This window comes from Lathyrus oleraceus, chromosome 5 (assembly GCF_024323335.1).
Source record: "Lathyrus oleraceus cultivar Zhongwan6 chromosome 5, CAAS_Psat_ZW6_1.0, whole genome shotgun sequence".
NCBI classification, from domain to species: domain Eukaryota; kingdom Viridiplantae; phylum Streptophyta; class Magnoliopsida; order Fabales; family Fabaceae; genus Lathyrus; species Lathyrus oleraceus.
In genome coordinates, this window is record NC_066583.1 from 547,887,636 (window position 1) to 548,031,814 (window position 144,179).

At 35.0% G+C, this 144,179-nt stretch overlaps 1 protein-coding gene across 1 annotated transcript; it reads right to left on the reverse strand.

The window, feature by feature from the left end:
- Window positions 1-29,835: 29,835 nt before the first annotated feature.
- LOC127086277 (E3 ubiquitin-protein ligase BIG BROTHER) lies at window positions 29,836-107,195 on the reverse strand. The gene is made up of 7 exons (XM_051027006.1): window positions 107,080-107,195; window positions 106,479-106,818; window positions 106,084-106,167; window positions 30,755-30,838; window positions 30,494-30,577; window positions 30,226-30,396; window positions 29,836-30,118 (listed from the first exon to the last, which is right to left on the reverse strand). The coding sequence occupies exons 2-7, from the start codon at window positions 106,800-106,802 to the stop codon at window positions 29,984-29,986; spliced, it is 882 nt and encodes a 293-aa protein (XP_050882963.1). The 5' UTR covers window positions 106,803-106,818; window positions 107,080-107,195; the 3' UTR covers window positions 29,836-29,983.
- Window positions 107,196-144,179: the final 36,984 nt, after the last annotated feature.

Genomic DNA, 144,179 nt, shown 5'->3' on the forward strand with positions numbered 1-144,179 from the left:
CACCATAAGAGGTGTTGATCTTCCTAGTAGATCGCTTTGGTGTCCCCACCAATCGTCGCATATTTGCTTCCAGTCAAAGTTTTCTCCTGGTTCTTGAGCAGCTTTTGATTTCTTCCCCATTAGGGTTGTCTCCCATTTTTATGGTGTTGACCTAAAATTCCCTATAGTTGGATGTTTTATCCTCAGCAGATCTCCTTCCCCAGCCAGGGTTGAGCCTTTGGGTTATTGATCTCTCTGTTCTCCAACAGTTTGTCTCCATGATTTGTGGATTAACCAAGGGTTGTACCGGTGGTTCATTTTCTTTGCGACACATTTGTATCCTTCGTGATCGTTTTGTCAGCATAATCATCATATATACATACGCATATACATTCATATAAACTCATGATTTACATATCCTGCATCTTTGTATTTGATTTGTTTGATATTTTCATTCTCTGTTATGGCGGTACTTTATCCCCATACCAAATCTGGTGTCTGTCCTCTTTCAATTGTAGAGTGTCAGCCCTAAAGCGAAAAGACTTTAACCTTTCCCTATTTCCCCAGTGAGCTTGTTCCTCGTGGATGATTGTTATTTTAGTTTCCTCTCCAGCAAATTTTCTGGATGGAATTACTCCCCTTAAGTTATGTCCTCATTGGGTTGAGTCTTGATTGACCGTTTTCTTTCTAGCTCTTACCTAGATAGATTCTTTGGTCCCCTAAGAGTCTATTACCCAGTAACTGGTAATATTCTTCTTAGTTTGTGGTTTGTTACTTCTTGCCCAATACCCGAAAAAAGTACCCTTTTTCTCCTCAGCGGTATCCCTAGTGGATCTATTCCTAGAAAAGCATATCCTTGATATGTTCATCCTAATCGGTGACGGATATCTTTTCTTCCCCCGTAAAGTCTATCCTTGATATGTTCACTTTAATCAGTGATGAATATTCTCTTCTTTGTTATTCTACCCAGTAAAAAGGTAGTTGTAATCCCTATTTTGGTTCCTCAGAGAGTTAATCCTTGATATGTTCATCTTAATCGATGACGAGTTTTCTTCTCCTTGTTGATATTCTATCCAGTAACTGATAGATGTAATCCCCATTTTGCCCCCTTTTCAGAGTCTATCCTTGATATGTTCACTTTAACCGGTGACGAATTTTCTCTTTGATTGGTCTTCTACCCAGTAACCGGTAGTTGTAAATCCTACTTTGTCCCCTCAGAGAGTTTATCCTTGATATGTTCATCCTAACCGATGACGGATTCTCTCTCCGACGGTTTTCTATCCAGTTTTCCATATATGTAATTCCCTTTTTGTTCAGTTGGTATATCCTTGATATGTTCATCCTAACCAATGACGGGTATCCTCCTTAACATCCCCAGGACAGTCTATCCTTGATATGTTCATCTTAACCGATGACGGATTTTCTTCCCTATTGAGTTTATCCTTGATATGTTCATCCTAACCGATGACGGATACTCTCACTCCTTGGTCTTCTGCCCAGTAACTGGTAGTTGTAAATCATATTTTTTTGCAGTTTTCCCCAACAAGGCTATTCTTACCCAGTAACCGGTAATGAATATTCCCTCCTGGCTTTTCCTCAACGAGTCATCCTTGATATGTTCATCCTAACCGATGACCGGTGGTCTCTCTGTCAGATCTTTATTATCTCCTTACCGAGTAATAGGTAGTAGGTAATAGATTTTCGCTCCTCCTGTGTGGAAATGTAATGTTTCCCCAATCGAGTCGAGTGCGCATTTCCTTAGTGAAATCGTTGTTCCCCTGCATGAGTCGAATATTTCAGTCTTATCCTGACTTATTTGTATCCCCCTGTAGATGTTGTTTTTCCCCGGCTGAGTCTTTACATTTTGTATGGAGTTCCTCGAGTCCCCCAGTAGTTTTAAGTCATAGCCTGGCCTACGCATAACTCCTTTTTATCCCCCAGAGTCTCTGTCTCCCCAATGAGTTTTCCTTACAGAATGCATTATACTCTTGCGGACTTTCTGTCTCTCTGATTTCTTTTCCTTTGTGGAAATATTTCCCCACAGAGCATTAACTTTTGCATTCATATCATTTGCATCATGAGGTCTCTTAGGGACCAAAATTTGTTTCTATATGTTATTATTTAAGCCCATCCTACTGAGTTGAGCCGAAGATTTTAACCTTCACCTCCTCAGTTAGAATGTCCTTAAATAGGGGCAGCTGTAAGACCCCAATTCTGACCCTAAGATCCCTCATGCATTTCATCATAAGCATTAGCATTGGGATCATACCTTGGCATCCTCCTTACCCCTCTTTCATTGGGTTTGTTTTGGGAGAGATCACCAAGCATTTTGTAATTATAACATACTTGTATATTATCATTTCACTAACCAAAATACCAAAAATATGTCTTTGTAGTTGTCTAACTCTTTTGTAGGTAGGGCATGACCTCCTTGATTCATTGATCACATCTAGGGTTTGAGACCCTCATGAACAAAGAGCACAATCAAGAATTGATTCAAAAATGGTTATGAGCATCATATATGAGTTCCAATGTTCTCTACATGTTATATTGATCAAGTTTGCTTCAAGAGTTTGAAGGTGATTTGCCTTGGAAACCCTAGTTTGACTGGGTATCTTGAGTAACTTCTCCAAAAAGCTATCTCACCAATTGATCAAATTTCTCAAGGGGCACTTCAAAATTCATCATCTTATGCATATATGATCTACCATGAGCCTAGAAAGTCAAGAAAATTGGAAATTAGCAAGTCGGTTGATGGTGGTTGGCCAGATGAATTCATCTGACCAAAACTAGGTCTCCCTAGACCCTATATCCTGCAATTTTCATCATATGAAAATTATTCCAAGAGAAACCTTACTCTAAATGACATTACAAACAACTTTCATGTTGATACCTAGAGCTAGTTTTTCTTGGAAAATCATTTTCTATGTTGAAACATTATAGGTCATTTTGTCTAAACCCTAATTTGAACGTCAACTTCACAAGGCCATATCTTGCTCAATTTTTATGATATGAGAGATTTCCAAGTTGCACAATCAAATTAAGTGTTTCGAATTCAAATTTTATGTTTTGAGTGGAAGCTAATTCAACTTCTTTGAACATGTTGTATGAGGCTACATTATAGGTCACTTTTGACTTATACCATTGATCAAGTGATTTTTCCAAACTTCAAAAATGCATAACTCTATCATTTCAAATCGAAATGACATGAAATTGGTGACCATTTTGCAGGTCTTTGAGATAGCTACAACTTTGGTGAAGACACGTTTCTCATTTTAGGCTCCTATAAAAAGTTAAGCAATATGGAATATTGAGACATATGGCTTGACACTTAGAAAATTTTTGATATGTCAAATTTTTCCAAACTTCTACCTCAAATATCTCCAAGTTCCAAGCTCCAAATGAAAAAGTGTTCAACATCAAGCTTGTTCCTCTTGATCTCACCTTTCCAAAGAGCTAAAATTCATGCATTTTGGATGAGAAATGCATAGGTTGCACATGGGTTAAACAGGCTGATATCATTTGACATGGATCAATCTTCAAGTGACAATGCACATGTACCTTGCAATCCAATCCATCTCCAAAGCATCTGATCATTCATTTGGACTTTCAAACCATCATTCCATGGGCCTATGCATGCCTATGCAACATGGCATCATCATTTTACCAAATTTGGAAAGTGGAAAGAGTGTGCAAATATCATTTGATTTCTCTATAAATTGAGGCCCTTATGCTCAGAATTGATGGACACCTTGCGCCAACTTTGAATCCCCATTGAAAACCCTTCATTCTAAGAGGATAACCCTGATAAATTCATTTGAATTTGAGCTTGAATCTCCACTGTTTTGGAATTCAAATCTCCAGGAATCCATTGCTTCTAAGCCTTTCCATTCCTCTCCTGCAAGCAATTGAAGTGAAGCCAAGCACGATTCAGATCAAGATCTAGCAAGCTCAGACCTCCATTGAAGGTAATTTGCAGAAATTTTAAACTCTTCGATTCTCCTTGATTCTTGCTCAATTCCATTGATTCTTGAGTTGTCTGAAGTCCTACCAATGTAGGCAAGAAGATTGAGTTGCTTTAAGGCCAAATCGAAGTAACTCAAATCATGAACCTCATTTTTCAATTCCACATATCTCTCAATATAGTTGGAATTGGATGAATTGGAGGTGATATTCGTGCTCAGTGATGTTTTCTTTTTAAAATCATGTCCCTGTTTTGCATTTTGGTGACGGTTCATGTTGACAAGTCCGGTGAAGCTCACCGGAGAAGACAACCGGAGCTCTGACTCCGGTGATGAGGTGTCTTGAGTCTGAACCGTGTGATCCATGTTCTATGTTTTAATCTTAGTCGTGCCTTGTGATTACTCATGCTACAACGTTGTTGACTCAGGAACACATGGAATACGCGTTTTGGATCATCAGATCTGTCACCTCAATTAATGAGGGAGATCTGATGGTCCACGTATTTTTGGATTTTCTGAATTTCCATTTAATTCCATTTTCTTCAATAATTCATATTAAATTTAATATTGATCCAAAAAATATGGGACTTTCACCAAAAAAATTGAAATATTTTTCTCTTTCATATTCTGAATTAAAATTATTTTTTGGATCATTATTAATATTTTTCATGAATTAATTGATTTTTTATTTTTTTTATTTGTTTAAAAATATTTTTAAGTGTCCAAAAATTATGAAATTTTTTCTCCAAGGTCCTTTGACCTTGTTTGACCTATGATAAATCTCATGGCCATTTATTTGGTATTTTGATGAGATTTTAGAATTTGGACAAAACATATTTGAATTTAATGCACTATTTTATTATTCTTAATTGAATAAATGTCATTTTAATTGTGTTGACCATTTGTATTGACTTAATTGAGTTTCTTATTTGTTGTTGGGCCTTGGTCAAGGTTGATTTGACTTTGTCTAGTTAATATTATTGGATTTAGGGGATTGGTGGAAGGTACATTACATCTCCCATAATGAATGAATAATATTAATTTGGTAAAAGTCCTCCTTTGACCAATTTGTGATCTCATTCATCCCTTTCCCTCTTCATCTAATTCCCCTTCTTCATTTATTCACTTTCAATTGGCCAATGACATCTCAAAGTCCTAATGCTAGTTAATTGAAAGATTAACATGAGTATGGATGAGATTAGGCCACACTCTTTTGCATATTTTTTGTGTGTGGTATGTTTAATGAGCATAGTTCATAATACTATGTTCCAACATGCATTAACACCAAAAGTCTTTTGCCCGACCTCAAATAGTTGTGACTTCTACATAAGTCCAATTACAATTGCTTAACATAGCGCTAAATTTGTGATATAAAAGGCATAAGCATTCTAGTTAGTGAGATTGTAAGTCTCCCCTCTTCCACGGTATTGTGTGGAAACTTGGCCTTCTTTCCTTCCTTTGGAAGATGTTTTGGTTCAAGGATCCATGTCTTGAAATCAAAAAGCAAAACAAAACTAACTACTAACTCACTAACCATTAACTTTTAATTTCAAGTCTTTACTTTTAATGCAATTTACTTTTAGCACTTGATATCATTTGCCATTATACATATCATTCTAATTGTTTATGTTAATGTAATTTTCCCTTTGTCCATTTGTACCATATTGTGTGATACATTTTGTCTTTGTGTTACTTTGTTTGCTTGTTTGGTCTTTGACCATTAATGTACATAATAATAACAAAAACCCTAAAAAAACTTTTGAGTGGACTGTTGGTTTGATTTTGATTTAATGTACTTAGAATCTAGGAAACCTCCCTATGCTAAAGGACTTGGCCAATGCCAATTTGTTGAAGAACCAAGTGCTTGCAATTTGAATTCATCTGATACATCATTCAAGATCTCTCCAGTTCATCTGCAACATTGATCATTGTTAAGCTGTTATGTTAAACCTATAACTTGTTGAATTCATCTGCTACATGGGCTATTTTGAAGAAGATCATGAAGTGGATAAGCTTGGATGAGGTCATCTTTATTTGATGCCTTTGCTCTTCAAGATTGATATAATTGTGCATTTGTGTGTTGCTTCATTCTAAAAAGTCCAAGGGAATTCTGGGTTTCTATCGACATACTTGTCTATTGGATTGCTCCCATTTGGTCAGATCTTTTCATCTTTTAAATCTTTGAGCATAGGGTAGTCTCTTCATCTTCTCCCCATTTCTTTAATTTCAAAACCTCTCCCTCCATTTTCAAAAACTTCTTTGTGTGAACTATTTTTGTTCTAAACTTTGACCACTTTCACAAAAAGATAGAAACTTTGGCCATATACCATTGCATTTTTTAAAACTTCTTTTATCAAATCAAACTTGTAAATGAACTTAACTATACTTGACTTAAACTTTCAAAAAGCCAAAAATAACTAACTCATTCAAACCATTTTCAGACCTTTGTGCCTTCCAAACTTAATTTTTTTTGTTAAAATCAACCAACTCATTTTGAAATTTATAGCACGAACTACAAGGTTTTGATCCCTCATTTATATGTTGGTACGTAGGCACAAGACCGAAGGTCTTGTCAAACACAAAAATATAATTAATGAATTCTTTTCTTATCCCCCCATTCTATTTGTTTGTAAACATCACTTTGCATAAAATACATATGCACACAAAAAGGGCTCCCTAGGAGTACCTAGGATACTTTGGGTCCTAACACCTTCCTTATGTGTAACCAACCCCCTTACCTGTGATCTCTGATTTTTTATTAGTTTTTATTTGAAAACTTCTTACTATTTGGGTTTTGTTTGTACTTTTCCCCTTTTCCCTTGGAAATAATAAAAGCGTGGTGGTGACTCTTGTTAATTCATCTCTAGCTTGTCAATAGCTTGATGGTCATGAATTTCCCGCTACATCTACATGTTATATTGATCAAGTTTCCTTCAAGAGTTTGAAGGTGATTTCCCTTAGAAACCCTAGTTTGACTAGGTATCTTGAGTAACTTCTCCAAAAAGCTATCTCACCAATTGATCAAATTTCTCAAGGGGCACTTCAAAATTCATCATCTTATGCATATATGATCTACCATGAGCCTAGAAAGTCAAGAGAATTGGAAGTTAGCAAGTTGGTTGATGGTGGTTGGCCAGATGAATTCATCTAATCAAAACTGTGTCTCCCTAGAGCCTATCTCCTACAAGTTTCACTATATGAAAATGATTCCAAGATCAAACTTACTCTAAATAACATTCCAAACAACTTTCATGTTGATACCTAGAGCTAGTTTTGCTTGGAAAATAATTTTCTATGTTGAAACATTATAGGTCATTTTGTCTAAACCCTAATTTGAAAGTCAACTTCCCAAGGCCATAACTTGCTCAATTTTTATGAGATGAAAGATTTCCAAGTTGCACAATCAAATTCAATGTGTCTACTTAAACTTTCATGTTTAGAGTGGGAGCTGATTCAACCTTTTTGAGCATGTGATATGAGGTCACATTATAGGTCACTTTTGACCTATACCATTGATCAAGTGATTTTTCCAAACTTCAAAAATGCACAACTCTATCATTTCAAATCCAAATGACACAAAATTGGTGACCATTTTGAAGGTCTTTGAGAAATCTACATCTTTGATGAAGACACTCTTCTCATTTGATGCTCATATAAAAAGTTAAGCAAGGTGGAATATTGAGACATATGACTTGACACTTAGAAACATTTTGATATGTCAAACATTTCCAAACTTCCACCTCAAATTTCTTCATGATACAAACTCCAAATGGAAAAGTGTTGAACATGAAAGTTATTCCTCTTGATATCACCTTTCCAAAGAGCTCAAATTCATTCATTTCGGACAAGGAATGCACAGGCTGCGCATGGCATGAACATGGTGTCATCACTTGGCAAGGATCAAACTTCAAATCAAAATGTACACTTGCCTTGCAATCCAAGCTGAATTCAGACTATCTCACACTCATTTGTGGACTTATGGCAATGATTTTATAGGCCTATACGCGCCCATGCACCCATGCATCATCATGGACCAAATTTGGAAAGTGAATTCAAGTGTGCAAAAAGCAATGTATTCACCTATAAATAGAGCCTCATCTACTTAGCATTTCACACACATTCGCACCAGCTTTGATCCTCTAACTCTAACCCTCATATTGCAAAGGATAAACCTGAGAAATTCACTTGAATTTGAGTTTGAATTTCCACTGTTTTAAAATTCAAATCTCCAGGAATCCACATCCTTTTGAGCATTCAATCCTTCTTCTGCAAGCATTTGGAGTGAGATCAAGCACGAGCAAGAGCAAGATCAGTTGAATCCAGACCTCCATTGAAGGTATTTTCTAGAAATTTTGATCTCTTCGATTCTCTCTAATTCTTTCTCAATTCTATTGATTCTTTGGTTGTCTGAAGTCCTACCAATGTAGGCAAGAAGATTGGGTTTCTTAGAGGCCAAATCGAAGCAACTCAGTTCATGTACCTCAAATTTCAACTCCATGTATTTCTCAATATACTTGGAGTTAGAGTGAATTGAGGCCAGATTCGAACTCAGTGCCATTTTTACTTTGAGATCATGTCCTTGGTTTTAATTTTGGTGATGGTTGAAGGTGGACCAGTCCGGTGAGGTCCACCGGAGAAAAAGATCAGAGTTACAGCTCCGACGATGTGTTGGCATCTCTCACAACCATATGATCCATCTAATTTGTTTTAATCCTGAGCGTTCTTTCTTATTGCCAAGGTTATGGCGTGCTGACTAGAGTCCATCGTGGATAGCGCATTTGTGACCACTTGATCTGCCACCTCAATTAATGAGGGAGATCAAGTGGTCCACATTTTTTATGATATTTTAATTTTCATTTTAATTGCATCATTTTTAATAATTCATATTAAATTCAATATTGATCCAAAAAATATGGGACTTTCACCAAAAAAAATCAAATATTTTTCTCTTTCATATTCTAAATTGAAATTATTTTTTGGATCATTATTAATATTTTTCATGAATTAATTGATTTTGCATTTGTTTTTAATTGTTTAAAAATATTTTTAAATGTCCAAAAATTATGAAACTTTTTCTACAAGGTCCTTTGACCTTGTTTGACCTATGATAAATCTCATGGCCATTTATTTGGTGTTTTGATGAGATTTTAGGAATTGGACAAACCATATTTAATTTAAATGCACTATTTTAGTATTTTAATTTGAATAAATGCCAAATAAATTTGTTGACCAATTATGATGACTTGTTTATGTTTGACTCTTGTTGTTGGGCCTTGGTCAAGGTTGATTTGACTTTCTCAAATTAATATCATTGGATTTAGGGGATTGATGGAATGTACATTCCATCTCCCAAAATGAATGGATGATATTAATTTGGTAAAAGTCCTCCTTTGACCAATTTGTGTTTTGATCCATTCCCCTCCCACTTCATCTTATTCCCTTTCTTAATTCATTCATTCCATTTGGCCTATGATATCTCATAATCCTAAGGCTAGTTGATTGAAAAATTGACATGAGTATGGATGAGATTAGGCCACACCTTTTGCATATTCTTTTTGTGTGTGGTATGTTTCATGAGCATAGTCCATTATACTATGTCTCTAACATGCATTAACACCAAATTTTTATTGCCCGGCCTCAAATAGTTGTGACTTCTACATAAGTCCAATTACGATTGCTTAACATAGCGCTAAATTTGTGACATAAAAGGGATAAGCATTCTAGTTAGTGAGATTGTAAGTTTCCCCTCTTTCATGGTATTGTATGGAAACTTGGCCTTTTTTCCTTCCTTTGGAAGATGTCTTGGTTCAAGGATCCATGCTTGTGATAAGTGGGTTGAGTGTTCTCCAAAGAATGACTTCAACTAAAAAGCAAAAGCAAAACAATACTAACTTCTAACCAATTAACTACTAACTTTTAATTTCAAGTCCTTTACTTTAATGCCATTTAATTTTTGTTTCTATTCACTTGCCATTGTTCATATCATTCTAATTGTTTATGTTAATGCAATTTTCACTTTTTCCATTTGGACCATATTGTGTGATATATTTTGTTTGTGTATACTTTGCTTGTTTGTGTGGTCTTTGACCATTAATGTACATAATAACAACAAAAACCCTAAAATACTTTTGTATGGATTGTTGGCTTGATCTTGGACAAATGGACTTAGAATCTAGGAAACATTCCTATGCTAAAGGACTTGGCCAATGCCAACTTGTTGAGAAACCAAGTGCTTGCAATCTGAAACTTCATCTGATACATCATTCAAGATCCTTTTGAGTTCATCTGCAACATGATCATGGTGAAGCTGTTATTTTGAACCTGTGACTTGTGGAATTCATTTGTTACATGGGCTACTTTCAAGAAGATCATGGAATAGATAAGCTTGGACGTGGCCATCTTTATTTGATGCCTTGCTCTTCAAGATAATATAATTGTGCATTTGTGTGTTGCTTGATTCTAAAATCCAAGGGAATTTTGGGTTTCTATTGACATTCTTGTCTATTGGATTGCTACCCATTTGGTTAGATATTTTCAACTCTAAACTTTTAATTTTGTACATAGGATAGTCTCTTCATTTTCTCCCTATTTCTTTAATTTCAAAATCTCTCCCTCCATATTTGAAAATCTTCTTTGTGTAAACTACTTTTGTTCTAAACTTTGACCACTTTGCAAAAAGAGATAGAAACTTTGGCCTTATGCCATTGCATTTTCAAACTTCTTTTCTTAAATCAAGCTTGTAATAAATTTAACTATACTTGACCTAAACTTTCAAAAAGCCAAAAAGAACTAACTCATTCAAACCATTTTTAGGCCTTCGTGCCTTTCAAACTTAAATTTTGTTAAAAGCAATGCATCCACTTTGAAATTTGTATCACGTAGTACGAGGTTTTGATCCCTTATTTTTATGTTGGCACGTAGGCACGAGACCGAAGGTCTTGTCAAACACAAAAATATATTTAATGAATTCTTTTCTCATCTCCCCATTCTATTTGTTTGTAAACATCACTTTATACCAAGTACATATTCACACAAAAAGGGCTCCCTAGGAGTACCTAGGACACTTTGGGTGCTAACACCTTCCCTCTGTGTAACCAACCTCCTTACTTGTAATCTCTGACTTTTTATTAGTTTTGATTTGAAAACTTCTTACTTTTGGGTTTTGTTCGTACTTTTTCCCTTTTCCCTTGGAAACAATAAAAGCGCGGTGGTGACTCTTGTTACTTGATCTCTAGCTTATCAATTGCTTGATGATCATGAATTTACCGCTACAGAAATTATGTGGTGACTCTGCTAGGGAGTAGTCTCTAGTGGGTTTAGCCTACTTTTTGTGTGTATATATTTGTATATATGTGATGTTTGTATATATGTATGTGTGATACAATCTGCTTATTGTGCTTGGTGATCTCTGAGTGGTGAGATAAGTTCTAACCCGAACTTGAGTGAAATTAAGATAGGAGGATGGTATAGTCATGTTCGACTTGTGTGGAGTAGTCCTTAACAAGTTGGCTTGAGATCCATCTTCTCAGTGGAGACTCCTTTGGATTTGGAAATGTCACACAAGTATTTGTGCTTAGGCATTACTATTTCTAATTGGGTCCGAGAAGCTGAGGACCTTAGAACATTTAACCCATCTTGGCCTATTTAGGACGTAGTACGGAAACTGTTCAAGTGTAGACTTGATAACAGTTGTTACGCGATACTACACTCAGATGAGTTTCTCTTGAGAATATTATGGGTCGATGAGTCAATCATCTTAACCTGTAATACTCGGTAGATGGAATTAAGACTCTGGGAACTTTTTATAACATGATCTACATATTTTTATCCTTAGTTCACTCCTTTGGGATGGTTCTTACCCAGACTCCATGCTCGTGACTTATAACAAACCCTTGATTCTTGGTTGATCCAATCAAGTCTTGTCAATATGAATGGAACTTGGGTATTGATAAGATGTAAACCATAATCCACCAAAATGGATGATTGATCTTGACAAAGATTTGATTCATCCCTTGACCTTTGTTTGCCTTGTGTGTGATCCCTTATTTGTGATTGTTGCATTCATGCATTCATGCGCATCATAACATTCATCACACGAAAATTTCAAGGAACTAAGGTATCAGTTGCAAATATTTTCAAACCATGGATTATGGATGAAGGAACACTAATAAGTACAGTTTCAGATGTCCCGACTTGAAAGAGTTAAGGAAGCTAGCATATTTTGTATTAGATCCCTTGGACTTCAAACAACGTCATGGGAAGCTTCTATCCATCTTGTCTGCTGATGCGGGTGAAGGACTCTTGAGTGTGCTAGTGCAGTTTTATGATCCTCTTTACCATTGTTTCACTTTCCCAGATTTTCAGCTTGTGCCTACCTTGGAGGAGTATTCTCATCTTTTGGGGATACCTATTTCTAGTAGAGTTCATTTTAGTGGATTGGAGGAGATTCCCCGATCTAGTATTATTGATGAAGCTCTTCATTTGAAGAAGTCTGAGATAGAGGCTCATTGGGTGAAGAAAGGAGGGTTATTTGGGTTGCCATCTATTTTCCTCATCAAGGAAGCTACTACTTTTTCTCAAGCTGGTAGTGTGGACGCTTTTGAAGCTATCTTTTTGTTGCTCATTTATGGATTAGCTTTGTTCCCTAACATTGACGGTTTTGTTGATGTTAACACCATTATACTTTTCTTGATTGGGAATCCTGCGCCTACTTTGATGGGTGATATGTATTTCTCTTTGCATCTAAGGAATTCTAAGGGAGGTGGAATGATTGTCTATTGCATTCCTCTTATATACAAGTGGTTTATTTCGCACTTGTCGTAGACCCCTGCTTTTGTGGAGAACAAACAATGTCTAAGGTGGTCTCAGAGACTTATGTCTCTCACTAATGATGATATAGTTTGGTATGACCCATCTTTAAGCAGTTTGGAGATTATCGATAGTTGTGGTGAATTCTCTAATGTGCCTCTCATTGGTACACATGGAGGAATTAACTACAACCCTGCTTTGGCTCATCGTCAACTTGGGTTCCCCTTGAGAGACAAACCTAATAACATGCTGTTAGAAGGTCTTTTCTATCAAGAGGGTAAAGATTCCCAACATTTGAAGCAGAAGATTGTGCATGCTTGGAATAATGTGCATAGGAAAGGAAGACCCGAGCTTGGTCTGCGCAATTGTGTAACTTTGGAAGCTTATACTCTTTGGGTGAATAAGAGAGCTATGGAGTTGAAGATGCCTTATCCTTGCGAAAGACCTATGTCTATGGTTGTGGTTGAGCCATTAACTCTCCCTAACCAAGATGTAGAGGAGTTGGAAGATGCGCTCGCCAAGATGAAGCAAGAGAAGGATATGTGGGAAGAGCGTTTTTGTGCTTTGAGCAAGAAGCATGAAGAGTTGCAGTTGGATTCTAAGGACAAAGATGCACTTATTGAGCTACTTGAAGACCGAGTGACGAAGAGATAGAGAGAGACAAAGGTTTCATCTTCTAGCATGCCACAGCCTTCCGTTGCTTGGAAGAATATTGTTGATCAGCTTGTCCTCGAGAAGACTCAGATGAAGGCTTCTTTTCAGACCGAGATCCGTCGCATTCGAAGGAAGTACGCGCCTTCAGCCAGATCTTCTGACATTGTTTTTAGGGATCCTTAGGATGACTAGTCTCCTTTTCTCTTGTATCTTTTTATTTTGGTTTCTGAAATTATACTCAGTGTAATCGTTCTAATTTATATAAATAAAAATAGATTTTTTGTCATATCAAATTGTTGCAATTGCCATTTAAATATTATATATTTGCAAATGATATAGTAAGTTCCTTGAAAATAAAAATAATCAAGCATTGAATTTCATGCATCATTTGCATAAACAGGTTTTCGTCAGATGTCTGATTGGTGTTTCTTCTGTGCTTTAGCCAAGCTGACTCACCGGTCCAATACCTGAGCCAATCATTTGAAAATCATGGAACATTTGGAGCAAGAGAATAGAGAGCTGAAGGACGAGATCGCCCGTCTCACTGCCATGATGGAGTTAGTTCTTGCTACTCAGAATCAAGCTTCTCCAATACCTACAACTCCTCCCACGAGGACTGTTACTTCAGAGGTGACTACCTCTACCATGCCTGCTGCTACCGCTCATTTCGCGCCGAATATGCCTGCCGGATTCCCGTGGGGAATGCCGCCCAACTTTGTGCCCGAAAGCTTTGCGCCTACATTTGCTTCCATGCCGGCATCTAGCCCGGTCAGGTCCGTGCCACCTCCCGTTGTTCACACTTTGCCTCGCGTAGAGGATACCATCTATCATTCCGAGCCGTCTGAGGGTCCGGATGATTTTGAGAAGATGGACGAGATGAAAGATCGGTTTATTGAGTTGCGCAGGGAATTGAAGACGCTGAGAGGTAAAGATTTGTTTGGAAAGAGTGTTGCTGAGTTGTGGTTAGTGCCCAATGTCAAGATCCCAGTGAAGTTCAAAGTGTCTGACTTTGAAATGTCATCTTGTGATGTATGCCCGCAAGATGTCTACTCAGACCGACAATGATCAATTGCTTATTTACTACTTCCAAGATAGTCTGATTGGTGCTGCACTCCGTTGGTACATGGGGTTGGATAGTGCAAGCATTCGCACTTTCAACGACTTGGGAGAGGCTTTTGTGAAGCAATACAAGTATAATGTGGACATGGCGCCGGATAGATACCAGTTAAGGTCTATGTCTCAGAAGGACAAAGAGACATTTAAAGAATACGCGCAAATATGGAGGGAGTTGGCTGCCCATATCACTCCTCCTTTGGAGGAGAAAGAAATGACAAAGATCTTCTTGAAAACTCTAAGTTCATTTTATTATGAACGCATGATCGCTAGTGCCCCCAGTGATTTTACCGAAATGGTAAACATGGGGATGAGACTTGAGGAAGGAGTCCATGAGAGACGGTTTTCAAGAGATGAGGCGTCAAGAAGCAAGAGATATGGTAGAAACTTTGGTAAGAAGAAGGATAGTGAGACCAACGCAGTAATCAGTGGGAGGCAGAGGAGGCCTCAAATCAGAAGGAATTCACCACCCCGTCAACATCATCATCATCAAGTGTCATCAGTAATTCCGGTATTTTCTAATCAACAAGCAACACCAATACAACAATAACAACAACATCAACGTCAACATCAACAACCGCAACAAAGAACGAACACCTACAACAACAACAATACCAACACCAATCATCATCAGTAGAAATTTGAGAGGAAGAAGATCTCTTTTGACCCAATTCCTATGTCATATGCAAAGTTGTATCCCTCGCTAGTTCTCAAGAACTTAATTCAACCGAGGAATCCACCGCAGATCCCAGAACCACTTCCCTGGTGGTATAAACCTGAGCTTCGTTGTGCTTTTCATCAAGGAGCACCCGGACACGATATTGAAAACTGCTATCCATTGAAGTATGAGGTTCAAAAGCCTATGAAGAGTGGTATAGTGTCCTTTGAGGACCGCGCGCCAAATGTGAAAGCGAACCCTTTGCCCGCTCATGGGAACTCTTCAGTGAATATGGTGGACGGTTGTCCTGGAGAATTCAAGGTTTATGACGTCCGGTTTATTCGAAGATCCTTTGTGTAGATGCATAAGGATATCTGTATGGTGAGTGACTGTGAACATGACCATGATGGTTGTGTTGTTTGTAGTGTGAAGCCAAGAAGGTGTGTTTTAGTGAAAAGGAACATCCAACGTCTGATGGATGAAGGCATGATTCAAATTGTTCAATCTCGTCATATAGATGACGACGTCAATGTCATAGTGCCCGTTTTCAAACAACGAGAGCGGTTGATAATTCAATATGACAGCAACAACAATAATAATGTCAATCAAAGATCAGTATCGTCGTTGGTAATACGGTTAGCGGGCCCAGTCCTGTATTCATCTGATAAAGCTATACTGTAGTAGTACAATGCCACAATGATAAAGAATGGTCAAGAGGTCCTATTACCTACGACTAGTTCAGTAGTGAGCATTATCGATGTTACGAAGGTGACCCCCAGTGGTCGAGTGTTTGGGTCGGTGTTCCCAGAAAACAAGAAATGATTGTTGGTAAGAAGGTGGAGGTGCCTAATGTAGATCTGGTTGGTTGTTCAAACGATAAGTATGGTGAATCCAGCAAATTGAAAGCCAATGATGATAATGAGGTACTCCGATTGATAAAGAGGAGCGAGTTTAATGTGGTTGAGCAGCTGCTCCAAACCCCCTCAAAAATCTCAGTGTTGTCTCTGGTGATGAATTCCGTAGCGCATAGAGAAGCACTACATAGAGTTCTTGAACAAGCATACGTAGAGCATGATGTTACTGTGGATCAGTTTGATCACATCGTGGCTAACATCACTTCATGCAATAATCTGAGCTTGTGCGATGAGGAACTCCCTGAGGAGGGAAGAAATCATAACCTGGCTTTGAATATTTCAATGAACTGTAAGGAAGATGCTTTGTCAAACGTGCTTGTTGACATCGGGTCGTCGCTGAATGTGCTTCCGAAGTCAACTTTGTCAAAGCTATCTTACCAAGGAGCGCCTATGAGGTATAGCGGTGTAATCGTCAAATCCTTTGATGGTTCGTGCAAGACAGTAATTGGTGAAGTGGACCTTCCAGTCAAGATAGGTCCGAGTGATTTTCATATTACTTTTCAACTAATGGATATCCACCCGGCCTATAGCTGTTTATTGGGAAGGCCATGGATTCATGAGGCAGGAGCTGTTACCTCCACTCTGCATCAGAAATTGAAATTTGTCAAGAATGGCAAGCTTGTGATTGTTGGAGGAGAGAAGGCACTGTTGGTGAGCCACCTGTCATCTTTCTCTTATGTTGAAGTTGAGGATGAGGTTGGAACTCCGTTCTAAGCCTTATCTATTGCTGCTGAAAAGAGAGTTGGGCCACCTATTTTCTCGTTGAAAGATGCTTAGAAGATTGTTTAAGAACGTATTGTTGATCAGTGGGGGCATATGGTAGAGGTCTCCGACAACAAGGGCAAAACCAATTTGGGGTTCCAGAAAGGCTCATCAATTGCAAGATCTGAAGATATAAAACTCAGCTTCCGTAGCAGAGGGTTCATTCATGGCAATGAACAACACTTAGTTGTTGTGCTAGAGGATAGTGAAGAGGAAGACTGCACCAACTTTGTTACGCATGGAAAGATATGCAACAATTGGACTGCTGTTGATATTCCTGTTATTTTGCATCGATCTAAGTAATTGGTTTTATATTTCAAAATCCTTCTCCTATGCCTAAGGGAGAAGTGAACATTGTTTGGGCATTTTAAATTGATCATTAATACAATTAGTTCTATTCATCCACATCTTTGATGTTTGTTTTACTTTTTGCTTTATTCTGAAAATGGTAATCACAAAAAACATAAATAAACAATATAATTATCCATCTGCATAATATTTGGTCACAAATTCACTCCTCTAAAATCAAAATATCAAATTATTATGCAAGTTGGTTCCTAACCCCATTGAATACAATGATCCTTCTCCTTCTCCAAATTTTGAATTCCCTGTGTTTGAGGCCGAGGAGGAAAGTGATGTAGAAGTGAGTGATGAATTGACTTGTCTTCTTGAGTAAGATGAAAAGATTATTCAGCCGTTTGAAGAGCAGATTGAGGTAGTCAACTTGGGTTCCAAAGATGATGTGAAGGAAGTCAAGATTGGGTCTCGACTGTGTCCAAATGCTAAGAAAGAGTTGATTGATCTTCTTCGAGAGTATTCAGATGTTTTTGCTTGGTCTTATCAAGACATGCCTGGTTTGGATTCTGATATTGTGGAGCATAGGTTGTCGTTGAAGCCAGAACGCCCGCCAGTTAAGCAGAAGTTGAGAAGAACGCATCCTGATATGGCTGTGAAGATCAAAGAGGAAGTGCAGAAGTAGATTGATGTCGGTTTCCTTGTGACCGCTGAGTATCCACAATGGGTGGCCAATATTGTGCATGTGCCGAAAAAAGATGGAAAAGTCCGCATGTGTGTTGACTATCGAGATTTGAATAAAGCCAGTCTGAAAGATGATTTCCCTCTGCCACACATGGATATGTTGGTAGATAATACTGCTAAATTCAAAGTCTTTTCGTTTATGGATGGATTTTCAAGATATAATCAGATCAAGATGGCACCCGAAGATATGGAGAAGACCACATTCATTACACCCTAGGGAACATTCTGTTATAGAGTGATGCCTTTCGGTCTAAAGAATGTTGGTGCGACTTACCAGAGAGCAATAACTACTCTTTTTCATGATATGATGCATAAAGAGATTGAAGTATATGTCGATGACATGATTGCTAAATCAATTGATGAAGAGGAACATGTTGAGCATTTGTTGAAGTTATTCCAGCGTTTGAGGAAGTATAAACTCCGCTTGAATCCCAATAAGTGTACTTTTGGTGTTCGTTTTGGTATGTTGTTGGGCTTTATTGTCAGCGAGAAGGGTATTGAAGTTGATCCTGCCAAGGTCAAAGCAATACAAGAGATGCATGCGCCCAAAACTAAGAAGCAAGTCAGAGGCTTTCTCGGCCGCTTGAATTATATTTCCAAATTCATTTCCCACCTGACTGCCACATGTGCACCTATATTCAAGCTTCTTCGAAAAGATCAGTCTTGTGTTTGGACCGAAGATTGCCAGAAAGCTTTTGACAATATCAAAGAATATTTGCTTGAACCTCTGATTTTGTCTCCCCCTGTTGAAGGAAGACGATTGATCATGTATTTAACTATGCTCGAAGATAGTATGGGTTGTGTTCTTGGTCAACAAGATGAGACTGGAAAGAAAGAATTTGCAATTTACTACCTCAGTAAGAAGTTCACCGACTGTGAGACTCGGTATTCTATGCTTGAGAAGACTTGTTGCGCATTGGCTTGGGCTGCTAAGCGTTTTTGCCAGTATACGTTGAATCATACCACTTGGTTGATATCCAAAATGGATCCAATCAAGTATATATTTGATAAGCCTACTTTAATTGGGAGGATTCCCGTTGGCAGATGTTGTTGTCAGAGTATGATATCGAATACCGATCTCAGAAAGCGATCAAAGGTAGTATCTTGGGTGACCATTTGGCTCACCAACCAATTGAAGATTATCAGTCAGTGCAGTATGATTTTCCTGATGAAGAGATTTTATACTTGAAAATGAAAGATTATGATGAACCATTGCTTGAAGAAGGGCCAGAACCTGGTTCCCGTTGGGGCATGGTATTTGATGGAGTTGTTAATCAATATGGAAATGGCATTGGGGCAGTGATTATTACTCCTCAAGGCACACATCTACCATTTACATCTAGATTGACTTTCAAGTATACAAACAACATGGCAAAATATGAAGCTTGCATTATGGGACTTGAAGAGGCCATGAATCTCAGAATCAAGTATTTGGATGTCTTCGGTGATTCGGCTTTGGTTGTGAATCAGATTAAAGGAGAATGGGAGACAAATCAACCCGGTTTAGTACCATATAGAGATTATGCGAGGAGGATTTCAAATTTCTTTACAAAGGTTGAATTTCATCATATCCCTCGATATGAGAACCGGATGGAATATGCTCTTGCAACGTTGGCGCCAATGATTATAGTAAAATATTAGAATGAAGTTCCCAATTTATCTATGATGCGTCTTGATAGGCCAGCTCATGTGTTTGTTGTTGAAGAGATTAAAGACGAGAAGACGTGGTATTATGACATCAAATGTTTCCTCTAAAGTCAGGTTTACCCGCCTGAGGCATCTTTGAAAGATAAGAAGACTTTGAGAAGATTAGCCGGCAATTTCTACTTGAATGGTGATATACTGTACAAGAGAAACTTCGACATGGTTTTGCTCAGATGCGTGGATAGACACGAAGCAGGCTTGTTGATGACTGAAGTGCATGAAGGTTCCTTTGGTACTCATTCCAATGGACATGCAATGACGAAGAAGATGTTGCGAGCAGGTTACTATTGGCTGACAATGGAATCTGACAGTTTCAAATTTGTGAAGAAGTGCCACAAGTGTCAAAATTATGTTGATAAGATTCATGTTCCTCCGACACTATTGAATGTTATCTCTTCCCAATGGCCCTTCTCCATGTGGGGAATTGATATGATTGGGATGATTGAGCCCAAAGCTTCAAATGGACATCGTTTCATTTTAGTGGCAATTGACTACTTCACAAAATGGGTTAAAGCGGCATCGTATGCAAATGTGACTAAGCAAGTTGTTGTAAGGTTTATCAAGAATCAGATCATATGCCGTTATGGTGTGCCAAGTAAGATCATTACTTATATTGGATCGAACTTGAATAACAATATGGTGGAAGCTCTTTGCAAAGACTTCAAGATTGCACATCATAATTCTCTCCCTACAAACCCAAAATGAATGAGGCTGTTGAAGCTGAGAATAAGAACATCAAGAAGATTATCCAGAAGATGGTTGTCACATATAAGGATTGGCATGAGATGCTCCCTTTTTCTTTGCATGGGTATCGTACATCCATCTGCACTTCAACAGGGGCAACCCCCTTCTCTCTTGTTTATGGTATGGAAGCAGTACTCCCCGTAGAGGTTGAGATTCCTTCATTGCATGTGCTCATGGAAGCCAAGTTGACTGAAGCTGAATGGTGTCAGACCAGGTTTGATCAGTTGAATTTAATTGAAGAGAAGAGGTTAACTGCCATGTGTCATGGTCAGTTATATCAGCAGAGAATGAAGAAAGCTTTTGATAAGAAGGTCAGACCTCGAGTGTTCAGAGAAGGTGACCTTGTGCTCAAGAAGAATTTGACGTTCAAGCCAGATTCCAGAGGAAAATGGACTCCTAATTATGAAGGTCCATATGTTGTTTAGAGAGCCTTTTCAGGCGGCGCATTGATTCTTACAACTATGGATGGTGAAGAGTTCACTCGTCCTGTGAATGCAGATGCAGTCAAGAAATACTTCGCCTAAAGAATAAAAGAATAGCTCGCTAAGTTGAAAACCTGAAAGGGCGGCTTAGGCAAAAATGAGCGTCTCGGTGGATTGAAAACCCGAAAGGGCGATCCAGGAAAAAATTAGACACATAAAACAGAAAGAATTTCCCGATAAGTTGAGTACCCCACCTTGGAGAAACTTATGAAAAAATTAGGGATTATGGCAAGTAACTGTATTCTGCTGATCTTCAGTGATTTTGAAGACTTGTTTAAGCACAAGGGTTGACATCAGTTTGTCCCCAGCAGCGGTCAAGAGCATAGTGGATATCGAGAGTTGGTAGAAGGATTAAGGATCATTTGTATTCAACGTAACCTTTTTCCATTGTAAATTACCTTTTTCAACTTTGTAACATCCATGAAGTCTTGTCATTTACAGACTACCATTCCATTAAATAAAGTTGAGCTTTTATCCAAATCGTTTCTACTCTTATTTACTTCAGCCAATAGTTTTAAATTTTATTATGATCATTTTGAAATTTAATTTTTAAAGCCAAAATCAAGTTTTTTTTAAATATATAAAAGCAAGAATTTTTCTAAAGAAAGTAAAAGGAATATCAACAACATTTCAACGGATAGCAATTCCTTAAGTGCGAGACATCAGAGGTTCCCCAAGCAGTTAATCCTTCGGGTATCCCTAGAAGTTTGTGTTGATTCAGTTCCTCGGTAGAGTGTTTGATCCTCAGTGGAATTCCTTTCCTCGTCCCCAGCTGATTTGGTTGATTCAGATACCCTACAGCGTGTTGTTTTCCCCGACAGAGTTTCTGCCTTCCCCAGCGAAGTTTGTATTTCCTCAGCAGAGTTGATCTTCAGAGATGGTTGATCTTCCCCCAGTAGATCGCTTTGGTTTCCCCACCAATCGCCATTCAACTTGCTCCTAGTCAGAGTTTCCTCCTGGTTTCTGAGCAGCTTTTTGTGATTTTTTCTCTGTAGGGTTGTCTCCCATTTTTATGGTGTTGACCTAAAATTCCCCACAGATTGGATATTTCGTCCTCAGCAGATCTCCTCCTTCCCCAGCTAGGGTTGAGCCTTTGGAGTGTTGATCTCTCTGTTCTCCAACAGTTGTCTCCATATTTTATGGATTGACTGAGGATTGTATCGGTGGTTCAAATTCTTTGTGACACCTTTGTATCCTTTGTGATCATTTTGTCAGCATAATCATCATATATACATATACATGTACATTCATATAATTTCATAATTTGCATATCCTGCATCTCTCATATTTGATTTGTTTGAGATTCTTATTCTCTGTTATGGCGGTATTTTATCCCCATACCTAATCTGGTGTTTGTCCTCCTTCAATTGTAGAGTGTCAGCCCCTTAAGCAGAAATACTTTAACCTTTCTCCGTTTCCCCACTGAGTTTGTTTCCTCGTGGATGGTTGTTATTTTAGTTTCCTCTCCAGTGGATTTTTTGGATGGAATTACTCCCCTTGAGTTATGTCCTCATTGGGTTGAGTCTTGATTGACCATTTTCTTTCTAGCTCTTACCTAGATAGATACTTTGATCCCCTAAGAGTCTATTACCTAGTAACTGGTAATATTCTTCTTAGTTTGCAGTTTGTTACTTCTTACCCAATACCCGACAAAAGTACCCTTATTTTTCTCCTCAGTAGAGTCCCTAGTGAATCTATTCCTCAGGAAGTATATCCTTGATATGTTCATCCTAACTGGTGACGGATATCTTTCTTTCCCCTGCCTGAGTCTATCCTTGATATGTTCATTTTCACCAGTGACGGATATTCTCATTCTTTTGGTATTCTACCCAGTAAAAAGGTAGTAGTAATCCCTATTTTGTTCCCCAGAGAGTTAATCCTTGATATGTTCATCTTAACCGATGACGGGTTTTCTTCTCCTTGTGGTTTTCTACCTAGTAACCGGTAGTTGTAAATCCTACTTTGTCCCCTCGCAGAGTCTATCCTTGATATGTTCATCCTAACCGGTGACGAATTTTCTCTCTGACGGTTTTCTATCCAGCTTTCGATAGATGTAATTCCTACCCTTTTTGTTCAGTTGGTATATCCTTAATATGTTCATCCTAACCGATGACGGGTATCCTCCTTGGCATTTCCAGGCAAGTCTATCCTTGATATGTTCATCTTAACCGATGACGGGTTTTCTTCCCTGTTGAGTTTATCCTTGATATGTTCATCATAACCGATGACGGATACTCTCACCCTTGGTCTTCTCCCCAGTAAATGGTAGTTGTAAATCCTATCTTTTCTGCAGTTTCCCCAGCAAGGTTATTCTTACCTAGTAACCGGTAATGAATTTCCTCTCTTGGAATCCTCAGCGAGTCATCCTTGATATGTTCATCTTAACCGATGACGAATGTTCTCTCTGTCAGATCTTTATTATCTCCTTACCCAGTAACAGGTAGTAGATAATAGATTCCTGCTCCTCTTGTGTTGAAGTTTATCTTCCCCAGTTGAGTTGAGTGCGCATTTCCTTAGTGAAATCATTTTTCCCCTGCATGATTCGGGTACCTCAGTTTTATCCTGACTTACTCATGTCCCTTGCAGATGTTGTTTGTTCCCTGGCTGAGTCTTTCCATTTTATATGGAATTCCTCGAGTCCCCCAACAGTTTTAAGTCGTAGCCTGGCCTACGCATAACCCCCTTTACCCCCCCCCCCCCAGAGTCTCTGTCTCCCTAGTGAGTTTTCCTTACGGAATATATTGTGCTCCTACGGATATTCGGTCTCTCTGATTTATTTTTCCTTTGTGGCAATATTTCCCCACAGATCATTAAGTTTTGCATTCATGTCATATGCATCATGAGGTCTTTAGGGACCAAAATTTATTTCTCTATGTTGTTATTTAAGCTCATTCTACTGAGTCGAGCCGAAGATTTTAACCTTCACCTCCTCAGTTAGAATGTCCTTAAATAGGGGTAGCTGTAAGACCCCAATTTTGACCCTAAGATCCCTCATGTAATTTCATCAAAAGCATTAGCATTGGGATCATACCTTGGCATCCTCCTTACCCCTCTTTCATTAGGTTTGTTCTGGGAGAGATCACCAAGCACTTTGTGATTGTATCATACTTGTATTTTATCATTTCACTAACCAAAATATCAAAAATATGTCTTTGCATTTGCCTAAGTCTTTTGTAGGAAGGGCATGATCTCCATCGATCTATCAAGTTCACATCTAGGGTTTGAGACCCTCATGAACAAAGAGCACAACCAAGAATTGATCCAAGAATGGTTATGAGCATTTGTAAGACCCTAATTTTAACCCTAAGATCCGTCATGGCATCATATCATTGCTCGTTGCATTTGCCTCAAGGACCATAGCATCTTGGTTCCTTTACCATAGGGTGGGACTTGTGTGAGTTGGTTTGAGACCACCAAGCATGCTTGAATTGTATATTATTTCTTTTCTTATTTTGTTTACTAACCAAAATCACAAAAATATGTCACTAACTTATTTTATTTTGAAGCTCAAGCAGTCATGTGATCCATTACTCCTAGGAGGCTCCTATGCTCAATGAAGTGGCTAGATGAGGATGAAAGCAAGCATGAAAATGGTTCCCAAAGCTCTAAATCATCATATATGTCTCCCAAGTATCTCAATTTGCCGATTTTATCAAGATAAACCAAGGGGCTTGAGGCTTGTTTCCCAAGGAAACCCTAATTTAGTTGTGCATTGATTGTGCCTTGTTCATGAAGCAACCTCAACCTATGATCAAATTCAATAAAGGGAAGTTCTTTCATTCATCATTTTATGCATATATGAGCCTATGTGGGTATCCTCAATCATTCATTCATCAAGATTTGAAGTTTGGACTTGAGAAGTTGATCAGTCAAGTCATCTGACTAAATTGAAATCCACTGAGACCTAACTTTTGATGTGTTTGTCAAATGATGATGACCCGAAAATAAAAAAATGTTCTTAAGAAAAATATGAACAACTTTCATTTTCATCAAAAATCCATTTGAAACTTGGAAGGTCATCATTCATTTCAAAACATTATAGGTCATTTTGACTAAAACCCTAATTTTGGGTCAAATTCCGAAGGCTATAACTTCTTCATTTTTTATGATTTTGAGGTGAGACCAAGTGAATTGGAAATTTTAAGATGTCTACTTCAATTGTTATGTTGGACAAAATTTCATAATCATAAAATAAACACATGTGATAATACAAAACATTATAGGTCACTTTTGACCAAAGCCATTGAATCTTGAAAAAGTCCAACTTCAAGTGCCCATAATTTTCTCATCAAAAATCCAAATGATGCAAAATTTAAGTCCAAATTTATTGTCTTGAAAAGGTCTATAACTTTGAGGTCGGAGGTTTTTCCATTTGAGGCTTGCATCAATGAAACAGAAGGGCTTGAAGTTGGTCCTTTTTGGCAAAATTTTCAAATACATGTTTTGTACCTTGAACTTCATGGACATTTTTCACAATTTTCCAAACTCCAAATGGATTTTTGTTCAACATAGCTCTTGTTCCTTATTTCAAGACCTTTCTAACCATTACTCACATGCCCATGTTTGGATTTTCCAATTGGGACTTTCGAAGAGATGAACAATTGTGACCATTTATGCATTTCATGTTAAATCTTCATACACAAGCCTTTGCCTTGCAAACTGCACGTCCAATTCAACTTGGTTGATGTTCAGCATTCATTTGCAATTAATTTTGGGCCTCACATGCGCTTGTACATGCCCATGCATGGAGGACCCAATTTCATGCACACGGTTTAAATGACACTCTTCTTGCAGCTCCATCTATAAATAGAATGCATTGCCTCACTCAAATATCAACCTGAAGGCGCCTGAATCCCTGCTGAAATCATTTCCCACCCTCTCACCAAAGGAATTCAGAAATTCCACTTCTCTTTTCAAGCTTGAATTTCAACTTCCCTGGTTGATCTTCAGCTTCTAATTCCTAAGCCTTGCTTCATTGTCACTTCAAGATCAAGCTGCAATCAAGAATTGGATTGGATTGTGCTCATAAAAGCTGCACTTCAAAGGTTTATACCTCAACTGTTTTGCTTCGAATCTCACTGAATATTATGTGTTGCTTGTGTTGGTTGGCATTTCTGAAGTCCTCAAGTGAGAGGCAAGCCAATGGTGGCTTTAATTTTCAACCTCATATTTCTTCTTCCATAAGGATCTTGAGTGAAAACTAAGGTTACAGGGGTGATGTACATCACCCCAGGTTTAATTTGGTGTATGGATCGCGTGTTTTAGTTGAGGTTGCAAAACCTGCAACTGGTGGCTAGACTGTGCCTTCTCACCAGAGAACACGGTGGTTTCCGCCACCGTCCCCACGCATTTGAATCTTGGCCTTTGGATCCAGTCATTATGATCTAATCTCAGCCCTTGCCTTGCTTAACTTTATTTAATTATGTGTGTTACGCGTTTGACTTGAATCCATGATGAGCGTGCGCTTAAGAGCCTTAGGATCATCCACGTCAATTAATGAAGGATGATCCTACGCTTCTGGTTTTTTCCTGTTTTTAATTTCTGTTTTATTTTTCTTTTATTACAATTATTTTCAAAAATTCATAACTTCTTTATTTAGAATCACAAAAATATGAGACCAATTGCAAAAAAAAACTCTTAAATTCTAGTTTCATAAAATGATTTTTAATTATTTTTGTGAATCCATTTAATATATTTTGTGAATTATTTCTTTTCTGATTGTTTTTAATTCATTTAAAATACCATTTGATATTCAAAAATGCCAAAAATATTTTCTTAACATCTTTGGATGATGATGAATCTATGAAAAATATTCTCATCAATTTCTTAATTGATTTGAGGCTTATTTGAGATTTTAGTCCAATTATATTATTTTTCTTCATTTTTAATTGTTTAAAAATAATTTCTGTTTTCAAAAAATGTTGAGAAAATTTGTCAAACCTTGTTTGACCATGTTAGACTTATGATGATCCAATTGGACTTATCCAAATTGATTTGAATTGGATTGAAGTCTGACCTTTATTTGTTCATTTTATTTTATACATTATTTTAATTCCAAAAAATACAAAAATATGTTTGACCTTTCTTGACTTCTAAGTTTCATTTCACTTCTGTTTACCATTGATTGATGTTGATTCCATTCATGTTTGATCAATGTGTTTTGGTTATGTTTTTTGAATTTTCATTTTGTACATTCCATTTCCATCTTCATCTTCATCTTTTTCTTTTGACAATGAGTTAATGATTTGTGTTTAGCCTTGACATATGAGAGGCTTAACCTTCTTTGATCCAAATCAAATTCAACTTGATCAAAGATCAAGTGAATTGCTTTGTGTCCAAGATAGATTGCTTCTTGGTCAAGCAAAGAACCTGAAATCCATACAAGGTCATTCTTCTTTTCTTTTGGCATGGCAAGTTGTAGGAGCTTGGCTTACTAGTCATGATGTCTAACTTGTGTTTATTTGCCTATAGTTTTATTGACCGGCCTCAGATAGGTGTGACTACTACATTAGTCAACTTACGGTTGCTTAGCATATCGTTAAATTGCCTTATGGCACACTAACACTAACTACTAATTACTAACTTTTAATTCAAGCATTTAATTCTTGCAATTTACTTTAATGCAATTTAATTTCTTGCTCATTTATTCATATTGTCTTTTCCCTTTGCTCATTTGAGCTCATGTTTATGTTTATACCATTTGCCTTTTGCTCACTTGAGCACATTATTGTGTAAATATATTATTGCCTTGTGTTTGTTTTGTTTTTGTTTGAGTGAATCCAATGCAAAAAGGAGAAAGGACTTAGAATTAGGACCTTACCTATGCTTAATGGAGTTTCAAGAGCAACTAGGCCTCATGCCTTTAGAATGCTAAAATTGTTGAAGAGCAACTAGGCCTCATGCCTTTAGAATGCTAAAATTGTTGAAGATGACTTGAAAGGACCCCTAATCTAAACTCTCTCTTTGTCCATTTCTATTATTGCATTGTGGAACTTTTTTGATTGTTTGTTCTTGTGATAGGGATTCCAAACTTGAGCTAGTTAGAAGGACCATTGTCATAAGCATCAAAGTTAAGAGAAAGACAATCCAAATTGGAGGATCCTAGGAGCTTGATTGAATATTTGCTTGATTGCTTGAGTTAATTGCTTGTTGCTTGCTAAGTCCAAAGGAAAGGAGCTCTTGGATCATCTTTATGATTTCAAGAAAGGAACTCCAAGGGTTTTATTTCTCTTCTCTCATCTTTGCATGTTTAGCACTAGCCCTTCTCTTCTTCTTTTCACTCTAACCCAAGCCAAACTCATTTTGTGCAAACATTGACATTGTTTGCAAAACTAGAAACTTAGGCATTATGCCTTTGATTTTTCAAACTCTTTTCATAATACTTATTTTGAATTGAATCTTAAGTCCACTTTGACTTTATTTTGTGAATATTTATAATTTGTAAATACAACTCACTCAAATTGTTGTTGTGGTTCCAATGGCCACCTTTGTCAAAGCTTTTCATAAACATTAGCTATTAGGTTTGAGTTATCATAGTGGTTGATGTAAACCTCACCTGATCCTTAGTGATTGGACTATAAGTCTTCCATACTTATTATAGGGTGGATCCCTCACTAGTATGTTGAAGCTCTCCTCACATGGTGGATTGTGGTTTAGGTTGAGTTTTCTCCCTTTGATAACAAAAGACCTTAAGGCTTTTGAACCAATCAATTCACCAACTTATTTTGAGATTTTTACCCCGAACTACGAGGTTTTGATCCTACCTTTGTGATGGTACGTAGGCAATGGGTTTATCCATTCAAACAACAAAATTGTAAATAATTTGTATATTCTTTTCTCATCTCCCCAATCTTGTTTGCACAAATATTTTCACAAATACCAACATACCATACAACTTTGCAACAAGGGCTCCCTTAGAGTACTAAGGATGTTTTGGATGCTTAAAACCTTCCCATTGCATAACCAACCCCCTTACCCAGATCTCTGACATTTTTATTAGTTTTTGATTCGATAAAACTTCTCGGTTTTTGTTCGCTTTCTAACCTTTCCTTTGGATAAAAAGAAGTGCGGTGGCGACTGGAATTGTATGATTTACTTTTGATTTAGTCAATAAATCTAAAGGTAACGAATATCCCGCTACAGAAAAATGGCGACTCTGTTGGGGACTTATCTTTTCCTAGTGGGCTTTGCCTACCTTTTGCCTTTGTTGTATTGTATGTTTATATTTATTTGTGACATATTTTTGTGCAAATTTGGGATGACTGTATTGATGTTTATATTTATTTGTGACATATTTTTGTGCAAATTTGGGATGACTGTATTGATGTTTTTTTTCGAAAAAAATCACCTTTCTCATTTTAGAAAAATATAAGTATTTTTATTTTTTTCAAAAAAATCATTTTTTTTTTAAAATGAACTTTTTTTCAAAAAAATCAAATATTGTAATATTTTCAAAAAATAATTATTTTTTTATTTTCAGATTATTTTTAAATGATTTTTTTTCACTTTTGAAAAAAATCAACCTTTTTTATTTAGAAAAAAAATGATTTTCAAAAAAGATTTATTTTTTTAAAAATATATATTTTTAAAAAATAAAATATTTTATTTCAAACAAATTATATTTTGAGTCCCTCACTTAGGCCCTTAAAAACAAAAATATGGCGAGGCTTAGAAATAAAGGGGCAAAAATTATTGATATAGTAGAGAGTCTAAAAAAATGGGGTCAAATAGGAGACCTAATTATTGAAGCTTTTTCACTTAGGGTTTTTTGACACCTTTACTTAAATGAAGCATTCTCTAAGGTCTCATTTAACATTATAAATTATAGCACTCAAACACAATGAAGTATTCTCTAAGGTCTCATTTAACATTATAAATTATAGCACTCAAACACAAAGATACATTCAATATCAAGTAAACTAAGTTCAAACCATATAGAACACAAGAACAAGTATAAGAGTTTTAATTCAACTCATACATATAACAACAAGTACTAATATAATTAATCCAACATGATAAAATAAATGCAAGTCGATAGATTCAAAGTTCTAGTACCCAACATACATAATACCATAGCAAAATATGAATAAAGTCAAAAGTCAAATTATCCAGAAAGTGCATTGAGAGATATTAAGGGATATCAATGCATGAAGAATTTATAGATTCTTATGCATCATCCAAAGCTTCTAATTTGCAGATTGGACAACTATTCTTTAAAAGCAACCATTGTGTTATACAATCTGCATGATATTCATGCTTGCATTTGATAACACCAATCTTCTCCTGATCCTTAAACTCCTCCTATCCAATTAATAGATATACTTGGTTAGTAAAAGAAAATAAAGAATTTTCCTAAAAAATTAATGAAAATACTGAGTGGAATAGAATTTCTTGTTAAAATATAATACCTGGCATATTAGGCAAGAGTTATTTTCCCCATCTTCTTCAGGTGGTAATTCCTCCAAATTAATAGCAACAGGACTTGGTGAAAGAAGTTTTGTCTTTAGCTGTATGGCAATTGTTTCTTTTGATAAACCAGTGGATACACTTCCAATCCTCTCACCCAATTGAAGAAGTTCCTTTAAGCAATGATTCTTAATGTAAATATTTTTCAATTTTTGTATATCCTATGAACTGAGAGGAAAATAAAATTTGAGTATCTATTTATGTATTTACCTCATAAGACATGTCATCAATATTCAACCGCATATCTTGATGTTCATCATTTTGATTTCCCACTTCATTAAATAAAGAAAAATCCTATAGTAATGAAGTTAAGTTAATAAGGAAGCCAAAAAGTTATTGAGACAAAAAAAACTAGATTATAAAATAAATTGATTTTATTTTATTTATTCTTTTCAAAATAAACAAAATCAACGTATTTTTATATAGAAGTTTTGAGAAAAACAAAAATAATCACAAAAATATTGCACTTACCTCATTAGACATTTCATCAATAAGTGAGAGAAATTGTCGATGTTGGTCGATTAGATTTTCCATTTCATCCATCAAAGCATTCTCCTTTAGAAATGAAGTTCAATTAAAAAGGATGCCAAAAATTCTTGACAAAAAATAACACTATAAAAAGAGTATAATGAACATACAAATAGTATAAATTAGTTGTATACTACATTCCATAAAAAAACTATAAATATCTCATATCATACAACTATTTTTAAAATATCTCAATGATTTTTCGAAATATATGTTGTTCATTCGTTGACAATGTAAAATTACTTTACATTGTCGGTGAATTGTCCATTTTCTCTTATGAAAATGTATAATGGACATGCACTGACAATTTAAAATAGTTTTACACTCCAATCCAATAGAAAACTATCATTATGTCATGTCATACAATCATTTTAAAAGTATGTCTATGATTTGGTGGAATATATGTTACTCGTTTGTTGATCGTGTACAATTATTTTACATTTTCGATGGAACATCTATCTACTCTTAAGAAAAAGTATAATAGACATGCATTGACCGTGTAACATAGTTCTAAGAAAACTATCATTATGTCATGTCATACAATCATTTTTAAAATAGACTTATTTGCAATTTTAATCCCTCTATTTTGTCATTTTTTGAATTTTTGTCCCCCATTATAAAAACTACAATTTTGGTCTATTTTTTAAGTTTTGTATTGGATTTTGGTCCCTTTTGGGGGAGTAAAAAACCCAACACAAAAACTTAAAAAAAAAGACTAAAAACCTGATTTCTAAAATGGGGGAATCAAAACCAACAAAAAAACAAAATAGGGGGACCAAAGTTGCAATTTGTTAGTGCACAAGATGAAGAAGATGAAGATGAAAGAAGAGAGAGAATTTAAATAACAAACTCTCACTACTCTTCAAAACGGTTACAACAAATGGTTACACACATACTCTATTGACAACTACACTTGTTTATATATACAAGCAATAATGTCACGTAGACGAAAATGCTAACTTACACTAGCTAGGCTATGCTTAACAAAAATAATAAAAATATTGAATATGAATTACTTCTAACACCATCCCTTACTTCATATTCATCTAATCAAAACTAAAAACACCAATTCCATCTCTCAAGTGGAGAAATTGATCAATCTTGATCGCTTTCGTCCGAACATCTGCCAGTTGCTTATAGGTGCTACAATGCATTTCTGGCACTCCATTCTGAACCTGATTTTTTAGAAAGTGAAACATAGTCTCAATATGCTTGCTTTTCCCATGCAACATTGGGTTCTTGGCAAGATTGATTGCAAACTTGTTATCAATCATCAGCTTTAGAGGCTTATTTACCTTGATCTTCAGATCCTAAAGTAAATTTAGAAGTCAAACACGTTGACATGCAACCACAACTCCTACAATGTATTTAGCTTCACAGGTTGACAAAGCAAAAATTGGTTTCTTCTTGGAACACCAAGAAATAGGTCCTCTCAGATACTTAAACAAATATCCAAAAGTAATTATATTGTCAACTTTATCCTCACACCAATCAGAGTATGAGTAACACATCATCTATGAATTAGCCTTTTCACCAGAAGGGAACAAAACTCCATACTTCAGAATCCCCTTAATATACCTCAGAATCTTGACAGTAGCTTGGTAATGAGACCATTTCGGTTTACTCATGAACCTACTAACCATTCCAACTACACAAAAAATATCAGGTATGGTATTAAACAAATACCTCATAGAGCCAACTAACTTCTTGAAAGTTGTAAAATATACATGAACACCCTCAGGATCAGAATCTAATTTGTGATTTGTTTCTAAAGGTATGACTGCAACCTTATAATTCAGCAGCTCAAATCTCTTCAGAAGCTTAAGTTCATACTTCAGCTGATACAAAATTATACCTTTCTCAAAGTACACAATCTCCATCCCTAAAAAATGTCATATTTCCTAGATCTGTCATCTCAAACTCATTCATCAACACCTTATTGAACTTTATTATCTCATCAAAACAACTTCCTGTCAACAATATGTCATCAACATAGAGACACACCAGAATCATATTTCCTTCAGAAGTATGTTGAACATAAACACCATACTCTATCTCACACTTTCTAAATTATTGAAGCTTGAAGAATGAATCATTTTTCAAATTTCAGGCTCCAAGAGCTTGTTTCAGTCCATACAAGGCTTTATGTAACATGTACATAATCCCTTCCTGATTCTTTTCCATAAATCCATGAGGTTGTGACACGTATACCTATTCTTGAAATATACCGTTCAAAAAGGCATATTTCACATTGAGATGCATGAGAGGTCAATTTCTGTTAGTAGCTATCACAATCAACAGTCTGATTGTTTCATGTCTCACTACAGGTGAAAACACTTCAAAGTAATTTAACCCAGATTTTTGTTAAATCCTCTTGTTACTAAACTTGCTTTGCGTTTGACAGTTAATTTGTTTGCATCCAGTTTCACCTTGAAAAACTATCTGACCCTGATGGCTTTCTTGTCCTTTGGAAGCTCAGTCAACTCCTAAGTCTAATTTCTTTTTAAAGTCTTAAATTATTCTTTCATGGCCTTCAAGCATACCTTCTTCTTGAGCGATTCTTCAACACTAACTGGTTGAGAGTCTACTAAAATGGCAAACTGAATGACCTCTCCATCAAAGTCCATTTCAGTATCTTGCAGCATGTCAAACTCTACAAATCTTCTTGGAACGTTTTTGATTCTCTATGGCCTATGAACTTGTTCAGAATCTTCTTTAGATGTTGGAACCCCAGAAATACCACCTTCAGAGTCTGGAATATTCCCAGAGTCTGGATCTCTACCAGAGTCTAAATCACCATCAAAATCTAGATCAGAATTAGATCCGCCTTCAAAATCAGACTCGCCTTTAGAGTCATAATCAAAATAATCTTTTGATTCTAACTCATTTTTAAAAACTTCAGATTCTGAAGTATCTTCATAAGTTAACTCATGTTTTAAGACCTCACCATAGTTGAATTAATATTTCTTCCAACCCTACACTTCTGACTCTTTCACAATGATATCTCTGTTGAATCAACCTTGTTAGTGACATGACAATAAAGCTTATAAGCACCTGTACTATGGTAACCTACAAGCAACATAACTCTGCTTGTGTCATCCAACTTCCTTCTCTTAGCATTTGGAACATGTTTATAACAAACATAACCAAACACCTTTAGATGTCTCACACTTTGTTTATCTTCAGTCAACTTCTCTAAATGAATAATTTCCTTCAGCTTTTTGGTTGGTCACCTACTGAGCACATATGCTGCAGTGGCAACAGCTTCTCCCCACAAGGTGTGAGGTAGCTTCTTCTCCTTCAGCATGCTCCATGTCATATCAAGCAAAGTTTAGTTTCTTCTTTCAGCAAGACCATTATGTTGAGAAGTGTATGGACAAGTCACCTCATGCTTAATTCCATTCTCCTCATATAACTTTCTGAATTCTGTAGAGTTATACTCACCTCCACCATCAGTTCTGAGAACTTTCAGCTTCTGACCACTCTGATTCGCAACCTTGATTCTGAATTTCTTAAATTCAATAAACACCTCGTGTTTGAACTTTATAAGGCATACCCACGCCATCCTTATGAATTCATCAACAAATGACACAAAGTATTTATTCCCTCCAAGTGAAGGTACTAGAAATGGTCCACACACATCATAATGCACCACTCTTTGAGCATGCTTTGCTCTTGGAGGCATTTTAGATGAAAATGACAGTCTTGGTTGCTTCCCTCTCATACACACATTGCATGACTCTCTCGCTTCTTAATTGCAGGAACTCCATGTACTAACTTCTTTTAGTTCAGATGCCTTAAGCTTCTGAAGTTCAAATGACTAAATCTTTTCTGCCACAACTCACTTTCCTTCACAAAACTTGTTGCATAAGGCATTCAGAGTCTACAGTTTTATCATTCACTTTGAATGTTCTACTTCTTCCCTGTTCTAACTTCATAATCAAATTCCAATTACAGTCATACAACTTCAAAATATTGTCCTTCATGGTAACTAAAAATCCTTTCTCAATTAATTGACCTACACTCATCAGATAACTTTTCATGCCAGGAACATTCCACACATTCTGAATCAATGCAGGTTTACCAATATTCAGAACTACTCTGACATTTCTCATTCCTTCAGCATTCAGATACTTATCATCATTACATATGATCTTGGTCCTCTTACCTGAGTCAAACTCAACCATCCATTTCTTATTTCTAATAAGGTGATTTGAACAACCAGTGTCCATGTACCACCAGTCTTCCAAAGACGCGCTATCATACTCAGAAGCCATCAATAGCACATGTTTATCATCAAAATCTCCTCCAGTTATGTTTGCTTCTTCTAACTTCCTTTCCGTATTTGACCAACAATCAACAGCGAAGTGGCCAAACTTCTTACAACAGTAGCACTGAACTTTCCTCTTTTCATACTTCTCCTTCCCCTTCTGAGCACTCTTCTGCCTTTTAGAAGTTGAGGTATCTGACTTCTGAACACCATCAGATTTCTTCTTGACTTCTGACCAAGATTGCTTTTGATATTTCTTACCAAAAGATACTTTTAAGGCATGCTGTTCTACCTCCATTTTAGAGTTTCTCTCAGTCAGACGCAACTCTTGTGCCTCTAGACTACTTTGCAGCTCTTCAATTCTCATGGTGATAAGATCCTTAGAATGTTCAATTGCTACAACAATGTAATCAAACTGAGGAGTAAGAGATCTAAGTACCTTCTCAATGATCTTTTCTTCAGAGAGAGTGTCTCCATACGACTTCATCTCATTTGTGATCAAAATCACTCTAGATATGTAGTTAGGTACCTTATTATTATTCTTAATGATGATATTCTCATACTGCTTACATGGAGACTGAAGCTTCACCTTCTTCACTGATGCATCACCATCATTGCATTGTACCAGTGTGTCCCACGCAGCCTTCGCCACCGTCGAATTAGCGATTTTCTCAAACATGTCGCATCCATACAGTGATGGATGTAAAACAATGCCTTCTGATCCTTCTTTCTCAGATCACGCTGAACATTCCTCCGTGCATCCGCTGCATTTGCCGGAAGTGCAATCAAAATGTAACTGTCGTTGACGAGATCAAGAACATCTTGAGTGTCAAACTACACACGCATTTAAATCATCCACCGATTCCAGTTCTTTCCATTGAACACTAGAAGCTTAATACTCAAATTATTATTTCCATTCATCTTCAACCTTGTGCAATTCACTCAGATCTCACCAAACACCGGTGTTTCCCAATTTCGCAAAATCAAGAAATATGATTATGTTACGATTCCAATAAAAAATTCAACATGAACTAAAGAAACAAAATCAATCACACAACGACTCACCGTTCACTCGTGTTTCCCTGTGTTTCCATGTGGATCTGAACCGGAGCTCTAGATACCAATTGTTGGTGCACAAGATGAAGAAGATGAAGATGGAAGAAGAGAGACAAAAGAGAGAATTAAAATAATAAACTTCCACCACTCTTCCAAACGGTTACAATAAATGGTTACACACACACACTTGTTTATATACACAAGCAATAATGCCACGTAGACGAAAATGGTAACCTACACTAGTTAGGTTGCGCTTAAAAAACTAATACTACTACTGAATATGGATTACTTCTAACACAATTAAGCCTTTAAAATAACTCTATTATTTGGCGGAATATACGTTGATAATTAGTTGACAGTGTAAAATTATTTTAAATTGTCGATGCATCATCCAGTTTTTTTATGAGAGTATATATAGTGAACACACATGATTTTACACTATCATTCAATAAAAAAACTATCAGTATGCCATATCATATAATCATTTAAAAAATATCTCTATGATTTAGCAAAATAAATATTATTAATTGATTGACAGGGTAAAATTACTTTACATTATCAATATGCCATGTCATACAATCATTTTAAAAATATTTCTACAATTTGACGGAAGATAATATTTTTATTATTTATAGTGTAAAATTAACGTATGTTCATATAAACATTTTAAGATGAAAAAAAAAATCAAAAACTTGTACTTACCTCAAAAGTCATGCCATTGATATTCATGCGAGTAATTCTATCTTGGTCCTCTAAATTTTCCCTTTCTTCGGTCAAAGCAACCTCCTATACAAATGAACTTTAATTAATTAGGAATAAAAAAATACTTGAAAAAAAAATAAAACTATGAAAATTCATTTATTTTATTATTGTTTTAAAAATTTACAAAATTAATATAAACTCATAAAATAAAACTTTTGATAAAAAAACATAGTCATTAAATTTTGCGTCTCTAATTGACCATTAGATTAAATTTAATTTAAAAGGTATAAATTGGAATAAAGCTTTAAAATATATATATATATATATATATATATATATATATATATATATATATATATATATATATATATATATATATATATATATATATATATATATATATATATATATATATATATATATATATATATATATATATATATATATATATATATATATATATATATATATATATAACAATGAATTTTCTTGTTTTTTAATAATGAGAAAATGTTACATTAATTTGAACATTAAAAAAAGGGACTAACAGTTTGATGGCTAAGAGATGTCTCTGGCATGACTCCTTCCGAATGAAGAATTTGAGAACTTGTTTCTGGAGTGATCATAGCACTGTGTGGAGGATTTGATGAAACACAATGGATATCAAGTCTACGGAGTTGTCGACGGGCGGGAAGAGGAACCTGAACGCCATTGTTGTTGCCTTGAGGTTGCGTTGGGAAGCTTGATGTGTCTCTCTCAGTGATCTCATCAGTGTGTTCTTCGTTAGGGGGAGAATCAGAAGAACTTCCCAAAGGATTAGAAGGTTGGTGATTTCCTCTGATCCTTTTGCGTGAGCCATTTTCATCATCCATCAACTTAGGGTTTCTCCTGAAATTAATCAAATTAACTCAAACTTGAAAACTGCAACATGTTTTAGATATGTTTCAAGATTTCTCAATAAATGATCATAAAAAGTTCCTAGCTTTCTCAATGTTTGATTGTGTGAATTTAGACAGATTTTGATCATGATCTTTTGAACAAACATGCATTCAATCTTCACTTTTTTCACAATCATTTTAATATTAAGTAAAGTATTGAGAAAATCAATAGAAAGGGAGAAAGGTATATACAAAACAATATGATACTTACAATGTTGGTTGTGGCACAGCAATTGATGAATGAAAAGGATGAAAAGTTGAAATGAAATATAGGTGAAAATATCTCAAATCATCTAGATAATGTTTGAGGCAGCTAATAGGAGAAAATGAGATGAGTTCTTTTTGTTTTTAAAATAAATATATGCTTTCCATTTCTCAACAATTGATAGAAAATTGGTGTCAAATATTTATTTATTATTTATTTTGAATTTTTTTAAAATACGATTATAATATGAAAATTTATTCTTTATCATAACATTAAAAAAAGAAAAAAAAAGTTATACTTAAATAGCATTTAATGATAAAAACCACCGGCACGCTATTGTCATATTTTATTAGAAGAGTGAAGTCATATTTTGGTCTCTCACAAAAAATTATAGAAATTAAACTAATTTCAAAGAATTTTTTTCTTTTAATTTCTTAGAAAATTTAATTGGGTCATATTAATAGAAAATAGGTGTGAAATATTTATTATTTATTTTGAATTTTTTTAAGAATATGATTATATATAAAAATTTATTATTTATCATAGCAATAAAAAAATAAAAAAAAATGTTATTTTAAAATAGCATTTAATGATAAAAACACGCTATTGTCATATTTTAGAAAAAGAGTGAAGACGTATTTTGATCTCTCGCAAAAAAAATTGTAGAACCTAAATTAGTCCCCGAGAAAAAAAGTTCTATTTACTTCTTTATGAAATTTAATTGGGTTATATTAATAGAAAATTGGTGTAAAATATTTATTATTTATTTTGAAATTTTTTAACAATATGATTATAATATAACAACTTAATGTTTACATGACATTAAAAAACGAAAAAATTGTTATTCTTAAACAAGATTTATGGATAAAACCACCGACAAGCTATTGTCATATTTTATATAAAGAGTGAACTCAAAATACTTAAGCCACATCATATGTCTTTATCACTAAGGTAATGTACATTAGTGATAGATAATTCTCATAATATTAAATAATTATAAATTTAAATTAAAAAATACAAAATTTGAACCCACAGGGTCTTGAATATGAATTCTTTTAAGTTAAGTGGTAGTGACTTTATCATTAGACCAATCAATTTCTATGGTTAATATTTATAATAATGAATACATAACTTAATAATTCAGAATAAACATTTACTTATTTACTTATTTCAAATAACACACAAATACATATTTATTTATTTCAATTAAACAATAATCAATTAATTTAATAATAATATAATTAATTATTAAAATATTTAATTAATTCAAATTAAATTATTCATTAATTTTTTAAAGTATTAAATTAATTCAAATTAAATAATAATAAATTAATTTATAATAATTAAATTAAATATTAATTTATTTATTTCAATTTGATTGATTATATTTAGGATTTACATTTTATTAATTTTATTTTAAATTTGTCTATTATTTGAAATAAGTTAATATTTATCTATGTGTTATTTGAACTAAGTAAAGAAGTAAATGTTTATTCTGAATTATTAAGTTATGTATTCGTCATTAGAAGTAAATTATACAAATTAATTGTTTTATTGGTAAAGTGATTACCTATTAATCTGATGAGATCTATGTTAAGTCTAAATTGTTTAGAATCTCATATTGATAATGGATAAATTAAAATTATATTATTTGAGTGTTATATGCCGTAAATTTTGACTTGAATTACAAAATAAAACGAACATACTACTATTTAATTAATTCAAAATTCGTAAAAGAAATTACAACTAATGAAATAGTCAAGTGTGCATGTTTTGCATTTCAAGTCATAATTTAAGGCATGTAATACTTAAAGTAATGCAATTTTAATTATTCGTTATCAATATGAAATTTCAAGAATTATATTTTAGACAATTTTGATTTTGTATGTTATAATTGGTATTAGAGTGTGATTTCGATCCAAAAACACGTGGGTTGTGTGAAATCTAAACCATATTTTTTTTATTCAATATCTTACTACTTCAATCTTATCTCTTGGATGTCATATATTTTTTATATTTAAATATTTATATATATTATAAGTTAATATCTAGAATTTTCAAATGTTATATTTCTTCCGTTTCTTTTTAATTGTCATTTTCTTTAAAAAAAATTGTTCCTTTTTAATTGTTACTTGCAAAGTTTAAGGTAATATTAATTGTACTTTTGTCTAAATTACCCCTAAATAATTATTATAGGGAAAAAAAATTAAAATGAATATAATAAATAATTAAGGGTATTATAGATCAAATAAGAAATATTGTTTGAAAAGTAACAATAATGATTAACTATCTTGATATATATAAAAAGTAAAAAAAATAACACTTAAAAAAGAACGGAGGGAGTAGTTATTATAATATGTTATAATATATAATATTTTAAATTTATGTAATATAATCAATAATTTATATTTAATATGTTTAGAATTTTTAAACATCACAAAAATATTTTTAGCTTTGAAAATCTACAAAGACTTATGTATTATAATTAATATTTTTATTTTTATTTTTGTAACATAAGAGATTGGTCTATTGGTGAAGACTTGAAACTTAAAATTGTATTATTCTTTAAGTCTCGGATTTGAATCTTACTTAGATTTTAAACTGACTTATTACTAATAGACAAGACAGTGGATAGATCTCTTTAGATTAATCGATCGAAAGATCATATATCAAGTTTTTAAAAGAAAAAAAAAATACTTGTTTTTTTAATTTAAGGTGTGTTGTTTTAGAGTATATTCCTCGAATTTTAATTAATGTCATCTTATTTTAAAAAAAAATATTTAATATTTTAATAATTAATAAAATTGACAAAATATTATATGAATCTAAACGTTTTTTTAAATGTATGAATATTTAATTCTTCCTTAAAAGACTTTTGACTAACTTTTGAATTAATTTTATTTTAGATTATTTTTTATGTGTAATTTTTATTTATTTTTTCCCGCAAATTGTTATGAACTTATAATTTTTATTTTGAAAAGGGGAACATTGACTATTGCCATTGTGTAGTTTTGTATTTCATATTTTATAGTTATTATACTCAATTATTAAATGTTTTTAAATTCATTTTGATTTTGAGCTGAAATTATGTTTTATAAATGATAAGATGTGAGAGACAATGTTGTAATATTGTATATCACAAGATTAATGATAAACAATAAAATAATAACAATAAAATATGACACGCGAAATTGTTAATTCAATTTAATACAAGGTCGCTTATATTTGACAGTATTAACACAATAAATGAAATTCTCTCTTAATAGTCAAAAATACAAATATTAATCGACCAACACCCCTACATACTATACAAGAGCTATATACTATTTATTGTGATTTAACCATGTTGATCACTCCGCATCTTCAACTTTGACATCTTTGTCAAGTATTATTCTTACTACATTGACATTTATATGACTTTTTATATTTTAAATAGTTGGATTCATCACTTATATGTTAAATGTTTAGATTTATTTATATATATTTTTAAGTACGTTTTTGTATTTAATAATGAACACATTAGGTGCTCCATCTTTCATTTTTACTTTGTTTTAGTGTGTAGAATTAAAAAATATAACGATTACTGTCAGCAAGACCAGCTCTCATGGGCCTTAGGGCTAAAAGAAGCTGATTAAGGTTGTGACTTGAGGACTGACACTAAATTGAATAAGATTCTAGAGCAAGGTGTAGCGGTAAACTCGTGACTATCGAACTATTGGTTAGCTCAACGTCAATAAAACCAGAGTCTCCACCGGGCTTTTATTGTTTCCAAAGGAAAAGGGAAAAATACGAACAAAATTCAAAGATAAGAAGTTTTCAAATCAATACTAATAAAATGTCAGAGATTACAAGTAAGGGGGTTTGTTACACAGAGGGAAAGTATTAGCATCCAAAGTGTCATAGGTATTCCTAAGGAGCCCTTTTATGAGTAAGTGTTTTAGTTGAAAAGATGTTTGATAAAAAAATAGAATGAGAGGATGAGAAAATAATTCAATTATTTACATTTTTTATGTTTGACAATACCTTCGGTTTAATACCTACGTAGAAACATAAAAATTAGGGATTAAAACCTCGTAGTTCATGATAAAAATTTCAAAGAAATTGGTGGATTGATTTTAACAAAAGCTTAAATATCTTTTGTTATCAAAGGGAGAATACTCAACCAAACATCCATCGATAATGAGTGATTTACAATATTTAAGAGGGAGGGCTCCAAACTTGGATTCAATCAACAAGTATGCCACTAATCTCTAATAAATGGAAAAACTTATAATCAAAATATTATGGAAATGGGAGAATTATATCTTAACCAAAGATAACTCAAATCTAAATGCTCTCTTTTGAAAAGTCTTAAAAGAAAAGGCATAAAATGGCCAAAGGATTAGGTGAGGTTGTTAGTTCTTTTTGTCTTTTGAAATTTAAGTCAATATGGTTAAGTTTATTTACAAGTTTGATTTAAGAAAATATTTTGAAAATTCAATGGCATAAGGCCAAGGGTTCTACTCATTAAAATAAGTCTAAGTTGAAAACAACAATCAAAGAAGGTTTTGAAAATGAGGGAGAGATTTTGAAATTAAAGAAGTGGGGGGAGATGAAGGGACTATCCTAAACAAGATTTAAAAGTTTAGAGTTGAAAAGATCTAACCAATAGGAAGCAATCCATAAGATAAGAATGTCATATAGAAATCCATTTCCTTTGGACTTTTAAGCAAGCAATAATCATAATCATCCAAGCAATTAATATGACAACCAAATGGCATCAAATAAAGATAGCCAAAACATCCAAGCAAGCACTCTAAAAGCAAGCAGTCTTCAATGTCTTCAAATGTATCAGATGAATATTCCTTGACATAAACTCATAGAAACAAGCATCAGGTATAAACAATAAAATTAAAATAACAACTTGAGCATAGATACAAAGTAACAGATAAACCAATGGAGTTCTCATGGCTTGTATCAGATGAATGGCATTGGCCAAGTCTCCAAAGCATAGGGGTGTTGCCTATTCTAATTCCAAAAGTTCAGATTAAGTCTCAGATAGAGATCCAACAGTCCACCAATGTATTTTTAGGGTTTTTGTTGATATTAAGTATTTTAAGGTCCTAAGACCATAAACAAAATAAAATCACAAGCATAATATAATACAAGCACAAAGTATGGCGGTGAGCAAAGTGAAAATGACTTAAACATAAACAAGTTACATGAAATATAAATGACAATGAATGATAAAGTGCATAAATTTAAATTGCTTTAAATTGCATTAAAATAAAGGCAATACAAAAGATATTAGTCGATGTTAGTGGAAGTAGAAAATTATTTTAAGTTATTATTTGGAGAACACTCAACCATCCACTCACAAACATGAAGATATGAACCAAGACATCATTCATGAGAGGTGCTCCAACTTGGATAAATCAACAAGTATGCCACTAGCTCTCACAAATGGAAAAAAGTTTAAATCTTCACACAATACCATGAGGAATGGGAGACTTACAGTCTCACTTACAAAAATACTATGCCTTTGGGACAAATTTAGCTCTATGTTAAGTAATCGTAATTGGACTTATGTAGAAGTCACAACTATCTGAGGTCGGGCAATAAAAATATTGGCGTTAATGCATGCTAGATACAAGGTATAATGACCAAGCTCCTAAAGCATACGACACATAAAAATAATAAAATGGGATGAACATATCTCAATCATGCTCATGTTGATTCATCTGACACAAGATCATTGATGAATCAACTAGCATTTGAATATTCGAGAAGTCATTGGTCAATGAAGGATTGGGAAAGAAGGAGATGAAGATGAGAAAATGAAGTGAAAAGAAATCCCAAATTGATCAAGGGATGAACTTCATTTGATCAATACCATTCATTCATTTTGGGGGATGAAGTTCAAACTTCATCAACCCCTTAAATCCAATGGTTTTGATCAAATTGAAGTCCAATTCAACCAATATCAAGGTCAAACAGAAGATGAGTTAACATAAAGTCAATCAAATAGCTCCACATAATTTTATGCAATTAAACAATTTAATTTTAATTTTTAAATGAACAAAAATGCATTTTTAAAGATGAAAAACCTCAAATCCCTTCAAATCACCAAATAAATGACCAAGGAATTTATCATAAGTCAAACAAGGTCAAAGAACCTTTAACTAATTTTTTTGGGAATTTTTGAAAGTCAGAAGTATTTAAAATTAATTAAAAACAAATCAAAAATCATTTAATTCACTAAAACTATCAAATCCAATCGAAAAAATGATTTTAATTCAGAAAATGGAAGAGGAAATTATTCGAATTTTTTTGGTGAAAGTCCCATATTTTTTGGAGTGATGAAGCTCGATCTCGATCCCAATCCTCTTGGCGTTGCTTCTTCTTGCTTGTAGGAGATAATTCAAATGAAAATGGTTGTGAATCCTTGGAGTTTTAGCTCAAAAATAGAAGGTGAACTAATACTCGATTTCAATGAAATCTTCAAGATTGTTCTATCAATGGAGGTTAGGGGATTTTCATATCAAAGCTTGGGCAAGGGTCCTCCAATTCTGAGGCAATGGGCATGTACTTATAGGCTTATGAATTCCTTTTCACACCATTTGAAAATTTGGCCAAAAATAGTAACTCGTGCGCATGGGTCTTTCACACCATTTAGGCCCAAATGATGATTGCATTAAGTCCAAATTTGTGCACAATTGATGTTGAGATCATTACATGTAGCCATGCAAAAGAATTTGAAATTTTAGTTCAAAAATTGCCAAATTGGGCCATGCAAAGTAACCATGCGCAACCCCTTCAATTCTTCTTTAAATGGAATGATCTTGGACTATTTGGAAATCTAGTATGAAAAGGAACAACTTTAATGTTGTAACTTTTTCAATTTGAAGCTTGTATCATGATGAATTTTGGTGTTGAAGTTGGAGGAATCAAACATACATGAAAATTTTCTAAGTTAAAAGTCAAATGACCCCTTTTTCTACCTTGAATAACTTTTTCTATGAGCTTCAAATGACTTTGGTTCCTCCTTCAAAGTTGTATATATTTCAATTGTCTTCAATTTGATAACAAATTTGACACCATTTAGATCTTGCATGATGGAGTTATGGACTTTAGAAGTTGAGAAAAAATGCATGTTCAATGGTAATGGCCCAAAATGACCTACAATGTTTCCTCATGGCACATGCCCTTGCAAGTGGAATTTTACCTTTCTAAAAGAAGAAACATTGTATAAGACATCTAGAAATTGATCATGAAAGTTGTATCATCTTCATATCATAAAAATTGAGAAAGTTATGATTTTTGGAAGTTGACCTTCTATCTAGGGCACAAACAAAATGACTTATAATCTTTCCCCATAAAACATGACTTTCCAAGCAAACTTAGCTCTTGATGGCAACATGAAAGTTATTCGGAATGTTACAAAGAGTAACTTTTATCTTGGAATAATTTTATATGACAAATATTGTAGGAGATAGGGTCTAGGGAACCCTAGATTTGACTAGTTGACTTTTCTGATCAACCTCCTTGAACCAACTTGAAAACCTGAAGTTCTTTTGCTCTTTGGGGCTCATGGAGGATCATATATGCTTACATTGATGTTAAATGAAGTATCCCATAATATTTTTTGACTAATTGTTGAAGAAACTTGTTGAGGAAGGCACACAAGATACCCTGATAAATTAAGGCTTCCTTGACAAACAAGCTTCAATCTCTTGATGAATTCTTGATCAAAATAACAAATGTGGAAATGGGGATCCATATATGATGCTTAGAACTCAATTAGACCTTTTATTGCTTGATACCTTACACTGAGGGTCTCAAACCCTAGTTGTGAGCTTAATGAGGCATAAGTGGATTCACACACTATCTACAAAAGAAACAAAACTATACTAGACATGTTTTTGGTGTTTTGGTTAGTAAACAAGAGAAATAAAGTATGATACAATCACATGTGCTTGGTAATCTCTCCTAATGCAAACCCAACGAATGATAGGTGAAGAGGATACCAAGATGTGATCCCAATGCTAATGCCAAGTTGATGAGATGACATGAGGGATCTTAGGGGCAAAATTAGGGTCTTACACGGGGAAATAGGGATAAGCTATCACGTTAATAGATAATGAGGATCAAAAGCTGTCAGAGACTACAAAAGCTACTACAACGCTACCAATGGGGCATGTTGTTTCCCATGTGTGTTGTCATATCCTAATAGACGTACTAGAAAAAGGAATATGATTTATGTGGATCTATGTGCTTGCATGTATGCAACTAATAAATTCTCTTAAGTTTTAATGATGATAACTCAAATGGTTGTTGAAGTTGGCGGTAATGACTTTCAAATCCCCTAATGATTCTATTCTACTTGAAAACATGTCAAATCTCATTCACTACGAGACTCAAGATTCCAATGAAATACTTGTATTATCGCGATGTATCGAGAAAAGGGTCTTGGAAGCCTCAAAGTTGTAAAAGAGTGGATGTGGGAAAGCTTGCCCGGTCGTGTCTGTCTAAGTGACCATAGTTTTGTAAAAGTAGGGACGCAACTCTTAAGGCTTACTTGAGAAAATCAATAGAAAGAGAGAAAGGTATATACAAAACAATATGATACTTACAATGTTGGTTGTGGCACAACAATTGATTTATTGTTGATTGTGATAGAGTAAAAAGAATGAAAAGTTGAAATGAAATATATAGATGAAATATATTTCAAACCATGTCTTAAATCATCTAGATAATGTTTGAGGCAGCTAGTAGGAGAAAATGAGATGACTTCTTTTTATTTTTAAAATAAATATATGCTTTCCAATTCTCAACAAATGATAGAAAATAGGTGTCAAATATTTATTTATTATTTATTTTGAAATTTTTAAAAATATAATTATAATATAAAAATTTATTCTTTATCATAGCATTAAAAAAAGAAAAAAATGTTATACTTAAATAGCATTTAATGATAAAAACCACCAACAACTATTGTCATATTTTATTAGAAAAGTGAAGATATGTTTTGGTCTCTCATAAAAAATTATAGAAATTAAATTAATCTCTGAGATTTTTTTTTTATTAAACCTCTTATAAAATTTAATCGGGTCATATTAGTAGAAAATAGTTGTGAAATTTTTATTATTTATTTTGTTACTTTTTAAGAATATGATTATAATATAAAAATTGATTATTTTTCATAGCAATAAAAAAATAAAAATAAAAATTATTTTTAAATAGCATTTAATGATAAAAACCACTGACATGCTATTGTCATATTTTATAAAAAGAGTGAAGACGTATTTTGATCCCTCGCAAAAATTGTAGAATCTAAATTGGTCCCCGAGAAAAAAAAATCTATTTACTCCTTTACAAAATCCAACCGGGTTATATTAGTAGAAAATAGGTGTGAAATATTTATTATTTATTTTGAAAAGTTGTAAGAATATGATTATAATATAAAAGTTTATTCTTTACCATAGCATTAAAAAATGAGAAAAAAAAATTGTTATTCTTAAATAACATTTAATGATAAAAGCCACCAACACGTTATTGTCATATTTTACAAAAAAAGTAAACTCAAAACCCTTAAGCCACATCATACGTCTTTACCACTAAGGCAATGTACATTAGTGATAGATAATTTCCATGATTTCGAGTAATATCAAATAATTCTGAATTAAAATTAAAACATATAAATTTTGAATCCATGGGGTCTTGAATATAAGTTCCTTCAAGTTAAATGGTAGTCATTTTAACATTAGATAAATCAATTTCTATTGATAATATTTATAATGACGAGTACATAACTTAATGATTCATAATGATGAGTACATAACTTAATGATTCCGAATAATGGGTCCAAAGCTACGCTTTTGGGTTAACCATTGATTCTTTTCTTTCGTTCTTAAAACACTTAAATCAACTTGGACAAATAAGGGCCGTTGGGATCAAGCATTCTGATGTAACTTTTTGAATAATTGATTCTTATCAAACGTTCATTGTCCATCAAACAATTTTCTCAATTAATTTTGAATGAAAAAGGACTGTTGAAATCTAGCATTCCGGTGAAATCTCGAATGCTTGATCCCGAGGCTTATGTCTTGTTCTCATCAAACATTCATCATTCACCTTTAAAATACATCCAACACATCAAACTTTTTTCTCGTCGTCGTGTGATTGATCTTAAAAACCTTTTTATAAACGAAAGATATTTTCTCTTAAGATGATGCAAAATAATGCTTTATCCACAATCATTGAGTTGAGATAAGTGGCGTTTTCCCGTGAATGTTGATTTATAAATCCATTCTATGTGATGGAAAAGCCCGCTCATCATTTGTTTTGAGTAAAACAATGTTTTTCGGTGATTAATACAAGATAGCTTTCGCTAAAATCAACCAAAGCATAAATATTTTCTACCCATAACTACATATGCCTTGAGTTCTCTATTGCGTTCGGAGATACGTAGGAGCGAGACCAGCAATCTCGTTAGGCACATTAATAAAAAAACTTTTTGAGAACCCTTTATTTTTCTCTTTTACCTTTTAATAATTCAAAAAAAACAAATAACATAAACTAACATTCAAATCGCAAGTTAAACTAAAAGGTTCCCGTTGAGTACAACAAACGTGAGGGGTGCTAATACATTCTCCTTACGTAATCGACTTCCGAACCCAAAATATGGTTGCGACGACCATGTTCTTTTCCAAAAGGTTTTATAGATATTTTTCTATTCCTTCATTGAAATAAATAAGTTCGGTGGCGAATCTGTTCGAACATTTTTGTCCACGAGTGTGTGATGCGATTCGCAAAGGATCGTATTTTTCAAGGTACGACACAAAGCTAGTTCCAATTTAGGGGTTCGAAAAGGGGGTAGTGTGGGAATTTTGGAAATGTGTGGGTATGAAACTTGGTGTATAAAAGGAATATTGTAAGCTGATGTGTTTGTAAAATTTGGTGGGGTAGTGAGGCAGGGTGGGTAAGGGGGTGGTGGTTTAGTAGCAGTGTTTCTCATAGCTACAGGAATAATAGGTTATGTAGGGGTCTGAGTAAAAGTTGTGGAATGTCTAATGGGTTTTTTGGCAGGGGTAGAAACATGAGAAATATGGATTGTAATCATAGGGATAGATGAAGGATTTTGAGTTATACATGAGGAACTAGATGCGGTGTGTACAGTTGCATAAGGTTTTTGTTCCTTTTGTTCAATTAATTTGGTGATAATGGACATCATGGACTCATATATGTGTCTGCAACATGCTTTTCATTGTCCATCCTTATGTGGATCTCTCTCACATGTTGTTGCATATTTGCAGTTGCTTTGTCAAACCTTTCATACATTTGTTGTTGGTTCTTCTTCATAGCATTATCAAGGTGTATGTGGGTTGTTTGAACAATTTCCTCTATAATTTCTCGAGAGGAAGGGTTAGAAGGTTTGAGGGGCCATGAGTGCAAGAGATGAAAGTGGCAATGATAGACTTTTCTAAGCTAAGATTATATCTAAGTTGCAAAAAAAGAAATAACATAAGAATAACTTTCAGATCTTTCATAAAAGCTCAAACTTCTAAGAACTTACAAATAAATAACTAGGGTTATAACTACTAGTTGGGTCATGGGCCAATAATAAAGAGATACCACAAATATAAACTATTGTATAATACTAGTTAAACCCTATTTTTAATAATAAATTTTTTTAAGCCATACTGATTTCTTTCTTTCTCTAGTGGGCCTTTTAATTTCCTTATCACATGTGGTCAGTGTAGCTAACATAGGACCATACCACCGCCATAAGTTTAATGGATGAATGATTTTCCTCCCCCCTCCGCCCCCCCCCCCCCCCCCCCCCCACACACACACACACACACACACAAAAGCTCCAAGTTTGCAGTGAGAGCTTGAATGATATCAATAAGATGTATCAGCCCTTATCCTTTGGTTGAAAAGCTAATAAATGGTTGAGAGTGTCTTGCCAAAGCTCAATTAAACATATGGGATTTAAAATCAATAATCAATTATTGTGTAGAGAAAATAAATGTTGCTTATGATCTGTTGAGTAAAGTGACACTCCCTTGAAAAGAAGAAAACATGATTTATTAAATTGGTTGTTGCAATTAGACTATAATATTTTTTGAATTCCTTAGACAAATCTACTTGTAGAACCCTAGGGTGGATTTGGATACAAGTTTCACAAATCGTGAGAATAATGTGATTGATGCCCATATTAAATGAGGTGTTCTCTAAGGTCGCAGTGATCGTGAGAATATTGTTGTCGTTCATCTTAGTCAATGCCTCGTCCTCTATCCACTTATGAAATAATCTACCATATAATCAAATACTTTAGTTAACCTGATAACATGAGAAAATATCCAAAAATATCCATCCCCACCAGGTTGCCAAGAGCCAAGGAGAGATGAGTGCTCTTAAGTCCATAAGTCGATCAAGTAGTACTACATTATACATTTTTGAATTTTTCACCTCATCCTATGCTTTATGGCATCCTATTATATTCCATGAATATAACATTCTAAATTATATATTACAATAAATACTTAAATTAGATGGATAATTTAGCTGGGTGAAATTCACCTCACAAAAAAATGAGTGTTGCTGAGTGTCAATCACCTCGAAATCCATTTATCCAAAAAAAATTAAAAAAATATAATTTAGTAAATACATCACCTCGTAACTCATTTGGAGGGAAACAATTTTTACAAAAATATTTGATGTCTGGTAATCACCTTGCAATGTTGTTTTCAAAATTCAAAATTTGAAAGTTATCACCATTCATTTCAATGCAGCTTTTAGCAGAGCAGTGTCAGAATGGTTGCGAAGTGAAAAACACTCAGCAACGTCACATGGGTTGCAAAGTGAAAAACACTCAGCAACAACATGAGTTGCGACGTGTTATGCATGCAAAAATGTTTAGAGTGGTCGCGAAATGAAAAATACTCAGCAACATCACATGCATAAATGTCAAAGCGCATGCAATGGTCATAAATGAGACAACTAATTTTTTATGCTTTCATTTCTCAACTTCCTCTCAAACAAACATCACGCTTCATCTCATCCTCTCACAATACACAATATTGTTCCTCTCATCCTTCTTCTTCTTCATCAATCTCACAATATTTTTCATCTAACATTTTATAGAAGCTCACAAACACAAAGATATATTGAATACCAAGTAAACTAAGTTCAAACGGCATAGAACACATGAACAAGTATAAGAGTTTTAGTTCAAATCATGCATATAAAACTAATATATAATTAATCCAACATGATAAAATAGACACAAGTTGATAGATTCAAAGTTCTAGTACCCAAAATACATAGTACCATAGCAAAGTATGAATAAAGTCAAAAATCCAATTATCCAAAAAGTGATTTGAGAGATATTAAGGGATATGGGTGCAAGAAGAAATTAAGGATTCTTATGCATCATTCAAAGCTTTTATTTTGCAGATTGAGAAACTATTCTTTAAAAGCAGCCACTGTGTTATGCAATCTGCATGATATTCATGCTTGCATTTGATAACACCAATCTATTTTTCATTTTTTTTCACGAGTGTGTGATGCACTTCGCGAAGGATCATATTTTTTGAAGTACGACACAAAGCTAGTTCCAATTTAGGGGTTCGAAAAGGGGGTAGTGTGGAAATTTGGGAAATATGGGGTATGGAACTTGGTATACAAAAGGAATATTGTAAGCTGGTATGTTTGTAAAAGTTGTTAGGGTAGTGAGGTAGGCTGGGTAAGGTGATGGTTGTTGAGAAGCAGTGTTTATCATATCTACAGAAATAGTACATTGTGTAGGGGTCTGAGTAAAAGGTGTGGAGTGTATAATGGGAGTGTTGGCAGGGGTAACAACATGGGAAATAGAGGTTATAATCATATGGATAGATGAAGGATTTTGAGTTATACCTGAGAAACTAGTTGCTGTGTGAACAGTTGATGAGGGTGAATAAAGGGGGGGGGGCATGAGTTTAAGAGATGAAAGCACCAATAATAAACTTTCCTAAGCTAAGGTTAGATCTAAGTTTCATAAAAAGAAATAATTTTTAGATCTTTCATACAAACTCAAACTTCCAAAAACTTACAAATAAATAGCTAGAGTTATAACTACTAGTTGGACTATGGACCAATAATAAAGAGACAACACAAATATAAACTAGTGTATAATACTAATTGAACTCCCTTTTTAATAATAAAAATCTTTAAGCCACATTGATTTCTTCCTTTTTTTTAGTGGGCCTTTTAATCTCCTTAACATAGGACCATATCGCCGCGATAAGTTTAATGGATGAATGATTCTCCTATGTGGTAAACCTTTTCCCCCCACAAAAGCTCCAAGTTTTCAGTGAGAGCTTGAATGGTATCAAGAAGATGTATCTAGCCTTACCCTTTGGGTGAAAAGCTAATAAATGATTGAGAGTGTTTTACCAAAGCTTAATTAGACATGTGGGATTTAAATATCAATAATCAATTATTGTCTAGCGGAAAAAAATGTTGCTTATGATTTTTTGAGTAAAGTGACACTCCCTTGAAAATGAGAAAAACATGATTTGTTGAATTGGTCGTTGCAGTTAGACTATAGTGTTTTGTGATTTCCTTAGAACAAATCAACTTCTAGAACCCTAGGGTAGATTTGAATACAACTTCAACAAATCGTGAATATAATGTGATTGATGGTCGTCTTAAGTAAGGTGTTCTTTAAGCTCTCGTTTAACATTATAAATTATAACACTCAAACACAAAGATGCATTCAATACCATGTAAACAAAGTTCAAACTGCATAGAACACAAGAACAACTACAAATAATTTTAATTCAACTCATGCATATAAAAACAAGTACTAATATAACTAATCCAACGTAATAAAATAGACGCAAGTTGATAGATACGAAGTTCTAGTACCCAAAATACATAATACCATAGCAAAATATGAATAAAGTCAAAAAATCCAATTATCCAGAAAGTGCATTGAGAGATATTAAGGGATATGCATGCATGGAGAAATTATAATTTCTTATGTATCATTCGGGCAACTATTCTTTAAAAGCAGTCACTGTGTGTATGCAATCTGCATGATATTCATGCTTGCATTTGATAACACCAATCTTCTCCTGATCCATAAACTCCTCATATCCAATTAATAAATATACTTGGTTAGTAAAAGAAATTAAACAATTGTCCTAAAAAATTAATAAAAATATTGAGTGGAATATAATTTCTTATTAAAATATAATACCTGACATATTAGGCAAGAGTTATTTTCTCCATCTTCTTCAGGTGGTAATTCCTCCAAATTAATAGCAATGGGGCTTGGTGAAAAAAGTTTTGTCTTCAATTGTATGGCAATTGTTTCTTTTGATAAACCAATGGATACACTTCCAATCCTTTCACCCAATTGAAGAAGTTCCTTTAAGAAATGATTCTTAATGTAAATATTTTTCAATTTTTGTATACCCTATAAACTGATAGGAAAATAAAATTTGAATATCTATTTATGTATTTACCTCATAAGACATGTCATCAATATTCAAGTGCATATCTTGATGTTCATCATCTTGATTTTCCACTTCATTAAATAAAGAAAAATCCTATTGTAATGAAGTTAAATTTATAACGAAGCCAAAAAGTTATTGAGACATAAAAAACTAGATTATAAAATATATTGATTTTATTTTATTTATTCTTTTAAAAATAGAAATAAATGCATATTTATACAAAAGTTTTGAGAAAAACAAAAAAAATCACAAAAATATTGCACTTACCTCATTAGACATTTCATCAATAAGTGAGAGAAATTCTCGATGTTGGTCAATTAGATTTTCCATTTCATTAATCAAAGCATCCTCCTTTACAAGTGAAGTTCAATTAAAAAGGATGCCAAAAATTATTGACAAAAAAAACACTATGAAAAGAGTATAATGAACAAACAGATAATATAAAGTAGTTGTATACTGTCATTCAATAAAAAACTATAAATATCTCATATCATACAACTATTTTTAAAATATCTCGACGATTTGCCGAAATATATGTTGTTCACTAGTTGACAATGTAAAATTATTTTACATTGTCAGTTAATTGTGCATTTTCTCTTATGAAAATGTATAATGGTCATGCACTGACAATTTAAAATAGTTTTACACTCCAATCCAATAGAAAACTATCATTATGTCATATCATACAATCATTTTAAAAGTATCTCTATGATTTGGTGGAATATAGGTTGCTCATTGGTTGACCGTGTAAAATTACTTTACACTTTCAATGGAATGTCCATCTACTCTTACGAAAAAGTATAATAGACATGCATTGACCATGTAAAATAGTTCTAATAAAACTATAAGAATGTCATGTCATACAATCATCTTTAAAATAGGCTTAATTGCAATTTTGATCCCTTTATTTTGTCATTTTATGAATTTTGGTCTCCCATTATAAAAATTACAATTTTGGTCCATTTTTTAAGTTTTGTACCGGAATTTGGCCCCTTATGGGGAAGTAAAATCCAACACAAAAACTTAAAAAAAAAAAGACATTTTTAGCCCGAAAAAAAAATCAAAATCGAGCTTGCAAACATCAATTTTATTAATCTACGATTAACGTAGTTTAACCTGACATGCTCGTTTTACTTTTTCGGCTACTTTTTCGATCGCATTTTGATCAACTTAGCCTTTTTACGGGTCATTTTTTATTTCAAAATTTGATCGAAACATATATGTTTTCGAAAATTTTATTTCGCATTGATCATTTTAGTGCATTCGATTTAATTTTTCCAATATTTTTGCGCCGAATTTTTATTTATTTTGAGCCTTTTTATTTTATTGTTTTGTCAATTTATTTAAAATAATTAAATAGGATTATTTATATTTTCATTTCGATTTTATTTCAATTATTTAGATTAGTTGTTTTTTATTTTAATTATTTGAGTTGAACTCATTTTCACTCTAAAATAAAAGACAATGACATTTTGGGACTTTCATTATATTCAAAACCCTAAAGACTACTATATATATATATATATATATATATATATATATATATATATATATATATATATATATATATATATATATATATATATATATATATATAAACTTATGTGTGGTCATGTGGAGGGGACCAATAGCGCCTTGCCACTCCCATGGTCTCTCTCTCTCCATCCATTCACTACTTTCTCTCAATAAACATCCAAAAAAGCTAGGGAAAAAAATAGAAAAAGCTTCAGGAAAGGAATAGATTTTCTTTTCAACATTATTCTTCTTCATACAGTAGCAACACACTACACCATATCATCTTCCCAACCCTCACATTTCCATACATTCATAAACTCCATCTTTCTTAACACTTCATTTCCTCCTAACACCATAAGACTCTTCCATTCTTCACTCAAACAAAACAACCAACACCAATTTTCATAGCTCCTAAAGCTCACTTTAAACACATACCACTCACCACCATCTTCTATTCTACAACAAAAACCATATCTACCAAGCAACCACATACTTCATGTAAACTCAAAACAATATACGTATCTTCATTTTTAACTTCACAACACAACAAAATCACTCAATAAATCACACTACAATTTCATAAACCAACACAACCTCTATCATTCATTCACACAATACTCTCTATCAAAAAAAGAAGATTGAAATGAAAAAGAGGCCAACTTTTTCATTCTTGAACTCCATGGAACACTTACTTCAAATACTCACCATGAACCACATAACTTCAAAAACACATTAACACTCCACATTTCATCCTCCAAAAAACTCACAACTTGTATATCTCTCTTCTTGCGTATATCCCTTCAAACAATGCCCACACTAAATCCATCGTTTCCACTTCTTTTTTTCAATGCATAAGTAACCTGCTATCCATTCTTAACACACTCAAACCCGTCCAGAAAAACGTTACCTCATAACCTCACTAAACCTCCCGAAACCAATTGTAATATAAAACAATGAAATAAATTAAATGGTTAGAAAAAAGTATTAGAAAATAGTAAATAACGATATTCATACTAAAAATAATTACCATCATTAAAGACATGCAACCAATTGTGAGAAGAAAGCAATGCTTCAACATTTCTAGACAATAGATTTCTATACTTGTTAAGCACTCTAGAACCAATACTAAAGGAAGATTCGGATGCAACGTTGGTAATAAGAATGATTAACAAGTCTCGAGCCATTACTGAAAATTCAGGAAATTTATGTCTAGTGTTCTTCCACCGTTGTAGTACATCCAAATGTTCCGTGTAATCAAGATCTAAAGTCGCCTCTTCCAAATACATATCAAGTTGACTTTGATCATTTCTTAGTTGTACTATATTGTTGTCTACTCAATCTAATTTCCTAAAATTATGACAATTGAATAATAACATAAAGTTAAATGAAACAAATTATTAAATCGTGATTTCATATTATTTGTAAGAAACGAATAGTAAATCATGAATAAAACACTTACATCAAATAGGCTTGGGTCAGTTGACATATTTGAAGAGGTAGTAGGAGGAATACTTGAAGCATTTGAAGAAGAAATAGAATATTCCGCAAACAACTTGTACAATTTCAGCTTTATGCTTTCCAACTTCAATTCCTAATTTAGTGTATCAATTACTTTATAACAATATCCCAATGAGTCCAACTTTATTCTTGGATCTAAGACAACCCCAAATGCAAGAACAACACTATATTCATCCCAATACTTCTCAGATTTCAAAATCATGCTTTAAGCCTTTTTTTATAATTTCATCTACATCTTTTTGGTTGTCTATCAAAAGACGTTGAATTTTCCAAATTTGTAAGAAGTACAAATTGGAAGTGGGATATCTTGTTCCGGATATCAAAGTGGTAATTTCATAAAATGGCAACAAGAACCTACTCATTTTTTCAAGTCTCACACACTCTTATTTTGAAGGATTACTTGTATAATTTGCATCATAACAATGAAGATGTTCAAATGCACGTTGATATTTAAGAGCACTTTTAAGCATTAAATATGTTAAATTCCATCTTGTAGGCACATCTGTAACCAACCCACTTGATATATCAATGCATTACTTATATATATATATATATATATATATATATATATATATATATATATATATATATATATATATATATATATATATATATATATATATATATATATATATATATATATATATATATATATATATATATATATATATATATATATATATATATATATATATATATATATATATATATATATATATATTTGACTCTCTTGTTTTTATAAAATAAAGTTTTAGAATCAATTTTGTAATATACTATTAAAGCTGAAATTGTCTATTACTGTATGTAATTTGTGGAATAGGCAATGTATGTAATAAAGAATAATAGATTTTAATAGACAATGTATGTAATAGATGTAAGACCCCAATTTTGACCCTAAGATCCCTTTTGCAATTTCATCATAAGCACTAACATTGGGATCACACCTTGGCATCCTCCTTACCCCTCTTTCATTGGGTTTGGGAGAGATCACCAAGCACTTTATGATTATATCATACTTGTATTTTATTATTTCACTAACCAAAATACCAAAAATATGTCTTTGCATTGGTCTAACTCTTTTGTAGAAAGGGCATGATTCCATTGATTCATCAAGTTCACATCTAGGGTTTGAGACCCACATGAACAAAGAGCACAACCAAGAATTGATCCAATAATGATTATGAACATCATATATGAGTCCCAATGATTTCTATATGTCATATTGATCAAGTTTTCTTCAAGAGTTTGAGGGTGATTTGCCTTGGAAACCCTAGTTTGACTAGGTATCTTGAGTAACTTCTCCAACAAGCTATCTCACCAATTGATCAAATTTCTCAAGGGACACTTCAAAATTCATCATCTTATGCATATATGATCTACCATGAGCCAAGAAAGTCAAGATAATTGGAAGTTAGCAAGTTGGTTGATGGTGGTTGGCCAGATGGATTCATCTACTCAAAACTGGGTCTCCCTAAACCCCATCTCCTACAATTTTCATCATATTAAAATTATTCCAAGAGAAAACTTACTCTAAATGGAATTTCAAACAACTTTCATGTTGAGACCTAGAGCTATTTTTTCTTGTAAAATCATTTTCTATGTTGAAACATTATAGGTCATTTTGTCTAAACCCTAATTTGAAAGTCAACTTCCCAAGGACATAACTTGCTAAATTTTTATGAGATTAAATATTTCCAAGTTTCACAATCAAATTCAATGTGTCTACTTTAACTTTTATGTTTGGAGTCGGAGCTAATTCAACTTTTTTGAGCATGTGATATGAGGTTACATTATAGGTCACTTTTGACCTATACCATTGATCAAGTGATTTTTCCAAACTTCAAAAATGCATAACTCTATCATTTCAAATACAAATGACATGAAATTGGTGAAGACACTTTGTCATTCGAAGCTCATAAAAAAAGTTGAGCAAGGTGGAATATTGAGACATATGGCTTGACACTTAGAAATATTTTGATATGTCAAAATTTTCCAAAATTCCACCTCAAATTTCTCCAAATTCCAAGCTCCAAATGAAAAGGTGTTGAACATGAAAGTTTTTCCTCTTGATCTCACCTTTCCAAAGAGCTCAAATTCATTCATTTTGGAAGGGGATTGTATAGGCTACGCATGGCATGAACATGATGACATCACTTGGCAAGAATCAAACTTCAAACATCCATACACAATTGCTTAGCACTCCAACATGACTTCAGCATTGCTTACACTCAATTATGGATCAGATAGGGTGATTTCATGGGCCTGCACACGCCCATGCACTCATGCACCACACATTGCTAATTTTGGAAGTTCATTTCAAGTGTGCAAATATCAACTGAATTGGCTATAAATAGAGCCTCAATTGCTTATAATTTCACACACATTCGCACCGGCTTTGATCCCCCATCTCAAACCCTCACTTTGCAAAGGATAAACCTGAGAAATTCATTTGAATTTGAGGTTGAATTTCCACTGTTTTGAAATTCAAATCTCCAGGAATCCACAACCTTGTAAGCTTCTAATCCTTCTTCTGCAAGCAAGTGGAGTAAGATCAAGCATAAGCAAGATCAAGATCAGTTGAATCCAGACCTCCATTGAAGGTATTTTCCAAAAACTTTGATCTCTTTGATTCTCTCAAATTCTTGCTCAATTCTATTGATTCTTTGGTTGTCTGAAGTCCTACCAATGTAGGTAAGAAATTTGAGTTGCTTTGAGGCCAAATTGAATTAGTTCACGTACCTCAAATTTCAACTCCATGTATCTCTCAATATAATTGGAGTTAGAGTGAATTGAGGCCAGATTCGAGCTCAGTGCCATTTTTACTTTGAAATCATGTCCTTGTTTTTAATTTTGGTGATGGTTGATGGTGGACCAGTCCGGTGAGGTCCACCGGAGAAGAAGACCGGAGCTACAACTTCGGCCATGCGTTGGCATGTCTGACAACCACATGATCCTCTTGATTTGTTTTAATCTGGAGCATGCATTTGAATTACCAATGTTGCAATGTGCTGACTAATGACCATGGTAGAACGCACATTTCTGGCCACTTGATATGCCACCTCAATTAATGAGGGAGATCAAGTGGTCCACGTTTTTTCTGATATTTTAATTTTCATTTTAATTGCATTATTTTCAATTATTCATATTAAATTCAATATTGATCCAAAAAATATAGGACTTTCACCAAAAAAATTCAAATATTTTTCTCTTTCATATTCTGAATTAAAATTATTTTTTGGATCATTATTAATATTTTTCATGAATTAATCGATTTTGCATTTGTTTTTTAATTGTTTAAAAATGTTTTTAAATGTCCAAAAATTATGAATTTTTTTCTCCAAGGTCCTTTGACCTTGTTTGACCTATGATACATCTCATGGCCATTTCTTTGGTGTTTTGATGAAATTTTAGGAATTTGACAAACCATATTTAATTTAAATGCACTATTTTAGTATTTTTAAATTGAATAAATGCCAAATAAATTTGTTGACCAATTGTGATGACTTTGTTTATGTTTGACTCTTGTTGTTGGGCCTTGGTCAAGGTTGATTTGACTTTGTCAAGTTAATATCATTGGATTTAGGGGATTGATGGAATGTACATTCCATCTCCTAAAATGAATGGATGATATTAATTTGGTAAAAGTCCTCCTTTGATAAATTTGTGTTTCGATCCATTCCCCTCCCTCTTCATATCATTCCTCTTCTTCATTCATTCATTCTATTTGGCCTATGACATCTCAAAGTCCTAATGCTAGTTGGTTGAAAAATTGACATGAGTATGGATGAGATTAGGCCACACCTTTTGCATATTCTTTTTGCGTGTGGTATGTTTCATGAGCATAGTCCATTATACTATATCTCTAACATGCATTAACACCAAAATTCAATTGCCCGTCCTTAAATAGTTGTGACTTCTACACAAGTCCAATTACGATTGCTTAACATAGCGCTAAATTTGTGACATAAAAGGCATAAGCATTCTAGTTAGTGAGATTGTAAGTCTCCCCTCTTTCATGGTATTGTATGGAAACTTGGCCTTCTTTCCTTCCTTTGGAAGATATTTTGGCTCAAGGATTCATGCTTGTGATAAGTGGGTTGAGTGTTCTCCAAAGAATGTCTCGAAATGAAAAGCAAAAGTAAAACAATACTAACTTCTAACCAATTAACTACTAACATTTAATTTCAAGCTTTTACTTTAATGCAATTTACTTTTAGCACTCTATTTCATTTGCCATTGTTCATATCATTCTAATTGTTTATGTTAATGCAATTTTCACTTTGTCCATTTGGACCATATTGTGTGATATATTTTGTTTGTGTATACTTTGCTTGTTTGTGTGGTCTTTGACCATTAATGTACATAATAACAACAAAAACCCTAAAAAACTTTTGAGTGGACTGTTGGCTTGATCTTGGACAAATGGACTTAGAATCTCGACAACCTTCCTATGCTAAAGGACTTGCCCAATGCCAACTTGTTGAGAAACCAAGTGCTTGCAATTTGAACTTCATCTGATACATCATTCAAGACATCTCTAAGTTCATCTGCAACATGATCATTGTGAAGCTGTTATTTTGAACCTGTGACTTGTGGAATTCATCTGTTACATGGGCTATTTTGAAGAAGATCATGGATTGGATAAGCTTGGATGTTGCCATCTTTATTTGATGCCTTGCTCTTCAAGATAATTTAATTGTGCGTTTGTGTATTGCTTGATTCTAAAAGTCCAAGGGAATTCTGGGTTTCTGTTGACATTCTTGTCTATTGGATTGCTACCCACTTGGTCAGATCTTTTCAACTCTAAACTCTTAATTTTGTGCATAGGATAGTCTCTTCATCTTCTCCCCATTTCTTTAATTTCAAAATCTCTCCCTCCATTTTTTAAAATCTTCTTTGATTGAACTTATTTTGCTCTAAAACTTTGACCACTTTGCAAAAAGATAGAAACTTTGGCCTTATGCCATTGCATTTTCAAACTTCTTTTCTTAAATCAAACTTGTAAATAAACTTAACTATACTTGACTTAAAATTTCAAAAAAGCCAAAAAGAACTAACTCATTCAAACCATTTCAGGCCTTTGTGCCTTTCAAACTTAAATTTTGTTAAAATCAATGCATCCATTTTGAAATTTGTATCACGAACTACGAGGTTTTGATCCCTCATTTTTATGTTGGTACGTATGCACAAGACCGAAGGTCTTGTCAAACACAAAAATATAATTAATGAATTCTTCTCTCATCCCCCATTCTATTTGTTTGTAAACATCACTTCATACAAAATATGTATGCACACAAAAAGGGCTCCTTAGGAGTACCTAGGACACTTTGGGTGCTAACACCTTCCCTCTGTGTAACCACCCCCTTACGTGTGATCTCTGACTTTTTATTAGTTTTGATTTGAAAACTTCTTACTTTTGGGTTTTGTTCGTACTTTTTCCCTTTTCCCTTGGAAACAATAAAAGCGCGGTGGCGACTCTTGTTATTTGATCTCTAGCTTGTCAATAGCTTGATGATCATGAATTTCCCGCTACAGAAATTATGTGGAGACTCTGCTAGGGAGTAGCCTCCAGTGGGTTTAGCCTACTTTTTGTGTGAATATATTTGTATATGTGATGTTTGTATATATGTATGTGTGATATAATCTGTTTGTTATGCTTGGTGATCTCTGAGTGGTGAGATAAGTTCTAACCCGAACTTGAGTACAATTAAGATAGGAGGATGGTATAGTCATGTTCGACTTGTGCGGAGTAGTCCTTAACAAGTTGGCTTGAGATCCATCTGCTCAGTGGAGACTCCTTTGGATTTGGAAATGTCACACAAGTATTTATGGTTAGGCATTACTATCTCTAATTGGGTCTGAGAAGCTGAGGACCTTATAACATTTAACCCATCTTAGCTTATATAGGACGTAGTGCGGAAACTGTTCAAGTGTAGACTTGATAACAGTTATTACGCGATACTACACTCAGACGAGTTTCTCTTGAGAATACTATGGGTCGACGAGTCAGTCATCTTAACCTGTAATATCCGATAGATGAAATTAAGACTCTGGGAACTTTTTAAAACATGATCTATAGGTTTTTATCCTTAGTTCACTCCTTTGGAATGGTTCTTACCCAGACTCCATGCTCGTGACTTGCAACAAACCCTTGATTCTTGGTTGATCCAATCAAGTATTGTCAATATCAATGGAACTTGGGTGTTGATAAGGTGTAAACCATAATCCACCAAAATGGATGATTGATCTTGACAATGACTTGATTCATCCCCTGACCTTTGTTTGCCTTGTGTGTGATCCCTTATTTGTGATTGTTGCATTCATGCATTCATGTGCATCATAACATTCATCACATGAAAATTTCAAGGAACTAAGGTATCATTTGCAAATATTTTCAGACCATGGATTATGGACGAAGGAACACTAAGAAGTATCGTTTCAGATGTCCCGACTTGAAAGAGTTAAGGAAGATAGCATCTTTTGTATTAGATCCCTTGGACTTCAAACAACGTCATGGGAAGCTTCTGTTTATCTTATCAGCTGATGTGGTTGAATGACTCTTGAGTGTGCTAGTGCAGTTCTATGATCCTCTCTACCATTGTTTCACTTTCCCAGATTTTTAGCTTGTGCCTACCTTGGAGGAGTATTCTCATCTTTTGGGGATACCTGTTTCTAGTAGAGTGCCTTTTAGTGGATTGGAAGAGATTCCCCGATCTAGTATTATTGCTCAAGCTCTTCACTTGAAGAAGTCTGAGATAGAGGCTCATTGGGTAAAGAAAGGAGGGTTATTTGGATTGCCATCTGTTTTCCTCATCAAGGAAGCTACTACTTTTGTTCAAGCTGGTAGTGTGGATGCTTTTGAAGCTATCTTTGTGTTGCTCATCTATGGATTAGCTTTGTTCCCTAACATTGATGGTTTTGTTGATGTTAACTCCATTAGACTTTTCTTGACTGGGAATCCTGTGCCTACTTTGTTGGGTGATATGTATTTCTCTTTGCATCTAAGGAATTCTAAAGGTGGTGGAATGATTGTCTGTTGCATTCCTCTTCTGTACAAGTGGTTTATTTCGCACTTGCCTCAGACGCCTGCTTTTGTGGAGAACAAACAATGTCTAAGGTGGTCTCAGAGACTTATGTCTCTCACTAATGTTGATATAGTTTGGTATGACCTATCTTTGAGAAGTTTGGAGATTATTGATAGTTGTGGTGAATTCTCTAATGTGCCTCTCCTTGGTACACAAGGAGGAATTAAATACAACCCTACTTTGGCTCGTCATCAACTTGGGTTCCCCTTGAGAGAAAAACCTAATAACATGTTGTTAGAAGGTCTTTTCTATCAAGAGGGTAAAGATTCCCAACATTTGAAGCAAAAGATTGTGCATGCTTGGCATAATGTGCATAGGAAAGGAAGATCCGAGCTTGGTCCGTGCAATTGTGTAGCTTTGGAAGCTTACACTCCTTGGGTGAAGAAGAGAGCTATGGAATTGAAGATGCCTTATCCCTGCGAAAGACCTATGTCTATGGTTGTGGTTGAGCCATTAACTCTCCCTAACCAAGATGTAGAGTAGTTGGAAGACGTGCTCGCCAAGATGAAGCAAGAGAAGGATATGTGGGAAGAGCGTTTCCGTGCTTTGAGCAAGAAGCATGAAGAGTTGCAATTGGAGTCTAAGGACAAAGATACACTTATCGAGCTACTTGAAGACCGAGTGATGAAGAGACAGAGAGAGCCAGAGGTTTCATCTTCTAGCATGCCTCGGCCTTCTGTTGCTTGGAAGAAGATTGTTAACCAGCTTGTCTTCGAGAAGACTTAGATGAAGGCTTCTTTTGAGATCGAGATCCGTCGCATTCGAAGGAAGTACGCGCCTACAGCCAGATCCTCTGGCATTGTTGTTAGGGATCATTAGGATGACTAGTCTCCTTTCCTCTTGTATCTTTTTATTTTGGTTTCTGAAATTGTACTCAGTGTAATCCTTCCAATTTATATAAATAAAAAGAGATTTTTGGTCATATCAAATTGTTACAATTTCCATTTAAATATTATATATATTTGGAAATGATATAGTAAGTTCCTTGAAAATAAAAAATCAAGCATTGCATTTCATGCATCATTTGCATAAGCAGGTTTTCGCCAGATGTCTGATTGGTGTTTCTTCTGTGCTTTAGACAAGTTGACTCACCGGTACAATACCCGAGCCAATCATCAGAAAATCATGGAAAATTTGGAACAAGAGAACAAAGAGCTGAAGGACGAGATCGCCCGCCTGACTTCCATGATGGAGTCAGTTCTTGCTGCTCAGAATCAAGCTTCTCCAACACTTGCAACTCCTCCCACGAGGACTGTTACTTCAGAAGTGGTTACCTCTACCGTGCATGCTGCTACAGCCCACTTCATGCCGAATATGCCTACCGGATTCCCGTGGGGAATGCCGCCTAACTTTGTGCCAGAAGGCTTTACGCCTACCTTTGCTTCCATGCCGGCATCTAGCCCGGTCATGTCCGTGCCACCTCCCGTTGTGCATACTTTGTCTCGCATAGAGGATACCATCTATCATTCCGAGCCGTCTGAGGGTCCGGATGTTTATGAGAAGATGGACAAAATCAAAGATCAGTTTCTTGAGCTGCGCAAGGAATTGAAGACGCAGAGAGATAAAGATTTGTTTGGGAAGAGTGTTGTCGAGTTGTGTTTGGTACCCAATGTCAAGATCCCGGTGAAGTTCAAAGTGTCTGACTTTGAAAAGTATAAGGGGAACTCTTGTCCGCTCAGTCATGTTGTGATGTATGCCCGCAAGATGTCAACACAGACAGACAATGATCAATTGCTTATTCACTACTTCCAAGATAGCTTGACTAGTGCTGCACTCCCTTGGTACATAGGGTTGGATAGTGCAAGCATTCACACTTTTAACGACTTGGGAGAAGCTTTTGTGAAGAAATACAAGTATAATGTGAACATGGCGCCGGATAGAGACCAGCTGAGGTCTATGTCTCAGAAGGACAAATAGACATTTAAAGAGTATGCGCAAAGATGGAGGGAGTTGGCTGCCCAGATCACTCCTCCTTTGGAGGAGAAAGAGATGACGAAGATCTTCTTGAAAACCCTGAGTTCATTTATTATGAATGAATGATCACAAGGGCCCCCAGTGACTTTACCGAAATGGTAAATATGGGGATGAGACTTGAGGAAGGAGTCCGTGAGGGACGTTTTTCAAGAGATGAGGCGTCAACAAGCAAGAGATATGGTAGCAACTTAGGTAAGAAGAAGGATAGTGAGACCAACGCAGTAATTAGTGGGAGGCAGAGGAGGCCTCAGATCAGAAGAAATCCACCACCCCGTTAACATCATCGTCATCAAGTGTCATCAGTAATTCCTGTATTTTCTAATCAACAAGCAACACCGATTCAACAACAACAACAACAACAACATCAACGTCAACAACAACAACTGCAACAAAGAATGAACACCTACAACAACAATAATACCAACACCAATCATCATCAGCAGAACTTTGAGAGGAAGAAGGTCTCTTTTTACTCGATTCCTATGTCGTATGTAGAGCTGTATCCCTCGCTAGTTCTCAAGAACTTAATCCAACCGAGGAACCCATCGCAAATCCCAGAACCACTTCCTTGGTGGTATAAACCTGAGCTTCGTTGTGCTTTTCATCAAGGAGCACCTGGACAGGATATTGAAAATTGTTATCCATTGAAGTATGAGGTTCAAAAGCTTATGAAGAGTGGTATGGTGTCCTTTAAGGACCGCGCGCCAAATGTAAAAGCAAACCCTTTGCCCGCTCATGGGAACTCTTTAGTGAATATGGTGGACGGTTCTCCTGGAGAATTCAAGGTTTTTGACGTCCGGTTTATCCGAAGATCTTTGGTGCAGATGCATAAAGATATCTGTTTGGTGAGTGACTATGAACATGACCATGATGGTTGTGTTATTTGTAGAGTGAACACAAGAGGGTGTGATGTGGTGAAAAGGGACATCCAACGTCTGATGGATGAAGGCATGATTCAAGTTGTCCAATCTCGTCATGTAGATGACGACGTCAATGTCATAGTGCCCTTTTTCAAGCAACAAGAGCGGTTGATAATCCAATATGATAGCAGCAACAATAAGAATGTCAGTCAAAGATCAGTATCGTCGTTTGTAATACAGTTAGCAGGCCCAGTCCCGTATTCATCTGATAAGGCTGTACCGTACCAGTACAATGCTACAATGATAAAGAATGGTCAAAAGGTCCCGTTACCTACGACTAGTTCAGTGGTGAGCATTGTTGATGTTACGAAGGTGACCCGCAGTGGTCGAGTGTTTGGGCTGGTGGTCCCAGAAAACAAAGAGGAAACAATTGTTGGTAAGAAGGTGGAGGTGCCTAATGAAGATCCAGTTGGTTGTTCAAAGGATAAGTCTGGTGAATCCAGCAACTTGAAAGCCAATGATGATGATGAGGTACTCCAATTAATAAAAAGGAGCGAATTCAATGTGGTTGAGCAGTTGCTCCAAACTCCCTCAAAAATCTTTGTGTTGTCTCTGCTTTTGAATTCTGAAGCACACAGAGAAGCACTACAAAGAGTTCTTGAACAGGCATATGTAGAGCAGGATGTTATTGTGGATCAGTTTGATCACATCGTGGCTAACATCACTTCATGCAATAATTTGAGATTTTGTGATGAAGAACTCCCTGAGGAGGGAAGAAATCATAACCTGGCTTTGCACATTTCAATGAACTGTAAGGAAGATGCTTTGTCAAATGTGCTTTTTGACACCGGTTCGTCACTCAATGTGCCTCCGAAGTCAACTTTGTCGAAGCTATCTTACCAAGGAGCGCCCATGAGGTATAGCGGTGTAATCGTCAAAGCCTTTGATGGTTCACGCAAGACAATAATTGGTGAAGTGGACCTTCCAGTCAAGATAGGTCCGAGTGATTTTCAAATTACTTTTCAAGTAATGGATATCCACCCAGCCTACAACTGTTTATTGGGAAGGCCATGGATTCATGAAGCAGGGGCTGTTACCTCCACTCTGCATCAGAAATTGAAATTTGTCAAGAATGGCAAGCTTGTGATTGTTGGAGGAGAGAAGGCGCTGTTGGTTAGCCATTTTTCATCTTTCTCGTATGTTGAAGCTGAGGATGAGGTTGGAATTCCATTCCAAGCCTTGTCTATTGCTACTGAGAAGAGAGTTGGGGCACCTATATCCTCGTTGAAAGATGCCAAGAAGATTGTGGAAGAAAGTGTTGTTGATCAGTGAGGGCGTATGGTAGAGGTCTCCGACAACAAAGGCAGAACCAGTTTGGGGTTCGAGAAAGGTTCATTAACTGTTAGATCTGAAGATATGCAACTCAGCTTCCGTAGCGGAGGGTTCATTCATGGCAATGAACAACACTTAGCTGCTGTGCTAGAGGATAGCGAAGAGGAAGACTACACCAACTTTGTAACACATGGAAAGACATGCAACAATTGGATTGCCGTTGATATTCCTGTTATTTTGCATCGATCTAAGTAATTGCTTTTATATTTTTAAATCCTTCTCCTATGCCTAAGGGAGAAGTGAACATTGTTTGGGCATTTTAAATTGATCATCAATAAAATTAATTCTATTCACCCACATCTTTGATGTTTATTTTTTACTTTTTGCTTTATTCTGAAAATGGTAATCACAAAAAACATAAATAAACAATATAATTGTTCATCTGCATATATTTGGTCACAAATTCACTTCTCTAAAGTCAAAATATCAAATCATTATGCAGGTTGGTTCCTAACCCCATTGAATACAATGATCCTTCTCCTTCTCCAAATTTTGAATTCCCTATGTTTGAGGCTAAGGAGGAAAGTGATGTAGAAGTGAGTGATGAACTGTCTCGTCTTCTTGAGCAAGATGAAAAGATTATTCAGCCGTTTGAAGAGCAGATTGAGCTAGTCAACTTGGGTTCCGAAGATGATGTGAAGGAAGTCAAAATTGGGTCTCGATTGTGTCCAGATGCTAAGAAGGGGTTGATTGATCTTCTTCGAGAATATTCAGATGTGTTTTCTTGGTCTTATCAAGACATTCCTGGGTTGGTTTCTGAGATTGTGGAGCATAGATTGCAGTTGAAGCCAAAATACCCGCCAGTCAAGCAGAAGTTAAGAAGAACACATCCTGATATGGCTGTGAAGATCAAAGAGGAAGTGCAGAAGCAGATTGATGTCGGTTTCCTTGTAACAGCTGAGTATCCGTAATGGGTGGCCAATATTGTGCCTGTGCCGGAGAAAGATGGAAAAGTCCGCATGTGTGTTGACTATAGAGATTTGAATAAAGCCAGTCTGAAAGATGATTTCCCTCTGCCACACATTGATATGTTGGTAGATAATATTGCAAAATTCAAAGTCTTTTCGTTTATGGATGGATTTTCCGGATATAATCAGATCAAAATGGCACCCGAAGATATGGAGAAGACCACATTCATTACACCCTGGGGAACATTATGTTATATAGTGATGCCTTTCGGTCTAAAGAATGCTGGTGCAACTTACCAGAGAGCAATGACTATTCTTTTTCATGATATGATGCATAAAGAGATTGAAGTATATGTCAATGACATGATTGCTAAATCAATTGATGAAGAGGAACATGTTGAGAATTTGTTGAAGTTATTCCAGCATTTGAGGAAGTATAAACTCCGCTTGAATCCCAATAAGTGTACTTTTGGTGTTCATTCTGGTAAGTTGTTGGGCTTTATTGTCAGCAAGAAGGGTATTGAAGTTGATCCTGCCAAGGTCAAAGCAATACAAGAAATGTTTGTGCCCAAAACTGAGAAGCAAGTCAGAGGTTTTCTCGGCCGCTTGAATTATATTTCCAGATTCATTTCCCACATGACAGCCACATGTGCACCTATATTCAAGCTTCTTCGGAAAGATCAGTCTTGTGATTGGACCGAAGACTGCCAGAAAGCTTTTGACAGTATCAAAGAATATTTGCTTGAACCTCCTATTTTGTCTCCACCTGTTGAAGGAAGACCATTGATAATGTATTTGACTGTGCTAGAGGATAGTATGGGTTGTGTTCTTGGTCAGCAAGATGAGACTGGGAAAAAAGAATTTGCAATTTACTACCTCAAAAATAAGTTCACCGACTGTGACACTCGGTATTTTATGCTTGAAAAAACTTATTGCACATTGGCTTGGGCTGCTAAGCGTCTGCGTCAGTATATGTTGAATCATACCACTTGGTTGATATCCAAAATGGATCCAATCAAGTATATATTTGAAAAGCCTACTTTAACTGGGAGAATTGCCCGTTGGCAGATGTTGTTATCAGAGTATGATATCGAATACCGATCTCAGAAAGCGATCAAAGGTAGTATCTTGGCTGACCATTTGGCTCACCAACCAATTGAAGATTATCAGTCAGTGCAGTATGATTTTCCTGATGAAGAGATTTTGTACTTGAAAATGAAAGATTGTGATGAACCATTGCTTGAAGAAGGGCCAGAACCTGGTTCCAGTTGGGGTATGATATTCGATGGAGCTGTTAATCAATATGGAAATGGCATTGGGGCAGTGACTATTACTCCTCAAGGCACGCATCTACCATTTACATCTAGATTGACTTTCAAGTGTACAAACAACATGGCACAATATGAAGCTTGCATTATGGGGCTTGAAGAGGACATGAATCTCAAAATCAAGTATTTTGATGTCTTTGGTGATTCGACTTTGGTTGTGAATCAGATCAAAGGAGAATGGGAGACAAATCAACCTGGTTTAGTACCATATAGATATTATGCGAGGAGGATTTCAACTTTCTTTACAAAGGTTGAATTTCATCATATTCCTCGAGATGAGAACCGGATGGTAGATGCTCTTGCAACGTTGGCGTCAATGATTGTAGTGAAGTATTGGAATGAAGTTCCCAATTTATCTGTGATGCGTCATGATAGGCCAACTCATGTATTTGCTGTTGAAGAGATCAAAGACGAGAAGTTGTGGTATTACGACATCAAGTGTTTCCTCCAAAGTCATATTTACCCGCCTAGGGCATCCTTGAAAGATAAGAAGACTTTGAGAAGATTAGCCGGCAAGTTCTACTTGAATGGTGATATACTGTACAAGAGAAACTTCGACATGGTTTTGCTCAGATGCGTGGATAGACACGAAGCAGACTTGTTGATGACCGAAGTGAATGAAGGTTCCTTTGGTATTCATTCCAATGGACATGCAATGCTAAAGAAGATGTTGCGAGAAGGTTACTATTAGCTGACAATGGAATCTGACTATTGCAAATTTGTGAAGAAGTGCCACAAGTGTCAAATGTATGCCGATAAGATTCATGTTCCTCCGAAACTATTGAATGTTATCTCTTCCCCATGGCCCTTCTCCATGTGGGGGATTGATATGATTGGGATGATTGAGCCCAAAGCTTCAAATGGACATCATTTCATTTTAGTGGCAATTGACTACTTCACAAAATGGGTTGAAGCGGCATCGTATGCAAATATGACCAAGCAAGTTGTTGTAAGGTTTATCAAGAATCAGATCATATGTCGGTATGGTGTGCTAAGTAAGATCATTACTGATAATGGATCGAACTTGAATAACAATATGGTAGAAGCTCTTTGCAAAGACTTCAAGATTGCACATCATAATTCTTCTCCCTACAGACCCAAGATGAATGGGGTTGTTGAAGCTGCGAAGAAGATTATACAGAAGATGGTTGTCACATATAAGGATTGGCATGAGATGTTCCCATTTGCTTTGCATGGGTATCGTACATTCGTCCGCACTTCAACAGGGGCAACCCCTTTCTATCTTGTATATGGTATGGAAGCAGTGCTCCCCGTAGAGGTTGAGATTCCTTCATTGCGTGTGCTCATGGAAGCCAAGTTGATTGAAGCTGAATGGTGTCAGACTAGGTTTGACCAGTTGGATTTGATTGAAGAGAAGCGATTAACTGCCATGTGTCATGGTCAGTTATATCAGTAGAGAATGAAGAAAGCTTTTGATAAAAAGGTCAAACCTCGAGTGTTCAGAGAAGGTGAGCTTGTGCTCAAGAAGATTTTGACGTTCAAGTTAGATTCCAAAGGAAAATGGACTCCTAATTATGAAGGCCCATATGTTGTTAAGAGAGCCTTTTCAGGCGGTGCATTGATTCTTACAACTATGGATGGTGAAGAGTTCACTCGTCCTGTGAACGCAGATGCAGTCAAGAAATACTTCGCCTAAAAATAAAAGAACAGCTCGCTAAGTTGAAAACCCTAAAGGGCGGCTTAAGCAAAAATGAGATTCTCGATGGATTGAAAACCCGAAAGGACGATCCAGGCAAAAATTAGAGACATAAAACAGAAAGAATTTCCCGATAAGTTGAGTACCCCACCTTGGGGCAACTTATGCAAAAATTAGGGATTATGGCAAGTAACTGCATTATGCTGATGTTTAGTGTTTTGAAGGCTTGTTGGAGTACAAAGGGTTGACATCAGTTCATCCTCGGTGGTCAAGAGCACAATGGATATCAAGAGTTGGTAGAAGGATTAAGGATCATTTGTATTCAATGTAACCTTTTCCATGTAAATCACCATTTTCAACTTTGTAAAAATCTATGGAGTCTTGTCATATACAGACTACCATCCCATTAAATAAAGTTGAGCTTTTATCCAAATTGTTTCTACTCTTATTTACTTCAGTCAATAGTTTTAAATTTTATTATGATCATTTTGAAATTTTTAAATCAAAATCAAGTTTTCTTTAATATATAAAAGCAAGAATTTTTTCCAAAAGCAAGTAAAAGGAATATCAACAGCATTTCAAATAGTGAGTTCTTAAGTGTGAAGCATCAGAGGTTCCCCAAGCAGTTAACCCTTTGGGTATCCCTAGACATTAGTGATGATTCAATTCCTCAATGGAGTGTTTGATCCTCAGTGGAATTTCTTTGTCCCCAACTGATTTGGTTGATTCGGATACCCTGCGGCGTGTTGTGTTCTCCGACGAAGTTTTTTCCTTCCCCAGCGAAGTTTGTATCTCCTCAGCAGGGTTGATCTTCAAAGATGGTTGATCTTACCCAGTGGATCGCTTTGGTGTCCCCACTAATCGCCATTCAATTTGCTCCTAATCAGAGTTTCCTCCTGGTTTCTGAGCAGCTTTTATTGATTATTTCTCTGTAGGGTTGTCTCCCATTTTCATGGTATTGACCTAAAATTCCCCACAGATTGGATGATCTATCCTCAGCAGATCTCCTTCTTCCCCAGTTAGGTTTGAACCTTTGGGATGTTGATCTCTCTATTCTCCAGCAGTTATCTCCGTATTTTGTGGATTGACCGAGGATTGTACCGGTGGTTCAAATTCTTTGCAACACCTCTGTATCCTATGTGATCGTTTTGTCAGCATAATCATCATATATACATATACATATACATTCATATAATTTCATAATTTGCATATCCCGCATCTTCATATTTGATTTGTTTGAGATTCTTATTCTCTATCATGGAGGTATTTTACCCCCATATCTAATCTGGTGTCTGTCCTCCATCAACTGTAGAGTGTCAGCCCCTTAAGCAGAAATACTTTAACCTTTCTCCGTTTCCCCACTGAGTTTATTTCCTTGTGGATGGTTGTTATTTCAGTTTCCTCTCCAGTAGATTATCTGGATGGAATTACTCCCCTTGAGTTATGTTCTCATTGGGTTGAGTCTTGATTGATTGTTTCTTTCTAGCTCTTACCTAGATAGATGCTTTGGTCCCCTAAGAGTCTATTACCCAGTAACTGGTAATATTCTTCTTAGTTTGCAGTTTGTTACTTCTTGCCCAATACCCGGAAAAAGTCTCCTTTTTCTCCTCAGTAGAGTCCCCAGTGGATCTATTCCCCAGGAAGTATATCCTTAATATGTTCATCCTGACCAGTGACGGATATCTTTCTTTCCCCTGCCTGAGTTTATCCTTGATATGTTCACTTTAACCGGTGACAAATATTCTCATTTTTGGTATTCTACCCAGTAAAAAGGTAGTTGTAATCCCTACTTTGCTCCTTAGAGAGTTAATCCTTGATATGTTCATCTTAACCGGTGACAGATTTTCTCTTCTATGGTATTCTATCTTGTAACTGATAGATGTAGTCCCTATTTTTGCTCCTTTTCTGAGTCTATCCTTGATATGTTCATCTTAACTGGTGACGAATTTTCTCTTTGATTGGTTTCCTACCCAGTAACCGGTAGTTGTAAATCCTGCTTTGTCCTCTTGCAGAGTTAATCATTGATATGTTCATCCTAATCGGTGACGGATTCTCTCTCCGACGATTTTCTATCCAGCTTTCGATAGATGTAATTCACACCCTTTTTGTTCAGTTGGTATATCCTTGATATGTTCATCCTAACCGATGATGGATATCCTCCTTGGCATTCCGAATAAAGTCTATCCTTGATATATTCATCTTAACCGGTGACGGATTTTCTTCCGTGTTGAGTTTATCCTTGATATGCTCATCCTAACCGATGACAGAGACTCTCAACACTTGGTCTTCTTCCCAGTAACTGGTAGTTGTAAATCCTATCTTTCTGCATTTTTTCCCAGCAAGGCTATTCTTACTCAGTAATCGGTAATGAATTTCCTCTCCTGGCGGTTCCCAATGAGTCATCCTTGATATGTTCATCCTAACTGATGACGGATGTTCTCTCTGTCAAATCTTTATTATCTCCTTACCCAGTAACAAGTAGTAGATAATAGATTTCTGCTCCTCCTGTGTTGAAGTTTATCTTCCCCAGTTGAGTTGAGTGCGCATTTCCTTAGTGAAATCGCTTTTCCTGCATGAGTAGAGTATTTCAGTTTTATCCTGACTCACTCGTATCCCCTGTCGATGTTGTTGTTTTCCTGGCTGAGTCATTTCCATGTTTGTATGGAATCCCTCGAGTCCCTCAGTAGTTTTAAGTCGTAGCATGGCCTACACATAACTCCTTTTCCCCCAGAGTCTCTGTCTCCTCAGTGAGTTTTCCTTAAGGAATGCATTGTACTCCTGCGAATTTTCGGTCTCTTCGATTTCTTTTTCCTTTGTGGCAATATTTCCCCATAAAGCTTTAACTTTTACATTCATATCATATGCATCATGAGGTCTCTTAGGGAAGAAAATTTGTTTCTCTATGTTGTTATTTAAGCCCATTCTACTGAGTCGAGTCGAAGATTTTAACCTTCACCTCCTCAGTTAGAATGTCCTTAAATAGGGGCAGCTGTAAGACCCCAATTTTGACCATAAGTCCCTCATGCAATTTCATCATAAGCACTAGCATTGGGATCACACCTTGGCATCCTCCTTACCCCTACTTCATTGGGTTTGGGAGAGATCACCAAGCACTTTGTGATTATATCATACTTGTATTTTTATCATTTCACTAACCAAAATACCAAAAATATGTCTTTGCATTGGTCTAACTCTTTTGTAGGAAGGGCAGGATTCCATTGATTCATCAAGTTCACATCTAGGGTTTGAGACCCTCATGAACAAAGATCACAACCAATAATTGATCCAATAATGATTATTAACATCATATATGAGTCCCAATGATCTCTACATGTCATATTGGTCAAGTTTTCTTCAAGAATTTAAGGGTGATTTGCCTTGGAAACCCTAATTTGAAAGTCAATTTCTCAAGGACATAACTTGATCAATTTTTATGACATGATATATTTCCAAGTTGTACAATCAAATTCAATGTGTTTAATTCAACTTTGATGTTTGGAGTGGGAGCTAATTCAACTTTGTTGAGCATGTGATATGAGGTTACATTATAGGTCACTTTTGACCTATACCATTGATCAAGTGATTTTTCCAAACTTCAAAAATGCACAACTCTATCATTTCAAATACAAATGACATGAAATTGGTGAAGACACTTTGTCATTTGAAGCTCATAAAAAAAGTTGAGCAAGGTGGAATATTGAGACATATGACTTGACACTTAGAAATATTTTGATATGTCAAAAATTTCCAAAATTCCACCTCAAATTTCTCCAAATTCCAAGCTCCAAATGAAAAGGTGTTGAACATGAAAGTTTTTCCTCTTGATCTCACCTTTCCAAAGAGATCAAGGATCAAACTTCAAATATCCATACACAATTGCTTAGCACTCCAACATGACTTCAACATTGCTTATACTCAATTATGGATCAGATAGGGTGATTTCATGGGCCTGCACACGCCCATGCACTCATGCATCACACATTGCTGATTTTGGAAGTTCATTTCAAGTGTGCAAATATCAACTGAATTGGCTATAAATAGAGCCTCAATTGCTCAGAATTTCACACACATTCGCGCCAACTTTCATCCCCCATCTCAAACCCTCACTTTGCAAAGGATAAACCTGAGAAATTCATTTGAATTTGAGGTTGAATTTCCACTGTTTTGAAATTCAAATCTCCAGGAATCCACAACCTTGTAAGCTTCCAATCCTTCTTCTACAAGCAAGTGGAGTAAGATCAAGCACAGGCAAGATCAAGATCAGTTGAATCCAGACCTCCATTGGAGGTATTTTCCAGAAATTTTGATCTCTTCGATTCTCTCAAATTCTTGCTCAATTCTATTGATTCTTTGGTTGTCTGAAGTCCTACCAATGTAGGCAAGAAGTTTGAGTTTTTTGAGGCCAAATCGAATTATTTCACGTACCTCAAACTTCAACTCCATGTATCTCTCAATATACTTGGAGTTAGAGTGAATTGAGGCCAGATTCGAGCTCAATGCCATTTTTACTTTGAAATCATGTCCTTGTTTTTAATTTTGGTGATGGTTGATGGTGGACCAGTCCGGTGAGGTCCACCGGAGAAGAAGACCGGAGCTACAGCTCCGGCCATGCGCTGGCATGTCTCACAACCACATGATCCTCTTAATTTGTTTTAATCTGGAGCGTGCATTTGAATTACCAAGGTTGCAATGCGCTAACTAATGACCATGGTAGAACGCACATTTCTGGCCACTTGATATGCCACCTCAATTAATGAGGGATATCAAATGGTCCACGTTTTTTATGATATTTTAATTGCATTATTTTCAATTATTCATATTAAATTCAATATTGATCCAAAATATATGGGACTTTCACCAAAAAAATTCAAATATTTTTCTCTTTCATATTCTGAATTAAAATTATTTTTTGGATCATTATTAATATTTTTCATGAATTAATTGATTTTGCATTTGTTTTTTAATTGTTTAAAAATGTTTTTAAATGTTCAAAAATTATAAAAAAAATTCTCCAAGGTCATTTGACCTTGTTTGACCTATGATAAATCTCATGGCCATTTCTTTGGTGTTTTGATGAGATTTTAGGAATTGGACAAACCATATTTAATTTAAATGCACTATTTTAGTATATTTAAATTGAATAAATTCTAAATAAATTTGTTGACCAATTGTGATGACTTTGTTTATGTTTGACTCTTGTTGTTAGGCCTTGGTCAAGGTTGATTTGACTTTGTCAAGTTAATATCATTGGATTTAGGGGATTGATGGAATGTACATTCCATCTCCCAAAATGAATGGATGATATTAATTTGGTAAAAGTCCTCCTTTGATCAATTTGTGTTTTGATCCATTCCCCTCCCTCTTCATCTTATTCCTCTTCTTCATTCATTCATTCATTCTATTTGGCCTATGACATCTCAAAGTCCTAATGCTAGTTGATTGAAAAATTGACATGAGTATAGATGAGATTAGGCCACACCTTTTGCATATTCTTTTTGTGTGTGGTATGTTTCATGAGCATAGTCCATTATACTATGTCTCTAACACGCATTAACACCAAAATTCAATTGCCCGTCCTCAAATAGTTGTTACTTCTACATAAGTCCAATTACGACTGCTTAACATAGCACAAAATTTGTGACATAAAAGGCATAAGCATTCTAGTTAGTGAGATTGTAAGTCTCCACTCTTTCATGGTATTGTGTGGAAACTTGGCCTTCTTTCCTTCCTTTGGAAGATGTTTTGGCTCAAGGATTCATGCTTGTGATAGGTGGGTTGAGTGTTCTCCAAAGAATGTATTGAAATGAAAAGCAAAAGCAAAACAATACTAACTTCTAACCAATTAACTACTAACATTTAATTTCAAGTTTTTACTTTAATGCAATTTACTTTTAGCACTCTATTTCATTTGCCATTGTTCATATCATTCTAATTGTTTATGTTAATGCAATTTTCACTTTGTCCATTTGTACCATATTGTGTGATATATTTTGTTTGTTATACTTTGCTTGTTTGTGTGGTCTTTGACCATTAATGTACATAATAACAACAAAAACCCTAAAAAAACGTTTGAGTGGACTGTTGGCTTGATCTTGGACAAATGGACTTAGAATCTAGGCAACCTTGATATGCTAATGGACTTGGCCAATGCCAACTTGTTGAGAAACCAAGTGCTTGCAATTTGAACTTCATCTGATACATCATTCAAGACATCTCTAAGTTCATCTGCAACATGATCATTGTGAAACCGTTATTTTAAACCTGTGACTATACTTGTAAATAAACTTAACTATACTTGACTTAAACTTTCAAAAAAGTCAAAAATAACTAACTCATTCAAACCATTTTAGGCCTTTGTGTCTTTCTGTCGCATCGCGCGAAAAACCGGCGAGAAAACAAGAACAACAGAGCCGCCACCGTGCGTTATTTATCCCAAAAGAGGGAAAGGAAACGCTCAGAGTAAACCTGGAAAGAACATGGTCTCGCGACCAAAGAGAATGGGTTCGGGAGTCGGTTATGCGAAGGGAAGGTATTAGCACCCCTACGCATCCGTAGTACTCTACGGGATCCACGCGCAAAAGGAAGGAATATTGGTTGCTAAACACTGCTCAAACTCACACACACTGGCTGAAAGAGACAAAAGAGACTGACTGAAACTGACTCGGCAGGATGTCGCATCCTGGGCCTACTTAGTCTATCAGGCATAGACATCAGAGTCGAAGTAGTTCGGACTGGGGAAACGACACATGCTCGCTAGGATATCGCATCCTATGCATACGTATCTTCTCGGACGAGAGAAGAATCAGAGCATTCGTAGCTCGGCTGACACGCACACAAACAAACAAAGGCAAAGGCAAACGTGGAGCCTGAATGCCAATCACTGGACTTACATCAGCATCCGAACCAAAACACACGCACACTGGAACCCAAATGCCACTCGATGGACTTACATCAGCTTCCAAGCACACAACAGACAAAACAAAGACACAGGCGCCCGGAGATATCTGCTCATCTCCTGCCTACGTACCTCATCTGGTATGAGGATCAGGGCGACGTAGTTCCCCTACGCAGGGACAAAGGACTAGCCTAACCAGATAACAGAGGGAGACACAGCTAGGGAGACTACGACTCGAGCCTAGATGTTATCATGCAAAATCATCCCTAAGTTAAGGTTTCTAGCTAACTGGCACAGGGAGCCAACCTATCCTAAACATGACTTGCACAGGAAGCAAGCCACACACACGCTTAACTTGCACAGGAAGCAAGCCAAGCAAAACCTACTTGCACAGGAAGCAAGTCTAAACTAATCCTAACTTGCACAGGAAGCAAGTCAAACAATCCTAACTTGCACAGGAAGCAAGTCAAACAATCCTACAAGCACAAATAGCACACACTATACACAAACAAGTGGCTCAAACAAGGGTTAGGTTTTAGTCAAGGGGTCATATCAACCTCGACAAACAAACCTCTGGAACTGGGTGAATGCGCTCTTAACCTTGCCATTGAGGGGCTAAGGTGAAGCAGATGAAAGGTGAGTGAAGGTAAGACTTCACAGCTCTTATCCCTGGCCTGGGAGAGCTTAAGACAAGAATGTGTGGATTCAGAAAGTGGGAACCCTTCTACACATTTGAAACTGACTCAACTGTACAATCGTACAAGATCTTGGGTTTTTATCTATAATGCATCAACACAGTGGTGTGAGCAAAGCAGATGACACACTGAATAGTGGGGGATAGATTGCATATCCCTACCTTCCACCAATTGCCTCTTCACTTAGGAGGACTTTGACTCTATGCAAGGACAAAATTAAACATCCACAAACATTGCCTCTTAAGGAGGACTTCAGACAGTTGCCTGGCCAAGTAACAGGCCAGGTCTTCCAGACTACATGAAGTAAAAGAGACATACCTCAATGCAAATTGCTTATACAAGCAAAGCAAAGCAAAAAGTTCACAAGGAACTAAGCAACTAAAGCACCTGAAACAGTCAAGCAGATGTTAGTATGCAACTTCAAACAAAACAAACAGAAACAGACACCAACAGTCAATTAGAGGCACATGGATGTGCAAGGCACAAGGCTTATGGCATGTGAGCCAAGCCACCTACAAAACAAACAAGTTAGTCATGGTATTTAAACAAGCTCAATCAAAGGAATTGGTCTCATTGGTCATTTGTTGGTCAACCTGAAAACACAAGCTCAAAAGTGAGTAACAGGACCACTAGGGCAAGCCTAGGGTCAAAATGAATGAGAAAGCCAAAACAGAAAAGGATATCCAATCAAAGTCAAGTTTAAACAATTAAGAAACACAACCAATTGGGATCACATCCATATCAATCACTATCACCATTTCATGAGCAAATTAGGTCAAAGTGTGGCACACAGAAGCTTATAGAAGTCAACAGCAAGACTTAACTCAAAAGCAATCTAAACATTTTCCAAAAATCACCAAATAAATCATGATCAATCCTAACACATAGCATGGTAAGCATGTCAAATTTCATCTCATTTGGACAAGTGGAAGACAGTCAATGAAAATCAGAAAGTCAAAGCAATTTTGAACATGCTCAATGAAGTCAACCAAACATGCATCAACTTAGAAAAATCATAAGTTAAAGATGGTGTATGATAAATGAATGGGACCAAAACCATGGCAAAGATGAGGATGTCTAGTTATCTCATGTAAACTTTCATGTCCATCTAATAAAGTATGAGAATTTCACAAATGAAATGGGAACATGTGTCACACAAAGTCAACAATTGACTAGGCAGGGGAGAAAATCTCAAACAATTAGGAAATGCCACAAATAATTCCAAGAAAATTCACATATAAACTAGACATACAAGAGTAGGTTCATGCAAAAAATTGGATCAATTGGAGGTCAAGAAGCATGGCTATGAAAATCATGAAGTTGGACATCAATGGTGTGACACAAATTGTCACACCCTAGTTCAAAAAATCATAACTCACAAACCACAAATGATAAATTCACAAACTTTACACCAAAATCACCATGAGTGTGTCTAGTTTATGCACAAAAAATTTGGGAGCCATTGGATACATTCTCATCATTTCACAATTGATTTGGCAAAGTGTACAAAATTTGGTCACATGTCACAAACCCTAAGGCCATTTAAAAACCACTCGTCCAAAAATTCTGGAAAAATAATGATAAAAAACTAGGGATCATGGGGAAGGCAATGCAAAAAATCCCATTCAAATTGGATTAAAATTGAACAAGTTATGATTTTTGGAAGTTTGAGTGATTAAATGAAATAAAAATTGAAAATTAAATGGATTAATGGAATAAATAAAGAAACAATGGGGGGGGTCAACGCCCCGGTCAACGCGCCAACATGGCCAATAGCAGGACGGCATGGCAATTCACTTGGACCAATGGCAGCGCTCCTTTTTTAATATATTTTTTATAGAAGGCGTTTAAATAATGAATTGGCATTGCGCCCCAGTGGTAAAACACTTGGAATTTGAAGCAAAGGTCTGGGGTTCGAATCCCCCTCGCCCCAGGCCTTTTGGCATTTATTTAGAAACAAGGCAAGGCATAAGTGTGGGCCAGGCGTACAGCAATAAAGCAGTCTCAGCATCATATGCATTCATGGTAAAAGAAAATGAAACAAAATAATAAAAAAAATGAGATGAATGGAAATGTTATTAATTAATTATTATTTTTTTAGAAAAAAGGCATACTCCCTCAGCCAATCAACGTGCTTCATTAAGAAACACATGCAAGACAAAGCAAATAATAAAAAAAAGCAATGAATTGAAAAGGCCAGCAGCGGCAGTAGATGCAGTTTTCATGTTGCAGCAAAATATTAACAGTAGCAACAAGTTCATCAATATAAACCCAGGTCAAAAAAATTTTTTCTCCAAATTCAAAAACAAACATATCAATGTGTACATCTAAGCATATACATTAATAATCCAACCTTCATGTTCACTAAATCAAGCTAACAACCAAGAACCAAACAAAAACATATTTGAGTGTGAAACTTTAAATCCATGTATTTCTCTCAATATGCAACCATTTTCCACAAAATTTATATCAATAGAATCAGGGTGAAATGAACTTTATGATTATATGTTTAAAAACAAGAACTGAACCGCGCGAATTCTGACCTTATTCTGAAGTTTTTTTCATGGCAGTAATGTGTTTGTGGTCTTTTGGTTGCAAAGAGGCGAAACAGAATTTCTTTAGTACCCCAGGAGACGCATGGACGAAGGAATGAAGTTCAATGATGCTTGGTTCTTCTCAAAATCCCAACTGTCATGGATGATATTTCTTTAAGACAGCAGTAGAAGATGACCTTACAGCTGCATTTCCTTGCTTGCAATAGCTTCCAACATGATTGTGAATGATGGTGCAAACATGTATGGCTCGGGCTCTTTGATGTTTCTTCAAGAAAAATGCAAAAATGCAGAAAATGGCTTTTTGAGAATATGAGTTTTTTGCTGTTTTTTTTCTTTTCCAAAATGGCTGCTAGCAGTTCTCACTTGACAGAAAGTGATGAATGAATGTTGAAATACAAATGCCAGGCTCTGGTTCCTTTGAAGTTCTTTGGACAGATTTTGGAAAAATGCATAAAAATGAGTTTTTTGAGCATGAGAGCACAATGGTTTTTTTGTTGTGTTAGAGGCTCTAATTCTGGTTCACAATCACAGAAAATCATGTAAAAATCTTCTGTTTTGATGTACAAGGTATGGTCCATGGATTTGTGGAGAGATATGGTGAAAGTGTCCTTTCTTCCAAAATTCAAGCAAGCAAGCATGGATACATGTACTTCATGGGAATGGGCTTTGCAAACATATTTTAAATAACATTTCTGAACATATTCCAATGGCCAAGTGGGTTAAAAAATGATAAATCAAAAAGTCAACCGTTGGTCAAACTTGCATTTAAATGAGACAAGTCAAAAAATGCCATTTTGATTGGTGAAGTTTTGGCTCATGAAATTTATATTTTTGGAAAGAGGGGATCAAATGTGACTTGTAGGAAAAAACCCCACCAAAATTGGCCAAATGGTTTGAGAGATATGGTCTTTTGAAGTTCAAGAATTTCTGAAATCGATTCGATCATAACTTGCCAACCACACATGGGAACTGAGAGTTCTTGGACTTTTTGGAAATGGGAGAACAAGATCTTAAACTTTCATGTTGGGCAAAAATTCATTTGAAGCTTGTATCATGATGTAAGTTTGAGGATCAAGACTTTCCATTTTTGGTAAGTTTCAGTTACAGGTCCAGTTTCCATTTTTGGAAATTTTTGATCTGGCTTCAAATTCTTCCATGATGGTGTTTGACATGATATATGAGGACTATTTGGCCATGAATGAGCTCTCACAAACCAAATCCAATCATCAAATCACTGATTAAATGGACAGTTGACCAACAGTTGACTTTTAGGGTTTCTGGCTGACTGTGCATTGACTGATGAATTCCAAACCCTAATTCCTTGAGAACTTGACTTCAAATGATGTCCCAAGTTGTATGAACTCTTGATTATTGATCATGGTGCCCAAATTCCACAAGAATGGCCACCATCCACTGCTTTGACTGACAGTTGACTGTCTAGGGTTTTTTGACTGTCTGTGTATGAACTGATGACCTCTGAGCCTTCAACCCTTGACATGAACACTCCAAATGGACCTCCAAGTCATGTGAACTTGTTGGACCAACCCTAAGGCTTTGGCTCCTTGAGAATTGTGCTTGTTTGCTTGGTTGACTGATCTCCTGATCCGTTTGACCTAATTCTTGATTGGCTTGTACTTGAGGCAAAAGAGGCAATGCAATGCTATGCAATGGACCATGATATGCTATGACCTAATATGAAAATGTATGTACAATGATGGGTGCAAATTTGAGGTGCTACAGCTGCCCCTATTCAATCAGCTGGGAACCCGAATGGATGAGAGCAACGGCTGTCAGACTTTCAGGGTAAACAGGGATTGAATACCAAGAACCGTAGAATTTGCACAATACAGGGATCCACCAATGGAAACGTCCACTGGGATTTGATATTTATTACTGGGTATTTTTTTGTTTTGTTTTTTACAGGGTACAGCCACATCCAGACATCGTAACGACGACGAATGGGAAAAGAAATTACAACTAGATGCCAACGGACAACTAGGAAAAACTCGACGTTTATCAAGACCAACGGAGAGGTGACCAGACATTATTGAACAACTGGAAGGGATACAACCATACGTCAACGGACGAAATGGGAAAAACTCAACGTTTACCAAGACCAACGAAGAGGTAAATCCACGTGGGGACAGGTACAACTAGACGTCATAGGACGAATAGGAAAAACTCGACGTTTATCGACACCAACGGAGAGGAGGAATACTTCACTAGGGAAGAAGGACACAAACAAATCATCAACGGATGATCGGGAAAAACTCGACGTTTATCGAAACCAACGGAGAGGTAACTCTGCATGGAGAGGGGTACAACTAGACATCATCGGATGACTAGGAAAAACTCGACGTTTATCGAAACCAATGGAGAGGTAACTCTGCATGGAGAGGGGTACAACTAGACATCATCAGATGACTAGGAAAAACTCGAAGTTTATCGACACCAACGGAGAGGAGGAAACTCTACTGGGGAGAGTGAACACAACCAAATCATCAACGGATGATTGGGAAAAACTCGACGTTTATCGACACCAACGGAGAGGAGAATACTTCTTCGGTCTGAATACCGGAAAATTGGCCTTGTGCCATGAGTACATCGACCTGATCGTCGGAAACTCCTTCGGTCTGAATACCGGAAAATTGGCCTTGTGCCATGAGTACGTCGACCTGATCGTCGGAAACTCCTTCGGTCTGAATACCGGAAAATTGGCCTTGTGCCATGAGTACATCGACCTGATCGTCGGAAACTCCTTCGGTCTGAATACCGGAAAATTGGCCTTGTGCCATGAGTACATCGACCTGATCGTCGGAAACTCCTTCGGTCTGAATACCGGAAAATTGGCCTTGTGCCATGAGTACATCGACCTGATCGTCGGAAACTCCTTCGGTCTGAATACCGGAAAATTGGCCTTGTGCCATGAGTACATCGACCTGATCGTCGGAAACTCCTTCGGTCTGAATACCGGAAAATTGGCCTTGTGCCATGAGTACATCGACCTGATCGTCGGAAACTCCTTCGGTCTGAATACCGGAAAATCATAAGTACATATTATCTATAGCCGTCAAAACGTAGATAATACACTCGCATGGAAGATTATCCATAACCGGGTTGTAGGTTGTTAAATGAATAATCGACCGAAAAGAAAGGCATCTGGGTACCAGACTAGGTATGCAAAAGATGACCAATCAAAAGGGGATAAAGCTGCTTATTCGGAGCAAGTATCCAAAAAGAAGGGGAAGACCTAATGGGGACAATACTGCTTGATCAAGGCAAGTATCCAGAGGGGAAAGAATATCAATATCACAAACCGGATACTGATAACTGCAAAGAGGGGATTGCATCTACCGGTTTGTAGGCAGAAAACCACAGAAAGGTAACCAGTCATCGATAGGATGAGCACAAACGGTCAACTTCAATCAGGGGATGAAAGTGGGATTTTACAACTACCAGCTTGTAGGTAGAAAACCACAAGGATAGGACTTACAGCTACCGGTTTGGTGGTAGAGGCCAAACAAATTCCGCTGAGGATAAGATGAATGAGTGTCGGTTAGTGAGCGACTATTCATTTATGCCCCAGGGAAGTACAGGAGACAGCCAACAGGAAGCCAATTTAGGATCGATCCAAAAAGGCAGACTGAAACAAGACTCATCCTAATGAGGAAAGAACTCAATAGGGAAAACCCATCCCAATGTGTGTTGGGAGGGAACGGAAGCAACCGTCATCCACGAGGACGTATCTCAGTGGGGAAATGGCAGGAAAAGATTGACACTTTCTGCTTAAGGGGTAGACTCTACATGGAGAGATCGGACACACCCATATCTGCTTAAGGAAAAAAGACCCAAGCTGGCAAGACGCTAACAATTGGGGAGTAACACTGCTGGGGATACCCACTCGACTGAGGAATCACTTGTTCGGAAAACACCAACCTCTCGACCATGCTGATGAACCCAATTCTGAAGCCGATCCAATGGCGCGATGCTAAACTCTTTCCAACAACCCAATCTCGGCTGGTCACCACGGCCTAGGGCTAACGGATATGCTTGCAATGTTGATGCATGAGTTTTTTCTTGTTTTACACAATGCCCCATGATCATGGAAATGCTATGCACTAATGATGCAATATGCTATGCTTATCTAAATGATGAATGCATAAACACACGTCTCCTTCAGAGACAACACCGGGGAACTCCAGGAACTGTGCTGGGGATCCTATAACCATGTCAACTTCCATCCTGCTGGGGAAAGACAAACCTTTGCTGGAAAAAAAACATCAACACAACCTCTGCTGGGAAGACAGCTTCAGACTTGGAAAACAGTCACAACTCCGCTGGGGATACAGATATCAGTCTATTACAGAAACCCGTCCAATCTACTGGTAAGATGAACTCTGCTGGAGAAATAAATGCTACTTCACTAGGGACGACCCAACCAATCCATATGTAGGAGAATCACTGCTGGAGATGTATTTCATGAGACCCGCTTCACTCGGGGAACTTGCTGAGGAAAACCACACCATTCTGCTGAGGAGAACAATCCTAGTGGAGAGAACAACCATAGTGGCGAGAGTAACAACTCTGTCGAGGATGATAGCACGTCATATCATACTGGAGATGAATTCCCACAAACCTGCTTGGGATAAGCACTCACAGCCATACTGGAGGTAACAGCATCACAAAACCAATTGTTGGGGAACACACCAACAGTCTACTGATAAACTCCACTAGGGGACTCCCGGGGAAAATAGCTGCCAGGCGCTCAGCGGGGATTCTCAACTGGGGAAATTTGCAAGCATAAGCCTGCTGTGGATAAACAATCCTCAGATCTGCTGGGGAAAGAAGGTACTGTCTACAGGCATCTCTGCAGGGGAAACAACTCTGATAGCTTCAATACTGACTTGGGCTGGGGACGTGATAACCTTCAGGCTTGCTGAGGAGACAACGATCTCGAATCTGCCAGGGAGATCATACTCTCAATCCTCTGGGGAGATACAGCTTGTTTGACAGGGATGTCGGTCGACTCGTCGAACACTAGTATCCATCATCCACCCATAGTGTTGACTTTCCACTTTTAAGAACTCCCAGACTCTTCTGGACTTTTCTGCTCCATCATCTTGTATTCCCAACTCGTTCGTACTTCACGGAGGTTGAACTCTTGGGATTTATACATACTTTCCAATCATCAGACTTTGAAGAGTCTTCTTGATTAACTTTCCAGGATCGTTGTCGCAATCCTTCACTGCTTTTTCACCGTTCATCTATCCCTTGCCCCTGGTTGGACTCTGAGGGGATCTCTTTGTCAAAAAGGTTCATATTACCATTGGCAAGTGAATGAAGATATCTAACAGCCCCTGCACAAGAGATCGTCAGATAAAACCGTGCCCCAGGTATGCCCCATGATAAGGCTCAAACAGCACTCTACCGGGGATGCCCCACAATGGAGCTAATAGGGACTTGGAGGGAGAAATGTTGCACTACTGGGGACATGAAGATGAACATCCTCAAACAACACTGCGTCGGGCAACTTCACTGAGGAGAGACCATACGAGGTCCTGTAGGACAAAGATACAGTCACGCTCGAGATACGAACAATTGTCTTACCTGTTGGTGATCATACCACCCCCGGGAGAGCACTGCGGATCTCCTAAGTATCCTTCCATCATCGTGAACGTTCACTTTGTTTAAGAACAATTTTTTTTGAAAAATTTGTGTATTTTGAAAACAATGATACTTTATCAATTAAAACATGCAAAATGTTTGTTGAGTTGAAACAAATAAGAATGCAAATAATTGGATAAAAGCTCGAATTAATGTGATGGAATGGTAGTCTGCAAAGGGCGGGACTCCATAGATCTGTACAAGTTTGAAATCGGTGATATATATTGGAGAGGGCTACATTGAGCATAATGACCTTTCCTCTACCATTCCGAATTTTCGATGTATTCGGAGCTTCAGTCGACGACGAATCGAGAATCCCTGACAGATGACGGATATAGAGCACAGTCTTGTCAAGATGCAGTTACTTGCCAAATCCCTAATTTTTGCCTAGATTGCCCCAGTGTGAGGTGCTCAATCTAGCGGGATGCACATTCTTTTTTCAATGTCTCTAACTTTTGCCTGGATCGCCCTTTCGGGTTTTCAATCCACCGAGACGCTCCTTTTTGCCTAAGTCGCCCTTTGGGGTGTTCGACTTAGCAAGCTTTTGCTTTTTTGTTTTTGTTTTAGGCGAAGTATTTCTTGACTGCATCGGAATTCACAGGACGAGTGAACTTCTTCATCCATTGATGTAAGTGTTAAAGCACTGCCTGAAAAGGCTCTCTTGACAACACATGGACTTTCATAGCTTGGGGTTCACTTGCCCCTGGAATCGGGCACGAAAGACAAGACTTTCTTGAGCACAGGGTCCCTCGGAACACACGAGGCTTGATCTTCTGGTCGAATGCTTTCTTCACTCTTTGCTGATATGACACATGGCAGCTGATCTCTTTGATTTTGATTGAACTCAGCATCAGTCAACTTGGGACTTTGAGGGTGCTGTTTTTCTTGTTTCTTTCTTTCTTTTTTCTTTCTTTTGATTTGGATTTCTTTTGATTTGGTTTTCTTTTGATTTGGTTTTGCACCCTCCTCTTTCTTTTTTCTTTTTTCTCTTTTTTTTGATAATGCCCCAGTTGGCTGTTCTGCTGATTCTCGAGATGCAGCTGAGTGACCTTCTTCTCTTGCTCAAGAAGTCGGGAAATCTCGTCAGGAATCCCTTCAACATCATCTTCGTCCGCTTCGAATACAGGGAATTCAAAATTGGGAGATGACGTCCGATCATTATGTTCAATGGGTTTGAGAAACAACCTGCATAAAGATTTTGATATGAAAAGCTCTTTGAAAATCAAACAAGACAATCGTTATGCAGATGAAAAGATTGCTTTTATTCTTGTTTTTAAGGTTTTTTGTGATCACCAATTTCATGCAAAAAGCGAAAAGGGAAAACAAATGGAAAAACAAAAGTTTTAACATGAATTATTTGAATGAAAATATCATTGCACAAAATGCTGCCAACAATGTCATCACTTCTCCTTTTGGCATGGGAGAAGGGTTTTTTAAACAAAGTGATTATTACTCTGACTTATGAACAACTGTAGGAAAGCCCACAGTGACCCAATTGTGATAGATCCCACCGAGGATGACAACTGTCAGTATCCTTTGCATCAGCAGCTTCTGTTTTCTGAACAACCCTTCTGAAGAAAAAGTCGGCGCCAGCCCAGGACTTGTTATCTTCAAGCTTGATTATCACGGGGACCCAAGTCTCCACAGTTCGGAATACCTGACTTCACGAGGTCTTGAACCTTCATCTTCAGCTGGAAACAACTATCCACATCATGACCAAGAGCACCCGAATGATACACACAATGTCGTTCAGGCCTATACCACCACCGAGGGTTGACGGGTATGGGTGGCGGGTCTCTGGGAGTAATCAAGTTCAGCTCTATCAACGAGGGATACAGCTCGGCGTAGGACATGGGGATTGGATCAAAAATGATCTTCTTCCTCTCATTACTTGTATTGGCTTGATTACCATTGTGAGGCTGGGAAGCCTGCTGCTGAGGACGATGTTGTTGACGCTGATATTGCTGAGTTGATCTTCTCGGCTGTTGTTGAGGTTGAGTTGCTGGAATAGTCACACCAACAGCCTGACGATACTGTCCTCTGTTCACACTCCTCCGTCGGTGCACAGCATTTGTTTCAATCTCTCCCCTTTTGGGTGCCCCAGAGTATAGCTTCTTAGAACTGGAAGAACTTTGAAGAGCCAGGATGGCGAACCGGAGCGCGGGTTGCTCTGACATCAATAGTCTCTGCAGCAAGAGGCTGTTCACTGATTCTGATCCCCTTCAATTCATCTCCCACGACATGATCATTGACGAGAATAGTGACAGCAGCATTCTCATGAACGGGTACACCCACTGGTGAAGCACGGTGGACTGGTGGAATCATGGCTTCCAGTCTCTGGGCTAAGGCACGCAGCTCCTCTTGCCCCTGAACAACTCCTTGCATCGTTGTCATGAACTGGGCCATGTTTGCCCTCATCTCGGCCAATTCTGCCTGAACTTGATCCATACTCCTCTGTTGATTCAATCTGGTTGAGTAGCGGTGTGGACGACAATCAGCAATCCTGTCTCAGTCAGGAACCAAAGTGAGAAGTCTCTCCCAAACACGTCTGCAATGCAAGGATGTTATGTGCATGATATGTGTGATATGCATGATATGCATGATATGGGTACTATTTTGTCATGAATGATCCTGATAAAGGATATGCGTATGCGAGTTAACTTTTTTCATGCATTACTATTTTTTTGGAAAATAAACATGCTATGATGCAAATGATGGAGCCAAGACTGGCAGGAACTGGCATCTGAGGAACCATCTGAAACCCCAAAGTCATCTGAGGAGCTGGCATCTGAACCCAAGTCTGAAGAACTGAGCCACCATCTGAGTGAGCACCCACAGATTCAGCCTAGGGATCCGAAATAAACGGAACCCTCTTGATCAATACCAGGGTCAAACCTCCGGCGTCCAGAAATATAACTCGCAGTCACCATCAGTACCAGGAGTCACCAACTGTACCTGTTAAAATGATCAAACCCTTCCCCACTCACGGGTGTCGTCTAGGCCAGGGTAAGGTCGAAAGAAACGCAACATAAATAACCTTTCGCAGAATATCATCCTGTGCACACCCGATGTATGCACCGATAATATTCCACCAGGGTCTGAACTGCTCGTGATATCAATGCTCCGCTAAGTGGCGCCATACCACCCGCTTCCCATGAATCACTCTATTCCTAGGTTTCCTAGATTTCACTCATAGCCTGGGTATTGGGCCTTTTACCTCGAGTAACTCCCACCCCCAAACAGAGAAACACAGACAACACAGCCAGGCAGAATGAATAATGAATATGAATGCAAACATTAATGCACATAATAAATGCAAACAGTAAATGCAAATATATACAAAGAATGCAATAAAGCAGTGCAAAGCAACCAAAGCCCTAACCTAGAGAGCGCTAGGAGCGACTCGCTCAGGGAAGATGGACCAGCATAGGTCAACTTCTCTATATTCCCCAGCAGAGTCGCCAGCTGTCGCATCGCGCGAAAAACCGGCGGGAAAACAAGAACAACAGAGCCGCCACCGTGCGTTATTTATCCCAAAAGAGGGAAAGGAAACGCTCAGAGTAAACCTGGAAAGAACATGGTCTCGCGACCAAAGAGAATGGGTTCGGGAGTCGGTTATGCGAAGGGAAGGTATTAGCACCCCTACGCATCCGTAGTACTCTACGGGATCCACGCGCAAAAGGAAGGAATATTGGTTGCTAAACACTGCTCAAACTCACACACACTGGCTGAAAGAGACAAAAGAGACTGACTGAAACTGACTCGGCAGGATGTCGCATCCTGGGCCTACTTAGTCTATCAGGCATAGACATCAGAGTCGAAGTAGTTCGGACTGGGGAAACGACACATGCTCGCTAGGATATCGCATCCTATGCATACGTATCTTCTCGGACGAGAGAAGAATCAGAGCATTCGTAGCTCGGCTGACACGCACACAAACAAACAAAGGCAAAGGCAAACGTGGAGCCTGAATGCCAATCACTGGACTTACATCAGCATCCGAACCAAAACACACGCACACTGGAACCCAAATGCCACTCGATGGACTTACATCAGCTTCCAAGCACACAACAGACAAAACAAAGACACAGGCGCCCGGAGAGATCTGCTCATCTCCTGCCTACGTACCTCATCTGGTATGAGGATCAGGGCGACGTAGTTCCCCTACGCAGGGACAAAGGACTAGCCTAACCAGATAACAGAGGGAGACACAGCTAGGGAGACTACGACTCGAGCCTAGATGTTATCATGCAAAATCATCCCTAAGTTAAGGTTTCTAGCTAACTGGCACAGGGAGCCAACCTATCCTAAACATGACTTGCACAGGAAGCAAGCCACACACACGCTTAACTTGCATAGGAAGCAAGCCAAGCAAAACCTATTTGCACAGGAAGCAAGTCTAAACTAATCCTAACTTGCACAGGAAGCAAGTCAAACAATCCTAACTTGCACAGGAAGCAAGTCAAACAATCCTACAAGCACAAATAGCACACACTATACACAAACAAGTGGCTCAAACAAGGGTTAGGTTTTAGTCAAGGGGTCATATCAACCTCGACAAACAAACCTCTGGAACTGGGTGAATGCGCTCTTAACCTTGCCATTGAGGGGCTAAGGTGAAGCAGATGAAAGGTGAGTGAAGGTAAGACTTCACAGCTCTTATCCCTGGCCTGGGAGAGCTTAAGACAAGAATGTGTGGGTTCAGAAAGTGGGAACCCTTCTACACATTTGAAACTGACTCAACTGTACAATCGTACAAGATCTTGGGTTTTTATCTATAATGCATCAACACAGTGGTGTGAGCAAAGCAGATGACACACTGAATAGTGGGGGATAGATTGCATATCCCTACCTTCCACCAATTGCCTCTTCACTTAGGAGGACTTTGACTCTATGCAAGGACAAAATTAAACATCCACAAACATTGCCTCTTAAGGAGGACTTCAGACAGTTGCCTGGCCAAGTAACAGGCCAGGTCTTCCAGACTACATGAAGTAAAAGAGACATACCTCAATGCAAATTGCTTATACAAGCAAAGCAAAGCAAAAAGTTCACAAGGAACTAAGCAACTAAAGCACCTGAAACAGTCAAGCAGATGTTAGTATGCAACTTCAAACAAAACAAACAGAAACAGACACCAACAGTCAATTAGAGGCACATGGATGTGCAAGGCACAAGGCTTATGGCATGTGAGCCAAGCCACCTACAAAACAAACAAGTTAGTCATGGTATTTAAACAAGCTCAATCAAAGGAATTGGTCTCATTGGTCATTTGTTGGTCAACCTGAAAACACAAGCTCAAAAGTGAGTAACAGGACCACTAGGGCAAGCCTAGGGTCAAAATGAATGAGAAAGCCAAAACAGAAAAGGATATCCAATCAAAGTCAAGTTTAAACAATTAAGAAACACAACCAATTGGGCTCACATCCATATCAATCACTATCACCATTTCATGAGCAAATTAGGTCAAAGTGTGGCACACAGAAGCTTATAGAAGTCAACAGCAAGACTTAACTCAAAAGCAGTCTAAACATTTTCCAAAAATCACCAAATAAATCATGATCAATCCTAACACATAGCATGGTAAGCATGTCAAATTTCATCTCATTTGGACAAGTGGAAGGCAGTCAATCAAAATCAGAAAGTCAAAGCAATTTTGAACATGCTCAATGAAGTCAACCAAACATGCATCAACTTAGAAAAATCATAAGTTAAAGATGGTGTATGATAAATGAATGGTACCAAAACCATGGCAAAGATGAGGATGTCTAGTTATCTCATGTAAAATTTCATGTCCATCTAATAAAGTATGAGAATTTCACAAATGAAATGGGAACATGTGTCACACAAAGTCAACAATTGACTAGGCAGGGGAGAAAATCTCAAACAATTAGGAAATGCCACAAATAATTCCAAGAAAATTCACATATAAACTAGACATACAATAGTAGGTTCATGCAAAAAATTGGATCAATTGGAGGTCAAGAAGCATGGCTATGAAAATCATGAAGTTGGACATCAATGGTGTGACACAAATTGTCACACCCTAGTTCAAAAAATCATAACTCACAAACCACAAATGATAAATTCACAAACTTTACACCAAAATCACCATGAGTGTGTCTAGTTTATGCACAAAAAATTTGGGAGCCATTGGATACATTCTCATCATTTCACAATTGATTTGGCAAAGTGTACAAAATTTGGTCACATGTCACAAACCCTAAGGCCATTTAAAAACCACTCGTCCAAAAATTCTGGAAAAATAATGATAAAAAACTAGGGATCATGGGGAAGGCAATGCAAAAAATCCCATTCAAATTGGATTAAATTGAACAAGTTATGATTTTTGGAAGTTTGAGTGATTAAATGAAATAAAAATTGAAAATTAAATGGATTAATGGAATAAATAAAGAAACAATGGGGGGGGTCAACGCCCCGGTCAACGCGCCAACATGGCCAATAGCAGGACGGCATGGCAATTCACTTGGACCAATGGCAGCGCTCCTTTTTTAATATATTTTTTATAGAAGGCGTTTAAATAATGAATTGGCATTGCGCCCCAGTGGTAAAACACTTGGAATTTGAAGCAAAGGTCTGGGGTTCGAATCCCCTTCGCCCCAGGCCTTTTGGCATTTATTTAGAAACAAGGCAAGGCATAAGTGTGGGCCAGGCGTGTACAGCAATAAAGCAGTCTCAGCATCATATGCATTCATGTTAAAAGAAAATGAAACAAAATAATAAAAAAAATGAGATGAATGGAAATGTAATTAATTATTATTTTTTTAGAAAAAAGGCATACTCCCTCAGCCAATCAACGTGCTTCATTAAGAAACACATGCAAGACAAAGCAAATAATAAAAAAAAGCAATGAATTGAAAAGGCCAGCAGCGGCAGTAGATGCAGTTTTCATGTTGCAGCAAAATATTAACAGTAGCAACAAGTTCATCAATATAAACCCAGGTCAAAAAATTTTTTTCTCCAAATTCAAAAACAAACATATCAATGTGTACATCTAAGCATATACATTAATAATCCAACCTTCATGTTCACTAAATCAAGCTAACAACCAAGAACCAAACAAAAACATATTTGAGTGTGAAACTTTAAATCCATGTATTTCTCTCAATATGCAACCATTTTCCACAAAATTTATATCAATAGAATCAGGGTGAAATGAACTTTATGATTATATGTTTAAAAACAAGAACTGAACCGCGCGAATTCTGACCTTATTCTGAAGTTTTTTTCATGGCAGTAATGTGTTTGTGGTCTTTTGGTTGCAAAGAGGCGAAACAGAATTTCTTTAGTACCCCAGGAGACGCATGGACGAAGGAATGGAGTTCAATGATGCTTGGTTCTTCTCAAAATCCCAACTGTCATGGATGATGTTTCTTTAAGACAGCAGTAGAAGATGACCTTACAGCTGCATTTCCTTGCTTGCAATAGCTTCCAACATGATTGTGAATGATGGTGCAAACATGTATGGCTCGGGCTCTTTGATGTTTCTTCAAGAAAAATGCAAAAATGCAGAAAATGGCTTTTTGAGAATATGAGTTTTTTGCTGTTTTTTTTCTTTTCCAAAATGGCTGCTAGCAGTTCTCACTTGACAGAAAGTGATGAATAAATGTTGAAATACAAATGCCAGGCTCTGGTTCCTTTGAAGTTCTTTGGACAGATTTTGGAAAAATGCATAAAAATGAGTTTTTTGAGCATGAGAGCACAATGGTTTTTTTGTTGTGTTAGAGGCTCTAATTCTGGTTCACAATCACAGAAAATCATGTAAAAATCTTCTGTTTTGATGTACAAGGTATGGTCCATGGATTTGTGGAGAGATATGGTGAAAGTGTCCTTTCTTCCAAAATTCAAGCAAGCAAGCATGGATACATGTACTTCATGGGAATGGGCTTTGCAAACATATTTTAAATAACATTTCTGAACATATTCCAATGGCCAAGTGGGTTAAAAAATGATAAATCAAAAAGTCAACCGTTGGTCAAACTTGCATTTAAATGAGACAAGTCAAAAAATGCCATTTTGATTGGTGAAGTTTTGGCTCATGAAATTTATATTTTTGGAAAGAGGGGATCAAATGTGACTTGTAGGAAAAAACCCCACCAAAATTGGCCAAATGGTTTGAGAGATATGGTCTTTTGAAGTTCAAGAATTTCTGAAATCGATTCGATCATAACTTGCCAACCACACATGGGAATTGAGAGTTCTTGGACTTTTTGGAAATGGGAGAACAAGATCTTCAACTTTCATGTTGGGCAAAAATTCATTTGAAGCTTGTATCATGATGTAAGTTTGAGGATCAAGACTTTCCATTTTTGGTAAGTTTCAGTTACAGGTCCAGTTTCCATTTTTGGAAATTTTTGATCTGGCTTCAAATTCTTCCATGATGGTGTTTGACATGATATATGAGGACTATTTGGCCATGAATGAGCTCTCACAAACCAAATCCAATCATCAAATCACTGATTAAATGGACAGTTGACCAACAGTTGACTTTTAGGGTTTCTGGCTGACTGTGCATTGACTGATGAATTCCAAACCCTAATTCCTTGAGAACTTGACTTCAAATGATGTCCCAAGTTGTATGAACTCTTGATTATTGATCATGGTGCCCAAATTCCACAAGAATGGCCACCATCCACTGCTTTGACTGACAGTTGACTGTCTAGGGTTTTTTGACTGTCTGTGTATGAACTGATGACCTCTGAGCCTTCAACCCTTGACATGAACACTCCAAATGGACCTCCAAGTCATGTGAACTTGTTGGACCAACCCTAAGGCTTTGGCTCCTTGAGAATTGTGCTTGTTTGCTTGGTTGACTGATCTCCTGATCCGTTTGACCTAATTCTTGATTGGCTTGTACTTGAGGCAAAAGAGGCAATGCAATGCTATGCAATGGACCATGATATGCTATGACCTAATATGAAAATGTATGTACAATGATGGGTGCAAATTTGAGGTGCTACACTTTCAAACTTAAATTTTGTTAAAATCAATGCATCCATTTTAAAATTTGTATCACGAACTACGAGGTTTTGATCCCTCATTTTTATGTTAGTACGTAGGCATAAGACCGAAGGTCTTGTCAAACACAAAAATATAATTAATGAATTCTTCTCTCATCCCTCCATTCTATTTGTTTGTAAACATCACTTCGTACAAAATACATATGCACACAAAAAGGGCTCCCTTGGAGTACCTAGGACACTTTGGATGCTAACACTTTCCCTATGTGTAACCAACCCCCTTACATGTGATCTCTGACTTTTTGTTAGTTTTGATTTGAAAACTTCTTACTTTTGGGTTTTGTTAGTACTTTTTCCCTTTTCCCTTGGAAACAATAAAAGCGCGGTGGCGACTCTTGTTATTTGATCTCTAGCTTGTCAATAGCTTGATGATCATGAATTTCCTGCTACAATAGACAAGCAATTACAGTAGTAGACAATGTATGTAATAGATAATGTATGATAGAAGAATCTGGAGTGGAGGCTGAAAGAGATTCACCGCTAGCAAGACGACAACAATGTGAAAAGGATTTCTGCAGCACTATTGATGTTGTGACAGAAATTTAGGTCTTTTACTCATTTGTAGTTTTTTTTAATGGATATTTTTATTGGGCCATATGCCTTTTTTTTCAAAATGGGTCATGGACATTTTTTATGTAGTTTTTTTTTTAATTTTTTAACATGCTAGCGGGGACCCCATCACATTATGTATTCCGCCCGTGGATATTTTTGTTTTGGTGGGACGGACGAAACAGGTAGGCAGACTCAAAATCCCAACTCAGTCCGATATTTTTTGGCAGGTGCGCGGTCCGGCCTAGCGTCCCCCGACCCATTTTGCCACCCCTAGTTGTGTAGGGTATGAGTAAAAGTTGTGGAGTGTCTAATGGGGATGTTGACAGGGGTAACAACATGGGAAACATGGGTTGTAATTATAGGGATATATGAAGAATTTTGAGTTATACCTGGGGAATTAGATGCTGTGTGAACAATTGCAGAAGGTTGATATTCCTTTTGTTATGCTAATTTGGTGAGAATGGGCATGAGTGCAAGAGATGAAAACACCAATGATAGACTTTGTTAAGCTAGGGTTAGATCTAACTGGCATAAAAAAAAATAACATAAGAATAACTTTCAGATCTTTCATAAAAACTAAAACTTCCAAGAACTTACAAATAAATAGTTAGGGTTATAACTACTAGTTGGGTCATGGGTCAATAATAAAGAGCCAACACAAATATAAACTAGTGTATAATACTAATTAAATCCCCTTTTTAATAATAAAAATCTTTAAGTCATACTCCTTTCTCTAGTGGGCCTTTTAATCTCCTTATCACATGTGGTCAGTGTAGCTAACATAGGATCATATCACCGCCATAAGTTTAATGGCTGAATGACTCTCCTATGTGACAGGGCTTTCCCCCCCACAAAAAACTCCAAGTTTGAATGGTATCAAGAAGATGTATCAACCCTTACCCTTTGGTTGAAAAACTAATAAATGGTTAAAAGTGTCTTACCAAAGCTCAATTAGACATGTAGGATTTAAATATCAATAATCAATTATTGTCTAGCGGAAAAAATGTCGTTTATGATCTGTTGAGTAAAGTGACACTCCCTTGAAAAGGAGAAAAATATGATTTGTTGAATTGGGTGTTGCAGTTAGACTATAATCTTTTAACTTTTTTTTTCTATTTTCGAAAAAAGTCAATTTTATTTAATTTTAAAAAAATCATTTTTTAAAGTATTTTTGAAAAAATCGGCTTTATTTTTAAAAAAATCGGCTTTATTTTTAAAGAAATTGATTTTATTTTTTGAAAAAAAAAATGACTTTTGATGTTTTGATAAAAATTGACCTTTTTATTTTCGAAAAAATTGATGTTTTTTTTCGAAAAAAATCACCTTTCTCATTTTAAAAAAATATAAGTATTTTCTTTTTGTTTTTCGAAAAAATCGATTTTTTTTTGAAAAAATTAACTTTTTTTCAAAAAAATCAAATATTGTAATATTTTCAAAAAAAATGATTTTTTTATTTTCAGATTTTTTTTAAAAAATAAATTAGTGTTTTTTTTCACTTTTGAAAAAAAATCAACCTTTTTTATTTAGGAAAAAGATTTATTTTTTTAAAAATATATATTTTTAAAAAGTAAAATATTTTATTTCAAACAAATTATATTTTGAGTCCATCACTTAGGCCCTTAAAAACAAAAATATGACGAGGCTTAAAAATAAAGGGGCAAAAATTATTGATTTAGTAGAGAGTCTAAAAAAATGGGGCCAAATAGGAGACCTAATTATTGAGGCTTTCTCACTTAGAATTTTTTGACACCTCTACTTAAATGAAGCATTCTCTAAGGTCTCATTTAACATTATAAATTATAGCACTCAAACACAAAGATACATTCAATATCAAGTAAACTAAGTTCAAACCGCATAGAACACAAGAACAAGTATAAGAGTTTTAATTCAACTCATGCATATAAAAACAAGTACTAATATAATTAATCCAACATGATAAAATAAATGCAAGTTGATAGATTCAAAGTTCTAGTACCCAACATACATAATACCATAGCAAAATATGAATAAAGTCAAAAGTCAAATTATCCAAAAAGTGCATTGAGAGATATTAAGGGATATCAATGCATGAAGAATTTATAGATTCTTATGCATCATCCAAAGCTTCTAATTTGCAGATTGGGCAACTATTCTTTAAAAGCAGCCATTGTGTTATACAATTTGCATGATATTCATGCTTGCATTTGATAACACCAATCTTCTCTTGATCCTTAAACTCCTCCTATCCAATTAATAAATATACTTGGTTAGTAAAAGAAAATAAAGAATTTTCCTAAAAAAGTAATGAAAATATTGAGTGGAATAGAATTTCTTGTTAAAATATAATACCTGGCATATTAGGCAAGAGTTATTTTCCCCATCTTCTTCAGGTGGTAATTCCTCCAAATTAATAGCAACAGGACTTGGTGAAAAAAGTTGTCTTCAGCTGTATGGCAATTATTTCTTTTGATAAACCAGTGGATACACTTCCAATCCTCTCACCCAATTGAAGAAGTTCCTTTAAGCAATTATTCTTAATGTAAATATTTTTCAATTTTTGTTTATCCTATAAACTGATAGGAAAATAAAATTTGAGTATCTATTTATGTATTTACCTCATAAGACATGTCATCAATATTCAGCCGCATATCTTGATGTTCATCATTTTGATTTTCCATTTCATTAAATAACGAAAAATCCTATAGTAATGAAGTTATATTAATAAGGAAGCCAAAAAGTTATTGAGACAAAAAAAACTAGATTATAAAATAAATTGATTTTATTTTATTTATTCTTTTCAAAATAAACAAAATCAATGTAGTTTTATATAGAAGTTTTGAGAAAAACAAAAATAATCACAAAAATATTGAACTGACCTCATTAGACATTTCATCAATAAGTGAGAGAAATTGTCGATGTTGGTCGATTAGATTTTCCATTTCATCCATCAAAGCATTCTCCTTTACAAATGAAGTTCAATTATAAAGGATGCCAAAAATTCTTGACAAAAAATAACACTATAAAAAGAGTATAATGAACATACAAATAGTATAAAATAGTTGTATACTACATTCCATAAAAAAAACTATAAATATCTCATATGATACAACTATTTTTAAAATATCTCGATAATTTGCCGAAATATATGTTGTTCATTCGTTGACAATGTAAAATTACTTTACATTGTCGGTGAATTATCCATTTTCTCTTATGAAAATGTATAATGGACATGCACTGACAATTTAAAATAGTTTTACACTCCAATCCAATAGAAAACTATCATTATGTCATGTCATACAATCATTTTAAAAGTATGTCTATGATTTGGTGGAATATATGTTACTCATTTGTTGATCGTGTAAAATTATTTTACATTTTCGATGGAACATCCATCTACTCTTACGAAAAAGTATAATAGACATGCATTGACCGTGTAAAATAGTTCTAAGAAAACTATCATTATGTCATGTCATACAATCATTTTTAAAATAGATTTATTTGCAATTTTAATCCCTCTATTTTGTCATTTTTTGAATTTTTGTCCCCCATTATAAAAACTACAGTTTTGGTCTATTTTTTAAGTTTTGTATTGGATTTTGGTCCCTTTTGGGGGAGTAAAAAATCCAACACAAAAACTTAAAAAAAAAGACCAAAAACCTGATTTCTAAAATGGGGGAATCAAAACCAACAAAAACACAAAATAGGGGGACCAAAGTTGCAATTTGTTGGTGCACAAGATGAAGAAGATGAAGATGAAATAAGAGAGAGAATTGAAATAACAAACTTTCACTACTCTTCAAAACGATTACAATAAATGGTTACACACATACTCTATTGACAACTACACTTGTTTATATATACAAGCAATAATGTCACGTAGGCGAAAATGCTAACTTACACTATCTAGGTTACGCTTAACAAAAATAATAAAAATATTGAATACGAATTACTTCTAACACCATCCCTTACTTCATATTCATCTAATCAAAACTAACAACACCAATTTCATCTCTCAAGTGGAGAAATTGATCAATCTTGATCGCTTTCGCCCGAACATCTGCCAGCTGCTTATAGGTGCTACAATGCATTTCTTGCACTCCATTCTGAACCTGATTTATTAGAAAGTGAAACATAGTCTCAATATGCTTGCTTTTCCCATGCAATATTGGGGTCTTGGCAAGATTGATTGCAAACTTGTTATCAGTCATCACCTTTAGAGGCTTATTTACCTTGATCTTTAGATCCTAAAGTAAATTTAGAAGTCAAACAAGTTGACATGCAACCACAATCTTGCAATGTATTTAGCTTCACAGGTTGACAAAGCAATAATTGGTTTCTTCTTGGAACACCATGAAATAGGTCCTCTCAGATACTTAAACAAATATCCAAAAGTAATTATATTATCAAATTTATCCTCACACCAATCAGAGTATGAGTAACACATCAGCTATGAATTAGACTTTTCACCAGAAGGGAACAAAACTCCATACTTCAGAGTCCCCTTAATATACCTCAGAATCTTGACAGTAGCCATGTAATGAGACCATTTCAGTTTACTCATGAACTACTAACCATTCCAACTACACAACAAATATCAGGTATGGTATTAAACAAATACCTCAGAGAGCCAACTAACTTCTTGAAAGTTGTAAAATCTACATGATCACCCTCAGGATCAGAATCCAATTTGTGATTTGTTTCTAAAGGTATGACTGCAACCTTATAACTCAGCAGCTCAAATCTCTTCAGAAGCTTAAGTTCATACTTCAGCTAATAAATAATTATACCTTTCTCAAAGTACACAATCTCCATCCCTAAAAAGATGTCATATTTCCTAGATCAGTCATCTCAAACTCATTCATCAACACCTTATTGAACTTCATTATCTCATTAAAACAACCTCCTGTCAGCAATATGTCATCAAAATAGAGACACACCAGAATCATATTTCCTTCAGAAGTATGTTGAACATAAACACCATACTCTATCTCACACTTTCTGAATTCTTGAAGCTTGAAGAATTAATCATTTTTCAAATTCCAGGCTCCAAGAGCTTGTTTCAGTCCATACAAGGATTTATGTAACCTGTACACCATCCCTTCCTGATTCTTTTCCATAAATTCATGAGGTTGTGAGACGTATACGTATTCTTGAAATATGCCGTTCAAAAAGGCATATTTCACATTGAGATGCATGAGAGGTCAATTTTTGTTAGTAGCTTTCACAATCAACAGTCTGATTGTTTCATGTCTCACTATAGGAGAAAACACTTCAAAGTAATTTAACCCAGATTTTTGTTAAATCCTCTTGTTACTAAACTTGCTTTGTGTTTGACAGTTGATTTGTTTGCATCCAATTTCACCTTGAAAAACTATCTGACCCTGATGGCTTTCTTGTCCTTTGGAAGCTCAGTCAACTCCTAAGTCTAATTTCTTTCTACAGTCTTAAATTATTCTTTCATGGCCTTCAAGCATACCTTCTTCTTGAGCGATTATTCAACACTAACTGGTTGAGAGTCTACTAAAATGGCACACTGAATGACCTCTCCATCAGGGTCCATTTCAGTATCTTGCAGCATGTCAAACTCTACTAATCTTCTTGGAACGTTTTTGATTCTTTGTGGCCTCTAAACTTGTTCAGAATCTTCTTTAGATGCTGGAAACCCAGAAATACCACCTTCAGATACATGACCACCTTCAGAGTCTGGAATATTCCCAGAGTCTGGATCTCTACCAGAGTCTAAATCACCATCAAAATCTAGACCAAAATTAGACCCGCCTTCAAAATAAGACTCACCTTCAGAGTCATATTCAGAATAATATTTTGATTCTAATCCATCTTTAAAACCTTCAGATTCTGAAGTATCTTCATAAGTTAACTCATGTTTTAAGACCTCACCATAGTTGAATTAATATTTCTTCCAACCCCACACTTCTGACTCTTTCACAATGATATCTCTGTTGAATCAACCTTGTTAGTGACATGACAATAAAGCTTATAAGCACCTGTACTATGGTAATCTACAAGTAACATAACTCTGCTTGTGTCATCCAACTTCCTTCTCTTAGCATTTGGAACATGTTTGTAACAAACAAAACCAAACACCTTTAGATGTCTCACACTTTGTTTATCTTCAGTCAACTTCTCTAAATGAATAATTTCCTTCAGCTTTTTGGTTGGTCACCTACTGAGCACATATGCTGCAGTGGCAATAGCTTCTCCCCACAAGGTGTGAGGTAGCTTCTTCTCCTTCAGCATGCTCCATGTTATATCAAGCAAAGTTCCGTTTCTTCTTTCAGTAAGACCATTATGTTGAGAAGTGTATGGAGAAGTCACCTCATGCTCAATTCCATTCTCGTCACATAACTTTCTGAATTCTGTAGAATTATACTCACCTCCACCATCAGTTCTAAGAACTTTCAGCTTCTGACCACTCTAATTCGCAACCTTGATTCTGAATTTCTTAAATTCAACAAACACCTCGTGTTTGAACTTTATAAGGCATACCCACGCCATCCTTATGAATTCATCAACAAATGACACAAAGTATTTATTCCCTCCAAGTGAAAGTACTAGAAATGGTCCACACACATCATAATGCACCACTCCTTCAGCATGCTTTGCTCTTGGAGGCATTTTAGATGAAAATGACAGTCTTGGTTGCTTCCCTCTCATACATACATTGCATGACTTATCTAACTTCTTAATTGCAGGAACTCCATGTACCAACTTCTTTTAGTTCAGATGCCCTAAGCTTCTGAAGTTCAGATGACCAAATCTTTTCTGCCACAACTCACTTTCCTTCACAACACTTGTTGCACTAAGGCATTCAGATTCTACAGTTTTATCATTCACTTTGAATGTTCTACTCCTTCCCTGTTCTAACTTCATAATCAAATTCCAATTACAGTCATACAACTTCAAAATAGTGTCCTTCATGGTAACTGAAAATCCTTTCTCAATTAATTAACCTACACTCATCAGATAACTTTTCATGCCAAGAATATTCCACACATTCTGAATCAATGCAGGTTTACCAATATTCAGAACTACTCTGACATTTCTCATTCCTTCAGCATTCAGATACTTATCATCATCACATATGATCTTGGTCCTCTTACCTGAGTCAAACTCAACCATCCATTTCTTATTTCTAATAAGGTGATTTGAACAACCAGTGTCCATGTACCACCAATCTTCCAAAGACGCGCTATCATACTCAGAAGCCATCAATAACACATGTTTATCATCAAAATCTCCTCCAGTTATGTTTTCTTTTTCTGACTTCCTTTCCGTATTTGACCAACAATCAGCAGCGAAGTGGCCAAACTTCTTACAACAATAGCACTGAACTTTCCTCTTTTCATACTTCTCCTTCCCCTTCTGAGCACTCTTCTGCCTTTTAGAAGTTGAGGTTTCTGACTTCTGAACACCATCAGATTTCTTCTTAACTTCTGACCAAGATTTCTTCTGATATTTCTTACCAAAAGATGCTTTTAAGGCATGTTGTTCTACCTCCATTTTAGAGTTTCTCTCAGTCAGACGCAACTCTTGTGCCTCTAGACTACTTTGCAGCTCTTCAATTCTCATGATGATAAGATCCTTAGAATGTTCAATTGCTACAACAATGTAATCAAACTGAGGAGTAAGAGATCTAAGTACCTTCTCAGTGATCTTTTCTTCAGAGAGAGTGTCTCCATACAACTTCATCTCATTTGGGATCAAAATTACTCTACAGATGTAGTTAGGTACCTTATCATTGTTCTTAATGATGAGATTCTCATACTGCTTACATAGAGACTGAAGCTTCACCTTCTTCACTGATGCATCACCATCATTGCATTGTACCAGTGTGTCCCACGCAGCCTTCACCGCCGTCGAATTAGCGATTTTCTCAAACATGTTCACATCCATACACTGATGGATGTAAAACAATGTCTTCTTATCCTTCTTCCTCAGATCACGCTGAACATTCCTCTGTGCATCCGCTGCATTTGCCGGAAGTGCAATCAGAATGTAATTGTCGTTGACGAGATCAACAACATCTTGAGTGTCAAACTACACACGCATTTAAATCATCCACCGATTCCAGTTCTTGCCATCGAACACTGGAAGCTTAATACTCAAATTATTATTTCCGTTCATCTTCAACCTTGTGCAATTCACTCAGATCTCACCAAACACCGATGTTTCCCAATTTCGCAAAATCAAGAAATATGATTATGTTACGATTCCAATAAGAAATTCAACACGAACTCAAGAAACAAAATCAATCACACAATGGCTCACCGTTCACTCGTGTTTCCCTGTGTTTCCATGTGGATCTGAACCAGAGCTCTAGATACCAATTGTTGGTGCACAAGATGAAAAAGATGAAGATCGAAGAAGAGAGACAAGAGAGAGAATTAAAATAATAAACTTCCACCACTCTTCCAAACGGTTACAATAAATGGTTACGCACACACTCTATTAACAATTACACTTGTTTATATACACAAGAAATAATGCCACGTAGACGAAAATGGTAACCTGCACTAGTTAGGTTACGCTTAAAAAACTAATACTACTACTGAATATGGATTACTTCTAACATAATTAAGCCTTTAAAATAACTCTATTATTTGGCGGAATATACGTTGATCATTAGTTGACAGTGTAAAATTATTTTAAATTGTAGATGCATCATCCATTTTCTTTTATGAGAGTACATATAGTGAACACACATGATTTTACACTATCATTCAATAAAAAAACTATCAGTATGCCATATCATATAATCATTTAAAAAATATATCTATGATTTAGCAAAATAAATATTATTAATTGATTGATAGGGTAAAATTACTTTACATTATCAATATGCCATGTCATACAATCATTTTAAAAATATTTCTACAATTTGACGGAAGATAATATTTTTATTGTTTATAGTGTAAAATTAACGTATGTTCATATAAACATTTTAAGATGAAAAAAAAAATCAAAAATTTGTACTTACCTCAAAAGTCATGCCATTGATATTCATGCGAGTAATTCTATCTTGGTCCTCTAAATTTTCCCTTTCTTCGGTCAAAGCAACCCCCTATACAAATGAACTTTAATTAATTAGGAATAAAAAAATTCTTGAAAAAAAATAAAACTATGAAAATTCATTTATTTTATTATTGTTTTAAAAAATTACAAAATTAATATAGACTCATAAAATAAAACTTTTGATAAAAAAACATAAAGTCATTAAATTTTGCATCACTAATTGATCATTAGATTAAATTTAATTTAAAAGCTATAAATTAGAATAAAGCTATAAAATATTTATATAAAATAATGATTTTTTTTGTTTTTTAATAAGGAGAAAATGTTACATTAATTTGAACACTAAAAAAAGGGACTAACAATTTGATGGCTAAGAGGTGTCTCTGGCATGACTCCTTCCGAATGCAGAATTTGAGAACTTGTTTGTGGAGTGATCATAGCACTGTGTGGAGGATTTGATGAAACACAACGGATATCAAGTCTACGGAGTTGTCGACGAGTGGGAAGAGGAACCTGAACGCCATTGTTGTTGCCTCGAGGTTGCGTTGGAAAGCTTGATGTGTCCCTCTCAATGATCTCATCAGCGTGTTCTTCGTTAGGGGGAGAATCAGAAGAACTTCCCAAAGGATTAGAAGGTTGATGATTTCCTCTGATCCTTTTGCGTGAGCCATTTTCATCATCCATCAAATTAGGGTTTCTCCTGAAATTAATCAAATTAACTCAAACTTGAAAACTGCAACATGTTTTAGATATGTTTCAAGATTTCTCAATAAATGATCATAAAAAGTTCCTAGCTTTCTCAATGTTTGATTGTGTGAATTTAGACAGATTTTGATCATGATCTTTTGAACAAACATGCATTCAATCTTCACTTTTTTCACAATTATTTTAATATTAACTAAAGTATTGAGAAAATCAATAGAAAGGGAGAAAGGTAGATACAAAATAATATGATACTTACAATGTTGGTTGTGGCACATCAATTGATGAATGAAAAGGATGAAAAGTTGAAATGAAATATAGGTGAAAATATCTCAAATCATCTAGATAATGTTTGAGGCAGCTAATAGGAGAAAATGAAATGAGTTCTTTTTGTTTTTAAAATAAATATATGCTTTCCATTTCTCAACAATTGATAGAAAATAGGTGTCAAATATTTATTTATTATTTATTTTGAAATTTTTTAAAAATATGATTATAATATAAAAATTTATTCTTCATCATAACATTAAAAAAAGAAAAAGAAAGTTATACTTAAATAGCATTTAATGATAAAAACGACCGACACGCTATTGTCATATCTTATTAGAAGAGTGAAGTCATATTTTGGTCTCTCACAAAAAAATTATAGAAATTAAACTAATTTCAGAGAATTTTTTTTATTTAATTTCTTACAAAATTTAATTGGGTCATATTAATAGAAAATAGGTGTGAAATATTTATTATTTATTTTGAATTTTTTTAAGAATATGTTTATATATAAAAATTGATTATTTATCATAGAAATAAAAAAATTAAAAAAATGTTATTTTTAAATAGCGTTTAATGATAAAAACACGCTATTGTCATATTTTAGAAAAAAAGTGAAGACCTACTTTGATCTCTCGCAACAAAAAATTGTAGAACCTAAATTAGTCCCCTAAAAAAAGTTCTATTTTAGAAAAAAATGTTATTCTTAAACAAGATTTATGGATAAAACCACCGACAAGCTATTGTCATATTTTATATAAAGAGTGAACTCAAAATACTTAAGCCACATCATATGTCTTTATCACTAAGGTAATGTACATTAGTGATAGATAATTCTCATAATATTAAATAATTATAAATTTAAATTAAAAAATACAAAATTTGAACCCACAGGGGACTTGAATATGAATTCTTTTAAGTTAAATGGTAGTGACTTTATCATTAGACCAATCAATTTCTATTGTTAATATTTATAATAATGAATACATAACTTAATAATTCAGAATAAACATTTACTTATTTACTTATTTCAAATAACACACAAATACATATTTATTTATTTTATTTTATTTTACACTATGTTTTTACACTATGTTTCATCCATTATTTTATTTAATATTTTAACTAATTATGTTTCATCCATTGTTTTATTTAATGTTTATTTTTATAAAATCAAAATATCCATTTATACAATACTCTTTTTTATTAAACAAATATTTTTATAAAATAAAAAATATATATTTTATTTAATTTTATTAGAATGAATTTTAAATAAACATAAATATTTTAACTATATACGTTCATATTTGATATGTCGAATGGATATTATCTATATTTTATATTTAATGTTATAATATAAAATTGCGATTGTACTCTTAAGAAATTAAAATGCAAATATTAAATAATATTCTTAACTTATATAGTTTAAAACAATGATAAAATAAAATTAAATATATATTTAGTTAATTTAAAATTTTAAAATATGTATAAAAGTTCTAAGTCAAAATAATTAAGACAAATATATAGAGATGAAACAAATTAATCTAATGTAATTATACATTATTTTAAAACTAAGTGAAAAAAATTTCAACTAAGTTTTAGTAATTTCTTAATCTACTGTAATTATACACGGTATATTAAATATATGATGAAACAAATTAATATTAAGGGTCTGTGGTGCAGTGGTAATGTGTTTAACTTCGGATGAGAAGGTTGTGTGTTTGATTTTTGTTGGCTGCAAAATTAAGTTTTCTTTTCACAAGCAACACACTCATGCGCCAGATGCATTAGCGCCTCCTCTTTAAAGTTGGTTATTTTCGTATTTTTTTTTGAAAAAGTTTGTTATTTAAAAAAAAAAAATCATTTAATTAATTCAAAATTCGTAAAAGAAATTACAACTAATGAAATAGTCAAGTGTGCATGTTTTGCATTTCAAGTCATAATTTAAGGCATGTAATACTTAAAGTAATGCAATTTTAATTATTCGTTATCAATATGAAATTTCAAGAATTATATTTTAGACAATTTTGATTTTGTATGTTATAATTGGTATTAGAGTGTGATTTCGATCCAAAAACACGTGGGTTGTGTGAAATCTAAACCATATTTTTTTTATTCAATATCTTACTACTTCAATCTTATCTCTTGGATGTCATATATTTTTTATATTTAAATATTTATATATATTATAAGTTAATATCTAGAATTTTCAAATGTTATATTTCTTCCGTTTCTTTTTAATTGCCATTTTCTTAAAAAAAAATTGTTCCTTTTTAATTGTTACTTGCAAAGTTTAAGGTAATATTAATTGTACTTTTGTCTAAATTACCCCTAAGTAATTATTATAGGGAAAGAAAAATTAAAATGAATATAATAAATAATTAAGGGTATTATAGATCAAATAAGAATTATTGTTTGAAAAGTAACAATAATGATTAACTATCTTGATATATATAAAAAGTAAAAAAAATAACACTTAAAAAAGAACGGAGGGAGTAGTTATTATAATATGTTATAATATATAATATTTTAAATTTATGTAATATAATCAATAATTTATATTTAATATGTTTAGAATTTTTAAACATCACAAAAATATTTTTAGCTTTGAAAATCTACAAAGACTTATGTATTATAATTAATATTTTTATTTTTATTTTTGTAACATAAGAGATTGGTCTATTGGTGAAGACTTGAAACTTAAAATTGTATTATTCTTTAAGTCTCGGATTTGAATCTTACTTAGATTTTAAACTGACTTATTACTAATAGACAAGACACTGGATAGATCTCTTTAGATTAATCGATCGAAAGATCATATATCAAGTTTTTAAAAGAAAAAAAAATACTTGTTTTTTTAATTTAAGGTGTGTTGTTTTAGAGTATATTCCTCGAATTTTAATTAATGTCATCTTATTTTAAAAAAAATATTTAATATTTTAATAATTAATAAAATTGACAAAATATTATATGAATCTAAACGTTTTTTTAAATGTATGAATATTTAATTCTTCCTTAAAAGACTTTTGACTAACTTTTGAATTAATTTTATTTTAGATTATTTTTTATGTGTAATTTTTATTTATTTTTTCCCATAAATTGTTATGAACTTATAATTTTTATTTTGAAAAGGGGAACATTGACTATTGCCATTGTGTAGTTTTGTATTTCATATTTTATAGTTATTATACTCAATTATTAAATGTTTTTAAATTCATTTTGATTTTGAGCTGAAATTATGTTTTATAAATGATAAGATGTGAGAGACAATGTTGTAATATTGTATATCACAAGATTAATGATAGACAATAAAATAATAACAATAAAAATATGACACGCAAAATTGTTAATTCAGTTTGATACAAAGCCACTTATATTTGAGAGTATTAACACAAGAAATGAAATCCTCTCTTAATAGTCAAAATATTAATCGACTAACACCCCTACATACTAAACAAGAGCAATATACTATTTATTGTGATTTAACCATGTTGATCACTCCACATCTTCAGCTTTGACATCTTTGTCAAGTATTATTCATTACTACATTGACATTTATGAGACTTTTTATATTTTAAATAGTTGGATTCATCACTTATATGTTAGATGTTTAGATTTATTTATATATATTTTTAAGTAAGTTTTTATATTTAATAATGAACACATTAGGTGCTCCATCTTTATTTTTACTTTGTTTTAGTGTGTAGAATTAAAAAATATAACGATTACTGTCTGCAAGACCAACTCTCATGAGGCTTAGGGATAAAAGAAGTTGACTAAGGTTGTGACTTGAGGGCTGACACTAAATTGAATAAGATTCTAGAGCAAGGTGTAGCGGTAAATTCGTGACCATCGAACTATTGGTTAGCTCAACGTCAATAAAACCAGAGTCTCCACCGGACTTTTATTGTTTTCAAAGGAAAAGGGAAAAATACGAACAAAATTCAAAGATAAGAAGTTTTCAAATAAAAACTAATAAAATGTCAGAGATTACAGGTAAGGGGGTTGGTTACACAGAGGGAAAGTATAAGCACCCAAAGTGTCCTAGGTACTCCTAAGGAGCCCTTTTTGTGTGTAAGTGTTTTAGTTGAAAATATGTTTGATAAAAAATTAGAATGAGAGGATGAGAAAAGAATTCAATTATTTACAACTTTTGTGTTTGACAAGACCTTCGGTTTAATGCCTACGTAGAAACATAAAAATGAGGGATTAAAACCTCGTAGTTCATGGTAAAAATTTCAAAGAAATGAGTGGATTGATTTTAACAAAAGCTTAAATATCTTTTTTTATCAAAGGGAGAATACTCAACCAAACATTCATCGATAATGAGTGATTTACAACATTTAAGAGGGAGGGCTCCAAACTTGGATTCAATCAACAAGTATGCCACTAACCTCTAATAAATGGAAAAACTTATAATCAAAATATCATGGAAATGGGAGAATTATATCTTAACCAAAGATAACTCAAATCTAAATGCTCTCTTTTGAAAAGTCTTAAAAGAAAAGGCATAAAGTGGCCAAATATTTAGGTGAGGTTGTTAGTTCTTTTTGTCTTTTGAAATTTAAGTCAATATGGTTAAGTTTATTTACAAGTTTGATTTAAGAAAATATTTTGAAAATTCAATGGCATAAGGCCAAGGTTTCTACTCATTAAAACAAGTCTAAGTTGAAAACAACAATCAAAGAAGGCTTTGAAAATGAGGGAGAGATTTTGAAATTAAAGAAGTGGGAGGAGATGAAGGGACTATCCTAAACAAGATTTAAAAGTTTAGAGTTGAAAATATCTAACCAATAGGAAGCAATCCACAAGATAAGAGTGTCATATAGAAATCCATTCCTTTGTACTTTTAAGCAAGCAATAAGCATAACCATCCAAGCAATTAATATGACAACCAAATGGCATCAAATAAAGATAGCCAAAACATCCAAGCAAGCACTCTAAAAGCAAGCAGTCTTCAATGTCTTCAAATGTATCAGATGAATATTCCTCGACATAAACTCATAGAAACAAGCATTAGGTATAAACAATAAAATAAAAATAACAGCTTGAGCATAGAGACAAAGTAATAGATAAACCAATGGAGTTCTCATGGCTTGTATCAGATGAATGGCATTGGCCAAGTCTCTAAAGCATAGGGGTGTTGCCTATTCTAATTCCAAAAGTTCAGATCAAGTCTCAGATAGAGATCCAACAGTCCACCAATGTATTTTTTAGGGTTTTTGTTGTTATTAAGTATTTTAAGGTCCTAAGACCATAAACAAAACAAAATCACAAGCATAATATAATACAAGCACAAAGTATGGCTCAAGTGAGCAAAGTGAAAATGACTTAAACATAAACAAGTTACATGAAATGTAAATGAAAATGAATGATAAAGTGCATAAATTTAAATTGCTTTAAATTGCATTAAAATAAAGGCAATACAAAAGATATTAGTCGATGTTAGTGGAAGTAGAAAATTATTTTAATTTATTATTTGGAGAACACTCAACCATCCACTCACAAACCTGAAGATATGAACCAAGACATCATTCATGAGAAGGGCTCCAACTTGGATAAATCAACAAGTATGCCACTAGCTCTCACAAATGGAAAAAAGTTTAAATCTTAACACAATACCATAAGGAATGGGAGACTTACAATCTCAATTACAAAAATGCTATGCCTTTGGGACAAAATTAGCTTTATGTTAAGCAATCGTAATTGAACTTATGTAGAAGTCACAACTATCTAAGGTCGGACAATAAAAATATTGGTGTTAATGCATGCTAGATACAAGGTATAATGACCAAGCTCCTAAAGCATACCACACACAAAAATAATAAAATGGGATGAACCTATCTCAATCAGGCTCATGTTGATTCATCTGACACAAGGTCATTGATGAATCAACTAGCATTTGAATATTCGAGAAGTCATTGGTCAATGAAGGATTGGGAAAGAAGGAGATGAAGATGAGAAAATGAAGTGAAAAGAAATCCCAAATTGATCAAGGGATGAACTTTATTTGATCAATACCATTCCTTCATTTTGGGGGATGAAGTTCAAACTTCATCAACCCCTTAAATCCAATGGTTTTGATCAAATTGAAGTCCAATTCAACCAAGATCAAGGTCAAACAGAAGATGAGTCAACACAAAGTCAATCAAATAGCTCAACATTATTTTATGTAATTAAACAATTTAATTTCAATTTTTAAATGAATAAAAATGCATTTTTAACGATGAAAAACCTCAAATCCCTTCAAATCACCAAATAAATGACAAGGAATTTATCATAAGTCAAACAAGGTCAAATAACCTTTAACTAATTTTTTTGGGAATTTTTGAAAGTCACAAGTATTTAAAATTAATTAAAAACAAATCAAAAATCATTTTAATTCACTAAAACTATCAAATCCAATCCAAAAAATAATTTTAATTCAGAAAATGGAAGAGGAAATTATTTGAATTTTTTTGGTGAAAGTCCCATATTTTTTGGAGTGATGAAGCTCGATCTCGATCCCAATCCTCTTGGCGTTGCTTCTTCTTGCTTGTAGGAGATAATTCAAATGAAAATGGTTATGAACCCTTGGAGTTTTAGCTCAAAAACAGAAGGTGAACTAATACTCAATTTCAATGAAATCTTCAAGTTTGTTCTATCAATGGAGGTTAGGGGATTTTCATATCAAAGCTTAGGCAAAGATCCTCAAATTCTGAGGCAATGGGCATGTACTTATAGGCTTATAAATTCCTTTTCACACCATTTGAAAATTTGGCTAAAATAGTAACTCGTGTGCATGGGTCTTTCACACCATTTAGGCCCAAGTGATGATTACATTAAGTCCAAATTCGTCCACAATTGATGTTGAGATCATTACATGAAGCCATGCAAAGGAATTTGAAATTTTAGTTCAAAAATTGCCAAATTGGGCCATGCAAAGTAACCATGCGCAACCCCTTCAATTCTTGTTCAAATGGAATGATCTTGGACTCTTTGGAAAGCTAGCATGAAAAGGAACAACTTTAATGTTGGAACTTTTTCAATTTGAAGCTTGTTTCATGATGAATTTTGGTGTTGAAGTTGGAGGAATAAAACATACTTGAAAATTTTCTAAGTTAAAAGTCAAATGACCCCTTTTTCCACCTTGAATAACTTTTTCTATGAGATTCAAATGACTTTGGTTCCTTCTTTAAAGTTGTATATATTTCACTTATCCTTAATTTGATAACAAATTTGACACCATTTGGATCTTGCATGATGGAGTTATGGATTTTAGAAGTTGAGAAAAAATGCATGTTCAATGGTAATGGCCCAAAATGACCTAATAACGTTTCATCATGGCACATGCCCCTGCAAGTGGAATTTTACCTTTCTAAAAGAAGAAACATTGGATAAGACATCTCGAAATTGGTCATGAAAATTGTATCATCTTCATATCATAAAAATTGAGAAAGTTATGGTTTTTGGAAGTTGACCTTCTATCTAGGGCACAAACAAAATGACCTATAATCTTTCCCCATAAAACATGACTTTCCAAGAAAAATTAGCTCTTTATGTCAACATGAAAGTTATTCGGAATGTTACAAAGAGTAACTTTTATCTTGGAATAATTTTATATGACAAATATTGTAGGATATAGGGTATAGGGAACCCTAGATTTAACTAGTTGACTTTTCTGATCAACCTCCTTGAACCAACTTGAAAACCTGAAGTTCTTTTGCTATTTGGGGCTCATGGAGGATCATATATGCTTAAAATGATGTTAAATGAAGTATCCCGTAATATTGTTTGACCAATTGTTGAAGAAACTTGTTGAGGAAGGCACACAAGATACCCTGATAAATTAAGGCTTGCTTGACAAACAAGCTTCAATCTCTTGATGAATTCTTGATCAAAATAACAAATATGGAAATGGGGATCCATATATGATGCTTAGAACTCAATTGGACCTTTTATTGCTTGATACCTTGCACTGAGGGTCTCAAACCCTAGTTGTGAGCTTAATGAGGCATAAGTGGATTCACACACTATCTACAAAAGAAACAAAACTATACTAGACATGTTTTTGGTGTTCTGGTTAGTAAACAAGAGAAATAAAGTATGATACAATCACATGTGCTTGATAATCTCTCCTAATGCAAACCCAACGAATGATAGGTGAAGAGGATACCAAGATGTGATCCCAATGCTAATGCCAAGTTAATGAGATGGCATGAGGGATCTTAGGGGAAAAATTGGGGTCTTACACGGGGAAATATGGATAAGGTATCACGTTAATAGATAATGAGGATCAAAAGTTGTCAGAGACTACAAAAGCTACTACAACGCTACTAATGGGGCATGTTGTTTCCTATGTATGTTGTCATATCCTAATAGACGTACTAGAAAAAGGAATATAATTTATGTGGATCTATGTGCTTGCATGTATACAACTAATAAATTCTCTTAAGTTTTAATGATGATAACTCAAATGGTTGTTGAAGTCGGCGGTAATGACTTTCAAATCCCCTAATAATTGTATTCTACTTGAAAACAAATCAAAACTCATTCACTACGAGACTCAAGATTCCAACGAAATACTTGTATTATCGCGATGTATCGAGAAAAAGGTCTTGGAAGCCTCAAAGTTGTAAAAGAGTGGATATGGGAAAGCTCGCCCGGTCGTGTCTGTCTAAGTGACCATAGTTTTGTAAAAGTAGGGACACAACTCTTAAGATATTAAGGAAACTCTCTATCTCTCTCTCTCTCACTTACACACACACACACATACACACATACATATACACACACATACACACACGCGTGCACGCACGCACACCCCCCCCCCCCACACACACACACGCACGCACACACACACACACACACACACACACACACACACACACACACTTAAAACCTATTTTTATCTATCAAACCTCTTTAAACTATTTTCAAGCCTGAGCTAGCTGATTAAGATATTATCAACTTCCTTTTAAAGTTTGAACTACCAAATTGATTGGGGCCTAAAACCAATCAATTGGGATTTTTTTTGAAATACCCAATGAATTGTGACCTTAAGCCAATCAATTGGAAGAAGCTTAATCGATTATAAAAAGTCTTAATAAACGGTAACAACTCTCTATCCATATTGGGCCAAGGTAATTGATTAAATTTGGTCATTCAATCGATTGGGACAAGAAGCCAGTCGATTGGGACATTAAAATGGCCCATGAATTTTTTTGTCTTTTTTTTATATTTTCATCTCCTATATAAAGGAGGGTCACTTACTCTTCAAGTCACACCAATTTTTTAAGTTTTCCATTTTCTTTGGAATTTCTCTCTCTCTCTCTCTCTCTCTCTCTCTCTCTATATATATATATATATATATATATATATATATATATATATATATATATATATATATATATATATATATATATATATATATATATATATATATATATATATATATATATATATATATATATATATATATATATATATATATATATATATATATATAAAAGAAATATTTTCTTTCACTTAAGTTGCCTTAGTAATTTTGAGTGAAATATTACTTGTGAGTTAGAAATTCTATTTGTAAATCAAACTTGGTTCTTGAGATAAACAATCATAAAATCTCTATTTTGGTTATAGAACTTCGCCAAAAAAAATTTTGTTTCGTCATTCAGATAAGCCAGGAAAAATATCTAAATGTTTTCATTAGCTTAGCCTGGGTAAAAGCTTTCTTTTTGGTTGGAGATAACCCTTTGTAAAATCTCAAAATCAGATTGTGTTTTGGGCCGACCATATTGATCCCGACCGACCACTCTGAAAGAGCTACAATCATTCCATAATCTTATAAGCGCATGAGAATTATCATAATAATGAATATAAAGGATCTAAACCTGAGGTACATCCAACGACCATTTGCAATCCATGCCTAGCAAATAACATGTTTTTCTTTCCTCGATACAATATATAAAGAGCACGTCAATTTAGGTACCCAATTTCAAATTTAATTTCAATTAACTCCTCTCTTTTACATACTGATTTGAACATTTGAGTGTTAACCTTGCAGGTCAGCCCCCTTCTTTTTTGCACCAGAAGCACTGGTCTGCCATTAACACTGATCCTTACTCCATTTCTGGATCCAATTTGGAACAATGACACCATCTGTGGGAAACGACTTCTAATTCCTAAGTTTTCCATGATCTCATGTTTGCTCTTCGATTCATCAGTCTGAAACCGTCTCAGGTCATCGAATCAAGAGCAATCAAAATCAAACACAAAGATTTTTTACGTTCGATCCAATCCAGTAGCATTTCAACTTTGATTCCCAGAACTTCCATATCTCTGATCTCTCCAATTCAAATTAATGAATGGATCCAAAAGCTACTCGTTAATCTGTTGCGCAAGAAGTTGTTGTCGATGCCGCAACTCAAGAAACGATCAATCAACCACCTCCACATCCTTCGTATGGAACCTTGTTTTGCATGTGATATATTTTTAACAAGGATAAGAGTTTTTGATGATGATAAATAATTATGACTCCAATGTCTTATGAAAAGTCAAACATAAGTGATTAAGTGGATAAAGATATGAACCTAAGTAATAAGGTTTCATTGACTTGGCTATCAGATGATGGTAACCAAAATGGAATATAATCTCAAGCCTTAACTCAAGTAAACTCAAGCAAGTGTCTACAAAATAAAGTATCTGACAAAGTCTTGAAGTTCAAGAAAACTCTATCTTAAATAGTATGAGTGAATACTTTGTAAAGTAAAAGAGCATTCTTGTAAAAGTTCATGGCTAAATAAAAACACACACACACACACACATGCATAAAGACATATTTTCAAATTGATTTTTCTCAAGAAAATATCTTCAAAAATATCTTGAAATTGGGCTAGATGAATTGGGAGTTGCCAGAATTGTTGTCTTTTATAATTGATTGGGACATTTATCTAATCAATTAGATCAAATCAAAATTAATCTCTAAGATATTATGACAAAATCTTAATGATGTACAACTTATAGTTATCTTTTATTTCCTTTTTGAACTAGAAATCAATTACCTTTGAAGTTTCTAATCGATTGACTTTAGGTTTTAATCAATTAGCTTATCTTAAAAAGAATTAAAATCAATTTCCTTTTTGAGCCAACCTTTAACTTATAAATAGAGACCCATTCCCTCATTTCAAACCATCAAGAATCGTATTTTGGCACTACTTAATCTCGTCATGATTTTTGTTTTGGTTTTTTATATGCAAAAATGCAACGCATGTATAATTAGGATCCGGGATAACATGAGTATCACATAACACCCTATCTGGAAGGCTTCGCTATAATGGACATTTCTAAAATTTCTACCCATAAACCACTCATAGGGTTTGCTCTGAGGTATTGGATAAGGTTCTCAGAGTCATGGACGATAATCGTATAAATGTCCTACAACAAGCCAGTTGTTTTATGATGAGGGTGACGAAAGGTCTATTATGGGTGGGGTCTTCATACTAGGCACACAAGGAGAGGTCCTTGGAGTCTAACACTATGCAACCACCAAGACAAAAACGGGTTCTAAGAGTGGTTCCCAGATTCATAGAACCTTCATGAATCAAGTCATGCGACAGGCTAGCTGTCTTACAACAAGATCTACAAAAAGGTCTACTCTATGGGAAGTCTTCATGTTAGGCACACAAGTAGAGGTCCTTGGATACTAACACTATCCAACTTCCAATTATAAACTTATGTATTCCCTCTTCTTTTTCCAAAGCTTGGGTGTAGAGCTTTACTCATGATACCATATCAGGATCCACAAATAAATATGATAATGAGCATGCATTATGAAAAGATAAAGCAATAAAAGAAAGTAAATAAACAAGCACAAAGAAAAAAATTACGCAAAGTCAATATTTATCGCAAGGTTAACTAAGTTAGGCTTGACTCTCTCTTGCTTGGAGCATAGTCCCCAGAAAGTCGCCAGCTGTCGCATCTCAAAAAATATAATTCTTCGCGATGGTCGTGAAAAAATGGATTCAAACAAAGTCGCCACTGAACTTTATTCATTCCAATGAAGGAAAGGGAAAACATTGATAAAACCTTTTTAAAAAAATGGTCATCGTAACCAAATTCAGGATTCAGGAGTCGATTACGCAAGGGGAAGGTATTAACACCTCTCACGTCCGTTGTACTCAATGAGAATATTTTAGTTTAACTTGCGATTGGATATTGGCTTATGTCAAATGTTTTCTTTATTAAAAGTGTAAAAAAAAAGGGGTCGCAAAAAATGTTTTTATTAGGGTGTTTGACAAGCTTGCGAGTCGTGCTCCTACGTATCCTCAGGTACAATGAGGAATTCAAAGTGACATAGTTCTAGGCAAGACAAAAGGATATTTTCGGTGTTTTTTATTATAGTGCTTGAAGAGACGATGAATCTCGCTTCTACGTATCTCAAGGTGCGATGGAGAACTCAAAACTACGTAATTCTTGGTAGCCAAGAGTGTTGGTTGATTGATTTTAGGGGACGGATGTTTGTGTCACATTCTAACGATTAAACATTGGCTTCTTGCTCGCAGATAAGAGACTTAGCGTTTGTTTGTTTTGCGGTAGAAGGGATATTGTTTGATCGCATTCTAGTAGTTTAAATATTTAGCTCTATGCTCGCGCATGAGAGGCTTAAGCCCTAGTTTGTACACGCGTTAGAAAGGACTAAACAATGTATGTTTGTGAAAAAGAGTTTTCTTAATTAAAAGTGTATTAAATTTGAACACGTGTCCAGATCAAATTCTAATAGTAAAACATGGCTTGCTTACTCGCGGGAGAGGCTTAAATCCAAGTTTATACGCATTAGAAAGGATTAGACAAATGTTCTCGTATGAAATATTTTCAATCGGACGGGGGCGAGCAAGTAAGTTTGATGTGTTGAGTATTTTTTAAAGGTAAATGACAAATATTTGATGAGAACGAGACTTGAGCCTCAGAACCAATTTTTCAGGGTATTACCAGAATGCTAAACTCCAATATACCTTTTTAATTCAATGTATTCACAAAGTTGTTTAGTGGGCAATGAACATTCAAAAGATTGTTCAAAAGTTCCACCAAAATGCTAAAATCCAATGGCCCATTTTTCGTACAAGTTTTTATGTGTTTTAGAAACGAAAAGAGTGAATGAAAAGGTAACCCAAGACGTGTGCCTCGAGAGCATTCATTCAAGGATTCAAGGAATACGAGACTCCAAGGACTCATTTCTTTCGTATTTTTTTTAAGAAAAGATATTTTTAGCGTTATGTTTTAATCAGGAGGAGATATTTGAATTGCATTGAAACAATTTAATCGGGTTTGAGAAAAGTGACTTGGCATTGGACCAATGTTTTTTTAGAAAATTCCACTTGGCGTTGGACCAAGGGTTATAACATTTTTAGAAAAAAATCATTTTAATATTAATATTATCATTTGCTTATCTAATTATTCATTTAAACAAATACTAACAAATATAATTTTAAGTGAGCAAGGATAAAAGAATGCATGAATATGTGAGGATGATAATCACAGTGATTAATCAAAAGGAGTGAATTAACTAATAAAATAGTATTTAAATTAACTATGTATATTTATTAGTTTTAATTATTTTAACTAATTAATGAAAAATTAATTCCATTATTTAATTAACTTAATTAAATTAGTTAATAAAAATAGAATTATAACTAATTAATGAGTTTAATAATAATAATAATAAATATTAATAATAATAAGAAGAAATATTAAAATAAATTAAATAAATTAAAAATAAAGAAAGAAAATAAAATAAAAGTGGGATGAAGTAGATATAAGAGAGAGATATGAGCTAGCAAAAAAAATAATAAACATAAATGGCCCAAGGCCCAAATTCAACTACATAGAAAAACAATTAAAAAATGACAAAAGCAAATGGGGGATGCATAACATCAGCATGCGCCAAGTGGCATGCAGACAATATAATGGAGAGGAAAACAAGATGCAAATGGATGGTTCTGATTGGGTCTAGCATTGTTCAAGAACAATAATAACATGTATCCTTATTTTGGTCATAATTTGCTCAATTTTTAATGAAATTAAGCAAATTAATAATAAAAATTCATCTAGTTGATCTCACAAATAACATGGAATGCTTATAATTAAAAATAAATCATGAAAAAAAAATGAAAAATTAAATCTCCTTTAATGACTTTTGCTCATGGAGGTTGAAGAACACTTTAAACTTTTGATTTTGAATAAATGGAGTTTCCATGCAAAATGATGATGATTAAGATACTAATTAAGTTCAACAATAATAATAATGTGAAGAAAATAAAATTCAATAAATAAAAAAAGAAATGACTTGAAGAAAAAAGAAGATAGTTTTGACTTAGATTTTATGAATGATTGGTGGTGTCATTTATGAATAAAATGAGGTTTATTTATAGGCTCTAAAAAGGATAGTTTAAGAATTATGCAAAGAGTGTGAGTGCCTACTACCAGCCAAGTGATAGCTTAACAAAGGTAATCAATCAGTGGTAAAAGGAATTATTACCTACTATTAGCCGAGTGATAGCTTAACAAAGATAATAAACCAAAGGGAATGATTACCAACTATCATCCAAGTGATAGCATAACAAAGGTAAGCAATCAGAGGTAAAAGGAATATTACCTAGTATCAGTCGAGTGATAGCTTAACAAAGGTAACCAAAAGGATGATTACCAAATACCAGCCAAGTGATAGTTTAACAAAGGTAACCAATCAGAGGTAAAAGGAATTATTACCTACTATCAGCTGAGTGATAGCTTAACAAAGGTAATAAACCAAAGGGAATAATTACCAACTACCAGTCAAGTGATAGCTTAACAAAGGTAACCAATCAGAGGTAAAATGAATTATTACCTCCTATCAGCCGAGTGATAGCTTTAACAAAGGTAATAAGCTCAAACAGAATGATTACCAACTACCAGCCAAATGATAGCTTAACAAAGGTAACCAATTAGAGGGAGACCGAAGTTTAGACCAGGAATGAACTGGAGAGAAGCGCTCAAAGAGAACTCAATCCAATTAGGGAATGATCTCAATGAGGGATTGATCCCATCCAGATAATGCTGGAGGGAAAAAAACTGAAGCAAAAATTTCCACGAGGGTCAGACTTAGTGGGGAATTTAGAAAGGATAAACCTTTTTTGCTTAAAGGTCAACATTCTATTGGAGAGAGGACGCACACACTCTGTGGGGAGAAAGGTTTCAGAGAGTGGTGAGGATTTTTTTTTGTTGCAAAAATGCAAAATGCGCAAATAAACATCATGATGATATGCATACATGTATGATTATGTTGATAAAACAAATGCAAAAGCGTGAGACTGATAATACAGTACAAAAAGATACTCGATTAATCTCAACAAGATGGGGATGCTAGCATAGTTTCGTCGGGATTACACCAATTTTTCAATCTGATGCTGGAGCGACTATTGTTAAATAAAAATTCGGCCTTGGGAAGTCACTGAATTCCATTCTTCAGGATCTTACCATCCTTGAGATTGCCATTAACATTCCTCTTTTTTATTCACAGGTCGAGGAAAAATACATATCTTTTTTGTAAATTTTCAAAAACATGATTGTTTTAAATATATATTTGTTTCAAAAAATGATCATAAAAAATAAATGAAATCTCACATTTTGAAACAAAATAAGACTAGCAAACAAGAGGGCAAAAGGCTCAAATTTTATTGATAAAATGGTAGTCCGCAAATGGCGTGACTCCATGGATCATTGCAAAGTTGGAAAATGGCAAATACATGAAAGGGGCTACATTGATATACAATGACCACTATTCTCCCTAACAACTTTGAATTAGACTACGCTCTGGACTTCGGTCGAGGATGACAAAAAAGGAATCTATGACAGGAACGGTTGCTTCAAACGATCAAGTCTGGCCTGATGTAGTTACTTGCCATAATCCCTAACTTTTGCCTAGATTGCCTTTTCGGGGTCAATCTACCGGGATGATTAATTTATGTGTATGTCTCTAACTTTTGCCTGAACCTCCCTTTCGTGTTTTCAATCCACTGATATGCTCATTTTTTCCTAAGCCGCCCTTTCGGATTTTCAACTTAGCGAGCAGTTATTTTATTTTCTAGGAGAAGTATTTCTTGACTGCATCGACATTCACAGGACGAGGGAGCTCCTCACCATCATAGTTGTAAGAATTAAGGCACCACCAGAGAAAGCTCTCTTAATAACATATGGGCCTTCATAATTAGGAGTCCACTTGACCCTAGTTTCAGTGGACAAGATCTTCTTGAGAACAAGGTCATCTTATCTGAATACACGGGGTCGAACCTTCTTGTCAAACGCTTTATTCATTCTCTTTTGATATAACTGACCCTGACACAAGTCTGTCATTCTTTTCTTTTCAATCAAATTTAAATGATCATATCTGCTCTGACACTATTCAGTCTCATGCAAATTGGCTTCCATCCTGGCTCGCATTGATGGGATCTCAACCTCCACAGAGAGCACTGCTTCCATGCCATACACAAGAGAGAAATGGGTTTCCCCTATTGAGGTGCGGACAGACGTACGATATCCATGCAAAGCAAATGGGAGCATCTCATGCCAATCTTTATATGTCACAACCATCTTTTGGATAATTCTCTTAATGTTCTTATTCACAACTTCAAAATCCCCATTCATCTTAGGTCTGTAAGGAGAAGAGTTATGATGTTCAATCTTGAATTCACCATAAAGCTCTTTCATCATCTTGTTATTCAAGTTCTACCCATTATCAGTAATGATCTTACTTGGAACACTGTATCAACAAATAATCTGATTCTTGATAAATCTAACCACAACCTGCTTGGTCAGACTAGCATAAGATGTTGCTTCAACCCACTTGGTGAAGTAATCAATAGCTACCAGAATGAAACGATGTCCTTTTGAAGCTTTGGGCTCAATCATACCAATGATATCAATTCCCCACATAGAGAAAGGCCATGGGGAGGAAATAACATTGAGAAGCGTCAGAGGCATATAAATCTTATCAGCATAAATCTGACATTTATGGCACTTCTTCACATGTTTACACCAATCAGATTCCATTTTCAACTAATAGTAACCTTCCCTTAACATCCTTTTAGCCATTGCATGTCCATTGGCATGAGTACCAAAGGATCCTTCATGATCTTCTTGCATTAACATGTATGCTTCGTGTCTATCCACGCATATGAGCAAAACCATGTCAAAATTTCTCTTGTACAACACATCTTCATTGAGAAAGAAATTGCCAGCCAGTCTTCTCAAAGTCTTCTTATCTTTGTTGGATGCCCCAAACGGGTATTCCTGACTTTAGAGGAAACACTTAATATTATGATACCAAGGCTTATCATCTATACCTTCTTTTGCAGCAAACACATGAGCAGGTCTATCAAGGCATATAGTTGTGATATTGGGTGCGTCATTCCAACGATTTACTTTGTACATAGAAGACAAAGTAGCCAGAGTGACCGCCATCTGATTCTCTTCACGAGGTATATGATGAAACTCTAATTTGTTGTAGAAAGTTGACAACCTCCTCGCGTAATCTTTGTAAGGAATCAGGCCAGGATGACGAGTTTCCCATCTCCTTTAATCTGATTAACCACCAAGGGTGGATCTCCATACACATCCAGGATATTAATCCTCAAGTCAATGGCTTCTTTAAGACCCATGATAGAAGCTTCATATTCTGCCATATTATTCATGCAACCAAACATCAATCTTGCACTAAAAGGGATATGAGAACCCTTATGAGTAATAATGATTGCCCCAATTCCATTACCATAAGCATTAAAAACTCCATCAAACACTAAACCCCAACGGGATCCAGACTTTGTCCCTTCTCTAGGTAACGGTTCATCACAATCTTTAGCTTTCAAGTACATAACATCTTCATTAAGAAAGTTAACCCTGGTGTTTTGATAATCATTGATCGGCTGGCGAGCCAAATGATCTATGAGAAAACTTCCTTTAATTTCTTTCTGAGTACGGTACTCAATATCATATTCAAACAATAGCATCTGCCATCGAGCTATCCTTTCAGTCAAAGCAAGCTTTCCAAAGATATATTTGATTGGATCTGTAGCGGTAAATTCATGACCATTAAGTTATGGATAAACTTATCGTCAATAAAACCAAAGTCGCCACCATGCTTTTATTGTTTCCAAAGGAAAAGGGAAATGTACGAACAAAACCCAAAGATAAGAAGTTTTCATATCAAAACTAATAAAATGCCATATATTACAAGTAAGGGGGTTGGTTACACAGAGGGAAGGTGTTAACACCCAAAGTGTCCTAGCTACTCCTAGGGAGCCCTTTTTTATGTGTGTATGTGTTTTGATATAAAATAATGTTTGCAATAAATAGAGTGTGTGGATGAGAAAAGAATTCATTAATTATCTTTTTGTGTTTGACAAGACCTTCAAACTTGTGCCTACGTACCAACATAAAAATGAGGGATCAAAACCTCGTAGTTTGTGGTATCAATTTCAAAATGAGTGGATTGCTTTTAATCAAAATTAAGTTTAAGAGAGACACAAAGGGCCTAAAAGGGTTTCAATGAGTGTTAGTTCTTTTTGTCTTTTGAAATTTTAAGTCAATATAGTTAAGTTCATTTACAAGTTTGTTTTAAGAAAGAATTTAAAAATGCAATGGCATAAGGCCAAGGTTTCTAATTTGCAAAAAAGTCTAAGTTTAGAAATCATAAGCAAAAAATGTTTTTGAAAAGAGGGAGAGATTTCAAATTTAAGAAGTGGGAGGAGATGAAGAGACTAATCCTAAGTAAGAATTTAAAAGTTAAGAGTTGAAAAGATCTGGCCAATGGGATGTAATCCAATATACAAGAATGTCATATAGAAACCCACTTTTCCTTTAGACTTTAAAATTAAGAAATATCAATAAGCAAGCAAGATGAAGAGCAAGGCATCAAATAAAGATAGCCACATCCAAGCAAGCAACTCCATAGTCTCCTTCTTAAGCTCCCATGTATCAGATGACATACTCCTTGATTGGCTCAAAAAAGGCATTAGACACAAGTTCAAAGTAGCATCTTCATGAAGACCATGTTGCAGATGAACTCACAAGGACTCCAACACTTGTATCAGATGAATGCATACATCACAATGACTTGGTTTCAGAAATGTTGGCATTGGCCAAATCCTTTTGCATAGGGAATGTTGCCTAATTCTAAGTCCAAAGCTCAGATCACAATCCAACAGTCCACACAAATATTTTTTAAGGTTTTTTGTTGTTTATTATGTATTTTAAGGTCCTAGGACCACAAACACAAACAAGATACACAAACAAATACATACAATCACAATATATGGCTCAAGTGAGCAAAGTGAAAATGGCATTAAAATAAACAAGTTAAATGATATGTATAATGACAAATGATAAATGGTTTGAATTTAAAGTGCATAAAAGTAAATGACTTGAAATTAAAAGTTAGTCAAATTGTTAGTTGATTAGAAGTTAGTGGAATTTTGCTTTTCAATTGTTTAAGTCATTCTTTGGAGAACACTCAACCCTCTATTCACAAGCATGGATCCTTGAAAAAGACCAAGTTTCCACATAATACCATGAAAGGGGGAGACTTACAATCTCACTTACTATAATGCTATGTCTTTGTGTCAAAATTTAGTGCTATGTTAAGCAATCGTAATTGGACTTATGTAGAAGTCACAACTATCTGAGGTCGGTCAATAAAGATTTTGATGTTAATGCATGTTAGAGATATGGTATAATTAACCATACTCCTAAAACATACCTCACACAAAAAGAAAATGATCAAAGGGTGGACCTAATCTCATCCATACTTGTATTGGTTCATGAACCAATTAGCCTTAGGATATTGAGATGTCATTGGCCTATGAGAGGAGTGGGATAGAAAGGGATTGAAGATGAAGAGGGAGGGGAAATGAGACAAACACAAATTGGTCATGGGAGGAATTTTATCAAATTAAAATCATTCATTCATTTTGGGAGATGAAATGTACATTTCACCAATCCCCTAAATCCAATGATTTTAATCCAACAAAAGTCAAATCAACCTTGACCAAGGCTGAAACATAATAGTCAAACTTCACAAGTCAATAAAAATGGCTCAACATAATATATTCACAATTAAACAATTAAAAATCAAATTAAAATGCATTTAAGTTAAATCATGTTTGATCAAAAACCTAAACCCTCTTCAAAACATAAAATAAATGTCCAAGAGATTTATCATAGGTCAAACAAGGTCAAAAGTCCTTGGATATTTTTTTTACTATTTTTGAAAAGTCAGAAGTATTTTTAAACAATTAAAAACATGCATAAAAACAATTAAAACATGAAAAATATCAATATTGATCCAAAAAATAATTTTAATTCAGAAAATGAAAGAGGAAAATATTTGATTTTTTTTGGTGAAAGTCCCATATTTTTTGGATCAATGATGAAATTAATATGAATTAATGAAAATAAAATAATAAAAATGAAAATTCAAAAATTCAAAAATATGTGGACCAGATCTCCCTCATTAATTAAGGTGGCGAATCAGATGGTCCAAAGCGCGCGTTTTATGTGTTCCTTAGTCAAATGAGATGCACGTGTGGTAATCACTTTGGATGGTTGAGATTAGAACGTGGGACTCAAATCAAAGGGTTCTGGACAAGCCATCACACCACCGGAGCCCTAGCTCCGGTCATCTTCTCCGGTGAGGACCATTGGACTAATCCAAGTTCAACTCAAAGAAAAATGGAAAATGAGTATACTATTTTGAAGGAAAAATGCTCAGGAGCTCGAATCTGGCCTCAATTTTGTCTAATTCCAAGTATATGAAAAGATACTGGGAATTGATTTTTGAGGATCATGAACTGAGTTGCTTCGATTTTACCTCAAAGTAACTCAATCTTCTTGCCTACATTGGTAGGACTTCAGACAACCAAAAATTAACAAGAATAGTGGAGAATTGAGTGAGAATCGAAGAGATGAAAAATCTAAAAATTCACCTTCAATGGAGCTTCAGATTGGCACGACCTTGCTTCTAATTATGCTTGGCCTTGCTTCAGATGCTTGATGGAAGAGAAATAGATCAGAGAAAGGGATGGACTCTTGGAGTTTCAATCTCAAAATAGATGGAGAACTGAAACTCGATTTTCAAAGAAAATCCTCAAGTTTATCCTTCAATGGTGAGGGTTTGGGGTTTCTGAATCACAGCTTGGGCATCCAGTCCCCAATTCTGAGCATGCGAGGTTCTATTTATAGCCATAGAGAATAATATTTGCACACTTCCAATTTGGGCAAAAATTTGAAAATCCTCTTTGTATGGTTGCATGGGCGTGCATGAGAATTGGACCTTGAAAATATCCAAATCGTGCTTCAAATTTCACCCATGTGAAAGTACCTCATACTTTGTCCAAATGAGATGATTTTGGACTTTTTGGAAAGGTGAGATCAAGAAGAACAACTTTCATGTTGAACACCTTTTCATTTGAAGCTTGGATCATGATTAATTTTGAGGTGGAAGTTTGGGAAATCAAACATATTAAAAAAAATTCTAAGTACCAAGCCATATGTTCACTTCTTTCACCTTGAATAACTTTTTCTATGGACTTCAAATGAGAAAGGTCCCTTCATCAAAGTTGTATCTATTTCAAACCTCTTCAATTTGGTCACAAATTTGGCCTCATTTGGATTTTGCATGAAGGAGTTATGCATTTTATAAGTTGAGGAAAATCACTTGTTCAATGGTATTAGCCCAAAATGACCGATAATGTTTCCTCTTGGCACATGCATTTGAAAGTTGAATTTGCACTTCATCCAAACATAAAAGTTTAAGTATACTTCTTGGATTTGATCATGCAATTTTAATGGATTTCATATCATAAAATTTGAGCAAGTTATGGTCTTGGGAAGTTGACCTCGAAATTAGGGTTTAGACAAAATGACCTATAATCTTTCACCATAAATAATGACTTTACAAGAAAAACTAGCTCTTGACCTCAATATTAAAGTTGTTTGGAATGTTATTTAGAGTAACTTTTCTCTTAGAATAATTTTCATATGACAAAAATTGTAGGAGATAGGGTCTAGGGAACCCCAGTTTTGACTTGTTGAATTCCTCTGGTCAACCACCATGAACCATCTTTCTAGCTTGACATTCTCTTGACTTTTGGGACTCATGGAGAATCATATATGCATAAGATGATGAAATGTGAAGTATCCCTTTAAATATTTGAATAATTGTTGAGGAAACCTATTGAAGAAGTTACACAAGATACCTAGATGAATTAGGGTTTCCAAGGCAAACCAACTCCAAACTCTTGATGATTTCTTGATCAAAATAACATGTGAAGATCATGGGGATCCATATATGATACTTAGAGCTAATGTAGACCAATTATTGATTGAGCTCTTTGCAATGAGGGTCTTACACCCTAGATATGAGTTTGATAGAGCATAGGTGAGCATGTACACTACCTACAAAAGCAACAAACTATACCATGACATATTTTTGGTATTTTGGTTAGTAAATAAAGAAAAATGAAGTATGATACAATAAAATGTGCTTTGTGATCTCTCCCAATGCAAACCCAATGAATGAGGGGTAAGGAGAATGCCAAGGTGTGATCCCAATGCATATGCATATGATGAGATAACATGAGGGATCTTAGGGTCAAAATTAGAGTCTTACAGCTGCCCCTATTTAAGGACGTTCTAGCTGAGGAGATGAGGGTTAAAATCTCCCTATCGACTCAGTAGAATGGACTTAAATAACAACAATAGAAGAAAATTTTGGTCCCTAAGAGACCTCATGATGCATATGATGTGAATGCTAAAGATAATCTTGTGGGGAAATTTTTGCCACAAGAGAAAACAATTCGGAGAGACTGAAAGTTCACAGAAGCATAATGCATTCCGTAAGGAAAACTCACTATGGAGACAGAGACTCTGGGGGATAAAAGTTACGTGTAGGCTAGGCTACGACTTAAAACTGCTGGGGGGACACGAGGGATTCCACGAAAGGAAATCAATGGAAAGACTCAGCCGGGGAAAGGTGAATTTTGGGGGGAAACAGGTAGATCCGAACAAAGCTGAAATACTCAAACCAAGCAGGAAATAGCGATTTCCCCGAGGAAATACACACTCAAACTCAACTGGGGAAGAAAAAACTTCAACACAGGAGTAACATAAATGTATTATCCACTACCGGTTATTGGATGAGGAGATAAAAAAATCTGACAGGGAGGACATCCGTTACCGGTTTGGGTAAATATATCAAGGATGACTAGGGGCCACCCGGAGGTGTATTCGTTACCAGTTACAGGGTAAGAATAAATTGTCGGGGAAAAGCCAAAATAGGGTTGACAAATACCGGTTACTGGGCAGAAGACCACAGAGGGAAAATATTCGTCATCAATTAAGATGAACATATCATGGATAGAATCAAAGGGAAGAATATTCGTCATCGGCTAGGATGAACATATAAAGGATAGACTGCCAGAAAAAGTGTGGATTACATCTATCAGTTACTGGATAGAATAATGAAAAGAGAATATCCGTCACCGGTTAAGATGAACATGTCAAGGATAGACTCCAAGGGGAAGCAAGATTTCTAACTACCGGTTACTGGGCAGAAGACCGTAAAGAGAAGGAAACTCGTCATCGGTTAGGATGAACATTGTAGCGGGAAATTCATGATCATCAAGCTAGAGATCAAATAACAAGAGTCACCATCGCACTTTTATTGTTTCCAAGGGAAAACGGAAAAAGTACGAACAAAACCCAAATAGTAAGAAGTTTTCAAATAAAAACTAATAAAAATCAGAGATCACAGGTAAGGGGGTTGGTTACACAGAGGGAAGGTGTTAGCACCCAAAGTGTCCTAGGTACTCCTAGGGAGCCCTTTTTATGTGTTTTGTACAAAGTGAGGTTTACAAACAAATAGAATGGGGGGATGAGAAAAGAATTCATTAATTATATTTTTGTGTTTGACAAGACCTTCGGTCTTGTGCCTACGTACCAACATAGAAATGAGGGATCAAAACCTCGTAGTTCGTGCTATAAACTTCAAAATGAGTGTGTTGGTTTTTAACAAAATTTAAGTTTGAAAGGCACAAAGGCCTAAAATGATTTGAATGAGTTAGTTCTTTTTGGCATTTTGAAAGTTTAAGTCAAGTATAGTTAAGTTTATTTACAAGTTTGATTTAAGAAAATAAGTTTGAAAATGCAATGTCATAAGGCCAAACTTTCTATCTTTTTGAAAGTGGTCAAAGTTTAAAACCAATAGAGTTCACACAAAGAAGATTTTTGAAAATGAAGGGAGAGATTTTTAAATTAAAGAAATTGGGAAAAGATGAAGAGACTACCCTATGCATAAAATTTAAAAGTTTAAAGTTGAAAAGATCTGACCAAATGGGTAGCAATCTAATAGACAAGTACGTCAATAGAAACCCAGAATTCCCTTGGACTTTTTGAATCAAGTAACACACAAATGCACAATTATGTTATCTTGAAGAGCAAGGAATCAAATAGAGATGGCCTCATCCAAGCTTATCCACTTCAATGATCTTGTTCAAAATAGCCCATGCAACAGATGAATCCCACAAGTCATAGGTTCAACATAACAGCTTCACAATGATCAATGTTGTAGATGAATCTGGAGAGATCTAGAATGATGTATCAGATGAATTTAAATTTCAAGCACTTGGTTCTTCAAAAATTTGCATTGGCCAAGTCCATTAGAAAAGGAATGTTTCCTAAGTTCTAAGTCCAATTAGGCAAGATCAAACCAACAGTCCACTCAAAAGTTTTTTAGTGTTTTTGTTTTTATTATGTGCATTAATGGTCAAAGACCACATAAACAAGCAAAGTATATACAAACAAAATAATATCACACAATATGGTCCAAATGGACAAAGGGAAAATTACATTAATATAAATAATTAGAATGATATGTATAATGGCAAATGATATAAAATGCTAAAAGTAAATTGCATTAAAGTAAAAGCTTGAAATTAAAAGTTAATGGTTAGTAAGTTAGTAGTTTGCTTTGTTTTGTTTTCAAGACATTCTTTGGAGAACACTCAACCCACTTTCCACAAGTATGGATCCTTGAACCAAAACATCTTCCAAAGGAAGGAAAGAAGGCCAAGTTTCCACACAATACCATGGAAGAGGGGAGATTTACAATCTCACTAACTAGAATGCTTATGCCTTTTATGTCATAAATTTAGCGCTATGTTAAGCAATCGTAATTGGACTTATGTAGAAGTCAGAACTATTTGAGGTCGGGCAATAAACTTTTGGTGTTAATGCATGTTAGAGACATAGTATTATGAACTATGCTCATTAAACATACCACACACAAAAAATATGCAAAAGGTGTAGCCTAATCTCATCCATACTCATGTTAATCTTTCAATCAACTAGCATTAGGACTTTGAGATGTCATTGGCCAAATGGAAATGAATGAATGAAGAAGGGGGATTAGATGAAGAGGGAAGGGGATGAATGAGATCACAAATTGGTCAAAGGAGGACTTTTATTAAATTAATATCATTCATTCATTTCGGGAGATGGAATGTACATTCCATCAATCCCCTAAATCCAATGATATTAACTTGACAAAGTCAAATCAACCTTGACCAAGGCCCAACAACAAATAAAAACTTAATTAAGTCAATACAAAAGATCAACACAAATAAATGACATTTATTCAATTAAAAATAGTAAAATAATGCATTAAATTTAAATATGTTTTGTCCAAATCCTAAAAACTTATCAAAATACCAAATAAATGGTCATGAGATTTATCATAAGGTCAAACAAGGTCAAAGGACCTTGGAGAAAAATTTTCATAATTTTTGGACACTTAAAAATATTTTTAAACAATTAAAACAAACGAAAAATCAATTAATTCATGAAAAATCAATTAATTCATGAAAAATATTAATAATGATCTAAAAAATAATTTTAATTCAGAATATGAAAGAGAAAAATATTTGGAAATTTTTGGTGAAAGTCCCATATTATTTTGAATCAATATTAAATTTATTATGAATTATTGGAGAAAATGGAATTAAAATGAAATTCAAAAAATCCAAAACTACGTGGCCATCAGATCTCCCTCATTAATTGAGGTGGCAGATCTGATGATCCAAAACGCGCGTTCCACCAATGTCCTAGTCAACCACGTGGCAAATGAAGTAATCAACATCAACGCTCTAGATTATAACGTGGGACTTAGATCAAGTGGTTCAGAGGTGATACACCTTATCGCCGGAGCCAGAGCTCCGATCATCTTCCCCGGTGAGCTCCATCGGATTGGTCAAGATGAACCATCACCAAAATAATAAACAGGGACATGATCTTAAAGAAAAAACATCATTGAGCACGAATATCACCTCCAATTCATCCAATTCCAAATATATTAAGAGATATGCGGAATTGAAAAATGAGGTTCATGATCTGAGTTGCTTCGATTTGGCCTCAAAGCAACTCAATCTTCTTGCCTACATTGGTAGGACTTCAGACAACTCAAGAATCAATGAAATTGAGCAATAAATTGAGAGAATCAAAGAGTTTAAAATTCCTGCAAATTACCTTCAATGGAGGTCTGAACTTGCTAGATCTTGATCTGAATTGTGCTTGACTTCACTTCAATTGCTTGCAGGAGAGGAATGAAAAGGTTTAGAAGCAATGGACTCCTGGAGAATTGAATTCCAAAACAGTGGAGATTCAAGCTCAAATTCAAATGAATTTATCAGGGTTATCCTCTTAGAGTGAAGGGTTTTCAATGGAGATTCAAAGTTGGCGCGACGTGTGTCTGTTTTCTGAGCAAATGCAGTTGTATATGTAGCCAAATCCATCTGATATTTGCACACTCTTTTCAACCTTCCAAATTTGGCAAATGATGAAAGCATGGTGCATGGGCGCGCATAGGCCCATGAAATGATAGCTTGAAGTCCAAAATGAATGATCAGATATGTTGAAGCAAGCTTGGAATGCAAGGCAATTGAACATTGATGCTTGAAGTTGGATCCATGCCAAATGATATCAGCCTGTTTAAGCCATGCACAGCCTATGCATTTCAAGTCCAAAATTAATGAATTTGAGCTCTTTGGAAAGGTGAGATCAATAGGAACAAGTTTTATGTTGAAAACTTTTTCATTTGGAGCTTGAAACTTGGAGAAATTTGAGGTGGAAGTTTGGAAAAATTTGACATATCAAATTTTTTCTAAGTGTCAAGCCATATGTCTCAATATTCCACCTTGCTTAACTTTATATAGGAGCTTCAAATGAGAAAAGTGTCTTCATAAAAGTTGTAGCTATCTCAAAGACCTTCAAAGTGGTCACCAATTTCATGTCATTTAAATTTGAAATGATAGAGTTATGCATTTTTGAAGTTGGGAAAAATCACTTGATCAATGGTATAGGTCAAAAGTGACCTATAATGTAGCCTCATATCACATGCTCAAAAAAGTTGAATTAGCTCCCACTCCAAACATAAAAGTCGAATTAGACACATTGAATTTGATTTTTCAACTTGTAAATCTTCCATATCATAAAAATTGAGCAAGTTATGGCCTTTGGAAGTTGACTTTCAAATTAGGGTTTAGACAAAATGACCTATAATGTTTCAACATAGAAAATGATTTTCCAAGAAAAAATAGGTCTAGGTATCAACATGAAAGTTGTTTATAATGTCATTTAGAGTAAGTTTTCTCTTGGAATCATTTTCATATGGTGAACATTGTATGAGATAGAGTCTAGGGAGACCCAGTTTTGATCAGATGAATTCATCTGGCCAACCACCATCAACCAACTTGCTAACTTCCAATTATCTTGACTTTCTTGGCTCATGGTAGATCATATATGCATAATATGATGAAATTTTAAGTGTCCCTTGAAGAATTTGATCAATTGGTGAGATAGCTTGTTGGAGAAGTTACTCAAGATACCCAGTCAAACTATGGTTTCCAAGGCAAATCACCCTCAAACTCTTGAAGCAAACTTGATCAATATAAGATGTAGAGATAATTGGGACTCATATATGATGCTCTTAACCATTATTGCATCAATTCTTGGTTGTGCTTCTTGTTCATGAGGGTCTCAAACCCTAGATGTGATCAATGAATCAATGAGACCATGCCCTACCTACAAAAAGAGTTAGATAGATGCAAAGACATATTTTTTGGTTTTTATAGTTAGTGAAATGATAATATACAAGTATGATATAATCACAAAGTGCTTGGTGATCTCTCCCAAAACAAACCCAATGGAAGAGGGGTAAGGAGGATGCCAAGACATGATCCCAATGTTTATTCTGATGATGGGATTGCATGAGGGATCTTAGGGTCAAAATCGGGGTCTTACAAACATATCAAGGATTAACCCTCTGGGGAAAGAAATAGGGATTACAACTACCTTTTTACTGGGTAAAATACCAAAAAGAGAATATTTGTCACCAGTTAAGATGAACATATCAAGGATAGGCTCAAAGCATGGGAACAAAATATATGTCATTAGTTAGGATGAACATATCAAGGATAGACTTCCTAGGGAAACGTGAAAACAAATCCGCTGAGGAAAAATGTTACTTTTGTCGAGTATTGGGCAAAAGTGAAATACTTGCGAATTGAGAAGAATATTACCAGTTATTGGGTAATAGACTCTCAAGGGCCTAAAAGCATTTATCTAGGTAAGATCTAGAAAGAAGCGGTAAATCAAAGACTCAACCCAATGAGGATATAACTCAGGGGGAGTGGTTCCATCCAGACAATCAACTGGGGAGGAAACTGAAATAATAATCATCCACGAGGAGATAACTCTGTGGGGAATGAGAAAGGTTAAATTATTTCTGCTTAAGGGGGCTGTCACTATATAATTGAAAGAGGACAGACACTATAGAATACCACTATTGCAGAGGGTCAAAGAAATAATGAATCACGAGGTGCGAGTAATAATGCAATAATGAAATCTATGAATGTATATATATATATATATAATATATATATATATATAATATATATATATATATTATATATATATATATATATATATATAGATGATGATTATGCTGACAAAACAATCACAAAGGATACAAATGTCACTGGTCTGAATCATCGATACAACACTCAGCCAATCTTCACAGGAGGGAACCAACTGGAGAAGGAGAGGTGAAAGAAGAACGTGAATCAACCATCTCAAAGGCTCAACCCTGGCTAGGGAAGAGAGCAAGATCTGCCGAGGATCTGCACCATCAATTCTGTAGGGAATTTTAGGTCAACACCATATCAAATGGGGAGACAACCTTATAAAGGATCAGACAATTGCTCTAGAATCAGTGCCGAATGAAATCAGTTGGAGACTTGAGGGGAGTAATAAGAATCTTGTGTTGGATCTAATGCAAACTGTTGAGATGACGCATCTACAAATCAAGGGAGGCAATCACAAACTTAGATGGGGAAACCAATAAAACTCGGCTGGTGATGTTGAAATGCTGCTGGAGAGGATATATAGCTCACTCCAACTGCTTGGGGAAAACCAACAATGCTTCGCATTTAGGGCTTACCTTTTCAGACCATTGTTGATATTCCTTAAATGAAATCGATTTCTCTTAAAGTAACTGTTTTTTATTATTTAAGAAAACATGCTCTTGATTTAAGATTTAATTTCAAAATGATCATCATAAAATTTAAATCTATTTGGATGAAATATAAATAAGAGTATAAACAATTGGATAAAAAGCTCAACTTTAATTAATAGAATGGTAGCCCGTAAATGACAAGACTCCATAGATCTTTACAAAAGTTGAAAAATGGCAATTTACATGGAAAAGGGCTACATTAAATACAATGATCACTAATCCTTCTACCAACTTTGATATTCACTATGCTCTTGGCTTTGGTTGAAGACGATTTAGAAAGAAAGGTTGTGCTCAAGAATGTCTTCAAGACTGAAGATCAACAGGACGCAATTACTTGCCATAATCCCTAATTTTTGCATAAATTTCCCAAAGGTGGGGTACTCAATTTATTGGGATAATTTTTCTGTTTTATGTCTCTAACATTTTCCTGGATCTCCCTTTCGGGTTTTCAATCCACCAAGACGCCCATTTTTGCCTAAGTGGCGTTTTCCCGTAAATGTTGATTTATAAATCCATTCTATGTGATGGAAAAGCCCGCTCATCATTTGTTTTGAGTAAAACAATGTTTTTCGGTGATTAATACAAGATAGCTTTCGCTAAAATCAACCAAAGCATAAATATTTTCTACCCATAACTACATATGCCTTGAGTTCTCTATTGCGTTCGGAGATACGTAGGAGCGAGACCAGCAATCTCGTTAGGCACATTAATAAAAAAACTTTTTGAGAACCCTTTATTTTTCTCTTTTACCTTTTAATAATTCAAAAAAAACAAATAACATAAACTAACATTCAAATCGCAAGTTAAACTAAAAGGTTCCCGTTGAGTACAACAAACGTGAGGGGTGCTAATACATTCTCCTTACGTAATCGACTTCCGAACCCAAAATATGGTTGCGACGACCATGTTCTTTTCCAAAAGGTTTTATAGATATTTTTCTATTCCTTCATTGAAATAAATAAAGTTCGGTGGCGAATCTGTTCGAACATTTTTTTCCACGAGTGTGTGATGCGATTCGCAAAGGATCGTATTTTTCAAGGTACGACACAAAGCTAGTTCCAATTTAGGGGTTCGAAAAGGGGGTAGTGTGGGAATTTTGGAAATGTGTGGGTATGAAACTTGGTGTATAAAAGGAATATTGTAAGCTGATGTGTTTGTAAAATTGGTGGGGTAGTGAGGCAGGGTGGGTAGGGGGGTGGTGGTTTAGTAGTAGTGTTTCTCATAGCTACAGGAATAATAGGTTATGTAGGGGTCTGAGTAAAAGTTGTGGAGTGTCTAATGGGTTTTTTGGCAGGGGTAGAAACATGAGAAATATGGATTGTAATCATAGGGATAGATGAAGGATTTTGAGTTATACATGAGGAACTAGATGCGGTGTGTACAGTTGCATAAGGTTTTTGTTCCTTTTGTTCAATTAATTTGGTGATAATGGACATCATGGACTCATATATGTGTCTGCAACATGCTTTTCATTGTCCATCCTTATGTGGATCTCTCTCACATGTTGTTGCATATTTGCAGTTGCTTTGTCAAACCTTTCATACATTTGTTGTTGGTTCTTCTTCATAGCATTATCAAGGTGTATGTGGGTTGTTTGAACAATTTCCTCTATAATTTCTCGAGAGGAAGGGTTAGAAGGTTTGAGGGGCCATGAGTGCAAGAGATGAAAGTGGCAATGATAGACTTTTCTAAGCTAAGATTATATCTAAGTTGCAAAAAAAGAAATAACATAAGAATAACTTTCAGATCTTTCATAAAAGCTCAAACTTCTAAGAACTTACAAATAAATAACTAGGGTTATAACTACTAGTTGGGTCATGGGCCAATAATAAAGAGATACCACAAATATAAACTATTGTATAATACTAGTTAAACCCTATTTTTAATAATAATTTTTTTTAAGCCATACTGATTTCTTTCTTTCTCTAGTGGGCCTTTTAATTTCCTTATCACATGTGGTCAGTGTAGCTAACATAGGACCATACCACCGCCATAAGTTTAATGGATGAATGATTTTCCTCCCCCTCCGCCCCCCCCCCCCCCCCCCCCCCCCCCCCCCCCACACACACACACAAAAGCTCCAAGTTTGCAGTGAGAGCTTGAATGATATCAATAAGATGTATCAGCCCTTATCCTTTGGTTGAAAAGCTAATAAATGGTTGAGAGTGTCTTGCCAAAGCTCAATTAAACATATGGGATTTAAAATCAATAATCAATTATTGTGTAGAGAAAATAAATGTTGCTTATGATCTGTTGAGTAAAGTGACACTCCCTTGAAAAGAAGAAAACATGATTTATTAAATTGGTTGTTGCAATTAGACTATAATATTTTTTGAATTCCTTAGACAAATCTACTTGTAGAACCCTAGGGTGGATTTGGATACAAGTTTCACAAATCGTGAGAATAATGTGATTGATGCCCATATTAAATGAGGTGTTCTCTAAGGTCGCAGTGATCGTGAGAGTATTGTTGTCGTTTATCTTAGTCAATGCCTCGTCCTCTATCCACTTATGAAATAATCTACCATATAATCAAATACTTTAGTTAACCTGATAACATGAGAAAATATCCAAAAATATCCATCCCCACCAGGTTGCCAAGAGCCAAGGAGAGATGAGTGCTCTTAAGTCCATAAGTCGATCAAGTAGTACTACATTATACATTTTTGAATTTTTCACCTCATCCTATGCTTTATGGTGTCCTATTATATTCCATGAATATAACATTCTAAATTATATATTACAATAAATACTTAAATTAGATGGATAATTTAGCTGGGTGAAATTCACCTCACAAAAAAATGAGTGTTGCTGAGTGTCAATCACCTAGAAATCCATTTATCCAAAAAAAATTAAAAAATATAATTTAGTAAATACATCACCTCGTAACTCATTTGGAGGGAAACAATTTTTAAAAAAATATTTGATGTCTGGTAATCACCTTGCAATGTTGTTTTCAAAATTTAAATTTTGAAAGTTATCACCATTCATTTCAATGCAGCTTTTGGCAGAGCAGTGTCAGAATGGTTGCGAAGTGAAAAACACTCAGCAACGTCACATGGGTTGCAAAGTGAAAAACACTCAGCAACAACATGAGTTGCGACGTGTTATGCATGCAAAAATGTTTAGAGTGGTCGCGAAATGAAAAATACTCAGCAACATCACATGCATAAATGTCAAAGCGCATGCAATGGTCATAAATGAGACAACTAATTTTTTATGCTTTCATTTCTCAACTTCCTCTCAAACAAACATCACGCTTCATCTCATCCTCTCACAATACACAATATTGTTCCTCTCATCCTTCTTCTTCTTCATCAATCTCACAATATTTTTCATCTAACATTTTTATAGAAGCTCACAAACACAAAGATATATTGAATACCAAGTAAACTAAGTTCAAACGGCATAGAACACATGAACAAGTATAAGAGTTTTAGTTCAAATCATGCATATAAAACTAATATATAATTAATCCAACATGATAAAATAGACACAAGTTGATAGATTCAAAGTTCTAGTACCCAAAATACATAGTACCATAGCAAAGTATGAATAAAGTCAAAAATCCAATTATCCAAAAAGTGATTTGAGAGATATTAAGGGATATGGGTGCAAGAAGAAATTAAGGATTCTTATGCATCATTCAAAGCTTTTATTTTGCAGATTGAGAAACTATTCTTTAAAAGCAGCCACTGTGTTATGCAATCTGCATGATATTCATGCTTGCATTTGATAACACCAATCTATTTTGCATTTTTTTTCACGAGTGTGTGATGCACTTCGCGAAGGATCATATTTTTGAAGTACGACACAAAGCTAGTTCCAATTTAGGGGTTCGAAAGGGGGTAGTGTGGAAATTTGGGAAATATGGGGTATGGAACTTGGTATACAAAAGGAATATTGTAAGCTGGTATGTTTGTAAATGTTGTTAGGGTAGTGAGGTAGGCTGGGTAAGGTGATGGTTGTTGAGAAGCAGTGTTTATCATATCTACAGAAATAGTACATTGTGTAGGGGTCTGAGTAAAAGGTGTGGAGTGTATAATGGGAGTGTTGGCAGGGGTAACAACATGGGAAATAGAGGTTATAATCATATGGATAGATGAAGGATTTTGAGTTATACCTGAGAAACTAGTTGCTGTGTGAACAGTTGATGAGGGTGAATAAAGGGGGGGGGCATGAGTTTAAGAGATGAAAGCACCAATAATAAACTTTCCTAAGCTAAGGTTAGATCTAAGTTTCATAAAAAGAAATAATTTTTAGATCTTTCATACAAACTCAAACTTCCAAAAACTTACAAATAAATAGCTAGAGTTATAACTACTAGTTGGACTATGGACCAATAATAAAGAGACAACACAAATATAAACTAGTGTATAATACTAATTGAACTCCCTTTTTAATAATAAAAATCTTTAAGCCACATTGATTTCTTCCTTTTTTTTAGTGGGCCTTTTAATATCCTTAACATAGGACCATATCGCCACGATAAGTTTAATGGATGAATGATTCTCCTATGTGGTAAACCTTTTCCCCCCACAAAAGCTCCAAGTTTTCAGTGAGAGCTTGAATGGTATCAAGAAGATGTATCTAGCCTTACCCTTTGGGTGAAAAGTTAATAAATGATTGAGAGTGTTTTACCAAAGCTTAATTAGACATGTGGGATTTAAATATCAATAATCAATTATTGTCTAGCGGAAAAAAATGTTGCTTATGATTTTTTGAGTAAAGTGACACTCCCTTGAAAATTAGAAAAACATGATTTGTTGAATTGGTCGTTGCAGTTAGACTATAGTGTTTTATGATTTTCTTAGAACAAATCAACTTCTAGAACCCTAGGGTAGATTTGAATACAACTTCAACAAATCGTGAATATAATGTGATTGATGGTCGTCTTAAATAAGGTGTTCTTTAAGCTCTCGTTTAACATTATAAATTATAACACTCAAACACAAAGATGCATTCAATACCATGTAAACAAAGTTCAAACTGCATAGAACACAAGAACAACTACAAATAATTTTAATTCAACTCATGCATATAAAAACAAGTACTAATATAACTAATCCAACGTAATAAAATAGACGCAAGTTGATAGATACGAAGTTCTAGTATCCAAAATACATAATACCATAGCAAAATATGAATAAAGTCAAAAATCCAATTATCCAGAAAGTGCATTGAGAGATATTAAGGGATATGCATGCATGGAGAAATTATAATTTCTTATGTATCATTTGGGCAACTATTCTTTAAAAGCAGTCACTGTGTGTATGCAATCTGCATGATATTCATGCTTGCATTTGATAACACCAATCTTCTCCTGATCCTTAAACTCCTCATATCCAATTAATAAATATACTTGGTTAGTAAAAGAAATTAAAGAATTGTCCTAAAAAATTAATAAAAATATTGAGTGGAATATAATTTCTTATTAAAATATAATACCTGACATATTAGGAAAGAGTTATTTTCTCCATCTTCTTCAGGTGGTAATTCCTCCAAATTAATAGCAATGGGGCTTGGTGAAAAAAGTTTTGTCTTCAATTGTATGGCAATTGTTTCTTTTGATAAACCAATGGATACACTTCCAATCCTTTCACCCAATTGAAGAAGTTCCTTTAAGAAATGATTCTTAATGTAAATATTTTTCAATTTTTGTATACCCTATAAACTGATAGGAAAATAAAATTTGAATATCTATTTATGTATTTACCTCATAAGACATGTCATCAATATTCAAGTGCATATCTTGATGTTCATCATCTTGATTTTCCACTTCATTAAATAAAGAAAAATCCTATTGTAATGAAGTTAAATTTATAACGAAGCCAAAAAGTTATTGAGACATAAAAAACTAGATTATAAAATATATTGATTTTATTTTATTTATTCTTTTAAAAATAGAAATAAATGCATATTTATACAAAAGTTTTGAGAAAAACAAAAAAAAATCACAAAAATATTGCACTTACCTCATTAGACATTTCATCAATAAGTGAGAGAAATTCTCGATGTTGGTCAATTAGATTTTCCATTTCATTAATCAAAGCATCCTCCTTTACAAGTGAAGTTCAATTAAAAAGGATGCCAAAAATTCTTGACAAAAAAACACTATGAAAAGAGTATAATGAACAAACAGATAATATAAAGTAGTTGTATACTGTCATTCAATAAAAAACTATAAATATCTCATATCATACAACTATTTTTAAAATATCTCGACGATTTGCCGAAATATATGTTGTTCACTAGTTGACAATGTAAAATTATTTTACATTGTCAGTTAATTGTGCATTTTCTCTTATGAAAATGTATAATGGTCATGCACTGACAATTTAAAATAGTTTTACACTCCAATCCAATAGAAAACTATCATTATGTCATAGCATACAATCATTTTAAAAGTATCTCTATGATTTGGTGGAATATATGTTGCTCATTGGTTGACCGTGTAAAATTACTTTACACTTTCAATGGAATGTCCATCTACTCTTACGAAAAAGTATAATAGACATGCATTGACCATGTAAAATAGTTCTAATAAAACTATAAGTATGTCATGTCATACAATCATCTTTAAAATAGACTTAATTGCAATTTTGATCCCTTTATTTTGTCATTTTATGAATTTTGGTCTCCCATTATAAAAATTACAATTTTGGTCCATTTTTTAAGTTTTGTACCTGAATTTGGCCCCTTATGGGGAAGTAAAATCCAACACAAAAACTTAAAAAAAAAGACATTTTTAGCCCGAAAAAAAAATCAAAATCGAGCTTGTAAACATCAATTTTATTAATCTACGATTAACGTAGTTTAACCTGACATGCTCGTTTTACTTTTTCGGCTACTTTTTCGATTGCATTTTGATCAACTTAGCCTTTTTACCGGTCATTTTTTATTTCAAAATTTGATCGAAACATATATGTTTTCGAAAATTTTATTTCGCATTGATCATTTTAGTGCATTCGATTTAATTTTTCCAATATTTTTGCGCCAAATTTTTATTTATTTTGAGCCTTTTTATTTTATTGTTTTGTCAATTTATTTAAAATAATTAAATAGGATTATTTATATTTTCATTTCGATTTTATTTCAATTATTTAGATTAGTTGTTTTTTATTTTAATTATTTGAGTTGAACTCATTTTCACTCTAAAATAAAAGACAATGACATTTTGGGACTTTCATTATATTCAAAACCCTAAAGACTACTATATATATATAAACTTATGTGTGGTCATGTGGAGGGGACCAATAGCGCCGTGCCACTCCCATGGTCTCTCTTTCCATCCATTCACTACTTTCTCTCAATAATCATCCAAAAAAGCTAGGGAAAAAAATAGAAAAAGCTTCAGGAAAGGAATAGATTTTCTTTTCAACATTATTCTTCTTCATACAGTAGCAACACACTACACCATATCATCTTCCCAACCCTCACATTTCCATACATTCATA

Coding starts and splice junctions, on each gene's coding strand:
- LOC127086277 (XM_051027006.1), bottom strand. CDS start 106,802: ATGGATGATGAAAATGGCTCACGCAAAAGGATCAGAGGAAATCATCAA. Junction 30,397..30,493: donor TTGATGACATGTCTTATGAG/GTAAATACATAA, acceptor CATTGCTTAAAG/GAACTTCTTCAATTGGGTGA. Junction 30,119..30,225: donor ACTCTTGCCTAATATGCCAG/GTATTATATTTT, acceptor TTAATTGGATAG/GAGGAGTTTAAGGATCAGGA.